Source organism: Mesocricetus auratus, unplaced genomic scaffold (genome assembly GCF_017639785.1).
Source record: "Mesocricetus auratus isolate SY011 unplaced genomic scaffold, BCM_Maur_2.0 Super-Scaffold_6730, whole genome shotgun sequence".
NCBI classification, from domain to species: Eukaryota; Metazoa; Chordata; class Mammalia; order Rodentia; family Cricetidae; genus Mesocricetus; species Mesocricetus auratus.
This window is the reverse complement of record NW_024429184.1, coordinates 106,713,811-106,857,989: the sequence shown is the minus strand read 5'-3', so window position 1 is coordinate 106,857,989 and position 144,179 is coordinate 106,713,811.

Genomic DNA, 144,179 nt, shown 5'->3' with positions numbered 1-144,179 from the left:
AAGTAACTGGTATTAGCTTGAGATGTTGACTAAATGTATTAATACATATAATCACAGTGGTCACATCATGGTACACAAACAAAAATAAGACAAGGAAAGGGGCTTATGGGAAGTTTTACAGGAGAAGGGGGGTTGTGAGAGAGGGTAATAGGAATTGAAAATTAATAAAATTCATTTTACAAATTTATGAAACTGTTAAAATATATGTAAAAATCCACCATTTATAGATATAAATGCTTCTATTCAAACGAAGCTTTCAGAATGGCCGTGTGGACTGGGATGGACAAAGCAAGAATAATTTTCAACCTTATTTGCGTAATTCTTCATCTAAGTTTTAAAAAAATGTCTTCTAGCCGGGCAGTGGTGGCACACGCCTTTAATCCCAGCACTTGGGAGGTAGAGGCAGGTGGATCTCTGTGAGTTCAGTTACTTCTTTCCCATCCAATAACAACCAAGCATTCTAAAAATTTTTCACAGGAATAATAAGATTGGTCAGCTGTGACACCAGATAATCACAGTACAAAGCTATAGTGCTACATTTAGAATAAAAAGCTACATTATAATCAAATATGAAATTTAATCACTTGTAAAAATCAAAGAGACCTATAGCAACTGTTTTAATACTTATCTAGATGTATATTTGTGTATTTGAAAATGAAAATTTGTGTGTATAAGTGAATTATCAAATTGATTTCATCTTTGTATCATCAATTCCATGCACTTTGAAAATGTCATTTCTAGAAGTATAAAAAAATAGCTTCTCATTTAGATGGTGAAAACATATGATTTTGCTGAGTTTGTAAAAGCAAATAAACTTTTAATGCCATTTCAAAGATTCTCAATGGTTCACATGTGCCTGGGATTACACATTAGTATTTTTGATGCCATACCATTTCCAATATTTTGATGAGAAAATTAACTACAGATAGACTGAGCCATTTCTTCAGGGAAATATGTAACAGCTGGAACTATAACTTGAATCTTGACATTTTGTGCTCATGGTCTATGTCTGTTTTCTATAGTTTCACATTGCAGTTTTGCTTGAACATTTCTGTACTTCAGTTACTATAAGGTAATTTGGACTCATCTGGTACAGTCATGTCCCAAATTCATAACTCACCATGGCTCCTGGAAGTAATAAATATTTTATTTAGGAAAAAAATGTCTGTGTGATAAGTGTTTTGACTATTACTGAGGTGTCATTGTAACAGGTCTTCTCCAAACACAGTCATAAAGTGTGCAAAAAGACACTAAGCAATGTTCATAAATGTGCCTTTTCATGGTCATACACATACCTGTCTGTGTCTACATTCAGCTCACTATGGTTGCACTTTCATATTCAGCTCAAAACCCCAAACCTTTCATTGTTTGTCTCTAGTTCCTAACTTCAATGGTGAGACCCTTACTTCCTATCATTATCCATCCATCCTGATTGTTTATTTAAGAAAAATAGTTGACAAAATCCAACACCCCTTCATGATAAAGGTCTTGGAGAGATCTGGGATAACAGGGACATACTTAAACATAATAAAAGCCATATACAGTAAACCAACAGCCAACATCAAACTAAATGGACAGAAACTCAACGCAATTCCTCTAAAATCAGGAACAAAACAAGGCTGTCCACTCTCTCCATACCTTTTCAACATGGTACTTGAAGTTCTAGCTATTGCCATACGACAACAAAGGGGGATCAAGGGGATACAAATTGGGAAGGAAGAGGTCAAACTTTCACTGTTTGCAGACGATATGATAGTTTACATCAATGACCCAAAGAACTCTACCAGGGAACTCTTACAGCTGATTAACACCTTCAGCAAAGTGGCAGGCTACAAGATCAACTCAAGAAAGTCAGTAGCCCTATTATATACAGATGATAAAAGGGCTGAAAGAGAAATCAGAGAAACATCACCCTTTACAATTGCCACAAACAACATAAAATACCTTGGGGTAACGCTAACCAAACAAGTGAAAGACCTGTATCATAAGAACTTTGAATCTTTAAAGAAAGAAATTAAAGAAGCCCTCAGAAAATGGAAAGATCTCCCATGCTCTTGGATAGGTAGGATCAATGTAGTAAAAATGGCAATCCTGCCAAAAGCAATCTACAGATTCAATGCTATCCCCATTAAAATCCCAGCACAATTCTTCACAGACTTGAAAGAACAATAATCAATTTTGTATGGAAAAACAAAAGACCCAGGATAGCCAAAACAACCCTGTTCAACAAGGCAATGTCCGGAGGCATCACCATCCCTGACCTCAAGCTCTATTATAGAGCTATAGTCCTGAAAACAGCTTGGTATTGGCACAAAAATAGACAGGTAGACCAATGGAATCGAATTGAAAACCCGGGTATTAACCCACACACGTACGAACATCTGATCTTTGACAAAGAAGCTAAAAATATACAATGGAATAAAGAAAGCATCTTCAACAAATGGTGCTGGCATAATTGGAGACTGGCATGTAGAAGAATGCGGATCGATCCATGTTTATCGCCATGCACAAAACTTAAGTCCAAATGGATCAAAGACCTCAACATAAATCCAGCCACACTGAACCTCATAGAAGAGAAAGTGCGTGGTACCCTTGAATGAATTGGTACAGGAGACAGCTTCCTGAACATAACACCAGTAGCACAGACAGTGAGATCAACAATTAATAAATGGGACCTACTGAAACTGAGAAGCTTCTGTAAGGCAAAGGACACAGTCAGCAAGACAAAAAGGCAGCCCACAGAATGGGAAAAAATATTCACTAATCCCACATCTGACAGAGGGTTGATCTCCAAAATTTACAAAGAACTCAAGAAGCAAGTCTCCAAAACAGCAAAGGACCCAATTAAAAAGTGGGCTGCAGATCTAAATAGAGAGTTTTCAATAGAGGAGTCTAAAATGGCTGAGAGGCACTTGAGAAATTGCTCAACATCCTTAGCCATCCGGGAAATGCAAATCAAAACAACTCTGAGATACCATCTCACTCCTGTCAGAATGGCTAAAATCAAAAACACCAGTGACAATTTATGCTGGAGAGGATGTGGTGAAAGGGGGACACTCCTCCATTGCTGGTGGGAGTGCCAACTGGTTCAGCCACTTTGGAAAGCAGTATGGAGATTCCTCAGAAAAATGGGAATAAACCTACCACAAGACCCAGCAACTCCACTCTTAGGCATATATCCAAAAGATGCCCATTCATACAACAAAGATGTCTGTTCCACTATGTTCATAGCAGCTTTATTTGTAATAGCCAGAACTTGGAAGCAACCTAGATGTCCCTCACCGGAAGAGTGGATAGAGAAAATGTGGTACATCTACACAATGGAGTACTATTCATCAGAAAAAAATAATGGAATCATGAGATTCGCAGGCAAATGGATGACACTAGAAGAAACCATCCTGAGTGAGGTAACCCAGTCACAAAAAGAGAAACATGGCATGTACTCTCTCATATATGGATTTTAGACATAGATCTGGGGAGTGCCAGCCTACAATCCTATGGCCAGAGAGTCTGGGAAACAGAAACTACATTTAGTGGCTGGTTAAGTACTGAGCTGAACTCAAGAAAGCCAGTATCAGAGAGGGAGGACTGATGATCAAAGGGATTAAGACTGGGCTGGTTTAACCCCAGAAACAGCTGACCAGACAAAGGTTAACTCTTGAATCCCAGGCATCAGCCTGGGAATCCAGCATGGGACTGATCAAGACCACCTGAATCTGGGTGTCAGTGAGGAGGCCTAGGTAATCTATTGAGCCTTGGGCAGCAGATCAGCAGCCATCCCAAGTATACACACGGACTTTGGACTCCTGTAGAACAATGTGAGGTGCACTCTCACCCTGAACTCTTGGGGAAGGGTCTAGGCCCTGCCCTATATGAAATGACAGACTATGGACACCCCCATGGAGGGCCTCACCCTCCCTGGGGGAATGAGGGGATAACGGGGGGGGGATGGGGGAGGGCACGGGAGGAGGGGAGGGAAAGGGAGAGGGGCCTGGAACTGACTTGTGAAGCAACCTTGTTTCTTATCTAAATTTAAAAAAAAAAAGAATAAAAAAATGGCTATAGAAAAAAAAAAAAGAAAAATAGTTATCAGAAGCTTTAACCCTTACCTTCATGGGAAGTTTTTATAAAATTCACAGGATAGTGCTTAAATGTTCCTACCTTTGCTTGGTATTATAGTCTTCATTCATTTCCAAGGTACTTAAGTTAAGATTCTCCCCTTATGCTTTAGTATGGTTATTTAATATACTAATAACAGTTCAATTTTGTCATCAAAGCATTTATTTAACGCTGGAATGCTCTGACTTCTTAAATAACTTTACTTTCAATTAAAACTCATACTATACCATAATTTCAAGATTTTCAAAGTTTTGTAATAAATGTATTTACTCCTTTAGTATCAGGATGGATACTAAATTGGAAAAATAGACTACTTACCCATGAAAAGTAATTCCAAATAAATTATATGGATGCTATATTATAGTATATTTTCAATGAGATGGAACACACTTCCTACCCCTGACCTGTGTACTACACATAGCACTATTCTTCTCAAGATTACAGAGTGAAAAAAGGGGAAATGGGGCAAACAGTAGCTTAAGAGAGAGGGGATCCAATTAATGTGTCTTTGACTTGGTGATCAGCATTAACATTAGAAAACTTCCCATGATGTTAAGTACCCTTAACTGGATGAAGTGGTAATTAATATTTATCTCCATGACTAGTTCAAATGTGCAGAAACTATATAACTATAACAAAGATAAAACAAAACAAAAACGTTAAAAACAAAACAAGAAAAGGCCCAGCTTAAGGCTATACTGCAGAATACACGATCAGCATTTCAAAAACTGTAAGGGTTACAAAAGCTGGTTTGGGAGACTGTGGCAGCCCAGAGGACACTATGAAGGCAGCATGACTAAATGCAAGCCAATGCAACGAGTGGGCAGCTTAAACGGAAATAGGACATTTGGACAAATGTAAAAAAATTCTAAGCAACTTACAGCTTCAATTGTGATGAATTTAACAATTGCCTTATTCAGTCTGACCTTATTTCATTATAATGTTAATTATGAGGTTTCTGTGCATATCATAGTTACCTGTCTGTATATCTAAGACTGTAAAGGCTTATTTCTAAAAGAAATACACAATGAACAACTTTGGAAAGAAATGTAACCATGCCAGAGACCAGCTTCAGTTATACATAGAGTGTATTAAATTCAAAATAAAAAGTGTCAGTGAAAAAGCAGTCCTTAAAATTCCATGCTAGAATTCCATGCCAGAAGGGTGGTGTGGTCAGTTTACAGACAATAATGATACTAAATTGGAGGCGCATCTGGGGCAACTGGTTTGGATGCAATTTTAAAATTCGCTGAAATACTCAATACATATGAGGAAGGTAAGGCATGTCATGATCATCTCTATATTCAAGAAAGTGCAAGTTTTTGAAGTATATGATCTGAAGAACTCTAGCTTCAGCTTCAAAAGTAGCTGGGAAGAGTGATGGTGCTGTTCCTTGGCAGTGTGGAAGGATCCCCGACCCTTGTCGGTTCACCACAGTAGCTCCCCGCAGGAAGTCTTGGCAGTAACTCAGGAGACTTCTCTTTTCCTACTTGAGACATCTCTGTGGATTCTAAGCAGTTTGTTTATTCAAATGTGTTCTGTTTCTGCACTTTGAAAAAGAAGGCATTTCCAAAAATCCCATTTTTTTTGTTTTCTCTTCCAAGTGTCATTTCACATTTCTTGGTTCAACAGTGAATAACTCCAAAGAGTATCTTATTTTTGTCTTTATTGGACAGGATGGGTCCGAAGTATTTCTCCTGACAATAGGAAATCAGTGGGGCCTCTGATGATAAGGCACTGGCCTCCTGTTTCACATAGTGAATTTCTTCCCTTGTGTTACATTTTCCCTCTTTTCTTTCAGCATGGAGATGATAGACACAAGATGTACCTAATCTGAACATCAGTGTTTTCAATGACTTTCTCTTTGCCAACTGATTACAATTTCCAGTTGGGAAGCCCTTTTCAGCTAAAAAGCATCAGACAGACACAGCAATCACTTTCGTAAAGAGAACAATGGTGTCTTGGTAAATTTTGAAGGAGTGCTACCATCCTTAATTTCCAGCTCCATCACCATCCTGCTTTCAGCTGGTTCCCAGACAAGCATAGCTCAGTCTGGAAGAAGAGACTCTTGGCAACCACTACAGCCAGATCTCTAAAATGGCCGCCAAAACTTCCATCTCCTCCTGACAAATTCTTACAAAGATTTGTGCTTAAATATAACATCATGAATGCACAGCTGCAGAGGATGTGCAACACGGCCAAAATTGTACACATTGCAATCTGTGAGGGATTTTTGCTTTCTTTTTATATCTGGGGTGTTGTTTCCAACAACCATGTGGATGCTGTCATTGGCACCCTGCCATTTCTCTGGCACATTCATAAAACAATTGGAAAGGCTGTACCTGTGTGCCATTCTCCTAGATGCGAATGTGATGCCAAACACCATTCCTTTCACTGAAGGCAGCCTGAGATAGGAGGAGGCAGAGGTTCAGGGATCATCCATCAATAATGACTAAGTGGATTCTAGAATAAACACTAGAAATCTCTGTGTCTTGGGTTTTCACATAGGAATTGGCTTTTACAGAATTTAAGGACTTTAAATATCACTTGGGAACACTGTCTTATTCCAGCACAGAGTGTGAAGGCATGCCCTTGTTAAGCATAATACTGTGTTAAAAGCTTAAAGGTGTCCTTGTCCTTGAGGGCTGGAGGCAGCAAGGGATCCCATGGCACATTTAGCAAAGACTGTAGTAAATATTCATGTACACAATCATACCATCTCTAAATATACCAGAGGAGAAGCTACACCAAATGAAACATGGATATGCCTGTCCATATGGTGTTTATTTTCAAAAGGAGAGACAGAGTCTCCCTTAGCAATGTTTTAAGAGGAACAGACAGAGTTCAGTTTTTCCTTTTAAACTCCCAAAATACTCAAATTGTTCTGAAGATGCAAGGCCCAGACAGCTCAAAATACATCTAAGGTTTTTTGTTTCCCCCTAAAGAATCACTTGGTCACTCTAGTTGAGCAAATTGGATGGAAGTGTAGGAAAATAGTGACAAGAAGTCAGTAATAAAACCTTCCAAAGAGGGACTTTGTGGGTAGGGGTAACAAGCATGGGCATGAGTCTGACATTTAGAATAGGGGCTCCCAACAGATTTTCAGTAGGTGTTCTAAAAGGTTGAGACATAAATGTTGGGCAGTAAGTACCACCTTTACATTCCTCTGACATTATTCATAAGATGACTCAATGTAATAAAACGCCGGTGGACAAATATGCTGGGAAAATTGAGCAGTGGGTTCCCATCTTAGAGATGCACAGTGCCCATTAGGAAATAAGAAGCCTCATAGCCTAACTGGACATTAGAGAACCAATTGAAAGTCTAAAAGCAAGGAAATGCACAAATAAGGTTTGTTTTTGTAAGAAGATATTCAAACATACAATGAAGAATTGTGTAAAATAAAAAGGCATAGAGAAAAGAGGAGGAGTCCAAGAGGCTTTGAGAAGATGCAGAGGTGGAGTTGGAAAGAGGGATGGGGATAATAGAAATGATTCTCAAGAGGAACTGGATCTGATTCCAGAGACAAGGGATACCAACCTGGCAGAGAGGTTGCTGCAGGATCACAGAAACTTCAAAGAGGGATAAATACTGATCTACTTACTCCCCAAGGCCCCATAGATTGCTGAGACTTGCTCCCTGACACCCAAATTTAGGGGGTCTGGAACAGTCTCATGCTAGCCTCTCAGCCATCAGTCTGGGGTCAAAGAGCTCCCCCTTGTTCAGGTCAGCTGTCTCTGTGGGTTTCACCAGCCTGGTCTTGACCCTTTGCTCATTGCTCCTCCCTCTCTGCAACTGGGTTCCAGGAGTTCACATTCAGTGTTTAGCTGTGGGTGTCTGCCTCTGCTGATTTAAATTTAAAAAGAGATGAATAAACAGAAAAACATTTTAAAAAACAAACCTTCAAAGAGGCAATATAATATCCCATTAAAGGTGATAGAAAAGATCATGTCTTTGTTTCACACTTAGCATAAGGAAAGGAAGTTAACAAAAGATCAAAGGAGAAGCAAAAGATTTAGAACACATAAAGGACAGCTTACCAAAGACTTATGCACACAAGCATGTCACAGTAAGAAGCAAGAAGTCTGCCCCATTCCACCACGAAGGAGTAGATGAGGATTCATATCCTAAAGTGAGAAATGGTGACCCACCGAATGGTGATTGCCCTGGGTTCTTTCAAAATATATTAACCTTGCATGTTAGTTAAATATTGTGGGTCTGGTTAGTGAGACAACATGCTTAGCTATCATAATGGCTTTTCCCAAGATGTTTGGGCTACCCGGCAACATTATCTGCCATAGAAAACATCCACTGTGACCAAGAAGCTTGGTCTTAGGCCAAGCTGTATCTGTATAGATGCAAATTTTAACAATATTGTCTCATTTTCTCTTCATATTATTGAGGAAAGCTAATAATATTGAAAGAGATGGTCCTCAGAAATAATGGGTACACTAGTCCATGATCATAAACTTAGCAACTAATTAAGTTACAATATACTGTGATATCTTAACAACAGAGACTGTATTAATGCTTGTACTAAGAATAAACATCAGAGAAGAATGTATACATAAAAAAAGGATCCTTCGGTGAAGACGCAGAAAAATTGGCTCAATAAGCTCACTGTTCTTTCTTAGGGTGAGGGACTCAACACTCACAAAGTGACACATTAATGAGTAGATAGTAAATAGCAAAACCATGCTAACTCTTTATAAAATACAGTTTGATGCAATGTATGCCATTTAAGGAAGGCAGATACCCATTTATGTCAGTTCCTCAAATATTTCCCAAAATTCAGGGTGAATGATATCGCTCTCAAGTGAAACTGAGTGCACAGGACTTCTCCTTTCTTTTGTACAAGAAGGCACAAGTACTCAGGCCTTCTTCACTGGAGGATACTTTTATTCCCACCGACGATGAACTTTCATTCATTTAAGTCATAAATTCTTAAATAAAACCGTAATCTAGTTCCTCAGGCTGTAGAAGAATGCATCCTCAAGGATGGACGTGGGCACAGCAGGCATGTAATATCCTAGTAAGTCCACAAATGTGCGCTGATGGGGTTAGACTGCCCAGGGGCTTAGAGGATGCCTCTATTTAGAATTCCACCAGTTGGATTTTATTTTTGTAGTATTCAGTGACTGCTGGGTGACTATTTGACAGTTAGCAGAGACACTTTTGAATACTTAATTGATTGAATTTCATTACCTCCGAAGTACTGCCACTTATTCTAAGATTGGAACACTATTTTTTGCACCCCCTTGGATGTGAGAGGAACTAACAGAAGAAGTGGAGTGGGGAAGTGAGGAGTTGTCTCCAGAGATGATTATAACTAGGTGAGAACTAAGACGGAAAGTCTTGAGAATTTGAAAAAAACCTGCAATTTTTCAATGATGCCTTCTTAAGTAAACAAAACTGTAAAATGTAACAAGGATGACAGTATAGGAATATATGTAACATTAGTAAATTTGTTGTAGGACAGCCACCCAGAGAATAAAATCTAGAAATAGAAGTCAGATCATCATTTGTGTGGAAAGGTTAACACAGACTAAAAAATGAAGCTAAATTGTAGCATTGGGTCAACAATGTATTATTGTCCAAAAATATTGTGTCAGTGTTCCAGTACACAGTTCATTTAAGGGTCTCTGCATGAAGGAATACAGTGGATCCAGGTTCCAGCACAGAGCTGATATAAGTGCTCCCCCAGTGAGGGAATAGCCTGGATCTGGAATCCAGTACTCAGCTGCCCAAATGAGTTCCTCTAAAAATCAACACTCGGGCTGGAGAGATGGCTCAACCATTAAAGGCTAGGCTCACAACCAAAAATATAGAAAGTAATACACTTTCATATTACTCACCATGGTTTCTTTATAGTCTGGTTTTTGTCATCCTGACAAAAGCTGTAGTCATTTGAGAAGATGAAACCTCAACTGAGAAAATACCCCCACCAGACTGGCCTGTGGAAAAATTTGTGGAGTAATTTCTTGATTAGTGATTTATGTGGGTAAGTCCATCCATGGAGAACAGTGCCACCCTGGGCAGTTGGTTTTGAGTTATATAAGAAGGCTAGATAAACCACTGAGAGCAAGCCAGTAAGGGGCACTGCTCCATGATCTCTGTTTCAGTTCCTGCATCCACGTTTCTGCCCTAAGTGATCTGAGGAATATAAGTGGAAATGAAACTTTCCTATGAAAGTTGCTGTTTGTCATGTCATGGTGGGGATTTTTTGTTATTATTACAATTGAAATCCCCAGCTAAGCCAGTTTCCTTTCGGTGATTTTATTTTGAGAATAAATTGATAGTTTTCTAACTATAGGGTGGTAGAATTTTTTTCTGTGCTCAAGAGATCAACAGAGAATTGCTTGTACTTTCAGATAGTGTGATGGTTTGAATAAGAGTGGCCTCTACAGACATAGATGTGAAGGACTAGGAGGTGTGGCCTTGTTGGAGGAAGTGTGTCCCTAGTGTTGGGTTTAGAAGTTTCAAAAGCCCAAGCCAAACACAATGGCTCTCTCATTTGCCATGGTGACATAACTAAAAAGTCAGTCATTGCTACTTCCATGTATTTAAAAGGCATGACAAATATTAAATTAATTCTAATAGTAAGGAAATAAAAGAAATCCTTCCTGCCTGGGCTACTTTCTCTACATTAAAAATATCTGCTATAGTGATTTCAGTTCCAAAAATGTTACTATGCTTATAACATTAAATTAAAAGTCATAACAATAAAACACAGTTTTATTATCCCTTCTCTTTCATATTCTAAACCATCCCTGAATCTATTTACAAAAACTGAACATTGAGAGAGATATCAAATCAGGCTGCAACTCTCTAAATGTCTTCATCTGAGTTGAAATCAATGAAAAGGAGATAGAACTTCTGATGGGGGCACTGCTGAATCAGGATTCTTTCTGGAATTTTAGATTCTAGAAACAAAAAGAACATCTGCTCTGGTCTCCATTTCCAGATCACTGAGACACAAGGCAGACTCTAGTATCCCAGGATACTCCTCAGTTCCCTTTGGCCATGCTACAAAACTTGGGCTCTTTTCTTCAAAGATGATCCTGAAATATTCCAGAAGCTAATTGGTCCCAACACTTAGAAGTCCAGTCACAATGAAAAAGAGTAGGTTTTACCTTTACACCATTTTGAAATAACCCCAGGGAAGTGTGGTCAACTAATTCAGGACCATTGGAAGGTGGATTCTGGTTCTGCCTATCATTACAGATAAAGCATAATGATGCCTGAGGCCTATTTTGTGAGATCATTGTAGGCCATAACCAATAATGAATTTGGAGGTCTCAGCTCTTACATCTGTGCAAGTGACAGCACTAACACAACTTTTCAAGATTAGCTTGTCAATATTGCATGGGGCAGGTATATAATAGTTATCTGACTTAATAAGTAGAAGGAATTTGAAGTTTTGTGGGTTTTTTTTTGTTTTTTTTTTCTTTCTACACCGTTTTCTTGCCTTAGTCTGCATGCACCCCCCAACCCTATCCTTTATAAAAACATTTTCCTCAGCCCAAGAACTTTCTGTGTTTTGAGATGAAAGCCTTCTCTCACACCAGATCCATTTCTTGTTCTCACTCCTTGCTGGTAAAAAAGAATCCTTTTGGATGCAAAAGTAAGAGATCTTCCTGAGATAGGAATAAGGATGCTCACCCATGGGTTCTATCTATACCTGTTATTTAAAACTTTCGATGATATTCCTTACAAAAATGAGATCCTCAGTGATGAACAAATACTTTAGTCCTCTACAGAGAGCTAGAAATTCCAAGCCTGAAAGATTTCCTTGGCATCCAAAACAGATGCATGTGGTTCCTTTGTTTCCAGTGTCTCTGGTATGTTTATCATCTTAAAAGCAAAGAAACTGCTAGCTGCCCTGCCCATTCTACCAGCCAGTCATGGAGAACAACACTATGAAACCACCTGCAGACAACAGTATTTTAAGCAACAATTTTAAAGCCTGCTGCCAAAAGCCAGATCCAACTTCTATGAGGCTGTTTAAATAGCTCTGCACTACCGTGACCGGTCTCCTACTAAGTAGTAGTCATTTCTGGTTCCGTTTGCTTTATCAGAATTAGGGTCTGCTGCTTGTGCCAGCCCACATTTGTGACAGAGTTCAGGCCACTGAATTACTACCCCATCACCGCCTTTCGCTGAAAACTTACCAAACATATATGTGTTCTTGGTGCCCAGCAGTCGATAGCTCTTTTGTTGTTTTCTAGTGTTCAGAATTCAGATGTCACCTGGGTTTTACCTATGGTAAGCAACTTGTCTATTGGAGCTCGATCCCTAGCCTTTCATAATAGGTCTCTCTTACTCAAGCTAAGACACAGAACACTATCCCCCCCCCAAAAGTTTTATTCTCTCTAATCATTTCTTCCACTTCAATGCATTGTGATATTTAAAATGTTTATTAGCTGTAAACTTATAAGTGTTTCTTAAATCTTCATCTGGTCAATAAATGCAAAATCTGAAGCCAAGTAACATTCAGGCTTCGTGTGTTGCAAACCTACACATCGAATCACATGGATTCAGATAATTTTATCATTGGCAGAGCTTTTTTATGACTCTGGTACCTGGTCTAGTGAGGCTGCTCCAACTGGAAAGAGCCATTTAGGTTTTGACATGATTGACATGATTTCAAATAAGGTTCCTTACAAGGAGTATTAATTTTCTAAATGACCTTAATGTCTAAGTCCACCATCTCTGTGCCAAATTAATGGGAATGATTGCATATATGTTGGAACTAATACCTAGAATTGATTTTTTCAATCACAGGCCAATTTCAACGGACTTTAAAAGATATTTCTATTAATAAAACGGGTGAAATAAAAAGTGGTTACTACGTATTTACTTTTAAACTTTGCAGTTAATTATAAAGCAATAATAATGCTTAATGCAAGTATCTTTTACCATGTAAAGTACTTCAGGATGTTATAAAACAAAAGAAATAAATAGTCCTGAGAACTTAGTGTTGACATTACACCAAGAGGTTTTAAAAGTAAAATAATTTTCTATATTGTCTCAAAGATTAAACAATTCCTTCGTATTTTATCAAGGGATAATACTATAAAATGATTAGCTCTTCAATAATTTGGGTTTGATCACTAAAGAAATCTTTATACTATCTTAAAAATGCACAATATGCTTCCAAGTGATTCCTTCAATGAATTTAAAGATTATTCAAAACCTAGATTTTAATTTAATTTCAACAACTGTATCGTCAAACACACGGAGAAGCAGAAAAAACATCCATTTGCCGTTTTAGAAAGGAAATTGTTGCTTCTGACTTGGGCAGAAGTAGACGCATTACCTGGCATTTGCCTGTCAGATGGGCAGAACTGAGAGGAAGTACTGAGTTGAGCTGCTGTGTCACAGCTCTAAATGCAGGACATTGAGTACAATTAAGCACTATCTAGTTGGTGCCAGAACACATATAAACTTTATCTCTCTAGATTATCAGGGTTGTGCTAACTATCGAAGTGAATGAAATTAAATAAAAAATATTTAGAAGTCAGCCAAAGCAAAGATTCTTCATGCAAGCCATGAATGCTGCTAGTGTGGCAAGGTGTATACATGCAGTATGTACCAGAGTCAAGAAACAAGTTTTCTCATAAGATTCACTTTATCTCCAAGAAAAAAGTGAGTGTTTGAATTAGCTACTAAACATTTAAGGCCATTTCCATAACAGATTCCCTATACTACACCCAGAATTTGGCAGCCACCTTCCCATAAATTCTTTACAAGAAGCAGTTTAAAGAACAGTACCTAGGTTTGGTCTGAATATTACCATTTTAGAAATAAGAACAACTCACACTGATTCTCAGAAAACTGGATATATGAAGACTAAAGAGTATAAGGACAATAAAATATAAAAATATACAAGCCTAAGGAAGTATCTAATATCTGAACCAAATAGGAATCTAACAAATTAAAGGAATTGCACATGTCATATTTGATTTATTTAAATTTTAAGAGTTCATTTTTTGAGTAAACATTTCCAACAACCTATTATGTATAAACTGAACCCATGTACATTCCAATGCCGATTTTGCATAGTCCCAGCTCTTCCCATTTGAGTGCAGACTATTGATTTTGAAATAAATATCAGAAGTTTTATGGACTGATGGACTGGTAACTAAAATGAAATCATAAGACATTCTGGAGTTTAACCTTTGAAATGTTCATGCATTTATGATTACATGTTATAATACGCCTTAAATTGCTTCAGTTTTCTATAAAAGAATACTAGTATCCACAAGAGATATATCAGATATTTTAAAAGGAAGACTTTATATAAATTAAATTTATCAATAATTATTTGATCGGAAAACTAGTTATAAATGAAGCAGTATGCTAACTGATAGATATCCATGCATCAATATAAATAGAGCAGCAAAGAAAGAAATTGACATGTTGAACAGATTGAGTGGTTCTATTTAATTTTTTTTTTGCTTTTGGCAGGGTTTGATAAAGCATTTTGCTTATAAGAAAATGGTGTGGTCAGTAGCCCAAGAATACAGAAAAGTAATTTGTTTTGTTTTAGTATGAATTATAAGAGCATATACACTGAGGTTGAAGCTTGTTAATTTGAAAACTGAGGTCACAAAGTGGGTATGTATGCAGGCAGCTCCAGATCAAATTTTATTTTACAGAACAATAATGGAACAAGACATTTGTCAATATATTATAAATAAGTAGAGATAAATAAAGATACAAATATAATTGTGATTGTTTTTCTGGGATTGGTATTTTAGTCATTTGCTTTCTATATATCTATGGATGAAGTTGATATTCCTCAAGGGATATGGACTGACCACAGTGTTTTGCTTACAGTCTGAGGATGTATAAATACCTACATGGGAACAAATCCTGAAACAAGAGACTACTAAAAATGGGGGGCACAAAAAGACTATGATGCCTCTAGCAAAACAGTCACCATTGTCATCTTTACCTTAGATGATTTCCAAAGAAAATATCTCAGTTCAGATTTATAGGACTAAACTTTTAAGACCCCTTTCAACGCTTCAATTAGTGAAAACTGAAACTAAATTTTTTATAAATTAAAAAACTTATCTTTTGTATTTTAAAACAATATTTTATCATTTAACATACCAATCCCAGTTCCCACTCCCTCCCCTCCTCCTGCTTCCCCTACCTTCGCACCACCCCAACACTCTCCAAGCCTCAAATTGGGTAAGGTTTCTGATGGGGAGTCAATAAAGTCAGGCACTTCACTTTGAGCGCAGGACTAAGGCTTTCCTACATATATCTAGTCTGAGAAAGGTAGCCCTCCAAAGACAATGGGCTCCAAAACCCCATTTCAAGCAGGAAGAATAAATCCTGGTCCCAATAATTATTATTTTTTTGGTTTTAAGAGACAGGGTTTCTCTGTATTGCTTTGCAACCTGTCCTGACACTCACTCTGTAGACTGGGCTGATCTCGAACTCACAGAAATCCACCTGCCTCTACCTCCTGAGTGCTGGGATTAAAGGCATGAGCCACTGACACCTGGCCCCAATAAAATTTTAACAAATTTTCCATAACAAAATACATTGTTGATTAATAACAATCACATTATTAGACTCAATAGCAATCATATTATTAGACAGTGAGCTCTCTGAGGTAACCTCATGTGCTTGTTTATTTCCAGGGAATTTTTCATGGAGACAACTGTATCAAGAGAAATGGAACAAGTACTTTCTCTCCTCACAGCCTCAACAAAGAAGCAGAATCTTAATAGGTTTTAGATTCCTATAGCCCTTATTGATCAAAGTTGGCAAAGTAAGACATCCCTAAACAAAAGGAAACATGAATGAATCATGCATGCAGATAATCAGATAGATGATAGACGACCAAGAGATACAGGCAATGGAAGAAACCTGGTAAACTGACTTTATTCGGGGATTAGTGAGTAATTTCTGTGATTTTCTGTAATGGCCTTAAACATATTTCTGTCATTTTGTGCTGAGTACTTATGCAAAGAGACATAGTCACTGAAGACGACTATAAAATCCAAATCTGTTTAACGTTCTCTATGATTTACAGTATTAAATGCTCAGGCAAGATTTAATTTTTAATGTAGAAATAAACACGTGCTTCTATCTCACTAGTCTATAAATTTACCTTCATATTTAATAAATGATAAAATTATAATGTGTATAAAATATTAGTTTTAAAATGTATGATTTGTTAATAATAAATATTTGAATCATATAATTCCTTATGTATCTATATACTCATGGTTCCATAATTAGCATGCAAAAAGTGTTTAGAGTGGAAAACATTTGAGAGTCTGGTACATGCTTCTCTGGAAGACATAATCTTTACTGACATCATCAATACTGGGAGTACTGCCCAGAGAAGGAGATTCAATATTAATTATTATTAATTATTGAATATTGACTGTGTACTTGTGATTACCAAAAACACAGAGACAAAGTCTCTGTCCTGAGGGTGTACAGGAAACTTAAATTAGTTAAGACAGGATGGTTCAGCTAATGCATAGACAAGACATTTTGAAATGTATTCTCTCTGCTCTTCTCCTAGACACTTCACAGTGATAGAGCTTAACCAGGTAATCATCAGTTTTGCAAAATATCCCTCTGAAAGAGGTATGGTCTTTATTACTATCATTTTTTTCCTTCTCACTATGTCTGGTTTTAATGCATTCTACCTGTTTATATATAGATATCCATTAAGTTGTATGATTTCAGAATTGTTGGATTATTAAACAACCAATGAACAAAACATAAAACAAAGAAGTGTCCAGTCATGTTGGCCCATGCCTTTAATCCCAGAACTTTGGAGGCAGAAACAGGCTGATCTCCCTGAATTCAAGGTCAGCCTGGTTAACAAAGGAAATTCCAGTACAATCAGGACTATTTCACAGATAAATCTTGTCTCAACTCCCTCTCCCCACACACAAACGAACAAACAAAAGATGCAACCCAAAACAACAACACAACAAACCCAATGAAGAAAGCAGGTTTGATAATATTTTTTGTGACTGTATTGCCAGAAATAAGATGCTCAGTGCTTTACATGTACTATCTTATTTAATAATAACCACAAGTTATTTTGTAAAAGTAAAACTATACAAACAGTTTGAAGGTTGTTGGTAGGATAAAATCACGACCCTTTAGAAGGGTAACACATCATTAGCAGACATAGTTTTTTATCAAAAGTCATTACTTTTCACTTATCCAAGACACTAAGAACTGTCTCCAAGAAGTCATCTTTTTATCTGTCTCTCTGCCTGTAAAAGAATTTCAAAGATTTTATTCCAACAGAGTAAGGTCTAAGGACTTGTGTAATTAAAACTGGGAAACAAAAACATTAAATAATGAAATCAGAAGAGTCCCAAGAAACTCTGAAGCGACTCAGCTGGAAGATATAACCATCAAGAAATTCCGTCCCAGAAAACTCTAAGGCCCTACCCCTAGATGAAGAGTTAAAGGTGATAAATTGGCACTGAGAGAGAATCATTTTTCTCTAGAGATGTCCCTCCTGAAAGCTTCTCAGTCACTAAACATGCACACATATGGGCAACATTAAATGGACTCAGGAAAGGAGGGGTGAAAAATAGGAAGTTGTGGGGAGGGAAAGGGAGGGGGGAGAGAGAGAGAGCAAATACTATTTAACAAGAGAAAGTTCTTGATTTGAGAGGGAGGAAGAAGAAATGGGAGGAATTGGAGGGGGAGAGAGAGGCATGGAAAATCTACTAGGGCTAAGGTGGCTGTCTGGACCTCAGACATGCATTCCTTACTACCCTCTGTTTAGCACACTGGAAATTTATACATGGTTCACACACATGCTCAATTATCTTGGAAACCCTGAATTACATCTATTCCTCCAAGGAAATTTCTCTGATCTCTGCTTTTACTTGAGAATTTTATTTGCTTCATATTCCTGAAAGGTTTTTTAACATTTCTCTTTTGGCATGAATGTAGTTCATGGTGGGGTCATTGTCCAGAACACATGAGGCCCTCGGTTCAATCCCTAGCATCCACAAAAGAGAAAAAAGAAATCTTTGTTTTTTGTATGACAACAAAACAGTTCAAGTTAAACATTCACAGCAAAAAATCACAGTGGATATCTAACTCCAGTGTTACACTTTAAATTCCTTGGGAACTGGATTTTATCTCTCTCACTGAGTTTCTTTCCAAGAGATTACTACACATGATTACTAGTATTCAGCAAACTATTTAAAAGGGTAAATATGTAAACAAAGATGCTTTTAAAACTCATTTTCAATAAATTCAATTTGTCATTTCCGTTAAAATCAAAATTACATAAGAGCTCAAATGAGATCACTTACACATGTAAGAATCATTTGAAATTGCTACCTATACATGAAAGTAATTATTTATATTTAATTTCCACAGCAGTACAAATTTGCACTACTCAAATTCCATATTTGACAATTACATTTACACATAAACTTTCCTTACATTTTTCTATAATCATCACAATAGAGTGCTTATTTGAACTCACACATCTAGGCATAAAGAAGTAAATTATTTGATATGACCTTGAGTTATAGCTTCATCATCTCAGCATACCTTTGTATCCAAAGTATAGAAAAACAATCTTCATTAGGAGAAGACTTTTGTGAAGGGCAGGGTGTTATTGAATCTCAGAGTCAGGCCATTAAATCTAAATTATTTTGAAGACTGTGCATTTGGAGGGGTTTTTCTTCACTTAAGTTGGATGAAACACTGAGTTTAGTCTCATGGACATTTGCTTCCCAATTTGTTTGAAAAGTTTAATTATCTCAGAACAGGAAGTTAGTGAATGGGCCACTATTTAATAAGTTGACTAAAATATACATGTTGAAATAGAGTAAATACTGACAAATAGTTATTTAAAAACCTGATAGTATAACACCTGATAGCTTAGTACCCTAGCATCATTTGTCATTTGATCCAGGATGAGAGCAAAGTAAACATTCTTTTTACTTCTTCAATCTGACTTTTCATTTAACCTTCAAAGGTTCTTGCTTTCATTCTGAATTCCTGAGTTCTGGGAAGTATGAATGATAAGCTTATCAAGGGAATTAAAGTGCAACTGTTGCATATTACTCTAATGGAATTGCCACTTTTCATTAATAATGGGAGTGTATCATTTGCAATCAATCAGCTATCCATTGATCAAAATAGCAAGGATTTTAATCTCATAAATACCTTTTAGATAAGTTATAGTCTTCCTCTATTTTTATAATTATTTTACAACACTTTAAAACCAGTCATCTTTTTTTTAGTGAAGTTAGTTTCTGTCATGTCATTGTGAATGTAACATAATTAAATTAATCTAATAGACTTACTTTAGATGATTTATTTACTCTAAAGTGGTTTTTGGCCATTGAACCTTGCTGGCTCAGATGGTGATGTCATGCCTGGAACTTGGATGTGTTTTATATTATTCATTATGTGTGTACATAAAAGAATAACAATGAATCACTTTGACAATACCAACATAGAGAGAAAAATCTCGAATTTGAGGTGAATGTCCCTTTGTAAGCCTTGGTTGATTCCTAAAGGTATCTAACCCAAGGGAATGATAGAGTAAGTCTGTGTCCTTGTTTCTTATAACTTCTTGATAAATTAGCCTAAAATTCTTTGCATTTCAATGTGCATTTTTACAATTTGGGAGTAAAAGAATTTTAAAATGAAATGAAATGTTGAGAAAGCACAGTTAATTTACTTTGATATCAGCATTCCTATTTTGATTAAGGCTTAAAGATTATTCATACTATTCCCTAATTTATTTTAGGAATAAACGCATATAATTTCAAACTCACTATGCAAACAATTAATAATTATAGAATTCATGTTAACAATTTCTTCTTTTTTCACCCATGGCCATGGTTATCATATTATTCTGTGTTTTATTTATTTAATATCATTATAAATATTAAAATAAATAATATAAGTATATTATTTAATTTCAGGTAAATTTATATTGCGATTTTCAAACATGTTTTACTAGCCTTTTATAATGTGTAGAGTGAAGACTTTTCCTTGCCAGCCGCTTTGGTTTTTTCCCACCAGTGGCCTGGGCTCTGCCAGGTTGTAATCCCCAAATAATACACAAGACGCTGTATTAATTATGAAGCTGTTGGCTGTTTGCTTGTTTTTTGCTGGCTGTCTCTGACTTAAGTATTTACCCCATAATTGTTATTCTAAGTATTTCTCTTACCAGAGAAAAGGTCTGGACTTCTTACCCCTATGCAGCCACATGGTGATTCCCTGTGTTTCTCCTACCCAGAATCCTCCTGGACTCCAAGTCCCACATATCTTGCTTCCCTATTGGCCAACAGTGCTTTCTTGACATATACACAGGACTTCTCCATCATCTCCTCTTTTCTGTCTAAACAAAAAGAAAGGTCTTAACTTTAACATAGTCAAATTATATATAACAGAACAGTTATCAAGTAATAACACAGTTACAATATTTTGTCTATCAACATTTAGTAAGATTTAAAGAAAATATCATCCATCTCATCCTTGTGAGTCCAAAGTTCTATATGTAGCTTATCTTTTATCATAACTAACGAAAACTATCATTATAACTATTTGTCTTCAACTCCATCAAAGACCACAGAAAGATAATATATAAAAACTAGGATTGACAGAGACATCTTGCTGCCTGGACAGTCACCTGAATTTCCTCTGTAACGATGGGGCATCCATCTTCAGCCCTTAGGCCACAGTGTATCTGGAAGACTTCTCAGCAAAGCAGGAATTCTCAAACTGTCCATTGGCACTGGCAGTCTGTCATTCATTTTTCTGTGTCCTACAGAAAGTCTCAAAGACTCTTCCATAAAGTAGGAACCCTGAAGGATTGTTTAAGTTCAGCAGTCACTTTTTTGTGGGTCCTGCATATCTACTTTATACAGCAACAGTCAAGCAGTCTAGGCAAGAACAGTTTCTTGCCCAAATGGCTAATCTTTCCATGTTGAAAGCAAACTCCATAACGAGTTTCTTCGATGCCCATCTTCCTTTCAGACATAATTGGTGATGCCAGGAGCAGACATTTCTCGTTGTCAAGAAAAACCCTAAACAATTTTAAATGCCATTTTCTTAAGGTCTTTGAAAGCTTTGAAGACTATATATTTCAAATATACTTCTGTATATCTAGAAAACCTAACTTACCTAGCTATAAGTTCTGACTATTATAAGTAACTATCTATATTCTGTATTCAATTATGCATTGCAGTAAAAGATCAGCATAAGCACAATACTTAATCAAAAGGAGAAATATACACATCACAAAATTGACCTTGAATTTGTATCAATAAATGAAAAACCATACCAATACAAAATACTCATTTCCATATCATAATCCAATTTTACCTTTAAAAAGATATTGGTTGTGATCACTAACCAATTATAAACAACCCCATTCAAATGAAAACAAATATTTATAAACAATATGGGGATTTGGACGTCGCTCATTCCAAACTGCTTCGTGCTGGATGGGGACGCTGTTCATAACATGGGGATCATGACAAACCTCAGAAACCTGTATAAGTCCTTATTTTCATGGTCTGTAAGGCTGTATCATCTTAGCTGTTTTAGATGTTGAATCACTTGGGCCACTGCTTCCGGGGGTCTTGGTTCATCAAATCACAGAAGTTTGGAAGGAATCCTCAGTTTTTCATTGTCTGTGGAAACATAAACCAAAACTCCTTTCCAAAGTAACATATCCTTATAGTTAAATTTTGAAGTCAAGGCATTTTCAAAAGATATAATTTGAATTAATTCAGCAGCATTTATAATCAAGTGTACTTTAGTAATTGTTCCTTCCTTAGCAATCAAAACACTGAAAAACACAATAGTGTACAGTATCCAGACTTTCTGTGTATTTACTATCTTTATGTAGCGTATTTGTTTATATATTATTACTTTATTTCTTTTACTTTTATTTATTTTTCTCTGAGACAGGGTTTCTCTTTGGAAATCTGCCTGCCTCTGTAGCAAATCCTACTGGCTTGTGCCACCACATCTGGCTTCTCTATTTATTTACCACTATGTCGTTTCTTTTTCTCTCTCAATCGTATGTACATTTTTAAACACACTGTAAACCTTTAGAGGTTTTTCTTCATCAAAGTCTGACTTTACTGTAAATCTTTATGTTTTTCTGGCCACGTGTCTTATCTGTTAAAACCGCTATTGTTTAAACTGCAGTTTTTCCAAGATGGCGGGCTTTAGCATGACTCTAGCTCATTGTCTCAGTCTATGCTGACATCCAGCAAAAGCTGCTTGCTTAGAGATGTGGTCACTGCCACTTCCAGCTGTACATACACACCTTTCAATCATTACCAGAGCCTCTTAAAAGAACTTTGTTGTTATGGGTTTTTTTTGATTATGCTGAGTTAGGAAGACTCTCTTAAGCGAGTCGCATGAGTTTCTGCTTGCTAGCAAAACAGAGCCCACCTGAGAAAAATGCTGCTACCAAGAACCCATGCTTTTCTCCTTTTTTTTGTTTCTAAATGCTTGTTTCTTGCTGGCTATCTCTGATTTAAGAATTTAAACCATAATTGTTATTCTAAGTATTTCTCTTATGGGAAAAAGTTCTGGACTTCTTACCCCTATGCAGCTACAGGGTGACTCCCTGTGTTTCTCCTTCCCAGAGTACTCCTCGACTCCTAGTCCCACCTATCTTGCTTCTTTATTGGCCAACAGTACTTTATTGACATATACACAGGTTTACCCATTAGTAATGTACTAATAAAATTACACAAACAAAACTTAAACAATATCCTCTATGCAGAAAATAAACCCACAAAATAACCATGTTCACTAAGACTCCTAGGAATAGTGGAGAAGGTGCAGGAACTGGCATTCTCCTGTAATCAGATTGGTGATTACCCCAAATGTCATTATAGGTTCTTCATCCAGCAATTAATGGAACCAGACACAGATATCCACAACTAAAAACTAGTCCTAGCTACAAGAATCCAGTCGAAGAAAGGAAGGAGGAGATGTATCAGCAATGGAGGTCAAGATCATGATGGAGAAATCTACAGAGACAACTATACCAAGTTCATGGAAACTCATGAACTCTAGATTGACAGTGGTAGGTCCCCACAGAACAAAGTAGACTCTCCATAGGTGGCAGACAGTTTTGCAGCTTGATCAGAGGGATCCCTGGAAGTGGGACCATGATACAAACCTGGTACATGAGCTAATTTGTTGGCACACATTCTCTGTGGTGGGATACCAAGCTCATCCTTAATGCGTGGGAGAGGGGCTTGACCCTGCCCAAACTTACTGTATTATACTTTGTTGATTCCTCATGATAGCCCGTACCCATGAGAAGGAATAGACTGCTGGTGGGTTGTAGTGGAGGAAGGGGGCGGGAGGAGGGGTGGGAGAACTGTGGTTGGAATGTAAAACCGAATTTAAAAGAATAAATAAAGTATAAAAAGTAAAAATAAGAAAATAAAACATGCTCAGATCAAGAAATAGGGCTACTAGTCATCCCGAAGAATTCTTGTAACGTCACAGAAACTTGCATCTCAAGAACTATTATCTTCAATCTTAACTATAGATTTTTCTCTATTTTATAAAATATAGAGAACATCTATTGGCTGGTTTCTCACATATCCCTCAAGTTCTTTAATCAAAACACATTGTAGCCTAAAGTAACAACTGTTCATTTTACCAATGAACTCTAACACTAAATATTCAGTTTTCTTGTCCTCTGGGACTAATACATAGTCATAACATGATAAAGCATGTCTTTCTATTCCGTACACACCCAAGACTGGGCTCAGTGTGTCAAATGACAGTAATACATTTAACTTGGTAGACACTGAAAATAGTTTTCCAATTTATAATCAGTACTGATATAAAAATTCCATCTCAACTTCAAAATTGCCAACTCGACGATTCCTGCATTTTTTTTCATCTCAGTCTTTCTGGTGAGAGAATGGGAGCACTATGCTGTTGCTTACTTTGCCTTTCTATAATGCCTAAATTAAGGAAATTTTAATTCCTATACTGCTTGGCATTCTCTGAGTTTCAGCAAATTCAAATCTCTTCCAAACTGGTCATTTGCGTTTGGGACCACACTTTTATTTTGAGACTACGACTCTATGTACAGGAGCAAAACAACTAATCAAAATGACTTCTATAATCTATCCAATACCATCCTTCCTATCTTCACACTCTTGCTAAAGGAGACTAGGCTAGAATGATGGAAATTGAGTGGATATAAAAGGAATGTTTAGTGAAATTGAGAAAATACCATCTTGATATTGATGATATCTCTACAGTGGGAAATAAATTTAAAGTTAAATATTCCAATCAAATAGATTTTAAAAGAAGGAAAACTAATTGCATAATAATATAGAGCATCTAAAGCAAAGGCAAAAAGAAGCTGATACCAGCATTCTGCACATTTGAAGGTCCATATAGAACTCCCATACACTTACTCAACACAGATATCACTATTGAAGACTGTCCTTATGAGAACTCAGTTAGTGTGTATAAGGCACTGTGAATTTAGAAATAGCAAGGACACTACAAGAAAAGAGCATTTCTGTTTTATCCTTTTTATCTTTAGATAACTGTTTTTTTTCTAACAAGAGTGAAAAAGAAGGAATGGATTTGAGTGGAAGCAGAGGGTATCTGGGAAGAGTCAGAGGTGGAAAAACAGTAATAAGAATATATCATATAAAAAATACCTTCCTTCAGTAAAAACCAGAAAACACCATGACAAAGACTACAATGGTTAGTGGTTAACTAGTGAAGCCCTGAAAAAGAAAAGAAACTTCCCTTGCCCACATTAGTTTAATACCCTTGTTATGTTGTAGAGTTCATAAATCTTGTTGAGAGGTCAACAGTACTTATTCCTCTTGTCCTCTTCTCCCCACCCTATTTTACACTCAGCAAATAGGGCCTAGAAGACTAAGATTTCAGACATGGGTAGGAACGTGGAATAATTACATTCTTTAGGCAATTTATATTTGCTCTCCTAAGATAACTATAAGTAAGCACAAATTATCCAGATTAAGACATGGAACAAGTAATTTGGAAAGTTCAAGATAAACAGCAAAGGCTAGGGAGATAGTTCTGTTGGTGAAGCACCTTCTAATAACCATTATACTTGAATTGGGATTCCTAGTACCCATATGAGTAGTCAGGAGTAAAGCAGGGGGGTAAAAAGAAAACAAAAAGACTAGAGCAATCCCAGTGCTTGCTGACCAGATGGTCTAACTGATAGTTAGCTCTGTTCTTGGACAGAGATCCTGTTTCAAAGCATACTGTGGAGAATGAATTATAAGGCCACCCAATATCCAACTCTGGCTCCTACCATGTGCACACACATGCACCCACACTAATACTTACACAAATAGACACATACACATAGAATTATTAAACAAAATATATGTTATTCTTTTTATATTGAGAACTGAGAGCTGAAGGACATGTAAGCTTGGAAGGAAAAATCCGTCTGATGATGACAGTGCCACAAATCCATCCCCAGAGAATTCTTGCATTCAGTGAAATCCTAAGCAGACCTCACGAAAATGCTATCACTAGGTACTCCTCAATCCTTCTCAACCCAGAATCCTCTATGATAAATATAAACAGACATCACAATGTAAAGCCTTCTTATCTTATACTATGCTATGCGTTGTTGTTGTTTTGTTTTCTTTTTTGATTTATGCTATTTTTTTGTTTTGGTTTTTGCAGACAGGGATATTCTAACCCTGGCTATCCTGAAACTTGCTCTGTAGACCAGGCTGGTCTTGAACTGGGAGATTTGCCTGCTTCTGCCTACTGAGTGCTGCAATTAAAAGCTAAAGACCTGTGCCACCGTTACCTGGCTTTTGGTTTATGTTTTTAAAATGTCACTATAAAGCCTGATTCTATACTGTGTGCCTTATGAATGGACTTCCCCTTTTTATACCTTGGCAAGTGAGGGCTTCCCTTTGCTATCTCTGCTGTGTCAGTCCTCTCTGCTAAAACATTCTCTGTTCTGTTCTATAGGGAGACAAGCCTCTCTTCATTCGCTTCATGAAGGAATCCAGCTGCCTGGGAAGGAAGAGCTCTGTTTCCTAGTGGCATGCTTTTGGGAGTGCAGAATGTTGCATTTTGAGGTGATTGATTCTTGAATTATCAGTCTTATTTCATGATTTCTGCATAAAATGGTCCATTCAAATGCACCCAATTTATTTGTTTCATTTTATGGCTGGAGAATAAAGGGCTTTCATCTCTAAAAACTAACAGCTGGCAAGATGTGTCCCCGGCCTGTCTGATGAATGGTTTATTGAAAGCATAGTTAAATTAACAAGAACCTTGTCATAACACTGTAATTTATCTTTGGGACAGGACATGATTTGGCTGGCATTCCTTTTTCTTATCCCACTGTTAAATATATTTTCATCCTATTAAGTCCAGACCAGGTTTACCTTGGAGATGACACTGAACCGAACAGTTTTTAAGCATATAACCTTAGTTTTGAGAATCAAATTCAGATCTCATGCAACACTGTAGACTACTAAATTTATACTCATTGTGTAAAATGAAACTGATTCCATGTTCTTTGGTCTGTGGAGAAGCTAGAATGAAAGGACACCTGGCATTACCAAGCAGATAATCTCAGACTTCTTCTTCCATCTTGGTCCTGGAGATTTCCTAGCGAGTTTTCTACTTTTTCAGAATATAATACAAAATAGAGGGACTAAGAAAATAAATCATTTGAGGCCTCAGAGTAATATCATGTGCAGCTTAGTATTTACTGAGTTATTTGCTGTATCCTGCTGGTTCTCTACAATACACAATTATTATTTACTTTTAGACCTATAAATCACTGTTCTGTGAGCAACGGGTGCCCTAAAGCATCCATCAACAAAGTCTGCTTTCTTTGCAGATTTTTTGATCAAGTTTTGTTCCGCTCCTCTTCTTCTCAACTCAGTCTTTTCAAGTGAGTGTAATTAAGAAAAGTTCATTAACCAGTCATTGACGATGTCTCTGAGACCTGGGGTCCAATGGGCAATATTAAGAAAAAAATCCCAGGTTTCATGACAAAATATTCCCAACCATGAAATTCAAATCCAGACTCTGAAACTTCCCAAATATTATTTCATGGTCAGCTTCAGCAGAAAAAGATAATGATCTGGCAGATAGTGCTCTCCATGAGGGGTAAGTTACAGCATCAAGAAGCTAGGATCAGGACTCATTATAGGAACTCTGAGCGTTGCCTCAGATAATACCACCACAGGACCCCAGGTTTCCTGAGGGAAAGAGTCCAAATGAATACATCTGGGACATAATAAGCCAAGCCACATAGATTTAACACTGAAATAGCAAACAGCAATCCTGGAACTGAGCCAAAGGTTACAGCAAGGCATGATCATATCATATAATATGGATGTCCAAGATGAAATATGGATGTACCAATATGATGAATGGCAGGCAGCCAAAAACAAAAACACATCTGCCCTTTGGCATTAAATTCCAGGCATCTGCACATGGGGGACACTTGCATACAGGGAAGGGTGATCAAAACTGGAAAAAAATTAGTAATTGAGAGGTTGGTTTTGATAGAAAGGTGAAATGAATTTAATGGGCCTGGGTTGTCTTTATAAACAAAAGACAAATGACTATACAGGATTTTGAAGAATTTTTTCACCAATTCTTTAATATGTGGAAGATTTCTTGGCACATATTTAGTGCTTAATAAATATCTATTAAAGGAATGAATAACTTTAAGATATAAACATGACTATAAAATCCATTGTTCATATAGCAGCAAGATATTTTAGTGCCCTTTTAAGAATAATAATAAATAATGTAAAGAGAGAATAATAATGTATTCTTTTTTATCCCAAGGCAGCTAATATACTTCCACTATGCACAGAGAAATGTATACTTCTTGCAGAACTATCCCATCTAGAATTTGGGGCATTGCAGATCTAGGCACAGTCCCAACACTGCTCCAACATTTTCGGGCAGAAACAGGAGCTTCATATATATTAGAGATCATAGATTCTAGTAAAGAACGTTCTAATTCTAAAGGCTGTACCCCACTCATGCCAAATTCCACTCATGCTGAAATTTGAATGTCTGCTTGAAACTTCCTAAGTGCTATTTTACTGCAGATGAGGACTTGCCTAAGCTCAGCTCTGAATAATTTCAGCTACAGAATTATGCAGTCTGTCTTACTTGATATTTAAATAATAATATGTAGTCACTGTAGGGCTACAAACTTGTAATATGGCATGCACTTGATCACAGCTTTTAATGAATTATAAGAAAAGATGTATGTTTCCCACATGGGAAGTCAGAAACAAAAGAGCAATGCTTATGTTTCACCACTGCTTGTTTAAATAGTTGTTCATGGAAGAATGAATTCAGAATTCTATCCCTATAATGAAATGAAAAAAAATACCTATTTGGAAGATCATCTGCAACTAAAATGAAAAACGGGAGCTTGTATGAGTGATCAGTATTTGTGAGATGGTTACTTATTAAGAGGTCTACCAGTAGTACTCTTTTTAACAGCATTCAAATTGTGTCATGGGATATATATTGTCCACAGAATTCTGGGACACAGGAATAGAGTCTGTTTTGTGAACATTTCACTATTTTATCATTAATAATGTACAAAATAATGAATATTTGTTAGAAGATGTACAACAGACAAATGGAAACATATTTGCCAACACCAGGATCATCTGCACTTTAATATAGTTTCTCAGAATCAATCCTTCATAATTAACTCTTAGCTTTCTATAGGCCAAGACGCTTAAATCCCAAATGACCTACCAGTGCATTATTTCACACAATGAATTACTCCTTTATATGAGGACTTTATGAGGAGGCAGATAAGTATCATATGCAATTATTAACTCATTGAGATATTGTGGAGATAAAGTAGAAAAGTAGGGCTGAAATATCAGATCACTGAAAGAAGTCAAAGAGAAAGGATGTGACATAGATTCTAGTTTTGTTTTAGTATCCATTCCTATTCCACGATGGGCAGAGGAGCTTTGAGCCACGTTGCCCTTATCATTATTCATCTACCTTTAAGAATTAGGAATGACTTTCTGGATTCATATCTTGTGCACGCATGTCTTCCCTGTCTACAGCATTTCCCTGAATTACCTTTATTTCTGGCTTCTCTCTGGCACTAAATTGACTCTTCCTCTTCCTTTGTGACATAATATAAATTTGTTACAAGATTCTGCTATCTTCTTTCTTTTCTTCTCATCTCCTAGAGTGAATGCCTAATTTACTTCTGTTAAATAACTCTTGATCAATAATCTTCCAATTTCCTTTCACATGGGATAATAGCTATTATCACAATGACTTCCTGGTCTGTGTCTACAGTTTAGCATTCCTACAACAAATTATTTCCTTAACTCCTGTGTTCTATTCTCTTTCTCGTCAAATATTACTTGTCAGAAGCTATGGTCCCAGTGACAAGGACTGACAGCTTTCTAGAGCTGGTCTGAGTTATAGACTTAATGCTAATCTTTGCAGAAAGTAAAGGAATATATTGAACCTGATTTTTGCTGTGTTTTCTTTCTTTTATCTATTTCGTTAATACTACTAATAATGTAGCTAAAACTATCCTTTGGTTCTTGAGAATAACATTATGATATCACATTTTCTTCCTCAGATCTACATCTAAACCTCAAAAACAACTTTACCGATTTAGTTGTTATTGTGCAAGATGGCATGAAAGTATTACTGAAGTAGAAATCTAGTCAATTGTTTTACTGTACAAACTCAATAGATTCCAAACACTTTCTTAATAAGATACAGAACAAACAAAACAAGAAAGACTAATTGCAAATCAAGAAGACACTGGATTAGATAGGAAGGCAATCGAAGAGGAATCAAAAGTATATAGGAATTTTTTCCCCAGGAACAAACTGAAGGTCTCTGAATATATGGTAAGGTATTTCTAAGTTACATAAAGAACTACAAAGTTTTTGGTCCAAATAATTGCTGTCTTAGGCAACTTCCTTGTCTATCTCTCTTCATATTACTCTATGGAAGAGAAGTGCTGTTTGTCATCATTCTTGGGGAGAAACAAACTAGCATCTCCTCACCCCAGATAGGGAACTGACAAAAGACCTAATTACAAATTCCATGAACGTCTAAATTGATGAATCAGTATGAGTTTTATTAAGATTACCTACAAGTATAAACCTTTCAAGGTTATTTGCAGAAGCAGAAATGACTTGGACAGTTGCATTTTAGGAAGATTAGGCAATTAGAGTTTAGTAGTTTGGCTGGTCCAAGAGTCTCTCACATCATTCCATACTGCTCATATATGCTTGTGGAGGGAGGGTTCTAGTGAAGCTGGTCACTTTTAATGATTTCCTTAAACCTTTAGCTAGTTATGTCCTGAGCTGCAAGAACCTTTACTGCAGGGAAGAATGTTTTACCCCACTTTGTAAACCTTGTTACTTCAAAATCTTCCATTGTTAAAGAAACTGCAACAGAACAACATGTATAAAAGAAAAATGTGTTGTGATATTTTGTTTATGATCTAACAAATACCTAAAGATCGAGTGCAAAGCTAGCCACACTAGTAAGCTATAGAGGTCAGGCAGTGGCGGCACAGAACTTTAATCCTAGAACTAAGGAGGTAGAGACAAGAACAAATATGGCTGGGTAGAGAGAGGAATATAAGACTGTTGGAAGCAGGAGCTCGTTGCAGACTGAGTAACAGCACAGTACAATCAATCTGAGGATGCAATCTGAGGACAGGATCGCCCCTTTGGTCCAGACATTGGTAGAGGTAAGTACTCTCAAGTGGCTGGTCAATTTGCTTCCCTGATCTTCAGCATTTGTCCCAATATCTGACTCTAGATTTATATTGTTATGAAGAATTAAAATTCATACCACAAAATAAAACCCAAAAATGCATTATGCACAACAATAAATTTTGTCACTGTGATCGTGAGACTCTTGAAATAAATGATTGGACAGTCCATGACAAAGATTGGAGTGTCCTCTGCAAGGCTGAGCAATTTCTTTGCAGGGCCAGGTCAAGAGGGTTGGGATGCTGTTCTACTCTATCACGAACGATCATTAGGTCTCTTTGTGTTAATGACTATTTGAGACAGATACAAGAGTAGAAACATCATTAAGAGTTAGCAGCCCTTAATCTGTACCAATCAGATTTATTTCCAGTGAGACCCATCATTGAACAAGAAAATTGCACTTTCTCTCTGAGAGTCTCCATTATACCTAATGTTGAAAATCACAAATTCTCCTTCAAATCAGAATGAAAATACTCTTTGCCTGAACCTTTTTAAACCATTAGGAAAGTGTTGGTCCTCTGTGTTCTAGCAATTTATCTGAACCTCAGGTAAAATTTATATTATATCAGCTGCCCAATACATCACAAATTTTATGTTTAATTTTCTAATGTATTTCATATTCCTGAATGCCAGAGTGAATACTTTATACTTTGTTAGTAATAAAGGGGCATGTGCAAACAAAGCACTTGTAATGACAATCATGTCTTACATGTATGAGCTTTGTGAGGGACTTTGATTTACATTCTTAACTTTTGAAGCCTCATTTTCTTAATCCACAAAATAACAATAATAATGATAACTCTTTCAGAAGTGGCTTGAGAAATGTGCTGTTGATCCAGAAGCCCTTTGTAACACTTTTTCCATAGATATTACTTATTATGGATAACCCATTCTGCATCTAATCAGAATCAAATATATGAGGCACTCAATAAATGCTTGTGGAGTCAAATTGAATCTCAACCCTTTAAGGTGAAAGAACTATTTGTTAAAATGCGATTTATAATAGACCCTTTACATAGATTATTCTCACAGGTAAATGATTCCAACGACGAATATCAACTAATAGGAAATTGTATCAGTAGTAATTTGTCAGCTAGAGTGTTATGATTTAAATCATAGTATATCTTTATTATTTTTATTTGTGGTTATCAAGGAAATAGAATGAAGTCAGGCTTGATAATATTGCCTAAGATGTAAGAGACGGGAAGACGGGAAGACATATCTAAAAAACTGGAGGCAAACAGAATGTGAATGAGGAAGAGAGACATTGCTCACTATGGGGAGAGGCAGGGCTATGTCTCTTTTGCTTAATGACTGTGACATTTGCACTCGTCTTATTCACATCAGTGGAGTGAGTAAACACGCAGAGTAATCAGGAGCTGTACTGTTTTATAGAAATGATAGACTTGATATGAAGCATGAGATTCCTTAAGATGCAATCAAAGCATCTTGAGAAGAGGAAGTTTTTTTTCTGAATCCTTGTGTTCCATCTCCTTCTTCCTTCTTATATGATACTCATGCATGCTCTCATGCATGCACACACATGCACGCACACACACTATTATGTATGAAAATTTCTTCATAGAAAAGCAGAATTAAAATAAGTAAAAGAAAAAAGTCATGAACAGTTATATAATGGAGAGAATATATTTGATGAGAACTGTCCTGGGTGGTTTAAAATACAACAATATAGAAATATTCGTTTTATCTACCGCTTGATCCCAGGTAAAAGGTGCGAGATGATTCAAAAGTAACTTTCAGAATAACACTGGTACCTTAACTTTAGCTAGACTTAGAGACTAGGAGTTCTAGGAAACTTGGGACACTTTGGCAATAAAATCCATTTGGACTTTGTATGCCTTCATTACTTATACACATAGTCCCTTTAATATGACAACACAGGAGAGCTCATGATTTTCAAAAGTGACAATGTCCCTGATGCTGTCAACATGATTGTGCATACTGTCATCATGAAAATTTGAAAGGGATGCTGAATTTCATTTACAAATCATAAAAAATAAATTTATTTTTTTCAGTATTTGATTAAAAATTTCTGGTCCCACATTTCAGAATGCACAATGTGTTCTACCAAAGATTCTGCAGCTGGATTTTAAGTCTTAAGTGATAAACTATTAAATTTCCAGTATTAGTTGTTCAATGATAGAAGACTTAGGTAGCCTATCAGTTTTCCTTCTTCTCATTCCTAAAACCATGGCCTATATTTGAATATATTATATTTAATAATGTCCATAAATTTCCTTTATTTCTTGCCATTTGCCATCAAATGCAATCAAACTCCCATTTGTGAGGTGGTTAGGCAAATGCAATTAAGTAATGTATTCCACAAGATAATAATCATCTGTGTTTTCAGTCAAATACCTAGAATACGAAGATAACAGAGGCCAGGAAACTATGTTGTGGACACGTTTGTGGATGCAGGGAACTATGAAGATGGTTCCACAGAATAAAATGGCAGCTTCACCTATTATATATAAAAGTCAATGTGTCCTTTCATTTCATACAGAAACCAGTGAATCCTTCACATCTGGACATATCTATGGGAATTCTCCTTTCATTTATCTTCTGTCACATATAAATGTCATCTATGTGTATTTTACATTATTTAAATTTCCTTCATCATATTATTTTGATATAAATCCATGGAAGCGCACATGTACTAATTTTTCCTCATTGCCAAATAAGGATAAACAATATACTTATTATTAAAGACAATAGAGCAATGAATACCTTTTGCAATCTTTGTTGAACTCTTGTCACTGTTTCCATGAAATAAAGACTATACTTGGATACTTTTGGCATGTATATATGCTAATTGGTAGATTACCATACACATGTGAGTATATGTCTATATACATGTCATGACATATAAACACAAGCTATGTGTAAAGTATAGATATAGACATATATGTGCAGACTCATCTATGTAATAGATAAGACTGTCAACTCCCTATACTTTCTCTTACACGTGATTATGATATAAATTGAGACTGAATTTACCATTATTCTATAATAATTTACAGAAAGCTTGAGGAAGTGTTACTCAGGTTTTTAAATGGGAACTGCGGTATTCTCTTAAATTAGGTGGAAAAGTTCTCAAAGTTCATTAATGGTTAGGAAAACTAGTAATTCTAACCTGAATTGAAGCCTAATACAGAAACTCCTACTAAAGTCTAATACCCTAGATTTCAGTTTTCAGTCAGTGACAAATATGAGAAGACATTATAAGAAGGAATGATGGAGATGAATGGCAATGATGGAAGTCAACATTCTATTTGGAGATATGGTTATGCAGTAGACACTAGTAGAGAGAAAAAAATGTTTCTCAGAGAAGCTGCCAAACTAGAGAGGGAGGAAATAATGGTCATTAATATGAAACATGGCAAGTGTTAAGACAAAGGTGTTGAGGAACACCTGGTCCAGTGGCAAGGGATGCCAAGGCAGTGGGGCCAGCTAAGGAGCGGCCGTGTTCTCTAACACAACTATGTCGCTGGCCTTTCATGTCTAAAATGAAATATAGATACAGCATAATAAAGAGGCTGTTATCATCACCCATTAGTAAAACAGCCTGAAAACTCAGACAACCTCTTAATGAGTTCCTTTGGGATTTTGAAGGGATTCAACATGAACATGGATCTTCACAAATTCCATACTCTCCTATGTCAAAGAGAGAGAATTCATATAGTTTTAAAACATCGCAAAATTTTTAAAAAGTGGATCTTAAACATAAATACTATCATGCTAAAAGGGGCCAAGAGTGTTTGAGGGTTATTTTTTTCCTGGTTTATTGTATGTGAATTTATTCTTAGCACATGCAAAGAATGGAATGTGTGTAACTTCTGTGGCCATACTGTATATGGAAATAAGCTGGAAAACAAAACTTTCTGGCTATGAAATATGACAGGAGAGCAACAGGATAGATGTGTTTGTGTTTATGTATGTTCATGTTTATACAAAGCATCTGCCCACTGACAAATCTCTGGGTACATTTGCATAATTAAAAACAGGAACATAATCAGCCCACTGGAACAATGGTAACAACTAGATATTGTCCTCACATAAAATACTTTGAATATTCTCCAGAAATACACATTCCTCGTGAACTTTACAGACAGCAAGAGAAATAATTGAGACATATTCATTGTGCTGAAGGTCATAGGATGGTATTTTTGAGAGTTTTGATCATAAATATCTTTTCATGCAAGGGCTGCTTTTTCTAGTTATCTCAAAATTCAACAGTGTTCTTATGAAAATATGTGACTTCTTTGGTTCAAAGAACAAAACAATACTTTCTAATTGTACCCAGAAACACTCAGAGCACACAGTTGTTTGCTTATTGTGTTTGTGTGTCATTCATTGCCAGAGAAATTTCAAAGTACCAGCAGCTGTTATAGACAGCTGGGTCATCCCTACAGTCTCTTAGCTTTCTGTCACTTTTCCCTCCCTTTCCTCCCTCTGTTCAGTAAGTCTGTTGGGATATAGGATCTCTGCCAGGGACTCTTCCTTATCTCCATGCTATTTGCTGAAGCTTATTTCTGCTGTCTACTCCATGCACCATAATGAAATTCTATTACGCCTACCTGGCATGTTCAAAGATTTGATTGCCTTAAAGACCTGTAGGCTGTTTTCAAACAGAGTTGCTTCTAAGACTAAAGAAAGAATGACTTGAGAGCTTGTTTTGGAGGTTCTAGCAAGGGAGCAGAGCTACTCATATACCCTTGACTGAAGAGGACTGAGCCTCCTCTATTCGGGGAAGGTCATCCTCTTCAACCGAGCTAGCAGCTTCGGGAGAGATGCACATGGATCAGTGAGGGAGAAAGGGGACACCCACCTAGCCAGCCACATCAACTGAATCAACCCTGGCGATCAATGGGGTGACACATGTCGCAGCCCGATCACCCTCACATCCAAGATACAGAACTCTCAGACACTGTGTCTGCCTGCATGCCACCATGCTTCCTGCCGTGATGATAATGGATTAAACCTCTGAACTGTAAGCCAGGCTCAATTAAATGTTTTCTTTTACGAGAGCTGTTGTGGTCATGATGCCTCTTCACAGAAATAAAGCCCTAACAAAGACAAGAAATATATATATATATAAGGCCTGATTATTGCAAAGTCAGATAGTATGAAATAGCCTCCACTCTGCTCCATTTACATACTCCCCATTAGGGAAGGTAGACAGAATGGCAAAGCTCAACTATTTCTCTAGGTGGCTGATATAGTAAGGACTCATTAATGCTGTTTGGGAAAAAAAAGATGACTGAAACAGAGTGTAAGAATCTCTAGATAGAGTACAATTCCAGAACTATCTGGTCTAATTTATGTGTGGTTCTAGGCCCATTAATTAGCATGCAAAGAATTAGTTTTATGTGCTGGATATGTACTGCTTGCTTTGAATTGATGGCATTGAAAACCTCAAAGAGACATGTTGATACCTTGCTGATACTGTTACTCGGGGTGGGGGTCTTAGAATTAGACACATGTATTGAATTAGGACTTCCAGTAGTCTTTGTCCTGAGTCTACCTTTCTATTGCATATCATCCATGTTGATGGCCTTAATCCTAATAGCTTTGTAGGGCACTCATAATACATGACATCGAACTGTTTCCCAAAGTGTGAAACAAGATGTCATTCACACAGCAAATAGATTAATCTGCATGTCTTAGTAATGTGATTTTAAGCTCATTGTTAAAAAATTGCATAGATTATCAAACCCATAACTTTAATATTTCATGACAAGTTGAATCTACAAATAAAAATCCAACAAATATTAAAAATATTAAGAGCTCATGGAGGTTTTATGTACATATGCCAGAATTTTGAGGGGTGTGTTTGAAAAGCAGTGATGATGTGAAGATATTCATTATTCATAACTGATCTTTATGGACAATCAGTGGGAAACGCCAAAATGCTCAGGTTATTTTTAAACAGAATGGAGGACTCAAGCAGTGTTTGGAATCTGGGTATTTAATTACTCTGAATATTTTCCTTCTTGTGTAGAAAGTACCTGATTGAGATAAACTTGATGGCATGTATTGTGTCTATACTTTCAAAATTAAGACCCAAATGATACAATTTCTCAGAGTTCCCTTACATTTCAAGGGTCCATTTTATTACATTGTTGCTGTGTTTTCTCCCTAAATAAGTTCTCTTTGCTCAATCTCATTTTATACTGCATGAGTCTGATCCAGTTACTGCCAGTGACAATATGATCTGTTTCTTCATTACATGGGCCAGAATGTGAAGATAAACTTAATTTGGGGCTCCAGCAAGTCATATTTTGATCTCTTCTCCTTCCCTGGTAGAAATTCAAACAGGATTTCATGCCCCTACAGAATATATAAAGGCAAGAGCACTTTATACTTTTTTTCATCTATGAAATCCAAGTTTCAGTCAACAGTTTTGTCTTTGAAAATAACAAGTTTAATATTACAGGTTTCTGCTCCCATACGTTATTCCTGATATGTTTCTATGAAGGACCCTTGAGCATGATCCCTTCAGCCATTCTTGACCAAAAGGGATAAATCCATCTGGCTTCATTAGCTTCAAAGTAACAAGACTGCTCTAATCAAGGCTTATGGAAAATACCACTGAACTTCATTACAGTGTAATGCTGTGCATTCAGAACTTTTATAGCTAAGGATTTTACAACTATTGATTCAAACAATGATGGGCCAAAATATTGGAAAATAAGGTTTCTGTACTGAAATTATGCAATTTTTTCACTTACCGTCATTCCACAAACAACACAGCAAGAAAAAATATTTTCATGACATTCACCTTGTATTAGGTATTACAAGTCATCTGGAGATGATATAAAGTAAGTGGAAAGATACACAAAGATTATTTGTAAACACAACACCATTTAGTATAAGGGACTTGGGCATCCTTTGGTTTTACCTAGAACCAACCTCTCACCAATACCAAAAAAATAACTATGTCTACAGAGAAGTGCCATTAGAAACACATGCAACAAAATGATTGAAACTCACAGCATATTTTCCTCTCTAATCTGTGATCTTTCTTAGTACAATATTCAGATTGATTTTCTATACATAGTTTTTAAGTCATGGGAGTATTTGAATTAAACTACATAAAATTTTCCTAGTTTTTAATCTTTTTCTCTGCATTAGCTTACTTAACACATCACTCTGGAATCCTTTATTAGGGATGATTATCAAAGGTTACTTTTGCTGCATACGATGTCCGTTTAAAGTATAAAATGAATAGAAAATTCTACTTCACTCCTTGCATAAAACAGCATGAATTAGAATGGTCTAATGTAATTGGGGAAGTAACATTTAAAACTGGCCTCTAAAGGATGGCGACTGCGGATCTCAGTGGGACATTAATTCAGCTGAAATTGTTTTGTCCCCAGGTCAGGCCCTAACATCCTAATTTTTCTTTGGTGATATAGCATAATACCATGGAAGTATGTGCACAATCAAATTTACTTCCGTCAGCAGATGAAATAGCACATCTTTTATTCACCTAGGTCAGCCGTCATGATCTAAGCAAAAGTGCCTTATTAGATGAAGTGTCCCCCATTACTCAGAGAATTAACGCAAATCTGTTTATCTGAATGTACAGCTGGCAGTGTGAACCTTTCTCTGAGTTCACTGTTAACTCTCTTGAAAAGAAGGTCACATTGCTGAAGAAAGGAGAAAAAAGAAAGAAGAGAAAAAGAATAATCAACACAGTTGTTCCTGAGCAACATGGCATACTTCTGAAGAACCTGAAAAGACCTTTCATCCCAAATGACAGCTAAGAAAGCATCAGTACATCATGCAAATAATTCTCCCGTGAATTGAAAATATTGCATCTCGCTATCAAAGCTATACGCTAGGAATTTGGGATACACAGGCATTTTAATGCATGTTCTTAATTGTCTAATTCATTCTGACAATAGTCACGAAGAAAACAGAGAATCTACCATGAACTCTCTTACATTTGACATCATTAATGTCATTTGTTCCTACTGAGTATCCTAAATTCTCACTTCCCAGTCTTTTTGCTAAGAGCAAGAGTTGAATTTGCTAAATAATTGTACGAAAAGTTTTTATGAGTCAGAGATTCAAGAGAGGCAAAGAGAATCAAGGAAGAAATTTGTAGTAAGACTGTGGGACTATATAAATAAGGCACACAAGCTGGATTTCTGATTTATGGGTCCAAGGATTGAATCAAGAGCTTCAGACATGGTAGACAAGTGTTTCTCCTCTGATCTATATTCCAATCCCTTATTTATTATTATTATTATTATTATTATTATTATTATTATTATTTAGAAATGATCTGATTTTACATATCAATCCCACTTCCCTCTCCCATCCTTCCATGCCTCCTACTGACCATCACATCAAGACTCCTAACCACTCCCCAGGGAGGGTTAGGCCTTCCATGGTGGATCATCAAAATCTGTCATAATGTTTGGGAGGACCTAGGTCCTTCCCCATGTATCTAGGTCCAAACCCTTAATACATTTTTGATATTGAGGTATGGGATCAAAAAATTGAACATAATTTTCTGTAACTCATTCTGTAGGCCAGGAAAGTCTGGAAATTGTGGTCTTCCTGCCTTGGCATTTTTAGGATTTCAGACTTGCATCACCAAAACAATTTATAAACTGGGATTCATGTAGACTAGCATTGGTCTAAGGTCTGTGTTCTCAATACTGTATCATGTTCCTGAAAATACTTTGTGGGGACAATAAAATTCCATTTCAATAAAAGAAAAGACCTAGAACATAATCAATTTTATTTTATTTGAACTAGTAAATTTGGAGTTTTGGACTTCAGGGAGGCATAAAGGATATAGGAGTTCACAGTTGCAGCAACATTGGAGGAGTTACGAGTACTACAAAACCTAGGCTTCTGGTTCTGGGGAAATTTGTGAGAGGCTACAGAATAAGTGCAAATTCATCTATGACAGAGCTTCTTAAACCACTATGGACAAATATGAACTCATTAACATGACAATTACAATTCAGCAGGCCTGAGATGCAGTCTATCTTTCTGTATTTCTATTAAACTCTAGAAGATGCCAGTGCTGGCAGTCTGGGAACCATGCTTCAGGGATTAGGGATTTTTAAAAATTAAGCACACATTTTTAAGTGTTTCTGGAACCATGGCACCCTAGCAGCTGTCACTAGTCTGTGGAGCTACTAAGAAAAGTTGGAGCCTGACTTCCCCAGTCCTAGAAATCAGCAGCATGAGTGAAAGAATTAGGAAGCAGATTTCGAGGAAGACTCACGATACCATACATACTGGCTCTGCTTCATTGCTAGCAGAAGACTCTCCCAGGCCTGTGCAAGGAGGAGAAATGATTTAGGAAAATGTTAGCATCCTAGATAAATGTCCCCAATTTCAGAACGGTTCATGATAGTTATAAGCAATACAGTAAAATGAGGCAAATAGATTAATGAATTTGTTCATGAAATTCTAGTTGTAGTTAAATAGGCAAATGAATGAATGAGTTAGTAATCTTAAAAACCTGTGTTATTTATTGAGTAATTAAGGCCTTATGAAAATTTAGATAAACCATAATTGCCTTATGAGGTTCTATATTGCCACTTGGCTTATCTTTTGCCGAATAGGAAACCACCTTCAAAGTCAATTGCTTAAAATAATACATATTTAATGTAGTTGGATGTTCATTAGGATGTCTGTGCTGGGTCACCTGGGCCTCTGTGGGTGAGTTGTACAAATCAGCATCCCTCAAAGGCCGTGATTCAGTTAAGGATGTTCTGTACTTTGAGTGGCTGAAGCCCAATAAATTCATTTGTGCAGATTAGATAAATTGATTTTGGGTATTTCTTGAGATTCAGACAGCAAGAAGTGGGGGGCACTAGTGTATATGCTTATATGATACCTCTTCTTGTATAGTGTCAAAGTTAATCACCAGGTCAAACTAATGTTCATGTGTCATCATGCACATCTAATTCACTTTCTTCACCATCTCCCCATTTCTGGTACCAATTTTTATGTTAGCTAGGCAAATTTCCTGTATATCAGGTTGAATTTGTATACGTTTATTCTTTTAAATATGTAAGGTCTGGAGTAATTCTTGTTTCTCATTTCATACTTTTTCATTTGTAGTGGCTGGTAAACCATGGATTCCTGGGAATTTTCCTTCTTAATTTATCATGTGCAGATGGATATGTTTGGCTTTTACCTATGATGGTCTTAGAGGTTTTAGTAGTAAGAGTTCAATGAATATAATTTTTTAAAAATGTTTCTAGAGTGCTGGTCATGAAGGTAATTCAGGGTGTACAAGGCCGAGTGTTCAATTCTCATCACTACAAAATAAAATAAATAAAATTTAAAAAATGCCTGCATCACATTTGCTAAGGTCACTTAACAAATTAAGTCTACACAACTGAAGAAAAATTAGAGTAGAGAAACAGACCTCAGACCCTATGCTTGTACTTACCTAGGTTTATTAATCCAGCCACCAAAGAAATATAAGTTTATTATATTAAAATCTATATGCACAAATAAAAATGTTTTAAATATGTAATAGAATTTATGTTTTATGAAAGACATGTGTTTTTGCACATGCAGGTGTAAGTAGGTTTAGAACCATAATGCAAATACATATGAAGATGTTAAAAAATATTTTTAATACAAAGTCAAATGTCTCTATTCTCTACAACAGGCATGGAGTTTTTATCTTCTTTTCTAAATCCTATAATTTTTCTTGCTTCATTCTATTTTACATTTATACATACATGCTTAATTTTAACTTTTGTCATTTGGCAGAACACCTTTTAAAGTTCGAAATGTGGTCATAATCTAATTATTTATTTATATTGTATTTTACCATAAGTTAAGGTCTCAGTTTCTGGTCATAGAATATTTTCCAATATTTAAAAATTTCCTTTAGGTACATAATTCATTTAATTAGTACTGTTGAAATGTTTAGTTAGTACAACTCTTCATGCAATTTTGTTAGATATAATGATGATAAATGTAGACTTGAGTTTGCTACATTCAGTGAAAAGAATTGTTTTGGGGTGTTTGAATTTAAATTGCACATTTAAGTCTTTCCAAGTTAAACAAATGGTAATTTTGCATAATTTAAAATTTCACCCAAGAAATGGATTTAATTGCTTAAAAATTTAATTTCTCTCTGAAAGAGTACCATGCATGTATCATGAGGACTGTCCATCATTCCACTAGCAACTAACTACTTGAATATGGAGATATTTTGGCAAAATAATTGCAAAGCACTATTGTGATTTTTAAAATTAGTCCATGACATCTCAAAGCAAAACTTTAATAATAACACTGAGTAATTCAGAACTGCAATGGTTTTTGAACATAATACAAATCCAGGTAATTAAAATCAGGTAGACTATGAAAAACGTCATAAGAGACTGTACCCAAACCTCAAAGTTCTCTGTAGTACACAGTTGCTCTTGTTACCATGAATTTCAAATTATGTCACACTGGTACTGAGGACAGAATTGTAAAGAAATTAGATGCGGCCTTGTCCAGATTGCTTTTGAATGCAAGCAATGAATGGGTAATCCCAATACATTTTTTGTAGCTAAATAACCTAGAAGATATGTTTTATGTATAACAACATGCAACTACAAACCAGTGCTGAGAGACACAGAAGACTTTTACAAAAGGTTGTCCCTATGTTGAAACTTGGAGAATGAATCTAAATGAATATGTCTGGTTAGTTATGGTACAGGGAAAGAGTCAGGGAAGCTGGCAGATGGAAGTTTCTTTCCTACCTGGTCCCAAATAAACACACAGAGTCTTATAAAGTGTTCGGTCTATTGCTCAGGATTATTAATAACAAGCTCTTACAACTTAAATTAGCCCATAATTATTTTTTCTGAATATATGTTTTTATTTAAATTAGAAACATGCATGCTTCACATGTCTATCCAAGCTCCCTCTCCCACCCCTCCTCCCTTGTCCCTCCACTAACCCCCTTAACCCCCACCCAATCCCCTCACCATTCCCCAGGGAGGCTGAGGCCCTCCATGGGTAGATCTCCAGAGTCTGTCATTTCATCCAGGTCAGGACCTAGGCCCTCCCCCATGTGTCCAAGCTGAGAGAGCATCCCTTTATGTGGAATGGGCTCCCAAAGTTCATTCATATATCATGGTAAACACTGATCTACTATCCAAGGCCACAGATTTCTGAGACCTCCTAACTGACACTACGTTCATGGAGTCTGGATCAGTCCCCTGCTGGCCTCTCAGCCATCAGTCTGGGGTTCAAGAGCTCCCCCTTGTTCAGTCAGCTATGTTTGTGGGTTTCACCAGCCTGGTCTTGACCCCTTTGCTCATCACTCTTCCATCTCTGTCACTAGGTTCCAGGAGTTCAGTTCAGTGTTTAGCTGTGGGTATCTGTCTCTGCTTCCATCAGACACTAGATGAAGGTTCTAGGATGGCATATGAGGTAGTCATCAATCTTATCATCAGGGAGGGGCTATTAAGGCAGTCTCTCCGCTATTGCTTAGTTTGCCAGTTGGTGTTATACTTGTAGATCCCTGAAAATCTCACTAGTATCAGCTCTCTCCTCAAACCTATAATGACTCCATCTATTATAGTATCTCTCATCGTGCTCTCCTCTATTCTAACCCCGACTCAAACTTCCTATGTCTTCTTCTCCCTCCTCTTCTTCCCATCTCTTTTTCCTGGTTTGCTCTCTCCTCCTCCCATGTTTCCAATCTGCTCAGGAAATCTTGCCTCATTCCACTTCTCTGGGATATCATGCATCTCTCTTGGGAACCGTCCAGTCTCCCAGTCTCACTGGCACTGTTAACCTATATTTCTTATCTATGTTTAGCAACTTCCTCTTACTCAGAGATTTAATATAGTAGATAATGTATAACTCTTTTATTAGATAAATGAATGAAAAACTAAGAACCTGCATACTGTTATTAATATTGTTTATTGATTGGAATATCTAGCACTGGCATAGACACAATCTATTGCATGGATTGAATGCTGTGGCTTGTAGTAAAGATATGAAGTATCGAAAATGACATATGACAAAATGAAATACCTACAACCAAGTATTTAAAATGGGATATTCCACAGATTTGAAGGATAAATTAAGAATAAATGAAACATATTGATGTACATAGAAAATATGCATAATTAATTGGACTAAACTTCAGAATGGTCATTTGAAAGGATTAGGAAAAATAGAAAATAAATCGCTGAGAGAATTGTGCTATATTCCTCCCAGCATTTCCATGTAAAGACATCCCAGTATGATGCATTTAGATACAAATTTAAATAGAATATTTTCAATGAATATATGCAATGAATAGGTGTTATGAACATATGCAATGAATATATACAGTAAATACATGTATTGATTATGTGTAATAGCTTCAGTTAGGCACAGTAAAACAAGTCCTGCCTGAACTGCCTCACACAAAGACACCCAAACAAATGTAAAAAATAGAAAAAGGCAATCACAGGCTTGGGATATTAGAGACGAAGGAAGGCTAAAGTTGATGAATGGGTACTAAATTTTAGGAATGGAAAAGAAAATCCTTGTATTCTATTGTAGACAGATGAAAAAATAATGATAATAATAATGATAATATATTAGATAGATGGAGAGAGGAAGAGATGCATTTTAAAAACTAGAAGAAAGGTACTGGAGAAATTGTTCAGTAGTTTAAGACTTCCAGAAAAGTCAGTTTCAATTCACAGCTCCCACATAGTAACTCACAACTCTTTGTCACTCCAGTTTCAAGGGATCTGACACCCTTTATGGCCTCAGAGGGTAATGGGTATACATGTAGTGAACAGTCATTCCAGTGGTTCTCTACATGCTCTACGCTTCTCAATCTCTGTGGGAGCTTGGGAGCTTGTAAAAACAGTTGCCTAATTCTCTAAAGACTATGATAATGTCACATAGTGTGGTCCATAGGAAGCGCGTAAGTAGATGGTGGGTACAACCTTTACTGGTGATAATGGGAGCTTTGTATCTCATGTAATATTCTGGAATATTCCTTTCACTAGCTTTTCCATGTTCTTTCTGAAAGTACCGATATTCAGAAAACTAAATTTTTTAAATTATATCTTTTCATAAGTATTCAAACTAAAATATTTTCATTGTTCTATTTTACAAGGTATTTATTTAACATATTTCCGGGCTTTAGGTTTCAGTAAGTTTCCTTTTTCTTCCCACTTTTCTTTTGCCCTTACTTTTTGATGGCTCCTTTGCTTCTTTGAATATTTTAAATAGTAGCAGTTGATTTTTGTCTCATGGATGTAACATCTTCTCTCCTTTTTCAAAAAATATTAAGGATGACTAATTTGAAGAATGATTAGAATGATTATATTTGCATAATGCATTTTCTTTATGTTGATTTTTCTTTCTGTGTGTCTTCATGGAATACTAAGACATTTTCAAAGACACTGATTTAAAATTATTTGTGCCTTTGATTTTTTAATTATAAGCTTTCTTCAGATATTAATTCATAATTGCATACTTATTCTTAAAAGTGGAATTATGCTGACTAGATTCCATTATTAAGTTATTCTTTTGATAAGATTGCATACCCACACTGTAATATCTTTTTTTTGCCAAGTCTAACTCACCAGAAAAGGGTGCTCCAGTCTATAGCCAACATTTCAAATCCATTAGGCAGTTGGTGCAGAGCTTCAGTAATTTGTATGTAGACACCGACATGGGCTCTGATATATATATTTCCAATTTCATTCTTCTGGGTCTGGATACTCAGCTCTTCAAAATCCATTAGCTAAACAGACTGTATATTCTCCTTGTTTTTATGATTGTGCTAAAATGAGTAAGCTACAAATACATGATGCATTAGTCAATTTTGTTATCATTGCATAAATATTTGGAAGAAATCAATTTAAATAGAAAGGATTATTTTTGCACATTGAGTCAGAGGTTTCCATCCAAAGTTAGCTTGCACTGTTTGTGATGAACCAGAAATATCACAACTGAGCACTGCTCAGCTTGTGATGGCCAGGACACAGTGAGAGCAAGAGGGTCGGAGAAAAGACTGACCTTTTAAAGGTACATGCTTGTGATCCACTTCCTCCAACTAGGTTCACACCCCAGTATTATACGCAAGTAAAAAATTACAGGTAGATTAATATATTGATTACATTAGCACTCTCTTGTTCCAGCTACTTCTCCGTATATCCACCAGCAAGAATACAAAGCTTTTAATACTATGGGACTTGTGGGAATTTCATGCCTACTCCATTGTCCATGAAGTAACACTGTGGTTGTTTATTCTGAAACTTTGGTCTATGTATCTGTTTTTATGATAATTCCATGCTCTACTGATTAATACAGATTTGCATTACATTATGAACTTGGATAGTGAAATGCCACTCACTGGTTTTGTTCTTTTTGCTCAGAAATGTATTAGATATTCCTGATCATTTGAGATTTTAGCTAAATTTCAGCAAGTTTGCAAAACTCTATTTTTAGATCTGTGAAGAATTATAATATTATTTTTGTGGTGATTGTATTGATTCTGTATTTTCCTTTAGATCACCAAAAGATATTTTAATAGTTTAAGCTGGATTGTCAGGTTATAAACCTCTACCCGGGAGGACCTTTGGCATGAGGATTTTATTTATCAAGGGTTTGTACTTCTACTTATTTTCTTTCCATATTATCTTTTTAACATCCCAAAAAATTTTTGGAAAAAGTTTCCATTCTTTACTGTTGCCTGGCCTGAAATTTGAGATATATCCAAGCTAGTCTAGAAGTGAGGAACATCCTCCTGTTGCAAACTCTGAGTACTGAGTATAGATTAAAAACCACATTTCCAGATGTGTGATCAGGTCTAATGACGAAATTATGACAATTTACTTTTTTGACCCCTCATATATTAACATTTTTATGTACTGAGAACCGTCAAACTATTCTCTAGCCAATTGTTGTGTGCTATAGATGCTCCATCATGCTGTAGAATATAAGAATTTCTCTTAGCTCCCTCACTGTATTTTTGAGTGTATTTAAGTAGTGTAGGCTAGGTGGGTACCCACAGCATCAACAATCAAGCATCCAAAGTTTGGCCACTTCAGCACTAGGAGCTGCCGTATTAAGAATTTACTAGTCAGGACAGGAGTAAGCGCTTTTGCTGGTAGGTGCCTCTAACAATGGTCCTCTCCTGGTGCCAATCATTTGAAGTGAAGTTACTCTGTTGTGTCAGTGGTGTGGTACACATGCCAAAGATCGAGCCATAGCTTGGGTCAGTCTATAGCTGGCCACAGGAATCAGAGGTGCTAGTGAGGGAGGGAGATGGATGTACAAGCGTATAATCTCCTTGGTGTCTCAGATCACGGAAATGCTTTCATCCATTGTTGACCCAAACTGCTTGTTCCTGATAGATCAAGGCTCTGTGCAGGCATGGGTGCTGTGGTTACAATCACACTGCTGAGATTATGAGAGTGAAGTCCTTGTGCTGGCATGGAATCTGAGTGATACAGACATGCAGAGGCTTCTGCCATGGATTGATTCCTTCTCTGAATAAAACTACATTGCAAAAACCCTGAACAGGTCCCCAATGTCTTTGTGTTGACTGTGGAGCCATGGCCAGTTATTGCTGTGTTTAATTCCTCTCTGTAATCTCTGCTTCTGTCCCACTGTGTCTTATAGAGTCCAACCTCTTCCTTGCTTACTTTCAGACCTTTCCCTCAGTCACTAGTCTCAAAATGCAATGATCTTGTTGTCAGATTGAACTGTCTTTGTAGAAGAGGCAGCAAGCAGTGGGCACTTTGATTTAGTTGTTGTGGTTCTTGTTTTGTTGTTTCAGTTGATTTGGTCTGGTTTTTATTTTTTCATTTAAAAATGCTGTTATATTATTCAGAACACAGATAAACATTAAAAATTTGATTATGAAATGTATAATGGTTAAAATACAATGTCTATGTCATGTTCACGATAAGGTATTGAGACAGAACAGTTTGGTGTCATGGTTTCTCCAATCAGCCCACCTAGTCTCATACGCAGATACTTAGGCATCTTCAATGCTTGAGTTTCACAGTTGTTAGATTTTCCTTTTTCAGCCAAAATGGAAAGGTGAAAATGAAAGATTTTATTTAAAGTAGGCCTGGAAGTGACATTCCTCTCTATAATCTCTAATTCTGTCCCACTGTGTCTTATAGAGTCCAACTCTCCCTTGCTTACTTTCAGATCTTTCCCTCAGTCACTAGTCTCAAAATGCTGCTATACTCTACTGCAGAGCATTAAGGCAAAATCCATACTTACTTGAAAACCATTATGAGGAATGAAGACCAGCTGTGTGTTCAGTGTTCCATGGAAACACATATCTTGTTTTGCAACTAAGAAACACATATAGCTTGCGAAAAGATTTGTATTGATGAGATAAAAGTGTATCTTAGAATCTGAGCATATAATTGGTAATTTTGAAAGCGCTTAATTAAAATATCCAATTCTTTAAAAATGCCATGTCAATAAAACAGCAGAAAACACGTGATAATTTCAAGGTCTTGTCTGCTATGCCCCTTCTATTGCAGTTTGCATGGAGGTACAAATATACTCTGGTCTGCTACATAATGTATGTGTATTTTGTGAAATTTCCACTATCCAGTTGCCTTCATGGTAAATGAAATTTTGATCATTTTGAGAGTACATTTAAAAAATGTCCAGGGCTTATTTTCATTGATATATCCTTTTTATAAAATTCTGATACCAATATTGTATTCAATGATATATAAAACCAAAATGTCATGTAACAGTGAATGTTTCCTTTTATAAGATCAACAAAAGTCAAGTTTGGAAGTTTATGGAAATGCTTCGACTACCCTGCCTGCTGCTGACCAAGCTCTAATCTTTTTCCTCTTCTTAATGGAACATGGAGACTGCAAGGGAAATGAACAAACATGATACTTGTTTTAAAAATACACTCATGACTGTAAAGTGATGATCAGAGGATGTATTACTTATAAATAAGATTAAATATTAAAATATGTTCTGCTCCCCCAGCCTACAAATGTGAAATTTCAGTTCTACCCTTGATATTGCTCCAGTGGTATACAGGTATGAAGGTATATTTTATTTCTCTGGAAATGATTAAGGAACAGTTTTTCTTTTCTTTTAAAAAATGAAATTGCACAAAATAAGGGAAGAAAATAAGAGCAACTCTCTATTTGACAGGCTGTTTCCATTCACTCACATCTCTCTGTAGCACTATTCTTTTGATCTACTAGGGTCTAGCAGAAGATGAAAGTTTCCATGGGGCAGAAGCCAAATCTGCATGGCTGTTTTTAAGCTACCTAGGTATTAAGGGAAAACATCATCTCTAGTCTTTGGTTATTTTTGCATATGTGTAAGTTAGAAAGTGACTGAAATAGCTGAAAATTTCCACCAGGATAGTTTACAAAGGAAGCATCTCATGGCCAATTTAGAAAGAATAAACACTCAATTTTTAGATATTTGAAGAATGACTAAAGGCCATTTCTGAAGTGTTTCAGTCTCTCCATTTGCCCTCATTAACAGCAATCTAACTACTGCCAAGGGGAGCCACACAGGCAGCATGATAATTCTTCCCTGGGCTGGAGGGAGCACTCTGATCCATGAAACAGATCTGCCTGGCAGTTTCAATCCTACTATATTGAACAATGTATGGATGCATATATGGTATATATTTAGTAATTAAACTTCAGAGGTGACAGAGAACACACTCAGAAATGTTTCCTACACTTAGTAAGTTGAAAACATAACATTTTCTGGGACTCTAAAATCACCTGGAATAAGATTTCTTACCTCCGAATACAAACACAAACTGTTCAGCTATTTTCCCTTGTTTAAGGGGGGAGGAAATGAACTTGTAATGGTAAATTATCATTCAGAGCCTTATAAACAATAAATTTCCAGATGATTCTGAGATAAATGAAACTTCAGAATTCAGTATTAAAATGCAAACTAGGGCCAGCCTGCTGGTAGGCACTGGTGGCTCAAGTGTGGAGACCTGAGCACCACCCCAAGAACTCACAAAAGTGAAAATGTTGGTGACTCCACAACCTTGTCCTCTGATATTTGTGCTTATGCTCACACACATACACACACACACACACACACACACACACACACACACACACAAATTTTTAAATTAAGGAATTAAAATTACCTAATTATATGCTTTATACAAGTGCCATTTTACCAATAACTGAAATAAAAGAAAATGAGATTCTCAATTACAGATGAGAAAACTGCATGTTTCATTGAGTTGATGATCAGTGTCGTGTGATGTGAGCTGGGGTCTGAGATGGTGAGGTGAATGGCAGCTTCCTGGGTCTTTAGCACCACACCATGGCAAACACACACCTTGAATGATGTTTGTCTGAAACCAGGAGCAGAGTACAGCACACTTCTTCTCATTTCCCTTCTCTTCTTGGTTTATGTGTTATAGATTTATGTATCTCCAAATAGTTTTCCTTTACATTGTGCTGCTCTAGTAGTTTTCACAATGTGACAAATTGTTAATAAACAAATATATCAGAAATTATTTTAGCCCTTTTTTATTAGGCAAGGCAATCTAGGAGCATGTCACTCAGAAGAGTATCCTTCATATTTCAAACAGTCTCATAAGTATGTTATCCAAATATTCTATATAAAATACTATGATCGTGTTACTGACAGTACTCACTAATTGCCTCTTAGAAATGTTTAATCCCCCTGACTAAGCATTTCTATTAGACATTGGGGTACCACCTCTGATGTTGCCCACTTCCATTCTCACTGATTCCCTCTTCTCTCAGACACTCCTCTTTTTCAGCGTCTTTGTTATGTATCCTACAATGTATTTTATTCTACACAGTTTTCAGTATAATCTATACAAAGTACACATCACATCACCTTCCCCTCCTAAATCCATAACATTAGTGGTTTCACCATGCCTAATGAAAAAGTTCCAGATGTGTTTTCAGATACTGTAGATAGGACCTAGGGTTCTTACAAGTGAGCACTCCACCACTGAGCTGTATCCCCATCCCACAGCTCCCTAAGTTTGTAATAGAGTACAGAATATGATGTCTTTTATGACTACCCACCTTTTTACCACTCTGTCACTCTGCTCTTGTCTCTTCAGTACTATCAGTAGTGAAACACCACAGTGCTAGTGTCTTCCTGTCTTTACTGCTTCCTTAATCTAGATAACATCTACTCCCTCTCTCACACGTGTTTGTTTTCGTAGCCTCCACACATAAATCTCTACCAGTAAAAGGAATTCCTGCAGATATATTTATTTTACTTTACTTATCTGCACTGATATCTCGAATTTCCACTGACTACACAATTGGAATTTTTTTTCTTCCAAGCACTGTTGTAGGCAATAGATAATGAACAAAAGAACATGTATGAATGTATGACATTGCTAGCATTTCTGCCCTCAAGTAGATCACAATTGAAGAATATGAGACAGACTGTAAACTAGAAGGGGAAAAAAGGCATAAATGAGTAAAAAATTCTGAAAGTGATGATTCTTAAGTAAACATATGATAATAGAGATTATTAGTCAATGGGAGAGACTGTACATTCTAAGGTGACCAAGGATGGACTCTCTCCTCAAGAAAATTTAATGGTAAGAAAGATTTGTTTCAAAGATCAAAGCAAGAACGTTCCCAGGCAGCAGAAGCAAGTCCAAAGTCTAAGTTATCATATGGCTCTGAGAGAATGACATGTAGCTAAATGGATTCCAGGGCTCAGATACACGAAGATGTTGGAAATTCATGAGGTGGCAGAGTATATGACACATGAGGCTAGGGTATGACAAAAGGATTCATCACACTTTACAATAAAACAATATAATGTATGAGTTCCCTTTGGGCAAAATAATATCATATATTCTTTCATGTTTAATTGAGTGCATGTAGGCAGTAGGTAACATTGATGTCTTCAACAAGCATAAAAACTTACCTGAAGTAAATTACTAGCACTAATCACATGAGCAGAATATTTTTAATTATTGCACATATTTAATTTGTAATTAATTCTTAGATTGTAGTCCTACTTTGAATGATCAGGGATATGTGGCCAACAGAAGAGGAGAAATGTTAAGACTCCTCTCCTGAGACATCTCCTGGTTGTCAACTTCAAAGTTAAAGTCTCTTAATTAAAGTATCTTACTTGTAAATGAGGCCCTTGTTAGGACAAGTTAATCTGTTATGCATTTCCTGACACCCTTATATTCATATTTTAGAATTTATTTCTGTCTTCATATCATCCACCATAATTGAACATTTTTTAAAAGATGCCACCAGACACCATTTTGTAAATAGGTTTCAATTTTAACAAACTAAAAATTCACACACAGAGATTTCAACTGAGTGGTTAGATTAAAAACAAAAAAGTTAAAAAAACCAACCCAAAAGAAAAACTTCCCTTAGCAAGATAATTGTGTTCTTAGAGAGCCTAATTCCTGTGTAATCAATTACCAATGGCTAATTTTAACACATCTGTACACTATAGAAATTTCACTTAGAGTTAGGCTTGACTGAGAGGGAAAGTCCCTTGACGAGGCACTTTTACCATAGTTTTCTGATTTCTTCCTGTTTCCAATTTATCATTCACTCCTATCTATCAATACCAAATAGAATATAAATGAAAGATAAATGATTGAGTTTGGATGCCAACAAAGATTTTAACACTGTGAGTGTCTCAGTTCATACCCACTGTTTTATATATAGTGGTCTGCTGTTAGATTCATGGGGTCTCCAAACCACTGAAGACATCAAAGCTCTAAAGCACAACAGACACATTCAGGACATGATCACACCTGGGCAATTTCCGGGCAAAGGCAGGTCCAACATGCCACGTAGCATTTGACTGATGATGTTGCTAACCACTAATCAATGACTTAAGTGTTACCATAAAGGTATATGCTTAAATAGCATGAAGACGAACTCTGGGAGACTGTTTCTGAGTCCTACATTTTCATTACTATTGGAGAAAGGCTTTGCACTTGGCAGAGCTTGTCACTTATACACTATAAAAGGAGAAAATGTTTTGTTCATTCTGGCAGGAGCAATATTTTCCCTTTTAGATTTATTTTTAAAATAATTTTCTGATTGAAAAGTTACCTAGGTAAATCATTTTCAGTAGAACTAATGACATTCCCAGGCTAGTAGGCTTTAGTCCAAAATGCTAAAAAAAAAATGCTTTCTGGAATATTCCTCTCTAAGCTGAATGCCAATGGGATCAAACTCTGACATCTTCTGTCTACATTTTAATAGGTAACACACTTTGAAAGTAGAATTGGAAAACCAAAACTTCTTAGATATCATCTGACCGTTGTTCTCTGTATAACATGCTTGAGGTTAAACTCTAATGTGCAAACCATCAACACCCGGCTGAAATGCGATAATAGTAGGAAGTGACATTTGATAATTAGTGAAACACACACACACACACACACACACACACACACACACACACACATACACACACTACCTAGAAGTCAGAGTTGTTCCCTAAGCACATTTCAAGAAGGCCTGGAAATGTCCATCCATCTTTCTACTCTAAATTGTGCTTTAATTAATCTTGCTAACGGTCTTCTGAAGACTTTTGTTATTCAATATTGTGCCAATCTTGATTTTCAAGACACATCCTGATTTCTGCAACTAAAAGGAAGTAAGCAGCTCTCCCATCTCTGCTGTGGATTTTACCAGGTTTTCACTCATTCAGGCATATTTGTTGCCTGCTGTTCTCTAAACAGCACTACTGAAGTTTGCAAACATAAATCAGTCTTCCCTCTTCTTGAGAGTTTCAGTCTAATGGGAAAGACAGCTATGTAAACAAGGCATTATTATTCACCGGGGTAAAGAAGCATACTGTAGGCATGTAAAGAATATTCTGGGACATTGACCTAGAGAGATATGGGAAGCTTCCCAGAGTTTTCTTTGGGCTTGGTGTTGAAAAATCAGTAGAATTTATATCAGAAAAAAAGAACATGTTAGCCAATAACAAAACCATGAGTCCAATTAAGCTGAGTGAACTTATATTAATTCTTGTCCTATTTATTTCTAATTAGAAGAAAATGCACATATCAGAAATTTTCATATAGGTAAATGATTTCTGTAGTGGAAACAGGGACATACTAAGAATATGTTTTCTGAGCAGATGTATACTGAAGTTTTGGGTAAGTAACCGAGAGCTTGAATATTTTTAGAGCCTGAACACATGCCACGGAACCGTCACCATCTTACTTTAAGCTTCAATGCCCTTCTATGAACTGAAGATGCTTTAAGTAGCTATCTTATATAATTTATTGTCTAGATTAAATAAAATCCTATAAAATATTGGAAGAGTGGTCATGTGAACACTATCCATAAATGTTATCTAGAAATGTATAAAGTTCACTCTTTAGTAGCTTTATTGAATTATATTCATATGGTAATGAATATTGCACTAAGACTTTAGTCTAAGTCTAGAATGTTCTTTTGCTTCAAATGGAATCCATATTTTCACCCAATCTACCTCCTAGATCCCAGATTTATATGAGTCCAATTATTTATATAATTGCTTTCTTGCTTGTTCAGATTCAAGTCTTTATATTGATTCAAATTTCTTGAGAGAGACAGAGAGACAGACAGAGAGAGACAGAGAGACAGAGAGACAGAGAGAGAGAGAGAGAGAGAGAGAGAGAGAGAGAGAGAGAGAGGAGAACATGCTCTAATGAACCAAAGAAGTTCCTTGTATTTCTCAACATTTATAATGATACAGGAAAATATAAGAGCATCTTTGGTAGTAACAGAATTTCCTGGTTCTTGGTGAATTCAGTTTGAGGTCTAGAGTCCCAGAAAAATCAATGGCCACCAAAACCACACCTAATCAATGGCTTTATCATTCTTTGGATTGTTTTTGTTTTTCCTCCCTCCCTCCCCAACTCCTTCTCTCCCTCCCTCCCTCCCTTCCTTCCTCCATTTCCTTTAATTCTTTTAAACAATCTTTTTATTTTACATACCAATCCTAGTCCCCCTTCATCTCCTCTTCCCACTCCCCTCACCATCCCCCAACTCCATCTGCTATCCATTCCTCAGAGAGGGTGAGGATTCCCATGAGAAATCAACAAATTCTATCACATCACTTTGAGGTAGGACCAATGCCCTCTCCTCTGTATCTAGGCTGGCAAGATATCCCTCCATAGGGAATGGGCTCCAAAATGCCAGTTCATGCACTATGGATAAATCCTGATCTTACTGCCAGTGGTCCCATAAACTGCTCAAGCCACACAATTGTCACCCACAAAAAGAGAGCCTAAGCAGGTTCTCCAGCTGTCAGTCCACAGTCAGTAACTTCTATTGTCTTGGGTCAGCTGTTTCTGTGTTTATTTTTTTGTCATGGTCTTGACAATTTTCTCTTATTATCGCTCCTTCCTCTCTTCAACTGGACTCCAAGATCTTGGCCCAGTGCTTAGCTGTGAACCTCTGCATCAGAAAGCATCTTTCTCTCCTTTTTCCCTTTCATTTCTTATCTCCAGCAAATTTTTTTCCAGCAGCATTTGGTGTTTTCAATACCACTTCATCATAAGAGCTGTGAATAAACAAGACCAGAAAGAATATGCATTGGCATTATAAATTATATAAGTGGCAAATCCATTAGCAACATTATAGTAAATGGGACAAAACTGAGAGCATTTATTGTAACATCTAGAGTAAGACCAGAGTGCCCACTTTCTCCACTGTTACTTAATAATGTACATTAAAATCCAGATAAAATAATAAAAGAAAGAAAAGAGCTTCTTACAGGAAATAATTCAAATAATACACACACATATATATGATATGCTCCTATATTTAAAATAATATATACTCAATTTTAAAAGGCCCCAAATAAGATAAACTGTTTAATCAAAGTAGGAGAATACAAGATCAACACACTGAAAGCAATAGTATTTCTGAATACCAATACTGAACAGGACAAGTAAGATATAACCTAGGAAAAAATTCTCAGTAACTTAAAATAAATTCAAAGAAACATACCTAATTAAGAAAGTGTAAAATTAAAGATATTGACAAGGAAAGCTTTCAAGAAGCAAAAAAATTAATTAGTTAAAGGCCCTAGAATGTAGAAAGACCGTCCGTGCACATATTAGTGGAACTAATATTAAGGATATTGCTTCAATATCAGAAAGAGTTCAATATCAGAAACACAATTCCCATGAAACTCCAACTCTTCATAGACCTAGGAAAAAATTCTAAATTTCTCACAGAAGCAGAAATAAACACCAAATAGATAAGCTAATCCTTGTTAGAAAGAAATATGCTGCAGGTATCACAATTCCTAACCACACACAGAGCTAGGGTGACGAAAACTACAGGAACAGCTTGATGCTAGCACAAACCATAGTATTGAGCAGTGGAACAGAATGGAGTACTCAAAATAAACTATCACAACCACAGCCAGTTAATTTTTGATTAAGGTGTCAATAAGGTGCATTAGAGGAAAGACAGCCTCTTTGACAAATGCTGCTGGAAAAATATTGATTTCTGGAAGTCTGAAAATGACACTAGATCTGTATCTTTTACGGTGCACAAATGTCAAGTAAAACATTCCAAAGAACAAAAAGTTGAAACACGTATTATTCAAAGGCTTTTGCACACAAAGGGGAAAAAAAAAACACCAAGGTGAAGAGACAGTATTCCAAATGAGGAAAACCCTTTGCTAATTACACCACTAATGGATTAACATACATGGTAAATAAAGAACTAAAATCATTAAGCACCAAAACCCCAAATCACCCAGTCAATAAATGGACTAATGATTTCAGAGGACAGCTATCAATAGTAGAAATCAAAATGGCCAATGATACTTGGAAAAGAATCCAACATCTTTAGACATTAGACCAATATAAATTAACATACCTTTGAGGATCTAACTTATAATGATAAATCTGCTAAACATATAATGATAAATGTTGAGAATGTAGGGAAAGAGGGAATCATATTCAGTGTAGGTGGTCAGGAAACTTGTGCAGCCACTATGACAATCAGTATAGTTTCCTTAGAAAACCATTATTGTTCCATTTTTGGTTATATGCTAAGGCTAAAGTTTCTAAGTCAATATAATACTGAGATATTTGCACATCCATGTTAATTACATCACCATCAACATTTGGGAGTGGAATAGTAAACCAGATGTAGAAAAACAAATACCAAATATCTTCTCTTTTATCCAGTATCTAGCTTTAATATGATTTATTATGCATATAATACATATATATGTGAATGCACAAGTGCACGTGTAGATATTAGAAATGTGATTGCCACAGCAGAGAAGGAAAATATTGCAAAGTAGTACAAATGATAAGAAATAAATAGAAGACTATCATGCAGAAGGAAAAGAACCAGTCAGAAGGGTTTAGGAAATTGGGAGAGGGCACTGGACAGAAAACACATAAAAATAAAGCATCAAGGCACATATGTATGAATATATGGTGAAATTCCTTGGTATTTTGATGAGAATGTGTGAAATGTATAGATTGCTTAGGATCGCATGGACATTCTGGCAATATTATTAACTCTAATCCAGAAACACAGAATATCTTTCTTTGTTCATGACATTTATAGTTTCTTTCATCAGTATTTTAAACTCAACTTTGTAGAAATTGTGGTAACCCAGTCACAAAAAAGACAAACATGGTATGTACTCACTCATATATGGATTTTAGACATGGATTAGGAGACTGTCAGGCTACAATCCCACTGCCAGAGAGTCTGGGAAACAAAACCTTCAACCAATGACTGATGGAAGCAGAGGCAGACACCCACAGCTAAACACTAAGCTGAACTCAAGGAACCCAGTGACAGAGAGGGAGGACTGATGAGCACAGATATCAAAACAGGGCTTGTTTAACTCACAGAAACAGCTGACCTGAACAAGGGAGAGCTCTGGAACCCCAGACTGATGTCTGGGAATCCAGCATGGAACTGATCCAGACCCCCGAATGTGGGTGTCAGTGAGGAGGCCTAGGCAATCTATAGGGCCTTGGGTAGTAGATCAGTATTTATCCCTGGCATACAAATGGAATTTGGGTACCCCTCCCACAATGAGAGTTGCTCTCTCAGCCTGGATTCTTGGGGGAGAGTCTAGGTCCTGCCCTGGATGAAATGACAGACTCTGGACACCCCCATGGAGGGCCTCACCCTCCCTGGGGAAAGGAGTAGGGGTTGGGGGAGGGAGGATGGGGGGTTGTTAGGAGGATGTGGGAGGAGGGGAGGGAGAGGGACAGAGAGCTGGAATTGACATGTGAAGCAACCTTGGTTCTAATTTAAATTTAAAAATAAAAAAGACAAAAAACAAACAACAACAAAAAAGAAATTGATGCTTTCGCTTCCACACAGAATAAATAGTAGTCTCAGGAGACTAAAACCATAAATAGCATTTAGTCTTGAAATGTTACTACTGAGAACACAGCAAAGAAGAAAAATTATTCACAGAGATGCTTGCAATCTTGTGCTCATTGTAGCACTATTTGTATAGTGTATATTCTATGGATCTCTGTTTCCTAGACATGTGGGCATGCTACCCATAGGTGTAGAGACAAGATGGAATCAGGAAAAAGACGCTTGATCTGTAAACTGGTGGCTCTGGGAGAACTATAATATGTACTATTCATACTCTAAACACGCACATACACACACACACAATTAAATTAATGCACTACAAATAAAAAATCAACATACATTTAAGACTTATCATTTGCACAGCTTGAGCAGGTATAGAACACATACTGCAGGAAATACTTCTGATTTTCTGTAACATCACAGAGCAGCCTTGAGTACAATGCATAAAATCTTTAAAATAAAAAGTAACAAAGTTTCCCATATTTTAAATTGATTATTATTTGAAGATCTGCAGATGCTTATTACTATGACTTGGTGTCATATGTTGTACTTCATGATGTACTATCAAATGCCCATAATATATCATATAAGATATGTAAGCACTGTGTCTGAATAAGAAGAAATCTGAGGGCCAGGTGTAGTGGTGACATGATTTTAATTCCAGCATTCAGGAGACAGAAGCATGTGGGTCTCTGTGAGTTTGAAGCCAGCCTGGTCTTCAGCAAAGGTCCCATGCTTATCAGGGCAACACAGTAAGACTGTCTAAAAATCTACAACAACAAATAATTATCACCACTTTGTTGTTAGGAGAGAATTGTGTGAGTCAATCACTCAGCTATTTCATTCCACAAGTTCTGCCTCCTAGAACCATTCATGTTTGCCATTACCATATATTTACAACTATATTACAGAGTACTCATTATTCTATTGTTTAGTTATATACTATGCCACTAACTACATTTAAGGATCAGTATTTACCCAAGTATGACGGGTAATAAAAACCTCTAAAATATTTTTGGATGATGTCATAAAATATTTCAAAACTGAAAGGCAGTGGCCACACACGACTTTAATCCCAGCACTTGTGAGGAAGAGGGAGATGTATCTCTGAGTTCGTGGTCAGCCTGCTCTATAGAGCAGGTTCCAGGACAGCCAGGGCTATACAGAGAAACCCTGTTTAAAAAAAAAGCATGATCGAAACTTTTAAATTGGAGCCTCTTGGATGGCCTCAGGTCTCATTAGAGTGGTGAAAATTTTAAGAACTCTTACAAAAAAAATTAAACCAATGTTTCCAGTAGTGTACTAAGCAAGAACATAGAGACAAAATGGAACTAAAAGGACAAGGTACGTAATGGGCCGAGATGAATTAGAGATGCCAGCAATAAAACTCAGGGCCCAAATACAAGCAATGGAAGCCAGTGGAGATGTACCTCTCCCAGAACACATAAACATGGGAGTCCCAGCCTGCTGTCTCTTCTAGAACTTCTCTGCTACTCAGTGGGAAGGAAGAAGTATAATATGGAAACTCTAACCTTATCATATATTACAGCCCAAGATACCGGTTTTAAACTAAATAGGACTCACTGATCTTGAGTTTTCAAGGCTAACATCTTTCTCCAAACAAAATGAATAGGTCAAACAATATTAGAAAAATTACAGAAATTTAAAAATAAACAGGTTTACATGCCTTATTGTGTAGTTTTAAAAAATTCTCTCTGTAACATTCTATCTCAGTATTCCTAAGTAAATGCCACTTGAAATTTTAGAACAAGAAATAAAAGACAGAAATGGAAATGTGAGTAACTTTATAAAGAATTAAAATTTATTTCCTTCTATACAAGGAATTTCATTAAAAGGAATAGTTGTTCTTATATTTTATTCATCAGTATATTTATTTTAATAGTAGAACATCAATATATCTTTCTGTTATGTATCAGTATATTAATTTACCATTAGCATCCACAGAAGTTGGTCCAACTCCCTTTACATGATTCTTGTGCTCTGAGGCAGGAAGCAGGTCAATAGAGACTCTATTGAAGAAGCATAATAACGTCACAGGTTAGAATTTACACAGTAGCTTTATCTACCTGCGGATTCAACCAGCCTGCTCTTGGCTGGGAGTTCCTGGAGTCCATAGTTGCACTGCCTTTTAATTTCTAGTATTTGTTCTTATTTTTAAGGCAGCCATTTCAAATTAGTCATTTCTCAAGGGCCTTTTCATAATCTTTTGTTTTGATTAGCATACTCATTTCTCCTCCAATTTCATCCCCACTTAAATGCTCTGATCCATGTATCCCCTCTACTTCTTTTATTTCACATAGGTCCAACTATCCGATATTGATTCTTAAATTCAATTGGGAAATACTATTCTTCCATGAGGGTATTCATACATTCTCCCTATGAATTAGCTTTCCCCTGCAAGGCCGGCTACACCTCATAATACTCTAGTACTCTCCCGCATTTAAGCCTTTCGGCTTCTAATACTCCTCCTCTTTACTTTCATTTTCTCTATTCTCTTCTCTAAACATACTCCATCAAATGGTTCCTTTCTAGTTTACTTGTGCTCCAGGTTAACTACACAATAGTTTGAAGCTGAGATCCAAAACTGAGAAAGAATATATGGTCTTTCTAGACTAGATTTAACCCACTCAATAAACTTTTTCCTGTGCTATCCATTTAACTGCAAAATTATGATTTCCTTTTTCTTTATGGCTGAGTAGCATTCCATTATGCATATGTGTTACACTTTTCTTACTATTTGTTGAGGGGTATCTAGTTTGATTCAATTTCTTAGCTATTCTAAATAGAGAAGTAATAGATATGTTTATGCAAGTGTCTCTATAGTAGGTTGTAAATTCTGTTGGGGTTAGATATATGTCCATGAGTTATGTAGCTGGGTCATATGATAGTTTACTTCATATTTTTTGAGAATCTTCCAGATTGATTTCCAAAGTGATCTCCTATAACCACATCTAATCCACTGTGACCTCAAAATGGAATGATTTTCCATCCAAATCCCAACCATCATTCTCTGTTAGGGCCACAATGGATAGATTTCTCATGTTCCATTGGTTGTACCATATCTATGCTCTTATAGGCAGCATTAACTGGATTTAGTGAGTTTTAAACACACAAAAAGGAATACATGAAGCTAGAAAGGAAGGCATGTTAGGGAACATATGGTTATCCTGGAGGGGAAAGGATTGGGAAGATAAGATTGTGTTTTCTTGTACATATGTATAAAAGCCTCAAAACTTAAAAATAAAAAAATCCCAGGAGTTCAGTTCAGTGTTTAGCTGTGGGTGTCTGCTTCTGCCTCCATCAGCTAAGGGATGAAGGCTCTAGGATGGCATATAAGGTAGTCATCAATCTCATTATCAAAGAAGGGCATTTAGGTAGCCTCACCATTATTGCTTAGATTGTTAGCTGGGGTCATCCTTGTACATCTCTGAACATTTCCATAGTGCTAGATTTCTCTTTAAACCTATAATGGCTCCCTGTATTTTGGTATCTCATTTCTTGATCTCCTCTCTTCTTCCCCTGACATAATCTTCCTCCTCCCTCATGTCCTCCTCTCCCCTACCTTCTTCCCTTCTCTTTCTCCTAACTCCCTCTTGCCTTCCTCTAATGCTCCCAATTTACTCAGGAGATCTTGTCCGTTTCCCCTTCTCTAGGGGACTAGGTATGTCTCTCTTAGGGTCCTACTTGTTTCCCAGCTTCTCTTGTAGTGTTGATTGTAGGCTGGTAATACTTTGCTTTATTTGTACAATGCATATATGAGTGAGTACATATTATGTTTGCTTTTGTGACTGAGTTACCTCACTCAGTAAGGTTTCCTCTAGTTCCATCCATTTGCCTGCAGATTTCAAGATTCCATATTTTTTTCCAATGAGCAAAGGGGTCAAGACCAGGCTGGAGAAATCCATAGAAACAGCTCACCTGAACTACAGGTAGCTCATTGAGCTCAGACTGATAGCTGGGAAACCAGCATAGAACTGACCCAGACCCCATGATCATGGTTGCCAATTAGGAAGCCTGGGCAATCTATGGGGCCTCTGGCAGTGGATCAATATTTATAGTATACAAATAGACTTTGGGAGTCAATTCCACATAGAGGGATACTCTCTCAGCCTAGACACACACGGGAGGGCCTACGCCCTGATACAAATGATATGACAGACTTTGAAGATCCCCATGGAAGGCCTTACACTACCTGGGGAACAGAAAGGGATAGGGAGTTGGTAGGGGGCAGGGAAGGAGGGAAAGGAGAGGGAACTGAGATTGACATGTAATACATGTTTGCTTCTAATATAAGTTTAAAAAAGGAAAAAAAGAATTTCCAAAGTTAAAGAGAGAAAGAAAAATTGTTCACCTTCATGATTTCAACGACTGAGATACTCTGATTACAATATTAAATGCATTAGCCAAAATCATATTCTATCCTTCATGCAAAAGGATGTTTGTACACTAACATATAGTTACATATACATTAATTTGGACAACTCTCTACTGTATCATCTGTAGAGAAGTATATATTCTGCAAAAACAATGACCTATAAACTAGTCAGCTTGTCGTATGTTTAAATGAGCTTAATGCATGCACACAATTTTGAAACAGTTAACAGGCAACTTACAAGCTTCTATTTATACAAAAATTGCTAACAGTTAATGCAGAAAGTGTTCATATCTCTCCACTAAATCAAGCCCCTATGGGCTATAAAATTACAGCCATTAGATGAATTTTAGGTATTATAGACTTTGAAAGCAAGTGCAGTTGAAATAGAATTATGCTTGCCCAAACTCAAGCAAACTATTCTTCTTATTACCTTTCTTTCATGCAAAGTTTCCATATTCGTATCTCATTTGTTAATGCCTCATATCTTTATTACACTAAAAGCACTTTATTCTTAAATATTTTTGGTATCTCAGAACATTCTTTTCTCCTTTACATACCTTATCCCTTCCATGTACCCAACATTTCTTTGAATTTTATGTTTTAAGGTCAGCAACTTCTCAAGTGTGCATGTCCTTCTCTAGAAACTTTCCTGTGCTCTTTCCCAGAGACAGTGTTTGATCTCTTCCCTGTTCTTTTCCTCTAGCATTACTGTACATATGAAACAAGGAGCTTCAGCGCCGGGATGATATGAAGCTCCATTTTTGGTGGGTCATGATAGAGAAGTGTCTATTTACTTTTAAAGACTGAAATTTTACAAGTGACACCCAACTACGCCACAAATGTGTAATGAGTCTTTTTTTCTATCCTGCCATCCTGCTCCCAGATAATGACAGGGAGACTTTTTATTAATTATGAAAACAAGACCTGTAGGTTAGGTTTGCTCCTAACTGGCTCTTACAACTAAAATTAATGCATTTGCATTAATTTACATTCTATCATGTGGAATTGCCTCCCTTTCATCTTTCACCTCCTGGTTCCTCTGCTTTTCCTTAGCATCTCCTGTGCACCCAGGTTCTTTCTACTTTCTTTCTCTTCCCAGAAGTCTCGCCTATACTTGATAACTATTTATTGGCTCTTCAGCTTTTTATTATACCAATAACATAAATATACCTTCACACAGTGTATAAATATCCCACAACATGAATGCTGTCAGACTTCTTTATCATTGCAAGTATATGTTCCATCCAGATCCCCTCAGCACTGAGAGGGAACAGCGATGGGTGAATTTAGTTGTTTTTTTTTAACATGCACTTGTAGAATAAGAACACTGCTTCTGCTTGCTGGAAAACAACAACGTTCCACCATATTCTTCAAATGCCTGTGGCAGTCAGAAAAGCATTCAGTTTTGTGAGTTATCAATAGTGCCTTATACTCTAAAGTTAGGTCTGGAGAATGGAGATTCATAACTATTTTTCCCAGAGAGGCGTTAACATAAGCAACAAGACTAAATAATATTTATACATGTTTAATGTTCACAGTATTAGTAGGCATTTTGAAACATGGAGAAAAGAGTTTTGACATTTTGCTTGAAGTGTGTTCCATATTTTGTAATTATTTTAAGGTTTTGGCTGGAAACTTTTTTCTGGCAATCCTTTCATTGAACAATGGATTATTTAGTTTGCATAAATTAAAGTTTAAAAATACCTCTACCCTATACATTTTTCTATATTAGTGCCAAGATATGTTTTTAAAAAACAAGACACTCTAAAATATGGGTAACTTTACTTTATGAAATGACTAATGTAGTTTTCAAAGCAGTAGTGTCTTCAAGAGCACCTGACTTCCAGAGTTGGGCATATGAGTTGCAATTTTAGTATTATTTCTATCATCTGCAGAGTCTGTATTGAATTTTCAGAAAAGAAGTAAATACTACCAATTTTCCATCTTACCTGATTTCAAATAAAGCTCCCAATACACTGATGAGTCCTTTATCACACTGAATGATGACAGGCATCACATAAAGGATATTTTGTTATTCACAAAGTGAAAAAGAGGAAAAATTAAACCGTCTTGAAAATGCTTCTAAATTTCAATTAAGTCAATATCTGTAAGAACTCTTGGCATTGGAAATGTTGGCAGCCTTCTCTTTTGCTTAGTGAAGCTAACACAGATCCTTCCATCCTTACTACATATAAAAAAATAAGAGCTGTCTCGTAAAACCAAAAAAAAAAAAAATAAGGGCAAGATGATAAGACATTAGCTCCATAAGATTTTGTATAAATAATTCAGAGATTGAAGAGGATCAATTTTAATTCAAATTTTTATTTTATTTTATTTTTCTTTTTAGCATTATCTTTGTTTCTAGTAAAACATTATGTACCAAATTAATTATGTCTACATTGTTTTAGCTTTTTATACACACACACACACACACACACACACACACACTATTCCTCCAAGAGACTACTTATCTTATTGTGTAAGCCTTGGGTGTAGGTATGCTTCCTGATAGTGTGTGGTTTACTTCTTGTTTATTTATTGGTCTTGAACTCAGAAATTTTTACATAACTCACATAAAACACCTATAAATACATGTAATACATACATATATATGACATATATACATATGCATATTAACATGTGAATATGAATAGTGATTATATGCTAACAAATATTTATTTTAGGAAATAAGAGTTTATTAGGAGACCCAAACTTCAACCCATATACACTTTTCCTCAATTTTGTGTCTGAATGTCCTTTTTTCCAATATGAGAAACACTGTTTTCAACAAAATCAAAACCCTAAGCAATGAAGTAGCTTGGTATGTGCAGAGCCCTAAACTTTACTCCTAACATCAGTAAATATATAAAATAAAATGAAAAATAAATTCAAGACAGTTGATTATATGTTCACTTCAATAAGAAATATGAAATGGGAACTGGAAAGATGGTTCAGTGGTTAAGAGCACTGACTGTTCTTCCAGTGGACCTGACTCCAATTCTCAGGGCCTTCATGGCAGTTCACAACTGTCTTATAACTCCAGTTCCAGGGGATATGAAACCTTCACATAGATATATATGAAGCAAAACACCAACATACACATAAAAATAACAAAAAGGCACATAAACTGCATGCAAATTCTTACAGTGTCTATCACTGCAATAATCATGAATATCAAATCTTATCTGAGTTCAGTACTAATTCTTCCCCCTGTAGAACCTACCTCTATTACCTAAGAAAGCAAGGCTGTCTAGTAAAACTTAAAAATGACTCATTTGGATAATGTCATTTTTCTAACTGTCTGGTCTCTCATCCTCACATCTTCTCCAGTTTCTCTCTTCTTTCCACCCGTGTATGATTTCTTTGCTCAGCATGGTTTAATTTTTCGTACATGGTATATTTTCAATAGAATTACAAAATTGGGTGATTAAAATAATGCCATAAAGATATGCAAATGAACAATATGGAGAAGAAAAGAGGTTAAACAGCACTAGCTATAAGGAATGCAAAACAAAACCAAAAAAGACGGTGTCACTTCACTGTTACTCTAACTCCATTACAAAAGAATTTTAAAAAGTCAGTGTTTGAAAGAATGTAGGGACACTGGACATTGGGAGGTAAAAGGTTACTTCTTTGGAATACTTAGTTTAAAATCTGTTATACCGTTTGGGTTCCCTCTTTCCATTATTATCAATTCATCTTCATGTTGTGAAGTTCAAAATCATTAAAACTCTTTCAATTTCAAGTACAGAAATAAGTACTCAGGGAAGTGTCATTTTCTCCAATTTCCCTTCTGAATTTCACCTAATTTCATTTTATGTTTGTGCTTCTTTTTGAAGATTTTTTATGCAAATACTAGATCTTTTTAATTTATTTATTAGTGTCTCTTGGAAATCATGTGCTGTCAGTTTAGAGAACTCACCCCTCTGGGTTTTTCTGTTATACTTTTGTGTTGATGTATTTTCATATTTTCCATGTTGTGTGTCTGGTTTCTTCTTACCAGTGTCTTCTAATTAGAAACAATATCACCATGGGACAAGGGTATTTATCTGTATTTTTGTACATGTTGGTTTGTAGTTTCAGGATTTCTCCTCCACACCTGTTATTAATATTTGGTTTTTTCCTTTTATTGAAAATGGATTTTTCCATCATATAATATATCCTACTATGGTTTCCTCTACTCTACTCCTCCCCATGTGCCCTCCCATGCAGATCCACTACTTTTCTTTTTCTTATTAGAAAACAGGCTTATAAGTGATAATAGTGAATAAAACAAAATAAGACAGATATTTTTGTTGAAAAATAAGTGTGATTATTTGTTATATGTCACTAATTTCTCTTAATAGAGTACAATCACTTTGACTCTGCTGGCAAACTTAGGGGGTGTCTTCTTCCTGAGGACAAGGTGTGCTTCTGAGTACAGTGGGTAGGCATTCTGGGGACAGTGAGTGGGCAATGTAGTTGGCCAGTCCTCTCCTACCTAGTGATGCTGAAATATGAAAAATCCTGGCCTTTCGCATCACAAAAATAAAATAATTCTTTGTTTCAAAATAACAATGTGAGGAATTTTCACCTCTTATAATTGTTCTGTATATAGGGAGATAAGAGAAGTTTTTAAATTTTTAATTGTCATAGACCCCCCTCTCTCTCTCTTCCTCCCTCCTACCCCCTGTCTCTCTCATAACCCAGTCTCAGATTGTACAACCAAACTGAAGGAATATAGAGACTATATTCATGAGGGAAAAAAATCTAGTCTTAGGAGTATGAATATCCTTTAAGACGGCTTCATAACTGAAAATGAGGCAAAGCAGAACAATAGGTACAGATCTGGAAAGTAAGTCACATCCCTGAGATCACTGAGGACTACTCTGATACTCTCTGTGAAAACATACTTTGATAAGGCATAGTTTTTGTTCACATCTTTTGTAGTTTAGAACTGTTAAACTTACTCAACTTGTGATATTCTGCAGATAACAACCATTTACTAAACAAAGTGTTAGTTTTTAAAAATTATTATTATCACTAACAGGTTTTTTGTTGGTATGGTCTATAGAAGACACACAGCTTTTGAAAACTAACAAATATCTATTAGATAAGTAAGTTATCGATGTCATCTTTGAAATTAGAACAGCTAATTTTAAAGTCAAAATGTAAGAAGTAGAGAATTATTCTGTTGTCTTTATGCCTGATTAGCTGATTGTATTAGGGATGGAAATTAGCAAAATATTGCTATAACTACAAATGTTCTGCCCTACCTATTGTGTTCTTTAATTTCACATCAAACCAAACACAGTGATGATAATCTGTTTCCCCTGTGGTTAGTCAAATTGTGATTTATTTTGTGGTAACTTATTTGACAAGGCTGGCCCCTGTCTAGAACCTTCAAAGTATATTGGATGATGAACATTTTCAAATTACATGGTCTGCAATTCCTGGTTCCACTACATTTCCACCTTGCTTTCAAACCCAGTGAACTGCATTTGATGGGGCTGCATTTGGTACAAAATCTTCCTTTGGGTACATAATTGAAACTGTTCTACCAAATCTCTCTTACACAGCATAGAGTGCCATTATTCTGTCAGACACTGAGAAGTATCTGATGCTACCACTGATATTTAGCATTTGTATTAAAATGATATTTAACTCTCTTCCAGGATATAGATAACATCAAATCTAACTTTTCAGGGAGAGTACATAGTCACTAGTTCTGGGGCAAATAATCACAGCAATAACAATAAATAATAATAATAATAATAGGGATGTTTCAAGTGTTATAGTCTCTGAGTATTCTGAGTCAGGATTCAGATAAGATGATATTAAAAATTATATGTACCAATACTCCTCCCATTCGAAAGGCAGAGATCTCAAAGACATGTAAATACATGTACATGCGAAGCCAGGCATAACTCTCACCTGTGGATCCTGTGTTCCACCAACAGGAGCATTAGAAAGCATTAGTGGGTAGAAATCCTTAGGGCAAAGATACTCCATACAGTTCTTTTGATTAGATTTTAAAGCAATTTTTACACACTTGAATCCTGGTGGATTGCTTAAGCCAGACATTTGGCAACAGCAGCCAGCTTCCGTGTTTGTTTTAATTCTATAGGAGAAGAAAACATGCCTCTGGGCTTTCCTCAGAAGAACAAGTTCATCCCAAATACAAAATGAGGAGGCAATGTTTGTTTACTAGTGAAATTAGCAGCAGAGGGCTTCCCGACCTGTGGAACAGAGTGTTGGTTCTATTGAGGTCAGTGTTGAAGTGCATTCACGGGAAAGTGTACTATATTACTAAAGTAAATTCAAACGAACTGCAAAGAAAACTGATGAAATTGGGCCAGTCTTCAGTCTATACCCGAGAGTCCTGTTAAAGCTTGTGAACAGAACCCTCTGGGAAAGCCACTGAGTTTCAAACACACAATCTCTGCCTTGTGTAGTATTATGTACAAATGCAATGTTGTAGACTCAAAAAACTCATGAATAAGTAAGTTCTAAATAAGGAAGAATTTTGTATTTACCCCCAGACAAAGACTCTGTGCCTTATCCTCTATACGACTTTAAACTGGGGAATCAAACTATTTCACACACCTGCTCCCTCAAGTGCAAGAAACAGCAGGAAAGAAGAATCTCCATGCCACAAACACTTTTGAGATGACCCAACAAGAGTTTATTTTGAAAGCTGTAAGCCAATACAAAAGTTGAACTTTTGTGGAAGTTGTATTTTGCCTGCTCAGACAAGGCTGCTTTGGTCTCTGAGTACTGCACCCTTGTCTTGTCTGTATCTTCTCTTGTCTTTGTCTGGGTAGTCTTTTTTTTTAAGATGATAAATTTTAACCATTCTTTGAAATTTTCATATGTATGCGTCATATGTTTTGATCGTTTTCATTTTTTTATCCTGTGTTTTCTTAAGGAATCTGTGACTGTCAATGGCTTAGGAACATGAACAACTAAATCTAATTTGACACCTGTTCTAGATCGAACACTGTGGCTTAATACAATGAGGTAGGGAATTGAGGCAAATTATTTTTAATATTTAGTATCTCAAAGAGTACATATGTCAGTGTATACTCCATTAATATAAAGCAAATGACTGTGTTGGCAAGTAAAATTAATTTAGAATAAAATATGATACTTTTATATAGCACAAACAATGTCTAAAATAAATCTGGACAAAATGTAGAAAAAAGAGACTTCAAGATTACTGTAACTTTCTCTCATCACAATCAAAACTAGTTACTGATGCTACATAACAATAAAAATCCATAACCTACAGAGACTGTGCTTAATTGCAATAGGGCTTGACAATGCAATATGTAACAAGGGCTCCCTGAGCACTCCGGAAGAAAGAGCTAGAAAAACTAATCATTTTTTGCCACCAAACGAGAGATCAAAAAGAAAACAGCCAGGCAATAACAGCCAAAAATACTACAATTGATTCAGGAATACAAAAGCTGTTTCTTTCATTCCGTTCCTTTAAATCTTAACTGGGTGAACATTTGTTTTCAGAATATCTACCTTATTCCAAGATCTAGGACATGACATGGCTTCCAATAAAATAGCCCAACAATTTATGGGTAGAAATTATAGCTTCTTAGATTGAGACCTTTTAAGAACTGATTGACTTACAGTACAAGCTATTCTGCGTTAACTCAACATTCATTCAGGTAATATATGTCCACAGGGAAGGCACTGGCAGAGAGAGTATCAGCTCAGCTTTTCCAGTCATCTCAGTGTCACAGACACATGCCAGCAATGTGGTCTTCCATCAAGTAAACTCTCTAAGGACCTGTCAGGAGGAAACACAGTCTTCTGTGTCACCCATCTTTCCAGTGGAATCAATGTCCAGCTAATTTTCAGTTACTTGCAGCAATAATTATTTATACTAGTATACTTTAACTTTTTTTGAAGGCTACATATTTTGTTCTTCAATCAAAGTATATTTTGCTCCTTCTTTAATTCCATTTTATTATTTCTACAAATTTAGAAATCAGACAGGGAATTTACACCTTTCAAATATTCCTGATAATATTTGATGATTATTATTTGCTCATCACTTAGAAAACACTACATGTCCTGTCAGTTTGGACTCTTGTATAAATTACTCCATTTTTTATCATAAGACTTTCTTTAAAGGTTTTTTATTAATTTTTGTCCAAATTAAAAAAATCTCATTTTACATTCCAATCCCAGTTCCCTCTCCTGCCATTCCTCCCATTACCCCCACCATCTTCCCATCCCATCCCCCCATTCACTCTTCAGAGAGGATGAGGTCTCCCATGGGGGATCATCAAAGTCTGTCAAATCATTTGGGGCAGAACTGAGGGCCCCCTGTATATAGGCTGAGAGAGTATCCTTCCATAGGGAATAGGCTCAAAAAACCCACTGGTGCATTAGGGATAAATGCTGGTTCCACTGCCAAAGATCCCAAAGACTGGCCAAGCCCCCCAACTGACACTCTGGTTCTGTCTTATGTAGGTTTCCCATCTGTCAGTCTAGATAGCTCCCACTTGCTTAGGTCAGCTGTTTCTGTGGGTTTCTCCAGCATGGTTTTGACCCCTTTGCTAATCATTCCTGTCTCTCTACAGTTGGATTCCAGGAGTCCAGCTCACTGCTTAGCTGTGAATCTCTGATTCTTCTTCCATCAGCTACTGGATGAAAGGTCTATGATGGCACTAAAGGTAGTCATCAATCTCATTATAGGGTAAGGGCATTTGAGGTAGCCTCTCCACTGTTGCTTAGACTGTGTTGCAGTCATCCTTGTGGATTCCTAGGAATTTCCCTAATGCCAGGTTTCTCATTAAGTACATAAGGACTATTTCTAACAAGGTATCTCTTTTCTTGCTCTTCTTCTCTGTTCTCCCAACTGCACCTTCTTGATCCCTCATGTTTTCCTATCCCCTCCTCTTTTCCTACCTACCTGCCTCCTGCCTCCCCACAAGCTCCCGATTTGCTCAAGAGGTCTTCTCCTTTTCCCCTTCTCTGGGGTTCATGTTTGTCTCTCTTAGGGTCTTCCTTGTTTCCTAGATTCTTTGGGGTTATGGATTGTAGGCTGGTAATCCTTTTCTCTGTGTGCTCCATGTCTAATAGAAATAAAAGTTGTATTTTTTCTCCCAGACAGAATTTCTCTGTGTAGTTTTGGAGCTTGTCCTGGCACTCCCTCTGGCCTCAAACTCATGGAGCTCTGCCTGCCACTGCCTCCCAAGTGCTGGCATTAAAGGTATACACCACTGCCTCCAAGATCTCAAAGAAAAATTTTGAGTTCTTTACAGAATTTTCACATTTCTTCTTCTAGTGGTTGTCTTCTAAAATTATATACTTTATTATATATACATATATATCTACTTTGTATATATGTTAGTATATACAAAACTATATACATTATCAGTACCTAATAAACACAACCAGATGAAAACAAAATGATAGAGATTTTTTCCTTTAATAATAACAACAGAAAGAATGGTAAAGAATCCTATGCAATGGACACTAGTATCTCAATTCATCCCAATTTTGATTGTAAGTGACATGAACTGAGTAGTAATTAGCCCTAAGTTTGGCCCTCTTTTGTTTTATTTTTATTTTATTCTGTGTGTAGGGCAGTTTTCCTGCGAGTATGACAATGGATCATGTTCATTAAATGCCCATGAAGGTCAGAAAACGTAGTTGTATGCCCTAGGACTGGAGTTACAGAGGGTTGTAAGCCACCATGTGGGTGCTACAAATTAAACCCAAGTCTCTGGATGAGCATCCAGTGATCTTAACTGATGAACCATCTGTCTAGCCCCTGAATTAAAACTTACAGAGCTGGAGAGATAACTTAGTAGTCATGGGCCCATTACTCTTTTTTTTTAATTTATTGTTTATTCATTTATTTTCCCCTTTTTATTTAAATTAGAAACAATCTTGTTATACATGTCAATCCCAGTTCCTTCTCCCTCTCCTTCTCCCCTGTTCCCCACTGACACCCTCCTATCCCATTCCTTTTCTGCTCCCCAGGGAGGTTGAGGTATTCCATGGGGGATCTTCAAAGTCTGTCATATTATTTGGAGAAGGGTCTAGGACCTCCCCCATGTGTCTAGGCTGGGAGAGTATCCCTCTATGTGTAGTGGGCATCCAAAGGCCATTCTTGTCCTAGGGATAAATACTGGTCCACTACCAGAGGCCCCATTGATTAGTCTGACATCCTCATTCAGGGGGTCTGGATCAGTCCTATGTTGGTGTCTGGGATCTATAAGCTCCTGCTTTGTTCAGGTCAGCTTGAAGAGGACTAAGTTCCTTTTCTAGCATCCATGTCAGGTGTCTCAAAACCTGTAACTCCAGCTGCAGGTGCTTTTGTGGTCTTCACAGGCACCTGCAACACCCCTTACCCCCACCACACACACACACAATTAAAAGTAAAAATCTTTTCGAACATCCTTCAGCCTTAGTGGCTGTACAAAATATGACCATAAGCAACTTAGATTTTGTTCAGTTAACTGTATAAAGAGTGGAACACTATTCATACTTTAATACATGTCTCTTTTCCAGTTGTGAAAAGCTCCAAAAATAGACACTGGTGATAAATAGTCATGTGAATTGTAAACTCTATAGTGCATTAAGATTATAAAGTAGGATTAGTCATTCATGCTTTATGCATCAGCTTATAAAAATGGTAACACTGCTACTTTGTCATGCCATCACTTATAACTGAGTTTAAGTCAGTGACCATGAATTCACATAAAACTGTAAGACTCCAATGAGGAAGTATTTCATATGCGACATCTCATCCTATTACTAGGGAGAAGGTGGGAAAGGTTACATACAGCCACATTAGAGTGAAGGAATGACTAAGCATTTCCAAAGAGGTGCAGAATGTGATTATTTTATTACAGAGAATATGAAAGGTCAGGAATGGAACATAAAAACAGGAAGCCCTGAATGGAGAAAGAAGCATCAGGGGGTGTAGTAAGCTTGCTCCAGATGGCCTGCTGAAGCGTGGGAGAGGGGTCTTCAGGAACCAACTTAGACAGTTGATACAGACAGCAGCAGAAGATTATAAACCAGACACTGCCTTCCTGAGAAACAACACCCATAGAAACATTACCCTCTTTCTCATAGGACACACAATTTCACTCTTTCCTATTAGGATATACTCATAAGATTTTTCAAGAACGGTTTTGTTTTATTAAAACAAAAACTTTTTGTGACTTAACTACATCCATGTCTCTTTCTGATAAAGTAAGATTACAAAACGTTGGAGTTAGCACTATTACACAATCTTGGTCACACATAATTTGTCATCACATACCTATATGCTTTCACTATGATGCTTTACAACTTTAGCTGATGCATCAAAAATATTGTTAGATTCAATAAAATCATATAAGAATGAGGAAAAAGGAAATGTGAAAAAAATCACCTCACTTCATGGCATCATGGCCCTCCACCTAAGAGTCCAGCTTTACTGCCAAACATGGATCCACAAGGCAGATCAGTGTATACCATTTTTGCCATGCCAGCCTGATAATCTGAGTTCAATCACTGAGACTCATCACATAATCAGGATGCTGTAGTGCATACATGTGATTCCAGTACTCATCACTCATTCCTATAGCAAGGTGGAAGTAGAGACTAGAGAGTTACCCAAGAACTGGTATATGCATGCTAGCCTGGCTTAGACAGCACAGCAGGAGAATCAAGAGTCTGAGATCTGCTTTGATAAAGTGGAATATATCAGGATATGTAATATAAGAGAACTGATTCCCCCAAAGATTTCCTTTGACCTCTCCATGAATTGTTGTGGCACAAACACATATCCACACACAGATAGACAGATAGATGAAATAGATAATGGATAAATAAATGAATAGGTCATTCATTTATTCCTCTGCCATTATTACTATATGTGTACCAACTGAGTGACTTCAAAGTCTCGCATTCTCGTTTTGAGTTTTTCGTTGTTGCAGTGGTGACTAAGTGAACAATCTTCTGTCCAACTGCGAGGGTGTGATGGAAGCCTTTTATCCATTGTACATACAGATTGTGCTCATTCTATTCTTGTGGAAATCTTTCCCATAGTTCTTATACTCTGACATCTAGACTGCTTGACACTACAAATAAAGATGCAATAGTTTTCATGTGTTTCGTGTGTCAGTATTTATCACCCAGGAAGTGTTCCCTTGTTGTGTGTCTTAGGGTTATGTTGCTTTGAAGTGTTCCCTTGACCACAGCACTCTATTTTTTTACAGGCTTTTCCTTTTAAAAAAACATTAAATTAGAAACAAGCTCGTTTTACATGTCAATCCCAGTTTCCTCTCCTTTCCCTCCTCCCCTGCCCCCCAAGTCCCCTTAGCCCATCCCATTTCTACTCACCAGGGGGCCTTCCATGGGATATCTTCAAAAATGCCATATCATTTGGAGCAGGGCCTAGGCCCTCCCTCATGTGTCAAGGCTGAGAGAGTATCCCGCTATGTGGAGTGGGCTCCCAAAGTCCACTTGTATACTAGGGATAAATACTGATCCACTACCAGAAGCCCCATAGATTGCCCAGGCCTCCTAGCTGACACCCAAGATCAGGGGGTTTGGGTCATCCCTATATTGGTTTCCCAGCTTTCAGTCTGGGGTCCATGAGCTCCCCTGAGTTCAGGTTAACTGTTTCTGTAGATTACTAGAGTCTGGTTTTGACCCCTTTGCTCATCACTCCTCCCTCTCTGCAACTGAATTCCAAGAGTTCAGATCAGTGTTTAGTTGTGGGTGTCTGCTTCTACTTCCATCAGCTTCTGGATGATGGCTTTAGGATGGCATATAAGGTTGTTATCAATCTCATTATCGGGGAAGGGCATTTAGGTAGCATCTTCACTATTGCTTAGATTGTTAGTTGGGGTCATCATTGCAAATCTTTGGACATTTCCCTAGTGCCAGATTTCTCTTTAAACCTATAACAGTTCCCTCTATTATGGTATCTCTTTTCTTGTATCCACTCAACACTGACATCAATTTATTCTAGAGATGATGTGGAGTAAGGGGAAAACTCCTCCATTGCTGGTGGGAGTGCATACTTTTATAGATAGTATGGAAATCAGTATGGTGATTTCTCAGAAAATTAGGGATCAATATACCTCAAGGCCCTGCAATGCCATTTTGGTGCATATATCCAAAGGAGGTACACTCATATCCTAAGGACATTTGCTTAACTATGTTCATAGCAACTTTATTCATAACAGCCAGAACTTAGAAACAACCTAGATGCCCCTCAACTGAAGAATGAATAAAGAAAATGTGGTATATTTACACAATGGAGTACTACTCAGCAGTAAGAAACAATGGCATCTTGAAATTTGCAAGTAAATGGACAGAACTAGTAAAACCATTCCGAGTGAGGTAACCCAGATCTAGAAAGACAAATATAGTATGTACTCATTCATAAGTGGTTACTTTCTTACAGTTCCAATGTTTAGTCTATTATAATCATGGCAGAAACCAAGGCAGCATGCAGGCAGGCAGACATGATGCTAGAACAGGAAATTGTATGAGATATTAGGTATGGCTTGAGCATATATGCAGCCTCAAAGCCCATCTTCACAGTCACATATCCTCCCACAAGAACACACCTACTCCAACATAGCCATGCTTCCTTTAGGAGCCATTTTCTTTCAAACAACCACATTGTGTTGCCATGCTAACTTAAACTTGTACAGGTCATAGGTTTATGCTAGCTGACATAGAGATAAGACAATTGACATAGTTTCAACATGTGGGGATTTTAGTGAAGTTACTACAGTGTAAATCAAGGATAATTTGCATTAGAGGAAAATTTGAGACATTTGAAAAATAATCACTGTATATAATAGAAGTTCACAGAACTTTTACATATTCTGCCTCTAGTCTATGGAAATATATGACTACAATTGAAGTTTATAAAGGTAATGTAGGCTCAAAAGTTATAGATGAAAAAAAATACAAGTGGCTTACTTTCATATAGATAATCATGTATATTTTTAATATTATAACAAATATCAAAAAGGAATTGTTTTAAAGATGGGATGCAGTAAGGATTTTAAGACTATAGTAATTTTCAAATGCTTTTATATTGTAAACTGTTAATTTATGTTGAATTTTAATATATTCACCTACCCATTTTAAATGGTCTTTTTGGAAACATTAACTTACTGAATTATACATGTCTTCTAATGCTATTAGTATTTTTTATAATATGCCCAAAATCCTCAGGAAAGGTTTGTAAGAAGCCATCTATGGCTCAAAAGCAAGTTTCTAAAATTCCAATTTTTGTTAATTAAACAAATGTTGTAATTTGATGTAGTTTCTATATTGTTTCCTTGATGTGATAGACTCACGGCTTTCATTTTTATGACAGTATTGGTCAATACGCAAGTCTAAAGAGCCATCCATTGCCCACTAGCTGTTCTTTCAAGTTACAATTACTTCCATGACCAAGTTCAGCTTGACATTTCAACAGAAAACATTTTCCCCCTTCAGGCAGCTGTCATACAAAGTAAAGTGTTTTATATGTACTTCTCATCTCACTACCCATAATATTAAAAAGACATGCTCACAAGGGTCATATTTAAAAAAATTAGTAATTGCCTTTCATCAATGGCATTCTTGAGCAAAACCAGTACCTTACAATTGTTATTGAGCTGCAATAAGGAATATAAAGATTGCACACTCAGGTCAGCACCCCAACTTTATGCTGAAACTCTAGAAGTTTTGACAAATCGCCACTTTGAAATCATCATTACAAATTTTAAACCAATATAAAAACACAACATCCAGCATCCAAATTAATATGAAAAATAGTTTGGCCCTTCCACATTTTCTGAGTGTAATTGGGGAAAACCAGGGGAGGCACAGTCCATAGTTTGAGAATTATCCTTTTCAAACAAACTCTCTATTAAAGATTTCCTTTTTTTTTTTGTTCTGCTGCCAAGCAAATGGAGTGGCTGTTGCTCTGAACCTTGAAAATCTGAGTCAGGTTAGTCTTTACACTCTTGGGTGTGACTCCTGTAGGGCATGAACTTTAGGCTCATCTGGCTCTTGAAACTCCTTCATGTCTGTGCAAGTTCAGGATTTGCCTCTGCTTGCATGAAAGTGTTCTTGTCACCCCCTAGGATCTATTTGAAATATTGGGACATTGATACCAGCCTCCTCACTTCTGCTCACAAACTACTGTCCTCCTCAGAAACATTCATTCTTCGCAGTTATTTCACTAGCTTCTTTCCTACCTCAGCCAATCCCAGACAAAAAACAGAACTCAACTTCAGACAGTCTGGTCTATTTTAAGAAAACAATAGGAGAAGCTAAAAAGCTCAGAGAAACAGAAAGGTTTACCCTTCTCAGAGTTGAGGAGCAAGGAAAAGGTACATGAGTCAATTAAGAGAAAGGGCCTGGCCCTCCATCAGGGAGAGCAGGGAAGGTAAGCACATGGTTTAACAAAGCAGTGTAGAGGAGCATGAAGAAAGGATTTGGCAGACACAATGGGAAATAACGCAGCCTTGCCTTAATCAGCTCAGGCTGCCATAACAAATACCATGGGCAGGGTGTGTTAAGCAACAGAAATGCATTTTTCTCTTCGAGACTGCAAGTCCTATGGCTTCAAAAGCATCAGCAGAGCTTTTGTTTTGTGACTTCTGGAAGTCTGTTCTGTCCTCCAGATGGTTTCCCTCTTGGAGGACTTTGTGAGTGTGCATTCCTGGTGTATTTGGTTATCAGACTGGATTAGAGCCCACTCAGGCAGTCCCATTTAACCTAGGCATTCTTTAGAGAGCCTTTCTCTCATTAAATGGATATATTCAGAGCTACCTGGGATTAAGGTTTCAATGCTGGAGTAGGGGAGTGGAAGTCATCCCCATGACAAACCTCAGGGTAGTGTGTTTAGTTGTGTGTATTTGTTACTTACACGTTTGCTTGTTTTTATTTTTTTATCATTTTTTATTTTAATTTTAAATAGCTTGTTTTACATGTCAATCCCAGTTCCCTCTCCCTCCCCTCCTCCCGCACTCCCCTTCCCCCCCTCCCTCCCACCCTATTGCCAAATCCTTCCACATAGGGGATATCTAGAGTCTGTCATTTTACTCTTGGTAGGGTCCAGGCACTCCCCTAAGAGTCCAGGCTGAGAGAGCATCTCTCTTTGTGCTATAGGCACATGAAGACAGTTTGTATACCAGGGATAGACACTGATCCACAGCTCATGGCCCCATAGGTTGCCCAGGCCTTCTCACTGACACTCACATTTGGGGGGTCCAGATCAGTCCCATGCTGGCCTCCCCACTGTCGGTTTGGGGTCCAAGAGCACTCCCCTATTCAGATCAGCTGTCTCTGCTGGTTTTGCCAGCCCATTCTTTGCCAATTTGCTCATCACTCCTCTCTCTCTGTCACTGGGTTCCTTGGGTTCAGTTCAGTGCTTAGTTGTGTGTTTGCCTCTGCTTCCATCAGTCACAGGATGAAGGCTCCCGGATGGTTATAGACATCAAGTTCATTATCAGGAATGGGCATTCGAGGTGGTCCCTCCACTATTGCTTAGCTTGCCAATTGATGTTATACCTTTAGATCACTCGAGGTCACTCTGGTGCCTGATCTGTCTTCAATCCTATGATTCCCTCTTCCCCCTATTCTACCCCCACCCCCTCAACTTCCTGTTCCCCCATGACCAACTCCCTTCCTCTTTACCCCCTCTATTCTTCCCAGGTCCCACTCCCCCCACCCTCGCCGTGTTCCCCATCAGAGGATCTTGTCTCCATCCTCTTCTCTTGGGTACTATGCATATATGCATATCTTTTAGGTTCTTTCCTGTTTCCCAGACTCTCTATCTGTGGAAGTGCAGACTGGCACTATCCTGATCCATATCTAGAATCCATATATGAGTGAGTACATACCATGTTTGTCTTTTTGCGACTGGGTTACCTCACTCAGGATGGTTTCTTCCAGTGCTATCCATTTCCCTGCGAATTTCAAGATTCCATTGTTTTTTTCTGCTGAGTAATACTCCATTGTGTAAATGTACCACATTTTCTCTATCCACTGTTCAGTTGAGGGGCATCTAGGTTGCTTCCAGGTTCTGGCTATTACAAACAATGCTGCTATGAACATAGTGGAGCAGATGCCCTTGTTGTATGAACCTGCCTCATTTGGATAAATGCCTAAGAGTGGAATTGCTGGGTCTAGTGGTAGATTAATTCCCATTTTCCTGAGGACTCTCCATACTGATTTCCAAAGAGACTGTATGAGTCGGCATTCACACCAGCAGTGGAGGAGTGTTCCTCTCTCTCCACATCCTTATTTTTATAAAACTATATGCCCACTCCTGAATTCCATCCTTGACTCCATTCCAGACTCATTTCTTCCTGAATTGTCTGAATGCTTCTTAAACAACTGATAATTATTGATAACTTAAAGTTTGAAAGATAGTTGTGAATACTTTCCGTTTCACCCCATTAAACACTTATTTATCCTTTGATAGATATGTCATTATTTTACAACAAGTTTCTAAATGAATAAACTGTAACAGAAATTTGTAATTTGTCAAGGTCAAAAGTGGTTTTAATTGTGACGTTCAGGCATGAGCCTGGAAGTCTAACTTCAGAGCCTGGGCTCTAGTCGGCAAGCTAGATAGCCTGTACTCTCCATCATGTCTAACTGAAATCCAGCCCCTAACTGCTGATTGAAACATCACTGCCATTCTCTTTTCTTGGAAAGTTAAATTGGAAACAGGAACCACAAATAGAAAGAATTAGAGAAAATATATATTTCTATAAGGTCTTATCTTACCAATGATGCCAGCCTCATGAGTCCTCTCTTCCCAGGTTCACATGGAAACTCTCCACTCTTACATTTCCCAAACTCCTCATCGACTCCTAGTCTCACCTATCTTGCAAACAGTGCTTTATTTATCAACCAATAAGACACTCATATACACAGAAGGACTTCCCCCATAAGATGGTGGAATCAGAAGCAGACACTCAAAGCTAAACACTGAGCCATACTCCTAGAATCCAGTTGTAGATAGGGAGGAGTGATGGGCATAGTAACCAAGACTGTGCTGACAGAAACAGCTGACCTGGCCAAGTGAGAGCACAAGGACCCTAGTCATGAAGCTGGGGAATCAGCATTGAACTGAACCAAGCCTGCTGAATGTGGGTGCCAGTTAGGAGGTATGGACAGTCTATGGGACCTCTAATATTGGAACCAGTATTTATCCCTAGTGCACAAATGGACTTTAGGAACTCATTCTCTATGGAGTGATACTGTCTCAACCCAGATACATGGAGGAGGGTCTAGGCCCTCCCCCAAACAATGTGACAGACTTTAATGATTCCCCATAGAAAGCCTCACCCTCTCTGGGGAGTGGATTGTGTGTGTGATGGGTGGGTCGGTGGGGGTATGGGATTATGGAAGGTGGAGGGAACTGTGATTGATATGTAAAATAGGACTGTTTCTAAATTTAAAAAATAAACTAAAAAACAACCTAAAAAGTAAGTGGTAAAGTTTTAAACTCTTTGCTTTGTATTCTTTTAGTCTGAAGATCCATGATTTATGAGACCAAGGTAGAATGCCTCAGAGTGAGCAATGCAATCATAAAAGAGATCTTCGGGCAATACAGGTAAAGGTCAAGGCAAAGTTCTGCTGAATGTAAAATCCATGCAGAACGTAAGGCACTGTGTCTCTCAGGCCTGGTACAACTAGGATCATGTTCACACAGGTGGGTAACTCACATCCTACAGTCTCCCATGAAGTAGTCCACCTAATTTATACTCAGTGTACAAGTCAATCAGGCAAACATGCGTGGGTTACCAGCACCACGCAATTCTATGGGGCAAATAGAAGAATTTAATAAGAATTTATGATCTAAATATGGGAGAAGTACAGGAGAATAGCACACACACATACACACACACACACACACACACACACACACCTAATTAGCAAGGTGTTTGAAATAATAAAGGGAAAAGAGACTCAACTGAAGTGAAGGCAGGTAAGACTTGAGAAAATGAGGTGGCTCAGCAGTTTTGATGCCTTTTCAGAGGATCAGAGCTCTGTTTGCAGCACAAACATTAGGGGGCTCACAACCACTTATGAATCTAGTTCTAGAGGATTCATAGTGGACATTAACACACACACAAACACAAACACACACACACACACATTTTAATAGAAAAGATTTAAGGAACTGGAAGACACTAGATGCTCCAAACAAAGACAATAAAATTCAAAAGCTAAGATCAGCCTCACTTGGATTGTTGGAAATGTGAGACATCTAGGGAAAGAGTAACCTTGATAATAACGTGGCTCCTGGTTTCATAACATCTGCAAATGTCACTTGCAATTTATCCAAGTTCTCATAGAACACAATCAAATAGAGTTGATGAAATATCTAGCAAACTTATCCAGACAGTTCATTGTTTTCAGGATGCAAAATCAAAAATTTAGGTTTTTTTTCAGGATGCAAAATCAAAAAATTAGGTGAGAATGATCACTTTTCTGACATCCTTAGTTTGATTATTTTTTTGTGCATGATTTTGAAACAGTTTCAGTCATTGATCTTCCATAATACATTTTGCATCAAGTTAAACATAGGTTATCAAATAACAGGACCATCTTCAAACTTCGAAAATTAAATTTTAAAAAGTTCTTGAACACTAGGTTTACTACAAATCTTAAAGAACTTTATTCAGAACATCAGTCCATATTTGGAAAAAACACATTACAAAAATAGAAGAAAATAATTTACAAACAGCAATGCCATTTCCAACACTGAATGTTTCATGTGGGTCCTTGGGTTAATACTACCTATATAGTACTCAGAATTTTCTCTGGGACATGGAAAATCAAAAAGTGTAGGGTTTGTCTTCTGTACTGTTAAAAATCTGTGAGATACTGCGTAGAGAAATGGTTCAGTGGTTAAGAGCACTTTCTACATTTGCAGAGACGCTGGGATCAGTTCTCAGAATCCCTATGGGAGCTCCTAATAACCCATGACTCTAATTTCAGAAGACCAGCACCCCTCTGCAGCCTCCAGGAGTATATGTTATGTATTGGTTGCTTTTACATACATACAGACAAAACATGCACATATATAAAATAAAATATAAATAAATCTTTCAGGAAACTGTAGAGTATGCAGGTTGTTAGTACCAACTAACTATGTGCACTAAAAACTTACTTATACATGGAAAATGCAAAATCTAACCTTCAAAATGTATTGAAAAATGAAATATATGCTTGAAAAATATAATATTACACATTTACATTTTCCACATTGATGTAATGAAAATTTTATAAGAGATGTTATTTTGATTTGATCAGGTGTAACAATCTCATTTCGGGGGAAGTTTTACCTTTTTTTCTAATTCTGCTTTCACATCCTTATATTAAAATAATAATAATAATAACAATAATAAACAAATCTAAGGGATATTTTCTTTCAGGGAAACTCATGTCCCTGACTCCACATGGAAGGAATTCGTAGCATTACATGCTGACAATGCTGAATTATAAGCATCTCTCCTGTGCAAGTATAGATGCAGTTCTCACAGTTCTGCACTATTCTCTGTGCAGTAGCCCAGCTAATCCACAGTATTGCAGTATTCAAGGTTGCTACCACACTGCAGGACTTAATACTGATTTTCTTATCTTTTTATTACTTTAATTTTAAATAGCTTGCTTCACATGTCAGTCCCAGTTCTCTCTCCCTCCCCTCCTCCTGCAACCCCCACCATCCCCCCAGCCTCCCACCCTATCCCCACTTCCTTTCAAATAGGGGATGTATCTTAGGAGTGCTGCCTTCACTTATTTTCCTGATTTTGATTCCAAACACTTTTTTTTTGGCCCTCATGTTTCTTATGGGTTTAAAATGGTATCTTGACTTTGAGAGTTTTCTTGTATACATAACAAAGAAATTTGAAAACATTTTCCTCTATGGTTGTAATTGATTTATAGTTTTGAAGGGGAGCTTTAAAAAACACTTCTCTTGATATTATTAAATTCATACACATTTCTTGTATGTAAAATGCAAAGCATCTGTTGATCTCAGTCGTTAACCATCTTGAATTATCATATGGAGTCAATTCAATAATTTATGGACATAACTTTGATTCATAGCATATGCATCATTCTCAATGCTTTTATATTATAATCAATTACCGAGTCAGTATAAAGGTATCTTACTATTCATTCATCTTTCTAAATAATTCTAATTCAGCATACAAGAGGAACCATAAGGCACACAATGTGGACCTGACAGATGAGTCTCAGTTACTTTTAACTTAGCTGTCAGCATTCTGTGTTGTCTCTCTGTCTCCAGTTGTATTTTTCCAAAATGTCAAAAGAGGTTGAGTCTCTACGCTGTGTTTCAATAAACTGTCCTGATACATCTTACTGTGTGGTGAATAACATTACAGTCTCCTCTGTGCTGGGAGACATTGCAGTTGAATGCAGTCACCTCTTTTGCAAAAAGGAAATAAGACCATGGCACAGTCATCAGCAGCAGTGTGGCTCTGATAGATGTAGTTATCCAGGGTTATTGCCATCAATTGGAAATGCCTGGTCTACCTCAGTGCAAATCACTTCCGCCAGTTTTTCTTTAATCAAACAATAACCTAGAAGATATATTCAAGACAAAAAGGAAGCATAAGCAAAATAAAATTGGGAAAAATATATCTTTGTTCCAAGGCATTTGTTTTCCCACACCTGTTTGCTTGAATTCTGCAAATTTTAAAGATCAAACAGTGAAATTCCAAGTTAAAAAAAAAGTTTTACTTGTTCTCGGGAAAGAGAACAGGGCATAAGGCTTTTTTGGTTTTGTTTTGTTTTTGTTTTTAGGTTAGAAACAATCTTGTTTCACATGTCAATCCCAGCTTCCTCTCCCTCCCTCCTCTGCCTCCCTCTCCACCAGGTCCCACAGTCCCCTACCCAATCTATAAGTTTTAAATCCATGGATCTTATAGTCTAAGGTGAAGACTAGATTAGCAGGGAAAATTGATACTATCTACAACTAAAATTTTTTTTAGTTTCTCTTTGTGTGCTGTTGTTTTCGTTTTAGAGCAAGATTCGCTGTAGTACAGCTTAGTGTTGAGTATTTGTATACCAGATTGGGTTCATATTGGTCATCCTTCTGTCTGGGATTACAGACCTGTACAACTACACTCATCTTAGAGTTATAATTGATGTTAAACAAACTTGGTTTGTAGACATAGATGATATGTCCTCACTTGGTGGATTTATGTGTGATTTTAAGAATACATCTTTTCCATATTTGAGATGGAATATGATTTTTGTTTTTGTTGTTTGTTGTTGTTTTGAGACATGGCTTCTCTTTGTAGCTGTCTTGGAACTCACTCTGTACACCAGGATAGCCTTGAATTTAAAGGTATGCCTGTCTCTACCTCTGTCTCCTGAGTTCTGGGATTAAAGGTGTGCACCACCAGACCTGGCAATAAAGTATTTCATGAATTATAAAGCAATAAACTAGGTGTTGAATACAGAACTCAATTAATAGCAACTGTGAGTCTATTTACATGAAATCTATGATTTTAGAAGTTGGAAAATAAGATATGTATATACGGACCAGGGAGATGGCTCACCAGAAAATTTTTTTCTCTAAATTTTCCTCTCATTTCCAAATGTGTGCCTTGGCAATGTGTCCCTACACATACAGAAAACAAAATCAAAAGTGAAAACTAACAAATAAACAATGAATGAACAAGTAAAGTTGATATACTGGAGATACTATGAAGTATGAACATGGTACAAACTCACCAAATTTTTGTGTGTGTGGAAGTATATACACATGGGCAACATGTATGTGGAGGCTAATGTGCTACTTAAGATCATTTTTCAGGTGCTTTGGTTTTTCCTGAGATAGAATCTCTCATCATCCAGGAAGTCATGGAGTATGTTAGGACAGCTACACAATGAGCCTGAGAGCTCAAGGAATCATTCTTGGTCTGGGTAAGTTTTTCTGAGTGGGATAACAAGTGCATGCCACATATCTAGTTATTACTATTAGTTTTTTAAAAAACAGCATAAAATTCTGGTTTATTGTTGGACGTTGTTTCATACATATATAGAACAAAAGCAAATGAATAAATAGCAACTTCTATAAAAATAAAAGGTTGTGGGGAAATTTTTATCTTTGGTCTTTTAACCATCTCATACAAATCAACTGCTTATTCAGTTAGGGGCATACACACTAAATATCTACTGGAGTTCTTGGAATATGGTTGTTTCTGTTGTTGTTATTTGCAATTTGTGCATTTTTCTCCTTTAAGATCCTAATGAACATGGTCATACCACAAGTAGAATGAGATACTGTGCATAACAACATATACAGAACTATAAAGTGTAAGTAAAAATGAAAAAACTTTCTTATTAATCACTTGTAAAGGAAAGAGCAGTGGCATGGAAGTTTTGCTTCTTTGTCCTCCCCTGTTGACCTAGGTTTAACAGTACTGATGGAAATGTACTAAATTTGCACAATGGAAGATTAATCAGCTGTTAAGAAAAATGAAATTATGAAAATTTCAAGAAAAAGCATGGAGTTAAAAAAAGAGGTAATCATCAGTACATTCCAGGTACAAATCCTGTGACCTACCTAAAATGTGGACTAGTGTTGTAGTGGGAAAATAGTATGGGACTGAACAAGAACTTTCTAATTGGATTTAAGATTCATTCCATGAGATAGAACCCATGCCTGACACTGCTACAGTGACCAAGGCCTTAACACTAGATAGGCTGTGAGCCTAAGGGAAAACTTATTAACATTATTCTGCTAATGGAACAAAGCAATAAAATGACCCCTGACAATATATCCTCAGTAACTCTTATAACCCACACCAGAGAAACTTCTTTCAGTAGATAAAAATGAATACAGAGACCCATAACTGGACCATGTCAAAGAGTATTAGAATTTGGGATATGCAGTATTAAATGGGACATCATCAGATTCCTCTTATTAATGCTCAGGGATCTATGTGGAAAAGGAGGCATGAAGATTGTAAGAGCCTTAGATGGTAGACGACTCCAAGAAAATAGTGTCTTCCAGATACAAAGACTAGTATATAAGAGACTGTGACAAGTTCAGGTTCAAGCCAGATAGGTCCCCACCACTGAGATGAGGAAGTGGATATGGGCTCCCACCCCTAACAAAGAAGTTATTTGTAGTTGATGTCTGACTACAGAGGGATAATCACTCATTTTAATGGAGTTTCAGTGGGTATATCATCCATAGTCAATGACAGGCACTTAGCACTGGAATAGTTGACCAACACAACACAAAGCAAATTTTCTTTTTCCTATTCTTTTTGTTTATTTTGGCTTTATCCAATTTACTGCTCTTTTGTCTATTTGTTTTTACTTTCATTTGCATGTTTGGGGGGCCTTGTTTTTATTTTGTTTTGTTTTGTCCACTAGTTTACAAAGTATACTTTATATTCTCACATTAATGGGAATGTGGGTCATTATTTCACCAGAAATTTTATGCACTGGGTCAATAAGCCATTCATACCAAAAATCACCATTGTCCAGTAGCTAGTAACTTGTTCTAGACACTTCTAAGAGCAATCTCATCAACTAACAGATGGTATCAGCTCACTGTTTCCTGCTACAGAACAGTTTGAAATTCCAGTGACTTGACAAGAAAAAAATAAGTTGGTTTTTGTTTGTATTACTTTTTCTCTTTCTTTCATGTACTATGGCCCTCCATGGCATGAAATGTCTGTTACAAACATTAATGGAGTCTCACGGGCACATTCTAACAAGCCTAAGCGAGTTGTGGACTATGTAATTTGATTGGACACATTAGGAGAACACAAGCACCTCTATCCTGAATTGTATTGTGAATTCTCTATACTGACTTGAGGAATGTTTGCATTTCCATATACACTGTGCTTCAGAATATAGAATAAAAATGAGCAAGTTTCACTTCAGTGGCATTAGCTGAAGTTCAGAAACCAGGCTACCTTCATAGAATCAATATGAACACACCATTTTCACATACTATCATGTGTTTTACAAGGGATCCAGGACAAGAGACTTGGTGCATTAAACTTTATGTGAAGCAAAAATGAAAGGAGTTAAAATAAAAATTTTGTGTGGAGCCAAAATAGTTCAAGACAAACTGGGTAACACTTCAAATTCCTGCAAGGAAATATGTTCCCATGTTTTACATCATCTTCTATGTTGACCTGGATGCTTCTGAGGGTTAGAAGTGCTTAATCTGTTGCTATCACACTGCTGCTTAACATGATGTCTGGCCAGTGGTACATCTGAGATAAGGTGGCCCCTTTCCACTGTCACCCCACACCGAGGCAGCCTGTTCTTTTTTCATCACTGAATGACCACTCTGTTGGAACCACATCCAACAGTAATTGCCTTAGGAGTTTTAACTTTACAACCAGTGACAGTCTTTTACCACTTCTTCCTTACCAGTGCAGTATAAAATTCTACCACCTTAATATGGCAACTCAAAATTCAACATCAAGTTAGAAACTTTCAACATTTTTCCCAGTGACATCTGTGGTCCTGAAAAAACAGAAAGTAAAGTTGCTAATTTTCTTGTGGGTCAGCTCCTCCTGATCTTCAGTGTTTCTTATTTTCTCCTGTGATGGCTACTTCACTTAGCTATGAGTATCAACATTCAATTCAGCCACATCTGTGTTTTCATACATGTACAACAGCAGCAGTGCTCTCCGGGTGTTTTACTGGCTTTTCTTAGCCACAGGAAAGAAGAAAAGCACTTAATAGTTTATAAGACATAAATTTACAAATATATCCATAAAAAGACGATACTGTCCTGCAAATTGTTGCTATTGAGTGTTCCTAAGGGCTAGAATGTCCTTCGAGCTTCATCAAACCTGGTATCTACAGACAAACAAAACACAACTTTTCAAGCTCTGGGCTGATGGAGTCTACTCTTGAATGTATACAAAATGAAGCCACTTGCCTTGTAAACTTTGGTAATGAGCTCACATAAGAAACAGTGTGAAGAGATTTCTGCTTTCTGGTAATGAACATGTTATTCAGAATACCCCTCTCTCACCAGAATGATATAAAACATTGTGAGGAACATTCCAAATATTTTTCTTAGATGAAAAAGTACTGGGATGTGGTAGTAATGAATCACTAGAATTAACAACTAAAGGACATTGTGGAATCTGTTAGTGTTCTATTTTTCTTTTTTTTGTATTTTATATCTATTTTTTATTTTATTTTCCAGTTTAAATTTAGATAAGAAACAAGGTTGCTTCACAAGTCAGTTCCAGGTCCCTCTCCCTTTCCCTCCCCTCCTCCCGTGCCCTCCCCCCAACCCCCCCCCCATTATCCTCTCATTTCTCCAGGGAGGGTGAGGCCCTCCATGGGGGTGTCCATAGTCTGTCATTTCATATAGGGCAGGGCCTAGACCCTTCCCCAAGAGTTCAGGGTGAGAGTGCACCTCACATTGTTCTATGGGAGTTCAAAGTCCGTGTGTATACTTGGGATGGGTACTGATCTGCTGCCCAAGGCTCAATAGATTCCCTAGGCCTCCTCACTGACACCCAGATTCAGGAGGTCTTGATCAGTCCCATGCTGGCTTCCCAGGCTGATGCCTGGGATTCAAGAGTTAACCTTTGTCTGGTCAGCTGTTTCTGGGGGTTAAACCAGCCCAGTCTTAATCCCTTTGATCATCAGTCCTCCCTCTCTGTTACTGGCTTTCTTGAGTTCAGCTCAGTACTTAACCAAGGGAGTCTGCCTCTTCTTCGATCAGCCACTAAATGAAGTTTCTGTTTCCCAGACTCTCTGGCCATAGGATTGTAGGCTGGCACTCCCCAGATCTATGTCTAAAATCCATATATGAGAGAGTACATGCCATGTTTCTCTTTTTGTGACTGGGTTACCTCACTCAGGATGGTTTCTTCTAATGTCATCCATTTGCCTGCGAATCTCAGGATTCCATTATTTTTTTCTGCTGAATAGTACTCCATTGTGTAGATGTACCACATTTTCTCTATCCACTCTTCGGTTGAGGGACATCTAGGTTGCTTCCAAGTTCTGGCTATTACAAATAAAGCTGCTATGAACATAGTGGAACAGACCTCTTTGTTGTATGAATGGGCATCTTTTGGATATATGCCTAAGAGTGGAGTTGCTGGGTCTTGTGGTAGGTTTATTGCCATTTTTCTGAGGAATCTCCATACTGATTTCCAAAGTGGCTGAACCAGTTGGCACTCCCACCAGCAATGGAGGAGTGTCCCCCTTTCACCACATCCTCTCCAGCATAAATTGTCATTGGTGTTTTTGATTTTTGCCATTCTATTTTTCAATCTATCTTCATTTGGATGGTACTTGCTGATCCTAAAAAAAAGCCCTCAGATTTGTTTGCAAAACTTTGCGAGCAAAAACTAAAATCTATCTTTATGCTGACAACACAGTATGCTCTAATAAGGGAAAGTAACCATGATACCCAGGCTAAGACCTCCTGCTGTGTTAGAAGAAACTAACTTTCATGTTACACACTTAGCTTAGCCTTGGATCTAAGTGTCCTGTATTGGTAGTAACCTATAGTACATGTCAAAAAATAAACCTCCCTGGACACAGTCTTCTACTTAATTAATGGACACTCTCTTCACACAGGCTGACCAAACACAGAACAATCAGGTCATCATGGCAGCATGTATGAAAGCAAGCAAATGATACTTCAATTTTGATAGAAGAAGTTAAAAATGATTTCCTTGATGTTAATGAAAGTAAAACCTACACAATAAGATCTGTGGGCAAACACAATAGATATGTGCAGTAATAGTAGATCTTGAAGAAGAAGGGAACATTATAATAATCAAAATTAAGCGGTAACTAGATAAGTTTAAAAACATATAAAAGTAAATATATGCTTATGACTGTACATAGAAGATTAGTGAGTAGCCAGCAAAATAAGCATAAAAAGGAAAAATATATAGCTGCACATAAAAGGCATAGTAGTTACTTTGAAATGCTTGGTATAATATTAGTCTGAGTCCAAGAAAGAAAGACGAAATAAAAATTGGCTATTATTCAAGGATAATGAAATGTCCATGGCTACATATTGAAAATGAATCTCCAACTGAATGAATAAAAAACTTTAGTCTTGTGTAGATATATCATAATTAAACTGTAGAAACAAAATTCTAGGATCACATTTAAAACAATCTGAGAAAAAATGGTAGACAACTTTGGGCAAATGGCATCAGAAGAAAAAGGCAATAATTAATTACTATCTTTGAGATATAACAAGAAAGAATCTAGGAATATGTGAATTTGTACCCAGTCAAGTCATCTTTAAGGATGACAGAAAAAAATATTGCTTTTGAACAAAACTGAAAGAATGTACCACTTGGAAAACAAAATGGAAATGATTTCCAGTGCATTTAAAGAATACCAGAAACCTAAACCCACAAAAGAGTAATGGCATGCTAGAAGAAACGTTAAAATGTGCCTAAAAGCATTAAGGAATAAAACAAATTGATATGTTTTGAGGTTTGCAACTATTTATGGTCTTGAGGATTATTTATAAATCAATTTTTATAATAAAAACATTCCAACATAATTTCAAATAAGCTAGGTATATGTAGATAATTTATATCAAACTTTTGGTAGCATATTCTAGCAATTTTCAGGATGATAGAAGAATGTATCCACTTGATAACTACCTTTTAATTATGTAAGTGAATGAAAACTTCCAAGACAACCAAAAGAAGAAGTAAATATAGGGACCAGTAACACAGCTTAATGGAGAAAGATTCTTGCCATCACAATCTCAGTTTAATATCTAGAACACAAATGTGGGAAAAGAGAAACCTTTGACTTTTGCATTGCATACTCACTCTTATGCACACATACAGAAGCAAATGCACACACACAATTAATAAATGCCAAAATTTTAAAAATCTAAGTACCAGAAATTATTAAGTAGGATCAATCATTGATTAAACAAAATGCCATCAGCAATCTCGCTTCTGTTCTCCGCAGTAGTAGTTAGCAGCCCATGATGTTTAATACAAAATCATTATGAACACATTTTGCAATGTGAAGCAAATGCATTATTACCTGGAAGCTTGGAAAATACAATGTGCTGAATTCCTTGGGCTTCCTTGTTGGGTCAAATATCACAATATAGGAAAGGAAACCACCAGGAAACAACAAAAGATGTGGTTAAAAATTGTCTTTTAAAATACTCGTATGAATATAAAGACCAGTAAAAGGGCAACTGGGCAATACAGAAGGCAATTCACTAATAATCACCATCATCTTGTTAAGGGACACGAAAGAAATGATGTCCCCATTAAGACAGAAAAAGTCAAGTCGAATTTTACTTTCTTAAGACTGTAATGAGTCATAACAGTAAAATACAGCTTAGACTCTAGCAGAATCAGACAATTCCAGCAGGGGTCTTCTGAGGATCAGAGACAACGCACCCTAAATGAAGTCTGTCAAATGCATACCAATTTGGTTTTTTTTTTTGTTAGGACAGAATATTGTGAACTTTTATACTCATGTCCCCTTTTTATTGAAGAAAATTGTCTTAGTTTCTATCATGTTGCTGTGGTGAAACACCATGAACAAGAAAACTTATAAAAGACAGAGTTTATTAGAGGCTTAGAGTTTCAGGGAGTTAAGAACTTGACCACCATAGTGAGGAACATGGCATAATATATTTGAGGACTATTTCAGAAACTGTTCCAGTCTCAAGCCAATTTTATTTAATGATTATTATTTTTTATACATCTTAGTTGCAACTTAGCTATCTTTAAGATCAACCATTCTAACACATTGCAATCCAAAGATATAATTCTTGTACATACATACTACAGAACAATGGTAGAAAATATTAAAAGTCTATTTCCTGTAACAAAATATTTTATTTCTATAAGAGCAGAAAATGTAAAATGAACAGTAAAAACAATGTCATTATTAACATATAAAACTCTCCAACATGAGCTGAGTATTTTTAGGCAGAGCTCATTAGTATTGCAAGATATGAAGGCATGTCCATGTAGAGCACTCAATGTATGTTGTATGTTTAGAACCAAGTTTCCTGGTGCAATGCAGGGAAACACTATTGGGAAACAGAGGTGTAAAGGTCAGATCTATAATTTCTGGAAATAAAGATGAGGGGAGAGGGAAGTAGCATGACTATAAAGAGGTGGCACAGAGAGAGCTTTGAAGAGTTATCCCACCTCTGTGTCTACTGTAGTTTGACAACTGCATAAGTACACACACATGACAGACTAAAATGCTTCCTAAAAGTCTACCCTCAAACAATAGTATCCACAAATACGAGGAAAAGGAAAAAGTAGATTATATTAATATGTATATGATATAAATAAAATCATATTTACATTTTAATACCTTAGTTATGTGTTAGATTAAACACTTTAGTCAAGACAATGCTCATAGTTTCAAAATCACATACATGTGTATACTGATTACCAGAACAATATTCATACACCACAAAGCTTGAAAATAATGGAATAGAAACATCCTATGAACACACTAGTCAAAACTAGCTTACATAAATTAACAATAGGCAAAATGGACTTGTAGGACACAAATTGCATGACCACACATGAGAACTTGGTTGAACAACAGCATGTATTATATTCATAACATGAAGATTATTCTGTCCTTTTCTTTACACCCAGCATAAGAGAGATAGCCTGAACATGCTCTTTCTGGGAGCCCCATCACACTCAAGTTTGTCTGTCTTGCAAATGCAATAAACTGAAGATTATGACTCATAAGGCAAGATGGTTAGGTTTCAATCGGTTTGGATATGATGGATCCATTTATATGACTTGCTCTTAAATTAGAGTTTTCTAAGTGTGCTGTATAAAACCTGTGAAGTCATTAACTATCTTAAGGAATTAAAAAGCTATTTTGTTTCTTGACAGTGATGAAAGTGTTTATAGAGCTGACTCAAACTGAATCACATCATGAAAAATAGGATTACAACTTTGGAGTGAAAATCAGTAAGACCAGAAACATCAGTGTTCTGAATAACACAAGAAAGACATATTTCATTGCTTTAAATATTCTCTTTAAATATTCTCTGTAAAAGAAACACAGGCTTTATGATGGGTCTTTGTAAGTGTGTTTTTGTTTTACGATATAAATTTCAAGAAAAGAAACAGGGAAATAATATCATTTTAAAATTCTTCACTTTTAGCCATGCTTTGGTGGCGCACGCCTTTAATCCCAGCACTCAGGAGGCAGAGCCAGGTGGATCTCTGAGTTTGAGACCAGCCTGATCTACAGGAGCTAGTTGCAGGACAGCCTCCAAAGTCACAGAGAAACCCTGTCTTGATAAACCAAAAAAAATTCTTCACTTTTATTTTCATTGTGGTAATTCCTCATGATTCAAATATCACATTAATTTTTCAATAATATACCTATGAAATTATATTTTCAATTTAGCACACACTCTGATGACTCAAAAATTTGTGCATATCTGAAATCTCTAGTTCCACATGCAAAGAAATGAAATTAGGAGCAGGTAGTTTGGTTTTACAAAAAAGTGTGTATATCTATATCTATATCTATATCATCTAATGATACATAGTCTGGGAAGTTCTTGATTGTGACTCCATTATTCCATAAGCATTGGGATGAATTGTGGGAAGAGGGCTCATTCCTATGTGTGTCATAGGCCCTTGTCTGTATATTCTTTTAGCTTCTCTGTAGCATCCAATTCAATTTATCAAATACCAATGTGGAATTTCTTATAGAAATAGAGAGAGTTTATAGGCTAGAATACAATATAAATGTGAATTCATTATCAGTTGTCTACCATGTTCATGTTATTTATCTGGATAAATTTTGTTTATTTATTGTTCTAGATGAGTAAAAATAGCATGGAAGAGATTTGAAAGATATTAATCTTTGCAGAAATGGAGAAAGTAACCAATTGCATATGTAACTATATAATAACACTGAAAATGCTCAGTCATGTTACTGTTTCCTCTGGCATCAGTGGTCTAGCATTTCCATCTCAACCCTTGATTACAGTCCATGAGAGCAGATAGATGGGTATGTGTAATGCAACTAAGTACAAGAAACAATCAATAAACACTTCTGATATGTTTAAATTTGTTATCAGGTTATACTGAGAACATTTAAACTTTTGCATTACACATTAAAATACTTCCTAGTATTACTTTTCTCTAACATTTCTAATTTTTTTCATTTAGACAGAATTACTATCATAATTAAGTAGATAAAATTTAATGAAAACCATTTAAATTACGTGAATTTCAATTGAAGTGAAAATATTTATACATTCAAAACCATTTTGTTAATAAAATAAACTGTATTGGAGAAGTTGGATTTGTGAGTGCAACAGAAAAGTGGGTTGTCTTAATCCCCCACCAAACCAACATCAAAACAAGGTAAAAAGAGTGCCAAAGGCAGGCAAACAGATGCATTTGTGTAAAACTATGTCTGTGACTATTACAACTCCATGACTTTACTTTCTCCTAATCACAATCAAAGCCATTTAAAATATAAGTCGCACAAACAATGGCAAGTAAGCCACATAATCAAAATTATAATTCTCATTTCCAGAATGAGCCTTCTTTCTTTCTCTCTCTCTGTCTTTCTTTCTTTCTTTCTGTCTGTCTGTCTGTTTTTCTGTGGTGATGAGACTTTCCCATTATTTTAAACCTAGAAACAGTTTGATAAAATTTTCAATTTCATGCACCAAAGTTAATTTTTTTCCTTCTTGCCTAGTGTTTCTGTAGTGAGTAAAAGTTATCATATAATTAATTGCTTATGCTAATAATCCTCTGCTTGAATTTCTTCTGTGTAGTATAGTGGAAATATCTATTTTATACTGTCTTAGGGTTACTATTGCTGTGATGAAACATCCTGACCAAAGAAACTTCATGAGGAAAGGTTTTAATTGTCTTAAGCTTCCACAGGGCAGTTTATCATCAAAGGAAGGCAGAATAGGAAGTCAAAATGAGCAGGAACCTGGAGGCAGGAGCTGATGAGAGACCTATGACATTATGTGTTTATTTGTCTGAGCCCAAAGCAGAAATAAAGGACCAGATGGACTCTAGAATGTAAGTAAACCTCAAGAGGCACACACAAGAGTTCTGATCCTTTTGCTTCTAGCTGAATTAGAATTTGTTTTACTCCTCTGATATCAGAGCAGCGCAACTTCTTCTGCCCTGCATTGCCCACCTTAGAATACTTTTAAACAGTCCCAAAGGGTCTTTATCCTTTCCTGAATGACCCACCTCCCCATCCAAGGCTTCTTAGATAAAGTCCTAGAGGGTCTATTTTTCTTCTTTATGAAATATAAATGTATGCAGATGCCACAGATAAATTTATTTATTGTCTTTAATCTCATGGGAATATTTATTTTTTAAATATATAATATTGGGTAAGGAAAAATATTTTAAAAGTACCCAATTCAGTTGTATTAAATGATTTCCTTTGTCACATACCAGTGTCCATCTTTGCAAATTCTTAAATACCTTAGCCTTGTAACATAATAATTATATTGAACTGTATCTATAATTAAATATCAGATTAAATATTCTGAAATACCTCAAACTACATCATAGGTAGAGATCTCACCTACCTTTGACCATGCTAAATGGGCGTGGTCAGTGCTGCTGGTACGGGACTTTCACTATACTAACATCTTCCTACAGGATCCCATTTCAGCAGGAAGTAATTTTGAAAGTACTATGCTCCCTTTCCCTACTGTTGACACTACAGGATAAATACACCTTTTAGGGTTTGTTTTCAGTTATTTAGGGTTTGGATTGGAAGGAGGTGTTCAGACTTGGGCATCTCTTTCAGATAAGTTTAGGGTTTAGATGGGATAGATATGTTTAGGATAGGATATAGGTAGATAATAATTTGTTTATCACTTTCTGTGTATATATGGTTTATATATATTTGAGACAATTTAGTTTGTTTCAAGTCTAAACCTTTTCTTTAGGCTAAAAGTGGAATTGTGGGGCATGGTCACAGGTATGTGGGGAAAGGCAGGGGTATTGGCAAAGAAAGACGGGCTGCACGTTCTCTTGGGGCTGCGATCAATGTCAGAGACAAGCAGAGGGCTCTCCTTAGTTCTTGGCGTCTCATGTGAGTGTCTTCTCTCTCTCTAGTAAAGCATCATATGACTCTCCTTCACCATATCCTTGGAGTGGCTCCTTTTAAATCAAGCTGGTCCTCTTAAGGCAGAGCAGTTACCAAGCAGGGATCACATGTAGATTGTAGGACACATAAGTAGAAAAGGAGAAAGCATATGTGACCTCTCTTTAAGAGTGAAAAAAACCCTTAAGAATCCTCCTCTAGCCTACCTTCCTTAGCAGTACAATGGCCATACATTCAACATTAAAACAAATACAGGCAGTGATGTGAAGGCCACGGGTAGACAAAAATAATACAATTGCCTGTGAAATAATACAATTGCCTACGAAATAATACAATTACCTATGAAACACTCCTTTGGTGCTTCTGAGCCAGCAATCAGAAAGACAGACGAAAGAGTAATTTCAAACTACCAGAATAAAGAAATCATGGATGTCTCAGCCGGGGTTTCTACTTCTGTGATAAAACATCAGTGTTAAAAGCAGCATGAGGAGGAAAAGCTTTATATCACTTTATAGCTTGTAGTCCATCATCCAGAGAAGTCGCTGCAGGAGCCTACACAGAGGAACCGAAGAAGAAGGCTTGGAGAAGTGCTGCTTGTTGTTGCTGCTTATGGCTGCTGTTATATAGCGCCCCAGGCCCATGAGCCTAAGTGTGACACCACCAACAGTGAACTGAGCCCTCCCTCATTAATCACCAACGAAGAAATCAACCGCACACCGTACCACAGGCCAACCAGGTAGGACCTTTTTTCCATTGAGGCTTCCTATTCGAAAATGAGGATTACCAAGAGTACTTAAAATGAGCCACCACAGTGCTTATGGGAACTGTTACTTAAACTTTCCTAACAAAAGTTTTTATAATTATTAGGAATAATACCTCTCTTTTAAAGCTCATTATAAATTTTAAAACGTGTAATATTGAGAAAGTACAAGTATTTCATATATCCATTTTTTTCCAAAAGTACCTAATTTGGGGACTTGAGAGATTGCCTAAAGGTTAAGAACAATTACTGTTCTTGCACATAACATGGATTTGGATTTCTGGACCCACATGGTGATTTACGATAGCCTGTAGTCAAATTCCAGAGCACTTGACACATTCTGGCCTCCACGGGCACCAGGTATACAGGTAGCACACATCTACATATTCTTTAAATCCTTACACACAAAAAATATGTTTAAAATGCCACATTTTCCTTACAATTTTTAAATTGGAAAAGCATATATCTCATTAAAATTTCTGGAAATATTTTAAAATAAACCAAATTTATTGTTTTGAAATCTTTTTGCACATTTCTAGTTTGGATGACTTATATATTACATATGTATACACATACACACACAAACGTTATATACATATACTTTAGTCAATCCTAATGGTAATCTTTCATTTTCATCAAAAATATAAAAGTTAATTCTTATCTGACTTATTTATTTTTTATTTTTAAATTTAAATTAAAAACAAGATTGCTTCATATGTCAATTCCAGGTCCCTCTCCTCCCCCCATGCCCTCCCACCAAGCCCCCCAATATACCCTCATTTCCCCAGGGAGGGTGAGGTCCATAGTCTGTCATTTTCATCCAGGGCAGGGCCTAGACCCTCCCCCAAGAGTTCAGGGTGAGAGTGTATCTCTCATTGTTTTATGGGAGTGCAAAATCCATTTGTATACCCGGGATGAATACTGATCTACTACCAAAGTTTCAATAGATTACCTAGGCCTCCTCACTGGCACCCACATACAGGGGGTCTTGATCAGTCCCATGCTGGATTCCCAGGCATCAGTCTGGGATTCAAGAGCTAAACTTTGTCAGGTCAGCTGTTTCTGGGGGTTAAACCAGCCCAGTCTTAACCCCTTTGCTCATCAGTCCTCCCATTCAGTCACTGGATTTTTTGAGTTCAGTTCAGTGCTTAGTCGTGGGATTCTGCCTCTGCTTCCATCAACCACTGAATGAAGGTTCTGTTTCCCAGACTCTCTGGCCACAGGACTGTAGGCTGGTACTCCCCAGATCTATGTCTAAAATCTATATATGAGAGAGTACATGCCATGTTTCTCTTTTTATGACTGGGTTACCTCGCTCAGGATAGTTTCTTCTAGTGCCATCCATTTGCTTGAAATTTTCAGGATTTCATTGTTATTTTCTGCTTAATAGTACTCCATTGTGTAAATGAACCACATTTTCTCGATGCACTCTTTGGTTGAGGGACATCTAGGTTGCTTCCAAGTCCTTGCTATTACAACTAATGCTGCTATGAACATAGTGGAGCAGAGATACTTGTTGTATGAATGGGCATCTTTTGGATATATGCCTAAGAGTGGAGTTGCTGGGTCTTGTGGTAGGTTTATTCCTATTTTTCTGAGGAATCTCCATACTGATTTCCAAAGTAGCTGTACAAGTTGGCACTCCCTCCAGCAGTGGAGGAGTGTTCCCCTTTCACCACAACCTCTCCAGCATAAATTGTCATTGGTGTTTTTGATTTTAGCCGTTCTGATAGGAGTGAGATGGCATCTCAGAGTTGTTTTGATTTGCATTTCCCACATTGATGAGGATGTTGAGCACTTTCTCAAGTGCCTCTCAGCCATTTTAGACTCCTCTATTGAAAATTCTCTATTTAGTTCTGTAGCCCACTTTCTAATTGGATCCTTTGATGTTTTGGTGACTTGCTTCTTGAGTTCTTTGTAAATTTTGGAGATCAGCCCTCTTTCAGAAGTGGTGTTAGTGAATATTTTTTCCCATTCTGTGGGCTACCTTTTTGTCTTGCTGACTGTGACCTTTGCCTTACAGAAGCTTCTACGTTTCAGGAGGTCCCATTTATTAATTTTGATCTCACTGTCTGTGTCACTGGTGTTATGTTCAGGAAGGTGTCTCCTGTACCAATTCGTTCAAGGGTGCCACCCATTTTCTCTTCTAAGAAGTTCAGTGTGGCTGGATTTATGTTGAGGTCTTTGATCCATTTGGACTTACGTTTTGTGCATGGCGATAGACATGGATCGATGCACATTCTTATACATGCCAGCTTCCAGTCATGTCAGCACAATTTGATGAAAATGCTTTCTTTTTTCCATTGTATATTTTTAGCTTCTTTGTCAAAGAGCAGATATTCATACATGTGTGTGTTAATATCAGGGTTTTCAATTCGATTCCGTTTGTCTACCTGTCTATTTTTGTGCCAGCACCAAACTTTTTTCAGGACTAAAACTCTATAATAAAGCTTGAATCAGGGATGGTGATGCCTCCGGACCTTGCCTTGTTGAACAGTGTTGTTTTGACTATCCTGGGTCTTTTGTTTTTCCATACAAAATTGATTATTGGTCTTTCAAGGTCTGTGAAGAATTGTGCTGGTATTTTAATGGGGATTGCATTGAATCTGTAGATTGATTTTGGCAGGATTGCCATTTTTACTACATTGATCCTACCTATCCAAGAGCATGGGAGATCTGAGGGCTTCTTTAATTCCTTTCTTTAAATACTCAAAGTTCTTGCAATACAGGTTCCACACTTGTTTGGGTAGCGTTACCCCAAGGTATTTTATGTTGTTTATGGCAATTGTAAAGGGTGATGTTTTTCTCATTTCTTTCTCAGCCCTTTTGTCATCTGTATATAGTAGGGCTACTGATTTTCTTGAGTTGATCTTGTAGCCTGCCACTTTGCTATAGGTGTTAATCAGCTGTAAGAGTTCCCTGGTAGAATTCTTTGGGTCATTTATGTAAACTATAATATCATCTGCAAATAGTGAAAGTTTGACCTCTTCCTTTCCAATTTGTATCCCCTTGATCTCCTTTTGTTGTTGTATGTCTCTGGCTAGAACTTCAAGTACAATGCTGCAAAGGTATGGAGAGAGGGACAGACTTGTCTTATTCCTGATTTTAGATGAATCACGTTGAGTTCCTCTCCATTTAGTTTAATGTTGGCTGTTGGTTTACTGTTTATAGCTTTTATTATGTTTAGGTATGTTCTGTTATCCCAGATCTCTCCAAGACCTTTATAATGAAGGGGTGTTGGATTTTTTCAATCGCTTTTTCTGCATGTAGTGAGACGATCATGTGATTTTAGCTTTTCAGTTTATATGCTGGATTACACTGATGGATTTTTGTATGTTGAATCATCCCTGCATCCCTGCGATGAAACCTAATTGATCATGGTGAATGATTGTTTTGATGTGTTCTTGGATCAGATTTGCCAGTATTTAATTGAGTATTTTTGCATCAGTGTTCATGAGGGGTTATTGGTCTGAAGTTCTCTTTCTTAGTTGTATCTTTTTGTGGCTTGGGGATCAAGGTTATTGAAGCCTCATAGAAAGAGTTTGGCAAAGACCCTTCTGCTTCAATTGCATGGAATACTTTGAGAATAATTGGCATAAGCTGTTCTTTGAATTTCTGGTAGAATTCTGCACTGAGGCCATCTGGACCTGGGCTTTTTTTTGGTTGGGAGACTTTTGATGACTGTTTCTATTTTCATAGGGGTTATAGGTCTATTTAAATTGCTTATCTGTTCTTGATTTAATTTTGGCATGTTATAGCTATCCAGGAAGTTGTCCATTTCCTTTAAATTTTCAAATTTCATGTTTTCAAAGTATGATCTGATGATTCTCTTAATTTCCTCAGAGTCCACTGTTATGTCCCCCTTTTCTTTTCCTATTTTGGTAATTTGCATGTTCACACTCTGCTGTTTGGTAAGTTTGGCAAAGGTTTGTCTATCTTGTTGATTTTCTCAAATAACCAACTCTTCGTTGCATTGATTTCTTGTTTCTAATTTATTGATTATAATCAACCCTCAGTCTGATTATTTCCTGGCATCTACTCCTCCTGGAGGAGTTTGCTTCTTTGTGTTCTAGAGCTTTCAGCTGTGCTGTTAATTCTCTACTATAACTATTCTCCAGTTTCTTCCTGTGGGCACTTAGTGCTTTGAACTTCCCCTGTTGTGTCTTCATTCTCATTGAATTCTAGGAAGTCTTTAATTCCTTTTTTATTTATTATTTGACCCAAGTATGGTGCAGTTGTGTATTATTCAATTTCCATGATTTTTTAGGGTTTCTGCAATTTGTGTTGTTGTTGAACTCTAATTGTAACACATGGTGGTCTGATAATATGCATGGAGTTATTCCATTTTTTTACCTGCTGAGGTTTGATATGTTTCCAACTATGTGGTTGATTTTTGATAAGGATCCATGTGGTTATGAGAAGAATGTATATTCTTTTTTATGTGGATGGAATGTTCTATAGATGCCTGTTAATACCAATTGGGTCATTACTTCTATTAAACCATTTCCTTCTTTATTGAAATTCTGGCTGGTATTCCTGTCTAGTGGTGAAACTGGGATATAGAAGTCTCCCACTATAAGTGTGTGAGGCTTTATAAGTGTTTTAAGTTTTAGTAATGTTTCTTTTACGAACATGGATGCCTTTGTATTGGGGGCATAGATGTGCAGATTTGAAACTTCATCTTGGTGGATTTCACCCGTGATGGCTATGTAATGACCTCCTTCATCTATTTTTATTGATGTCATTTTATAGTCTAATTTGTTAGATATTAGGATTGCTATCCTGCTTGTTTCTTGTGTCCATTTGATTGGAAAATCTTTTCCCAGCCTTTAACTCTCAGGTAATGTCTGTCTTTGAGGGTGAGGTGTGTTTCTTGTATGCAGCAGAAGGATGGGTTCTGTCTTCGAATCCATTCTGTTTTATAATAATATAGGATACATACTAAGGTGATTTCACATGTTAACAAACAAAAGAAGAAAATGCTACTCTATCATTTCCATAAGGTATTTCATAATAGTAACACAAATGTGTTTTGACTTATATTGTTTTATCAAGTATGAAACATTCCAAGGTCTAGCTGAACATTAAAATATTTCTTTAAATTTAGATAAAACATAGTTGGGTATCAAACTGCCTTTAGGGAAATTAAACACCCCCTCCCCAACACACACACTTACTCATTCCTGAGGGAACCCAGGAAAGACAAAAGTAAGAATTGCACCAAAAACCAAAGTTCAATTTGTTGAGGGATTTTATTAGGAATGTGGTCAAGGGGTTGCTTACAGGAGCAGGAATGACCCAAAGATGCAGTCACATCACCAAAATATTCACACTTTTGCAATGACTCATGAGAGCTGTATCCCTGAACTCAACGCACAATGTACAACATGCGGGCATCTCAAGCAGTCTGAGATACTCTTCTCTGCATTGCTGTGGACAACTCAGGTTTTTTTTTTCTTAAAAGTTGTCCATTTCGCTTATAAGGCCATGAAGGAGCCTTCTGGAATTCTCCAAGTTTCCAACTTCCCTGACATGGAAATTTTTCTTTGATTCCTGGTCTCATAAGCCTCTCTCCCTCTTATAGGGGATGTTTCAGAGAAAATAGCTGCAAAACAAACTGTTACACGTATGTTTAGAAAATAGTGGGAGAGAGCACAGAATGAAACAGAGAACACTCTAGAGCCTGAAAATCAGAGTATTCTTGTAGATAAGTTTAACTGAATGAAGATGAGAATCTATGAAAGAGTATATCTTTGAAATATTTCAGATTATGAAAAAGATGCCTGTATAAAAATTAATTTCACAATAATAATATATAATCAGAAAGCTTAAAGATAAAGCCCTTGCCTCAAAAAAGCAGAATAATCAATAATGTATCCAAACACTATTTTTAAACAATTATGAAGAATGGATACAGAAAAGAGTATAATGAAGGAAAATTAATACAAGGGAGTGTGATCAAAGTGCAACAGTTCTATAATGTCATATCTTCAAGTTGTCAGTTTTGTCACTAAATTAAAGAGTAACTTCATTGCAGTTTACAACCAAATCCCAATTATATTACATATTACATATGAATATTTATTTATAGCCCAAGATTGTCTTAAAATTAGTATCTTCCTGACTTAATCAATTGAACAATGGACTATGGAGATACAACATAACAGAGATTTTGTAATCTTATTTTTTAGTACTGATGATTTAACGTGTGTGTGTGTGTGTGTGTGTGTGTACATGTGTGTTTGTATTCATGATTCACACAGGTGTGCACTACCTAAGAGGCTTTTGTACAGAAAAATGACATTTTAAAAATAAAATGACAGACTGCAGAATAAAAGAGTACATTCTTAACCTATTCATCTGTCAAAGTATTTGATATACAGAATACATAAAAATAAAAGCTCAGAAATTTTAACAACAAAAATAGTGATCCTTTAAAAACTGCTAAAGAACTAACAAACAACAAACATATCTTTTAAAAGACATGCAAATGGCCAAAAGACTTAAGAAAGGTATACATCTCACTACTCCCAAGAGAAAGGCAGGTGATATGAAGCTGAGATATAATTTCATCGTATTTCAAAGATGCATCACAAAAAAAATGCTAGAAACAATGTAGATAAAACTGAACAAATAGAGGGAGCCAGTATTGGTTTAGAGAGAGATCTGGCACTAGGGAAACATTCAGGGATCCACAGGGGTGGCCCCAACTAAGAATCTAGGCAGTAGTGGTGAGGGTGCCTTTGATGCCCTGCTCCTATACTGAGAATGATGACTACCTTGGTTGCCATCTTAGAGCCTTCATCCAGTAGGTGATCGAAGCAGAAGCAGGCACCCAAGGCTAAACAATGCACCATACTCCCAGAATCCAGTTGTAGAGAGGGAGGTGGGATGAGTAAAGGGGCCAAGACCGTGTTGGAGAAACCTGCAGAAACAGTTGATCTGACCTATAAGAGACACTAGTAATAAAGCTGGAGAACCAGCATTGGACAGAACCAAGCTTTTTGAATGTGGGTGACAGCTAGGAGGCCTGGAAATTCTGTGGGACTTCTAACAGTGGAGCCAGTTTTTATCCCTAGTGTACAAATGGACTTTGGGAGCACATTCCCTATGGAGGGATACTATTGCAGCCCAAATATATGAAAGAGGACCTAGATCCTCCCTCAAATGATGTGACAGACTTTGAAGATACACTGTGTAAGTTCATACTATGTTTGGGGAGTTGGAAGGGTGGGTTCTGGGGGTTGGTGGGAGACATGGGAGGATGGGAGGGTGAGGGAATGGTGGGATTGATATGTAAAACAAGATTATTTCTAAAATTTAAACAAATCAAAAATGAAAAATTGAACTAAGACATTTTCACAGGAATTTAAATTAAGGTAGCAGTATTAAAACAGTAAGGCGATAACTCATAAAAACTAAACCTACCACATGTTTGGACAGTTCCACAACTGTCCATATGGCCAAAGGAGACAGTGTAATACCAAGGGAAACTCGTACCCCATAAACCCTGAAGCACTTATCCCAACTGCTAAAACAGAATCAAACCATTTGTCCATTGATTGATTAAGGGATCCAAAAAAGTGGTATATACAATATATTTTGCAACCTCATATAATGAATGAAATCCTGTCATTTGCAGCAACATGGATGGAACTGTAAGCTATTTTGTTAAGTGAATTTAGGTAGGAGGTACCATGAGAGTAGACAAAGAGATCTTAAGAGAGGTAGGAAAGGAAAGAAACAGAATACATGTGGCATAGAAAAGATAGGGAATATTTGGGTCAAAGAAGGGAAACTGTCACAGTAAGGCAATGGTTATAGTGGATGGGGAGTGGAGGAGAGGGATTAAGGTGACCAAAGTATGAAGACACAATATTTTGTGTGAAAAAATCACAATAAAACCCATAATTTTGTAGACTAGTCTGAAAATTTAATTAATATTAATAAAAGAAATAAGGGGATAATAAAACAAATATTTCAGGTTTTCATTCGTTGGTGTAAATAAACTAGTAAGTCTACCATGTAGAGGAATAGAATAGCAGTAATGCAGATTAAAAGTATAAAAGGCACCAGACCCCAACCACTCAGCTTCAGGTGAGCTTGGGTCGCCATGAGAACATTCCCCATCCCCCGCACATCACAGTTCCCCTCAATCTTCTGGGGCACCACTCCTGTCAGCCAGAGGACCCGCCCACACAGGAAAGGCATCAGTCCTTCCAGACCCCAACATCCAGTGATCCTAGCTTCAGATGAACTTGGTTCCCACTGGAACCAACCCTCCCCCGCCCATCACCCACTCCCTCAATCATCCAGGGGCCTGCTCCTGACACGCAGAGGACCTGCCCACAAAGGAAAGACACCAGTCCTTTCAGATCCCACCCTCCAGCACCCCAGCTTCAGCCAGAGGACCCACCCACATAGGAAAGGCATCAGTTCTTCCAGACCCCACCCTCTGGCATCCCCAACTTTAGACCCCAACCTGCAGTGTCCCCAGCTTCAGCTTCAGGAAAGAAGGAGACCAGAGGAGACAGAAAGACTCCACCTGCACCCACTGGAAGAAGATATGGGAAGAGGACAGAGTAAGAGCTCACTCAGCAATAGAAAGACTAATATGACTCCATCAGAATCTAGAGACCCAACACCAGCAAGACCTGAAAAGTACATAGATGAAGCAGAAGAGACAGACCTTAAAAATTATTTTATGAAGATGATAGATACCCTCAAAGAGGAAATGAGGAAATCCCTTAAAGAAATAGAAGAAAAAATAAACAAAAAATACATGAAATGGAGGAAAAGGCAAAGCAAAAAATTCAAGAAATAAACAAATCTCTCAAAGAATCTAAAGAGTACCAAGAAAAACAACCAAACAAATGAAGGAAACAACTCAAACAGTTGAAGGATTGAAAGCTGAAATAGAAACAATAAAGAAAACACAGAATGAGGGGACGTTGGAAATAGAAAAGTTGAGTAAACAATCAGGAATTACAGATGAAAGTATCACCAATAAAATACAAGAGATAGAAGAGACAATCTCAGGTGTTGAAAACTCATTAGAGGATATACAGTCATCAAGAAAAGAAAATCTCAACCAACAAATCCCTAACACAAAATATCCAGGAAATATGGGACACTGTGAAGAAGCCAAACCTGAGAATAATAGGTATAGAAGAAGGTGAAGAAATACAGCTCAAAGGTACAGAAAATATATTAAACACAATCACAGAAGGAAACTTCCTTAACATAAAGAAGGATATGCCTATGAAAATACAAGAATCTTACAGAACACTAAATAGGCTGGACCAGAAAAAGAAGTCATCTTGCCATATAATAATAAAAACATCAAGCATACAGAATTAAGAGAAAATATTAAGAGCAGCTAAAGAAAATGGCCAAGTAACATAAAAAAGCAGAACTATCCGAATTACACCTGACTTCTCAATGAAAACGATGACAGCCAGAAGATCCTGGACAGATGTCCTACAAATGCTAAGGGAACACGGATGCCAGCCCAGACTACTATATACAGAAAAGCTTTCAATTTTCATAAATGGAGAAAACAAAATATTCAATGACACAGCCAGATTTAAACAATACACTTCCATGAATCCAGCTCTACTGAAAGTGCTGGAAGGAAAACCTAAACCCAACAAAGATAACTACACTCACAAAGACATAGGCAATAAAGATTCCCACTTTACCAAACACCAAAAGAAAAAGGGAGGAGAACCTACATACAATAAGTCCATTACCAATAAATCAAGCACAAACAAGAATCATCAATCAATGCTCATTAATATCCCTCAATGGTCTCAACTTGCCTATAAAAAGACACAGACTAGCAGAATGGATATGAAGACAGAACCCATCCATCTACTGCATACAAGAAACAATCTCAATATCATAGACAGAGTTTACCTCAGAGTAAAGGGTTCAGAAAAGATTTTTTCCAATCAAATGGACCCAAGAAACAAGCAGGTGTAGAAATCCTAATATACAACGAATTAGACTTCAAATTAAAATTAATCAAAAGAGATGAAGGAGTACATTTCATATTCATTAAAGGAAAAGTCCATCAAGATGAAGTCTCAATTCTGAACATCTATGCTCCATATACAAAGGCACCCACATTTGTGAAAGAAACATTACTTACTAAAGCTCAAATCGCACATAAAATCTCAAAAATAGTAGTAGGAGATTTAAACACTCTGCTCATACCGCTAGACAGGCCCTCCAAACAAAGAAACAATAGAATTAATAGAAGTTATAAGCCAACTGGGTTTAACAGACATCTATGGAACATTCCCCCCAAACACAAAGGGATATAACTTCTTCTCAGCGCCACATGGAACCTTCTCTAAAATTGACCACATAAGAGGAAACATAGCAAAATCCACAGATACAAAAATGAATAACCCCCTGTATCTTATCAGACCACCATGAATTAAAATTAGAATTCAACAGTAACACAAATCGCAGATAACCTACAAACTCATAGAAATTGAACAATGCACAATTGCACCATCTCTGGGTAAAGGAAGAAATTAAAGACTTACTGGAATTCAATGAGAATGAAGAAATAACATACCCAAACTTATGGAACACTCTGAAAACAGTGCTGAGAGGAAAGTTCATAGCGCTAAGTGCCCACATGAAGAAACTGGAGAAGAGTCACAATAGAGAATTAATAGAACAGCTGAATGCTCTAGAACCAAAAGAAGCAACTCACCCAGGAGGAGTAGACGCGAGGAAATAAACAAATTGAGGTCTGAAATAAATTAAGTAGAAACCAGGAAAACATTGCAAAGAATCAATGAAACAAAGAGTTAGTTCTTTGAGAAAATCAACAAAATAGACAAACCATTGTCCAAACTAACCAAAAGACAGTGAGAGAGCATGCTAATTAACAAAATCAGAAAATGAAAAGGGGGACATAACAACGGACACTGAGAAAATCCAGAGAATCACCAGGGCATACTATGAAAATCTTTACTCCACAAAATTTGAAAATTTAAAGGAAATGAACAATTTCCTGGATAGATATCACTTGCCAAAACTCAATCAAGAAAAGAAAAACAATCTAAACAGAACTATAACACTAAATGAAATAGAAGCAGTCATCAAAATCTCTCAACCAATAAAAAGCCCAGGCCAAGAGGGCTTCAGTGCAGAATTCTACCAGAAATTCAAAGAAGAGCTAATTCCATTACTTCTGAAAATATTACACACAGCAGAAGCGGGAGGCTCACTGAAAAACTCTTTTTACGAGGCCACAATTACCTTGGTACCCAAGCCACAACTATGAAAAAGAACTATACACCAATTTCCCTCATGAACATCGATGCAAAATTACTCAATAAAATACTAGCAAATCGGGTTCAAGAATACATCAGAAAAACCATCAAACCTGATCAAGTAGACTTCCTCCCAGGAATGCAGGGATGGTTCAACTTTAGAAAATCTATCAATGTAATCCAACATATAAACAAACTACAAAAGAAAAACCACATGATCATCTCACTAGATGCTGCAAAAGCCTTTGACAAAATCAAGCACCCCTTCATGATAAAGGTCCTAGAGAGATCAGGGATAACAGGAGCATAACTAAACCTAATAAAAGCAATATACAGTAAACCAACAGCTAACATCAAACTAAATGGAGAGAAACTCAATACAATTCCTCTAAAATCAGGTAAAAGACAAGGTTGTCCATTCTCTTCATATCTCTTCAATATTGTACTTGCAGTTCTAGCTAGAGCAATAAGACAGCAGAAGGAGTTCGTGGGAATACATATAGGAAAAGAAGAAGTCAAGCTTTCACTATTTGCAGATGCTATGATAGTTTACATAAGTGACACAAAAAACTCCACAAGGAAACTCCTAGATCTGAGAAACACCTTCAGTAAAGTGGCAGGATGCAAGGTAAATTCAAAAAAATCAGTGGCCCTATTATATACAGATGATAAAATGGCTGAGAAAGTAATCATAGAAACATCACCCTTTACAATAGCCATAAACAGCATCAAATATCTGGGGATAACCTTAACCAAAGAAGGGGAAGATCTGTATATCAAGAACCTTGAGTCTCTAAAGAAAGAAATCAAACAGGATACCAGAAAATGGAAAGATCTCCCATGCTCTTTGATTGATAGGATAAACATAATAAAAATGACAATCTTGCCAAAAGCAATCTACAGATTCAATGCAATCCCTATCAAAGTTCCGTCACAATTCTTCACAGACTTTGAAAGAACAATAATCAACTTTATATGGAAAAACAAAAGACCCAGGATATCCAAAACAACTATATACATAAAGAATCATCAGGAGGCATCACCATATCTGACTTCAAGCTTTATTACAGAGCTATAGCCCTGAAAACAGTTTGGTATTGGCACAAAAATAGACAGGTAGACCAATGGAACTGAATTAAAAACCTTGATTTTAACCCACACACCTATAAACACTTGATTTTAGACAAAGAATCTAAAATTATAGTATGGAAAAAAGAAACCATCTTCAGCAAATGGTGCTGGCATAACTGGGTATTGGCATGCAAAAGACTGCAGATAGATCCATGTCTATCACCTTGCACAAAACTTAAGTACAAATGGAAAAAAAATCTCAACATAAATCCAACGACACTGAAACTCTTAGAAGAAAAAGTGGGAGATACTCTTCAGTGAATTGGTACAGGGGACCACTTCCTGAACATAATACCAGTAGCACAGATACTGAGATCGACAATTAATAAATGGGACCTCCTGAAACTAAGAAACTTCTGTAAGGCAAAGGACACTGTCAACAAGACAAAAGGCAGTCCACAGAATGGGAAAAGATATTCACTAACCCCACGTCTGATAGAGGTCTAATCTCCAAAATTTACAAAGAACTCAAGAAACAATTCTACAAAACACCAAAGATCCAATTAAAAAGTGGGGTATACAGGCACAAAAAGAGAAAAATGGCATGTACTCTCTCATATAAGGATTTTAGACATAGATCTGGGGAGTGCCAGCCTACAATCCCATGGCCAGAGAGTGTGGGAAACAGAAACTTCATTTAGTGGCTGATCGAAGAAGAGGCAGACTCCCTTGGTTAAGTACTGAGCTGAACTCAAGAAAGCCAGTAACAGAGAGGGAGGACTGATGACCAAAGGGATTAAGACTGGGCTGGTTTCACCCCCAGAAACAGCTGACCTGACAAAGGTTAACTCTTGAATCCCAGGCATCAGCCTGGAAATCCAGCATGGGAATGATCAAGACCCCCTGAATGTGAGTGTCAGTGAGGAGGCCTAGGTAATCTATTGAGCCTTGGGCAGCAGATCAGTACCCATCCCGAGTACACACACGGACTTTGGACTCCCATAGAACAATGTGAGGTGCACTGTCACCCTGAACTCTTGGGGAAGGGTCTAGGCCCTGCCCTATATGAAATGGCAGACTATGGACACCCCTTCCCAGGAGGAGGGGAGGGAAAGGGAGAGGGACCTGGATCTGACTTGTGAAGCAACCTTGTTTCTTATCTAAATTTAAACTGAAAAATAAATAATTAAAAAATAATAGAAAAATTAAAAGTGGGGTATAGAACTAAAGAGCGAATTCTCAATAAGGGAGTCTAAAATCACTGAGAGACACTTGAGAAAGTGCTCAACCTCCTTAGCCATCAAGGAAATACAAATCAAAACAACTCTGAGATACCATCTTACTCCTGTCAGAATGCCTAAAATCAAAAACATGGAAAACAATTTATGCTGCAGAGGATGTGGAAAGAGGGGAACACTCCTCCACTGCTGGTGGGAGTGCCAAATCGTACACCACTTTGGAAATCAGTATGGAGATTCCTCAGGAAAATGGCAATCAGTCTATCACAAGACCCAGCAATTCCACTGTTAGGCATATTTCCAAAAGATGCATTTCATACAACAAGGACATGTGTTCCACTATGTTCATAGCAGCATTATTTGTAATAGCCAGAATGTGGAAGCAACCTAGATGCCCCTCAACTGAAGAGTGGATAGAGAAAATGTTTTACATTTGCACAATTGAGTACTACTCAGCAGGAAAAAAACAGTGGAATCTTGATATTCGCAGGTAAATGGATGGCACTAGAAGAAACCATCCTGAGTGGGGTAACCCAGTCACAAAAAGACAAACACGGTATATGGGTGCAGAAACAGAGATGGGACATTCAATAGAGACACTATCTCATAGGTCTGGTGGGTCAATTATTTATGTATTTTCGACAGTGAAGTAGGTAGAATACGAAAATTATGAATTGTTTCCAAAGCCTAGCAGAAGAAAATATTTAGCATATAAACACAATGCATGTTTGAACAGAAGGAAATACTGCCTTGATTTGCTCATTATACATTGTCCACATGTAAAGATTCATCACAATGTATACATATAGCTGGCCATCATGACACATGGGGACCTGGAGGGAGGAAGTTCAGATGTCTGAGGCCAGCCTGAGCTAAACAACCAACACATGCAGATATTATAGCTTACTAAAAAATCATAAGAAAAAATAGCATTTCTATTTGTTGTTCAAAATATATTAGAGAGAGCTTTTTTCTAATATGTTATAAGCAACAGCTCACTTACTTTATATGCTCTATGCTTACAAAGTTATTTATATATTATTTTCCCTCTGGAAAAATAGTGTTTCCAGATGAAATATGTTGTAATAAGAAACAATAGTTTATCTTAGAATATTGTGAGTGTTGGTGTGTGGATGGTGTTAGTGAAAGCCAATATAATTAAGAATGATATAGGAAGTTGAGAGACAAGCATATTAAATTATATAAAGTATACTAAACTAAATCACAATTCAACCTTCTATTTTAAACCCATTTCTACTTATTTAATGACCTTGGTAGAGCATTTGTCTTTTCTTTGAGTATTCAATTTCTTATCTGAAGAGGAGGGCACATCTAATTAGCTTAAGTGCATTCTAACCTTTGCATTTTATGATTATATTCAATTCAAATAATTTACTAATAATAAGTGTGATATATATAAAGAATCTGTATAGTGTAAAGCATTCTAGGTGACTTATAAATCCCAGTGTACAACACTTCCATGAGGCACAATTAATAACTTCTTGGAAAGGACCCAATAGTCTATCAGAATTTCTTCTTCAAATTCACTAAACCAACATGAAGTACAACTTGTGAAGAAAAAGAAGTACCTAAGAGCAGCTGAAGGACAATGAGGTTAGCAAAATCCTCTGCCAATGTGTTTTTCAGTATTGAAAATCATCTGTTTAGAAACATATTTCATAAATGAAAAACAACAAAAAAGGCAGTCGCTACAAGAGCTACCATGAGGTTAATTGGGTCTGTTTATCTTGCTGAGAAAGGTATGACGTTGCTATTCCTTATTTCTGTGTTTTTCTTTCAATGCTGGCCAAAAGCAAAGAATGCTTTTCTATGTAGACTTTTTCTGTCTAAAGTCCATTCTTCCTTATGTGGCTATGCTGCCATATGGCTGCCCTCCATATTAGCTTCTCAAATGACAAGGTATTTTTTTCTTTTTCTTCCTCTCAGATTTCCCCTCCAAGAAGCTGCAGAGATTTACAGCGTGATTGTCCTGGAGTTATTCTTTTAAACTCATAATATTGTCCTGGAATTAAAAAAAATTATCCTGAGAACTTGTTCCTTATGTTCTTCCCTTTACCAGATACACATTAATGAGAATAGCATATCAGAAGATGGAGACATTGCTTTGCCATTCAGTAGGATAACAGAGGAGAGAAAACCATGATGTGTGTGGTGCCTAGAGGGAAAATGGATATACTCCAGATTGAATTCACCCATCCATTTCCTTTAGAAACCTATAGACTTCATTTCCCCAGTTTAGCTCATTCTCCACTGCTCACACATAGCCATTTACTGACTCATAAGCATTTCTGATATTTCCAGGATAAACTTCTCCCCTCAATTAATCCTCTCCTATTTTATTCAGTGGGTTTGAGATAGCAAAGAAGACAAAAATAAGAAGAGTAGGAGAGAACAGGTTGGGAAAACAGGCATAGATAATACAAAGCTGTTAGGCTCCTGGTTTATCTCCTCCCCTTTCCTTAGAACTCCAATCCATTATGAAGCTTGAGAGGGTTTATCAGCATGGTATATTGCAGAGTTGAACTTCCCTAAGGAGCAACCTCAGCCTGAGCCTGCTACAACTGCTTTGACAATATTTAGTAAACACTGTCAGAGACTTGAATGACCAGACTCAATTCCCCATTCTTTTGCCTTATGTAGTTCCCTTTTCTCTTTCATGTTGAACAAATTTTGTGTCTATAGAAAGGATTGACAGCAATATTATTTCTTAAGGTCAGGTTCCTATGAAATATACCCCATACACATAGAGAAAAAATATGTCTGTTAAATACATATGTGGATAAGTAAGTTATAATATTTCAACTCAAAGATATGGATTTGAACTAAAAAGATACTTTTCTCTATATAAAATGTGAATTTAGTTACACTGTAAAAATGACTGTTGTGGCCATGCTTACATGATGAGAGAATTTTCATTGGCCTTTTGTTTTCTATTTCTGCATCATTTACATCCATCCACTTATTTGTTGGATAGATCTCATATCCAATTGGGTTCAACTGCTATTACACATCTGAATTATTATTTCAATCCGTGCCTCACATAAATGGCCTGGTAGAAAGAAGCAATAAAACCGCACTTTGTAATACTGAGTCCACTCATGCCATTACAGAAATCACAGTGTCAGCGCTTTCATTCCCATTATACAACCTATTTGTCCAGACATTATACACACAGCCATAAAAATCTGTTTGGCTGTGAGGTATTAGTTCAGTCCTTGAATAAATAATTAGATAAAAACTATAAAATTACTAAGACAATTGATTAGGAGTGAAGTTTGAGTCAACGATGCCCGTGACCTGGCTCAGTGTCACTCAAAAGGGTTCTCCCTGTCACAACAAGGAAAAATTTCTTAATAATCTCAGGAAAGACACAAACATCTTCTGCTGCCTCTCTGTTGGGTGATTTACTTGTTTGCTTTATTTTTTTACCCTATTTGTGAAACTATAATATAATTATAACATTTCCACTTTACTTTATCCATTCAAAAGCTCCCATATACCCTCCCAGCTTCCTTTCAAATTCAAACACTTTCATAATAATTGTTGTTACATGCATGAATGTATATGCCTAGACACACATATATCTTGCTTGATCTTTATAATGTTTCATGCTTGTTTTCAACTTTATTGCGATATTTGGGAGAAAAAAATCATTTAAAATAGGTATGTAATTTATATTTTAATGATATATTGAGGGCATTGAAAGAAATTTTGATTGAAAGTCAGGTATGTTTTATACAGAAAGGCCTGCTGTATAAAAAAAACGGAGTAAGATTTCAAAATTCTAAATGTTGACTTGTATCATTAAGGATTTGGAAAGAACAAAGAAGATACAAAGAAAAACAAGGATTAAAAGGCAGCAGAAAAGGTGACAGATGGCATTTACATGATGTGGGATGGAGACATCTAAATGAAAGTCATTCAAAACAAGAAATGTTTTAAGAAATTTAAAATCATTATTATTAACATAGATAGACGATAAGTGGTCAACTGAAAAATCCTATTTCTCTTACAAGGGGAATTCACAAATGTAGAAAAAACATCCAAAAGTGACATACTAGAAATGTTACAAATGTTTGAAGACATTCAAAGATTCTAATAATGAAGAAGACAAGTAAAAGAGAAGACAATGAACACATAACATATAAGAGACATTGTAAGCATCACTGATCACTAACAAAGAGTTAACTATCAAACTTTAAATAGACATTGAAGATCCTTGGTACATATTAAGGGAAAGGATTCATCCAGAAAAGGTACATAATCCTGCATAATTTCAGTGATTCAGCATCCTATAAAACATTAGAGAATATGAACTTCAAGATAAGATGGGGGTGGTGAACCAGCAATGAATAGGACAATGAAATATTTTGTTTGATGCTGAACTAATGAGTCGATTAAATGTTTTTTTAAAAAATTTTATTACTTAAATTCTAAATAGCTTTCTTCACATGTCAATCCCAGTTCCCTCTCCCTCCTTTCATCCCACACCCCCCAACATCTGCCCCAGCCTCCCACCCTATCCCCATTTCCTTCCACATAGGGGATATCCAGAGTCTGTCATTTCGCTCAGGGCAGGGTCCAGGCACTCCCCTAAGAGTCCAGGCTAAGAGAGCATCCCTCTTTGTGTTATGGACACATGAACTCCATTTGTATGCCAGGGATAAACACTGATCTACTGCCCAGGGCCCCATAGGTTGCCCAGTCCTCCTCACTAACTCTCACACTCAGGGGTTCTGGTTCAGTCCCATGCTGGCCCCTCAGCTGTCGGGTCTGAGGTCCAAGAGATCCCCCTTGTTCAGATCAGCTGTCTCTGCTGGTTTTGCCAACCCTTTCTTTGCCAATTTGCTCATTTCTCCTCCCTCTGTCACTGGGTTCCATGGGTTCAGTTCAGTGTTTAACTGTGGGTGTTTGACTCTGCTTCCATCAGTCACTGGATGAAGGTTCTAGGATGGTTATAGACATCAACTTCATTATCATGAATGGGCATTTAAGGTGGTCTCTCCACTATTGCTTAGCTTGCCAGTTGGTGTCATCCGTGTAAATCACTAGAGGTCTCACTGCTGCCAGATCTCTCTTCAAACCTATGACTCCCTCTATTTTAGTATTTCTCATCCTGTTCTCCCCCTATTCTACCTCCCACTCAACCTTCCTGCTCCCCCATGACATACTCTTTCTTTCTCTTCTTCGCCTCTCTCCTTCCCAACTCCCACTCCCTCCCCCTCCCACCTCTCACAGTGTTCCCCATCTGTTCAGAGGACCTTGCCTCATTCTTCTTCTCTGGGATACCATGCATATCTCTCTTAGGTTCTTTCCTGTTTCCCAGACACTCTGTCAGTGGAATTGCAGACTGGCACTACCCTGATCCATGTCTAAAATCCATATATGAGTGAGTACATACCATGTTTGCCTTTTTGTGACTGGGTTACCTGACTCAGGATGGTTTCTCCTAGTGCCAACCATTTTACCTGCGAATTTCACGAATCCATTGTTTTTTTCTGCTGAGTAGTACTCCATTATGTAAATGTACTACATTTTCTCAATCCATTCTTCAGTTGACGGGCATTTAGGTTGCTTCCACATTCCGTCTATTACAAATAATGCTGTTATGAACATAATGGAACAGATATCCTAGTTGTATGAATTCGCATCTTTTGTATATATGTCTAAGAGTGGAATTGGTGGGGCTTGTGGTAGATTAATTCCCAATTTCCTTAGAAATCTCCATACTGATTTCCAAAGTGGGTGTACGAGTTGGCACTCCAACCAGCAGTGGAGGAGTGTTCCCCTCTCTCCACATCGTCTCCAGCATAAACAGTCTTCCATATTTTTGATTTTAGCCATTCTGACAGGAGTAAGATGGTATCTCAGATTTGTTTTAATTTGCATTTCCCTGATGGCTCAAGATGTTGAGCATTTTCTCCTGTGTCTCTCAGCCATTTTATACTCCCTTATTGAGGATTATCTATTTAATTCTGTACCCCACTTTTTAACTTGCTTCTTGAGTTCTTTGTAAATTTTGGAGATCAGCCCTCTGTCAGACATGGGGTTAGTGAATATCTTTTCCCATTCTGTGGACTGCCTTTTTGTCTTGTTGACAGTGTCCTTTGCCTTACAGAAGTTTCTTAGTTTCAGGAGGTCCCATTTATTAATTTGTCAATCTCAGTATCTGTGCTACTAATGTTGTGTTCAGGAAGCAGTCTCCTGTACCAATTCGTTGAAGAGTATCTCCCACTTTTTCTTCTAAGAGCTGCATTGTGGTTGGATTTATGTTGAGGTCTTTGATCCATTTGTACTTAAGTTTTGTGCAAGGTGATAGACATGGATCTATCTGCAGTCTTCTGCATGCCAATATCCCGTTATGCCAGCACCATTTGTTGAAGATGCTTTCTATTTTCCTTTGCATAGTTTTAGCTTCTTTGTCTATAATCAAGTGTTCATAGGTGTGTGGGTTAAAATCAAGGTTTTTAATTCAGTTCCATTGGTCTACCTGTCTATTTTTGTGCCAATCCCAAGCTGTATTCAGGACTACAGCTCTATAATAGAGCTTGAAGTCAGGTATGGTGATGCCTCCTGAAGTTCCTTTATTGTATAGGGTTGTTTTGGTTATCCTGGGTCTTTTGTTTTCCCAGATAAAGTTGATTATTGTTCATTCAAGGTGTGTGAATAATTGTCCCGGAATTTTGATAGGGATTGCACTGAATGTGTAGACTGCTTTTGGCAAGATTGTCGTTTTTAATATGTTGATCCTTCCAATCCATGAGCATGGTAGATCTTTCCATTTTCTGGTATCCTCTTTGATTTCTTTCTTTATATACTCAAAGTTCTTGTTATGAAGATCTTTCCCTTCTTTGGTTAAGGTTATCCCCAGATATTTGATGCTGTTTATGGCTATTGTAAAGGGTGATGTTTCTCTGATTTCTTTCTCAGCCATTTTGTCATCTGTATATAATAGGGCCACTGATGTTTTCAGTTAACGTTGTGTCCTGCCCCTTTGCTGAAGGTGTTTATCAGCTCTAGGAGTTCCCTTGTGGAGTCTTTCAGGTCACTTATGTAAACTATCATATCATCTGCAAATAGTGAAAGCTTGAATTCTTCTTTTTCCTATTTGTATCCCCTTGATCTCCTCTTGTTGTCTTATTGCTCTAGCAAGAACTGCAAGTACAATATTGAAGAGATATGAAGAGAGTGGACAGCCTTGTCTTTTACCTGATTTTAGAGGAATTGCCTTGTGTTTCTCTCCATTTAGTTTGATGTTAGCTGTTGGTTTACTCTATATTGCTTTTATTAGGTTTAGGTATGTTCCTGTTATCCCTGATCTCTCTAGGACTTTTATCATGAAGGGGTGTTGGATTTTTTCAAAGGCTTTTTCAGCAACTAGTGAGATGATCATGTCATTTTTCTTTTGTAGTTTGTTTATATGTTTGATTACATTGATAGATTTTCTAATGTTGAACCATCCCTGCATTCCTAGGAGGAAGCCTACTTGATTATGTTGGATAATTTTTCTGATGTGTTCTTGAATCTGATTTGTTAGTGTTTTATTGAGTATGTTTTCAGCGATGTTCATGAGGGAAAATGGTCTATAGTTATCTTTATTAGTGTCTTTGTGTGGCTTGGGTACCAAGGTAATTGTGGCCTCGTAAAAAGAGTTTGGCAGTGAGCCTCCCGCTTCTATTGTGTGTAATACTTTCAGAAGTATTGGAATTCGCTCTTCTTTGAATTTCTGGTAGAATTCTGCACTGAAGCCATCTTTACCTGGACTTTTATTGGTTGGGAGACTTTTGAAGACTGCTTCTATTTCATTAAGTTTTAGAGGTCTGTTTAGATTGTTTATCTCTTCTTGATTTAGTTTTGGCAAGTGATATCTATCCAGGAAATTGTCCATTTCCTTTAAATTTTCAAATTTTGTGGAGTACAGATTTTCATAACATGACCTGATGATTCTCTGGATTTCCTCAGAGTCTGCTGTTATGTCCCCCTTTTCATTTCTGATTTTGTTAATTACCATGCTCTCTCTCTGTCTTTTGGTTAGTTTGGACTTAGGTTTGTCTATTTTGTTGATTTTCACAAAGAACCAACTCTTTGTTTCATTGATTCTATACTGTCCATGTCCCTCAGAAGCACAAGGGAGAAAGTGAACCTTAAAGTAAACTGTGATTAATAGAAAGTCATCATTTGTAACAAAAATACTACACCAATGTTGATATTTATAGTTAGAACTTGGGGGAACAAGAAGTACTGTATGGGAACTATAAGTATTGAAAATATTTTCTGTAATCCTTACATGTTTATAACAACGTATTTTATGAAAGCAAGGCAGCTTTTTATAATAAAAGAAAGACACGAAGAGATTAACAATAAAATGCTTATGAGGTACCTGGAAAAATACCTACTTATTGACAATAAAAAAGAAATAAAAACCTTCCTGAAGACTGAGGGGTTTGCTAGAAATACATAATATAAAATTGAAAGGCTTATGAAGGATCAATAAACATAGGTGACTATGGCCTCTTAAAGTGACAGTCCTCTCCTAGTGGGAAAAATAGGAAGAATATTTTGTGAGAACATACAGCCAATGCCAAAGCCAAGTCAGAGACAAAATTTTCCTAGGAATATTCTGTATGATACAAACAGACAGACATTTCATATCAGGTTATATAAATGTATATGATAATCAAGTAATATTAAAACAGCAACAACATGTGATTAGATTAGAGAACAGTGTAAGAAAGGTGGTAAATAGAAGCCACAATAAAAACTGTAGAAATAATTATCCCTACTAATGGTTCATTCTTGCTGCTTGACTGAGCTGTTGTTTGCCATGGAAAACTGTCATATATGTTACTACAGAAACTCCAATAGTGTACATATTTTGGTCTTTCAACAATTCCTTTTATTGACATGGAACCATGTTCTATCATTCTCTCTATATTTCCCCCTTTTATATTTTTTGTTTTGTGTGTGTGTGTGTGTGTGTGTGTGTATGGATGTGTAGATGTCAGAAGAAACTTATTGAAGTATATTCTTTTTTTTTTTTCATCATGTGAATCCCTGGGAAAGAACTTAACCCCTCACCCTTGGCAGCAAGTACATTTATCCACCTACTCATCTTTCCAGCTCTCTCTGCTCTATTACGGGTCAATGTATTGTCCTTCAGTTGTGGAATTCTGCCACACATTCTAAGCAATAATAAAATTCTTCATCTATTTTATACCTAATACTTTTCAGGACTTTAAGTGTTTTGCACAATGTTTTCTCATGTTGCCCTTGGTATTTTTCCACGGTTAGAAAACATTTAAAATTTAAAATCCAAGAAAAAAATTTTGCTGCATCAAGAACATTTCACATTTTTGAAATAAAATATTGAAAGAAATGAAATAAACAGTCTGAGCAAAATTAGGTGATAGGGAGTCTACCATCATCTTTGTTTAAAATAACAAAATATTGAAACCAGAGTGAAAATTGGAAAGATAAACTAATTCCAGAAAATCTGGGAAGACACATAGTGTTAACTATCTCATGTAGTCTAGAGATACACCAAATTTCAAGAATGGCCTAGACAGCATGACAAGACCCTGTCTCTAACAAAATAGAGAAAATACTGGTACTCTCTATTCCCATTTTCCCTCTTACCAAGTAAGTGATTGACATATTTTTATTCAGTGATAAGAGAAGTTATTTTGTGTACAGAGAAAGATATTGCAGAAACCTCTTGAAAAGAGCAAGCAAATGGATTTATTAGTTAGCTTCTTGTTGTAGGTGTTAACTAAAGAGTTAAACCAGTATAGAATAAACTTGCATTTTCTTGGATGAGTAGTCATTTCTGACAAAAGGAACAAAGAAAAACTAATACATCTACCATCAGTCCTCTGTTCCTAATGGGATCCCAATTTGTCAATAATTTTACCAAAGCCATAAATAGAATATGCTCTAATATAATAAATGAAGTATATTTAACAACATAATTTAAGTAGAGAGAAGCAACTAAATTTCCTATCAACTCTTTCAGGCTTATGTACACTAAGCAAAGTCCAGTAGAAGATAATTAACTTCAATAAATTCAAATTATTTCTAAAAGAGAAGAATGGAAAATATATAAGTAGTACTACAAAAAAAATCATCTTTGACATAGCAATTTCAGCCAAAAGAATGTCAGTGGAAGCCATTCTTTAGTTTGACTGTATAGTGAGGAACAAAGGAAGATGGAGACAATCCAAAAATGTTAGCTTAAATGTTGAACCAACCATACACTGAATCAGCTAACTTTGTAAACTTTGAAAATATAGGAAACCATAGAGTTAACAATGGCAATAGCTGTCATGACCTCTTATGGCTTTGCAAGACATAGCAACTGAATAATTATTCATGATGGTTCTCTAACGGCGTGAAATACACTGAACAATATCTAGTCCAATTGTAAGGAATAGTGACTGATAAAGTGACCTGTGTAAATGAAAGAATTAGGCATGCAATAAATAAAGCACAGGGCTTTCAGTAAACTACCAATCGTTGATTAACTATCATTGAAAAGATAAGTCACACTATATAAACCTGTCTCAATTAAAAATTTGTCCACATTAGATAGTAATCTAGGTTATTGAAACATTGTTATACCAAAATCTGCTCACATATGTGAGGCCAATAATGGAGCAATGATTCTCTTTTTTTGTTGTTTTTTATGAGACAGGGTTGCTCTGTATTGTTTTGGAGGCTGTTGGTCCAGCCCGGCTTTGAACTCACAGAGATCCACTTGCCTCTGCCTCCCGAGTGCTGGGATTAAAAGCGTGCACCACCACCGCCCAGTGCAATAAATCTGTTTTAGGAAACCAAGTATGTTGTTTTCTCCCTGCTCCCAACAACCCAAATCCTCCCCACTTTAGTTTATGTGCAATGGTCCCAGAAAAGACAAATAATGTATCTGTTGAAAATAGGAGACAAGAATGCATGAAAGAATTTGAAATATACCCTCTTGGTATGCCATATAACATTTGCATACTTCCATATGTACTCTTTGTATTCAGGAACTGTTTTAAGTAGAAACTGTATTTAGGGCACTAAAGTAAAGTACTAGCTTCAACTTTTAGCAACACTGCACACTGTAGAATATTGATTGTTTACCATTGCTACTCAGTGGCTGATGGAGCTCAGCTGAGCCTCTGTTGGCCATGGATTACTAGTCTAAGAAAAAGTCACCATTTGTAAAATTGATAACATTTTTATATGTTTTATATTTTGTTTAGAATGTGAAACATTTTAGTAATCATCAAAAACTAGAAAATTAGTGTAAAGTTATAGATGCTATTGCTTATAATTGAATAAAATTGAAAGCATATACTGCAAGGAATAGCAAAGCTTATCAGAAAGTATCTCATATGCCTCCATGGGGTGCAGGTATAGGCTTCATCTTTCTACACAGGATTCGGCAGACGTATTTTGCCATTTCACATTTTAGGAAACACTATGTATAACACCTCAGTGCTAAATTACCTATGAAAAGATGATGCCAGGCATTCTTCCCATTATCTGTTTACAACCAATGAAGATAATTAGAAAACAGTCTAAAAATAGACATCCATTATTATACAAAAAAAAATCTCTTTCCCTCTCGCTACACCCCCCACCTCACCCCTCGCTGCTCTGTCTGACTCCTCTGACTCATATAACTATCTCACTGGTAAGAAATCTAAACCTCAGAGGATAATTGACAATCAGAATCATTCAACATACAATTGTGATAATTAATCAATGAATGAGTTAATCACAAACAAATGCAAATCAGCAGCCCCTGGACACTCTGTGTTTTTTTTTTTTGTTTCAGGTGAGGTGAATACTGCAGCCAACCCTGACACTGACAGATGCCCTTTTATAATGAATAGAAAAGACTGACTTTCCTTCCCATGCCAAAATCGTGCCCCAAACACACACAGGTCCCATTCTTTGCACTGCAATTGCATTATGCAAAAATAATTGACTCTAAGGAAACTTTAAAAGTGCTTTTTAATAGATGAATTCATGACTTGTAACTCAGTTCACTTTAGTCATTGGCTCAGGCACTCCTTCCTACTTCTAGACAAAAAGAAAAGCTACTTAAATTATTCTAAGTTAATAAGGTGTCCTACAATTTTGACTGCCTCGGGCTCTGAAAGAAATAATGAGAACTGTTGAGAAAATGGGCAGCCTTAAATTATGAGACATGGACACATGCTTCCCAATTGAATGCCAACATTTAAAAAAACACACAGAAGTGTTGGTTGTGTGCATTTTTTTACATGCTAAAGCCTGAAAATTTGTGCAGGACACTTTTCAGAGTATTCTAATTGCCAAACAGGTTTGATTTCCTAAAAAAGGCACAGGAACAAAACAGACTTAAACAGAAAGCAAATGTCCTCATTTCCTTAAAGGATCATAATTTTCTGGACCACTAGACTTTCTCGTATGGAATCTAGACAAACATTTACAGACACAGGCTTGGGTGGAAGAATAGTTTTCAGATAAAAGAGCCTCCTTGGGGTCCTGTGAGAATGGCTCAGAAGGTAAGAAAGCTTGCTGCCAAGTCTGACTGCCTATTTTCAATCTCCAAGACCTACATGGTGGAAGCAGGGAGTGGGGCTTACTTCTACAAGTCATTTGCTGACATCTACATAAAATACATATGTCAATATACAAAAATCATGTGCACACACACACAAAAACATGTTATATGTTATTGTTGTTGTTGTTTTAATTTTTAAGAATATCCTGGTCCAATGTTCCATCTTTAATAAGTAGAGCCAATTCTATTTTATTTTATTTTATTTTATATTTTATTTTCCAGTTTAAATTTAGATAAGAAACGAGGTTGCTTCACAAGTCAGTTCCAGGTCCCTCTCCCTTTCCCTCCCCTCCTCCTGTGCCCTCCCCCCAACCCCCCCCGTTATCCCCTCATTCCCCCAGGGAGGGTGAGGCCCTCCATGGGGGTGTCCATAGTCTGTCATTTCATATAGGGCAGGGCCTAGACCCTTCCCCAAGAGTTTAGGGTGAGAGTGCACCTCACATTGTTCTATGGGAGTCCAAAGTCCATGTGTATACTTGGGATGGGTACTGATCTGCTGCCCAAGGCTCAATAGATTCCCTAGGCCTCCTTACTGACACCCAGATTCAGGGGGTCTTGATCAGTCCCATGCTGGATTCCCAGGCTGATGCCTGGGATTCAAGAGTTAACCTTTGTCTGATCAGCTGTTTCTGGGGGTTAAACCAGCCCAGTCTTAATCCCTTTGATCATCAGTCCTCCCTCTCTGATACTGGCTTTCTTGAGTTCAGCTCAGTACTTAACCAAGGGAGTCTGCCTCTTCTTCGATCAGCCACTAAATGAAGTTTCTGTTTCCCAGACTCTCTGGCCATAGGATTGTAGGCTGGCACTCCCCAGATCTATGTCTAAAATCCATATATGAGAGAGTACATGCCATGTTTCTCTTTTTGTGACTGGGTTACCTCACTCAGGATGGTTTCTTCTAGTGTCATCCATTTGCCTGCGAATCTCAGGATTCCATTATTTTTTTCTGCTGAATAGTACTCCATTGTGTAGATGTACCACATTTTCTCTATCCACTCTTCGGGTGAGGGACATCTGGGTTGCTTCCAAGTTCTGGCTATTACAAATAAAGCTGGTAGAGCCAATTTTAAGATGCATTTGTTTTTATTTTGTTTTGGTGATTGTATGTATCTCTTTATGCATATGTCACATGTGTAGGTACACATGGAACTCAAAAGATATTATCTGATTCCTCAGGAGCTAGAGTAAGTTGCTTGTGAGCCACTGACATGAATATTGAAACTAAAGTCAAGGTCTTCAGTAGAGCATCAAGCTCTTTAAACTGCTGAGCCATATCTTAGCTCCTAAAGACATAATAATAAAAATCTTAAATAAGTTACATAATAATTGATGAATTATAGGAGGAATAAAAGTCATAAATTTCTTGTTTAAAAGATGTGAACAAAGAAGAAATTTATTATGATTTTTGTTAATTTCCCACAACACTTTGAAAAGGATGTGGCTCATTCTAATATACCAGGAAACCATATAAGAGTGTCATGTAAGAGAGATCATGTTTAGAAGGAATTGTTTCATTTAAAGAAGGTTCAATTATCTTACAGTTAATTTATATGATGAAAATTTGTATTAGCATTATAAGTGGTTTATTGAGGTGCATAGATAGAGATAGATAACAGATAGATAGATACATAGGTGATAGACAGATAAATGATAGCAATAAGAAGATATAGATAAATACATAGATAGATGATAAAGATGGATAGATAGATAGATAGATAGATAGATAGATAGATAGATAGATAGATAGATAGGGAAGGATGGGGAGAGATAAGTAAGAGTGAGAATTGCTGTTGAGATTTTATGCATGAGATAACTAAGGGAACTCTTCATGTCAGCTCTCTGTATGGTCTGTTCATTAACATCAAAAATAGGGGCACCAACTGAAGCTTTATATAGATGGTTAACTATAAGGAGAGGGAAAAGGGTTTGCACTGATCAGTGACTTCTCAGGACATGAACAGAAGATGATGGAAGCAAAGAAACAATGGGGGAATTTCTCATCTGTTGCTGTAAAACCTTTGCTAAATGTTTGTGTGTGTGTGTGTGTGTGTGTGTGTGCACAGATACACACAAATACAAAAGAGAGACAGAGATATCAAAATTCCTCGTATTTATTTCCATATTATAATTGCATACTCATTTTATTACAGATAAGTTGAATTAGCTTTCCTATCCATTATACTGAAAAAAGTAAATGGCTTAAAACAGAAACATTCTCAACATCCAACAGGCAAGCCACTTGAGACTATAGATAAAACAATATTACCAATATGATTTTGATTCAAAAAATGTATTATGAGGTGTGCAAGACTTTTGGAGAAGTCACAATTTTTTGCCTGTGATAGAAATCATTAGAGTACATGTAAGTGAAGGAACCAGAGGTCTGCATCTGTCACAGTTGGCATCAGGAGCTCAGTCTTCTGAGAAATGACATACACCAGATGAGATCCAGAAAATTTTGTGGTTAAGCAGTATGGCTTTTACTATGAGTTTTGACTTAAGATTTCTGAAAAGATAAATATTTGTATGATCATGGAAGACACCTTGATGATATTGTTGTCATGAAGTCTATCTTTCACGAACAATGCACTTCATAGAGTAGAGGAAAGCAAGTAAACACAGGTATTTAGAGCCACCTGATGTAGGAAACTGGACAAGCAGGATGGGCAATAGAATCACATGCGGCTTGAGCATGCCTTCAATGGTAGATGCTTGGGTGAACATGAAAGTCACCATACCCTGTCTGACAACACTTAACTCCTGTATGTCTCTCTCTTTCTGAGTTATTGAAGTTAGTGTTCAGTTGCCCCTTGGTCCATGGGTAATTGGTTTCAGGACCCTTTTAAAAACCACAGTTGATAGATGCTCACATCTCTTATGGAAAATGACATAGAGCACATGTGTATTTATATATACTACCTTGTACTTTACATCATCTGTATATTGTCTTATAAATCCTGTACAACTTGCATATTATGTAATTGTTACGTGTTGTTTAGAGAATAACAAGACAAAAGTTATCCATACATATCCAATATACACAAATATATTATTAATTAATAATGTATTTTATACAATAATTTAATTCACAAGTTGGTATATATGCATGTGTAAGCTTATGCACACAAGAGTACACAGGTCAGAAGAGGATATTGCATGTCATATTCATCACTCTCCATACATTCCTCTTATATCTCACCTAGACTGGAACTGAGCAAGCCCCAGGAACACCCTCATTTCCTGCATCTTCAGTGCTGATGTTATAGGCATTTGCAGAGACCCTGAGGCATGTTACATGAGTCCTAGGATCTGAACTCCAGCTTCTGTGACTGCTTAGCAAGTGCTCTTAACCACTGAGCTATCTTTCCAGTCCCACAAACTAGTTTTTAAAAATGTTTTTGACATGAGGTTAGACAACTCAGTGCTCACAAAACTAATTGACTATTTGTATAAGAAATACAGTATGTGTTCTGGATTATTGTGGAATAACATTAGTCTAGACTAGTGGGCTTAATATCACTTCAGAATCTGTCCATCTCCATTCTCTGTTTCCTTCCACCAGAAATAATCAACAGGAAGACAGAATTCTTCTCTCTTCTCAATGTATTGCTGCTTTCTGAGGGCTAGGAATACAGAGTGGATGATATATCTGTTGATATGATTAAAGGACATAAATTGACAATTAATGGGACATTACATTAACATGATTATTATACATACCTCCTCTCATCAGGAGCTCAAGATTTTCTTTAATAATTATATAAAAATCAATTTCATAAATGGCATTTGTGGAAAAATAAAAACTATACATTTCTGGCTCCAGCAGTCTAGTAAAGCTAGTTGGGTCCTTCCATATTTGCATTTCTATGTTATGTGCTTTAACCTCCCCCAAAATAATGTAAGAACACCATTATATCCCTTAGAAATCCTCAAGTACATTTCCTAATACCCTAGCTATCTTACACATAGAGTATATTTGGAAGTTTTGAATATAAAATTTATCTTTTAAAAGAAAACAGTAGGTTTTATATAATCTAAGTATACTGGTTACTTATATTACTGAATTATTTAATCCTATATTTTATTTGGCTTCTGTGGAGCTCAAAGGCAGATTTGAACTATCTTACCATAAAATATTAGTATAATTTGGATTTGCAAAGTTAACCAAAGAATGGCTACTATCAGTTAGGGTATATTGTCATGAATAGTGCTAAGCATCAATTCCCTTGTAAGATCTTATTATGAATGAGAAACTTGATGCTGAATATGGAGTAAGGTTATTTTTACCATAGGAGAGGAAAGGAAATCAAATCCTTTACACATTGTCACAAAGATGGCATATAGAAAGCTAAAACTCAAATTTTGATCAGAGTAATCCCACATGTGTATCTACCACTCTGCTATCCTTACTTTTCTTGATTGTATTTATATTTGTGAAATTTTTACTGTAGTTCTTATTCATCTTCAATTCATATCCCACTACATATATCTTGTTTTAACTGATTCTGATACTAAATACTAAAACAACAGTGTGAACCTTAAATTATGAGCCTACTAAGAAATAAACGAGTAGGAAAACCATGCTCCTTGTATATCTTGTCTTCTGCTATAGAAAAAAATGTATACCATTAAAACCCAAAACAAAATGAAAGAATATGTAGCAACAAGTGTTCAGCAAGTGACCTTATTTGAAAACAGGTTTATTTCCAATGTGATTAGTTAAGATAACCCAATAAAAATAAAGGTCATATCAACGAGAGAGAGAGAGAGAGAGAGAGAGAGAGAGAGAGAGAGAGAGAGAGAGAGAGAGAGAGAGAAGAGAGGGAGGGAGGGAGAGAGACAGAGAGAGACAGAGAGAGAGACAGACCAATAAAGGAACGAGTGATGTGAATGCTATGTGTTGAGAGAAGTAGAGGCTGGAAGACACATCTGAAGCCCAGGATTACCACAGGTTCACCAACACCAGAAGCTCAGAGGAATGAAATTCTTTTTATATGTAGACTTAGGGGTGCACAAGACTCTGTCTACACCTAGCTTGCTTTATGACTATACGACATACAGTTTGGTATAGCAGCCCTAAGAACCAATACTTTCAAAAATGCTCTCAGAAGGAAGATCAAATTCCTAACAAGAAGAAGCCCAGCTAAACTCATTTTGATAGCAGTTAGGGAAGCTAGAAGCACTGCTTACATATAATGGTTAACATTCTGCAGATGCTTACATGTATTGAATGAGACAAAAGATTTTGAAAAAAGAGAGGAGAGAAGACATCTGGAGCTAGGAGCTGATAACTACCTCATTAACCATGTCTGTGGAGAGAAGTTGAGTGGCTCCACTATCAGCTATTATTTACTTTGGGCACAAGTAATAACAGAGTCCCCATGAATATCATGTTGTTTTGCTTCAGCATATAACTATCTGCAGTTTAAAGGATGTCTTTTAAATTGCCCAATGGAGTAACACTGCATGTGATGGTAGACTTAATCCCCTCAATTTCTTGCCTTAAAAAGGTTTCAGCGGGCACTTTTTCCATTATAGGCTGTGAATCTCACCACCCACAATCTTTTTTAAGCCTTAAACTTCAACCAGTTTGCTTCCAGGCACAGCATTCAGTGTTACAGGAACATCCTGCTAAGTGTCCTGTAAATCATGCATGTGTAGAGGGAGTTAAAACTAAGGAAACTAAGGAAACTAAAAAGTAACTGGAAATATCCAAACATTAACCATTCCAGTCATGCCTCCACTGCATGGGGCGACTTAAGTGCAGGAAGCAAAAAGAAGCACTGGAGACAGATCCTGCCTTTTAAAGCTGTCATGTACATCCCAAAGAAATTGGTATCATTAAAACTTATACCCAGCTTCCAGATACTTTACCAGTACTTCACTAAGACAGAAAGTTCACTGTTATGTCTTTTCAGTAACATATCTGTGACTACACGGTAGCAGGTAGTGAATGAAAAAGGTTTTCTTAAGAAACTAGATATGGTGGCACACATCTGTAAATCCAGCATTCTCCAGTCTAAGACAAGCCATAAGTTTGAGGCTACCCTGGGGGAGGCTTTGTCTCAAAAGGAAAAAGCATGAGAAAGCCACAGCAGCATTTTTGCACCAGGACAACATATTTGACATAGGATGAGCTAGATGTATTTCATAATAATCTTGCCACTTGAAAATTTCATACATGCATATAATGTGTTCTGATCAAATACATTATTCATTCTCTCTCCAGCCCTCAATTCCTCCTCCACCTCTCCCTCCCAACATCGTGTGCTCTTTTTATTTAAACCCAATGATTCTGCTTAGTACATCAGTATGTGTATTGGTGTCTATGGGAGGAGGACTAGTCTCTGAGGGGCATCATCCCTAAAGAAAACTGACTCACCCCAGCAGTCACCAACTGCCAACAGTTCTTAATGTTTGGGGGTTGTCTACTGGACCCTGCTCACCTGTCAGTGGACATTTATTTGAAAGCTAGAGTTTGAAGGAGACATTTTCTAACCTAATCATTGTAGAGTAACTCCATTAGAACCACACACACACACACACTATATGTTATTACCACTGCTATTGGTTACCATCAACATTGTAACAGAAGATCCTTTCACTGAAAACACGACATAATTGTGTCACTGTTAAAGGAGAAATCCAACTGCTACTGACTTCTTTGCTTTCAAAGGATTGGAAGTTCTCACACATGCTACCAAAGGAATAAAAGTAATCAACAGTCTTACCAGCTGTGAACCCCGGGATCTGTTATAATGTTTGTTCTATATACTTTTTCTGTACATTGATCCTGTGTCAGATATATAGCTACTAAATACTTTTTCTTATTCTGTAGGTTGTCTTTTCATAGCAATGATGGTGGTGTCCTTTGCTATACACAGACATTAGAGTTTCATTAGATCCCATTTGGTAATTGTTGGACTTAATGTATGCTGTACCAGGAACTTATTCCGAATGTCATTTTTATTATTTTATTAAGATTGAATATAGTGAATATAGTGCATGCCAATTGAATATAGTGAATATAGTGCATACCAATCGCAGTTCCCTCTACCTCCCCTCCTCCCCTGTTTCCCAACAACCCCCTATACCATCCCCTTTCTGCTCCCCAGGGAGGGTGAGGACTTCCATGGGGGAATCTTCAAAGTCTGTCATATCATTTGGAGCAGAGCCTCGGCCATCCCCCATGTGTCTAGGCTGAGAGAGTATCCCTCTATGTGGAGTGTGCTCCCAAAGTCCATTTGTATACTAGGGATAAATACTGATCCACTACCAGACACCCCATAGATTGCCCAGGGTTCCTAACTGACACCCATGATCAGAGGGTCTGGATCAGTCTTATGCTGGTTTACCAGCTATCAGTCTGGGTTCCATTAGCTTCCCCTTGATCAGGTCAGCTATTTCTATGTGTTGTTCCAGCCTGATCTTGACCCCTTTGCTCATCACTTCTCCTTCTCTGCGATTGGATTCCAGGAGTTTGGCTCAGTGTTTATCTGTGGGTGTCTTCTTCTGCTTCCATGAGTTACTGGATGAAGGCGGTAGAATGGCATACAAGGTAGTTGTCAATCTCAATATCAGGGAAGGGTATTTAAGGTAGCTTCTCCACTATTGTTTAGATTTTTAGCAAGAATTTTTAAAGATACATACAATGTATAGAAATAAGCTTTATATATTGAACACAAATGAGAATTCAATTTTTCTTGAATCTAATTAAATACAATTGAACCTGTGAAATGTAAATTTTAGCTGCTGAAAGCATAGTTGTTTTATATGTTGAGCAAGACCAATTTTTATGTGAATTGTCTAGATAGAAATTAATGGGTTTCTTCAAGTTCCAGAGAGCAACTTTCATGTTATAGCAGTTAAAGAGTAAGGTAAAGCTAATACAACAACTTTGTTCTTAATTAGTTACTAAACCAATTTGTAGAATCAGATGTGCTGGCAATGGCCTTGTTTCACTGAATTAAATAGAATTTTTTTCATTGATAGGAGAGTTTGGGTAATAACTCCAATGACCTATGTGGATATGGGAGCATGAGCTATTATCTTATATTTTTGGTTGTGAGCCTAGCATTTAATGGCTGAGCTATCCCTTCAGCCCATGAGCTATTATCTATATACACATTATTTCTCCTCATAATATGCTGACATCAACTAACACAAACCACAATGACTACAACAGAGATTAGAAAAATAATATACTAACTTACATGATTATGTATTTTAGGAAATTTAGTCTCTCTCACAAACATTTAAAATTTCTAGCTTGTAATAATTGATTGTCAGAACAAATCCATTATCTGTAGTCTAGAGACATGCACCCTATTATTTTACTTACCAAATTGTTCCAGTGCTATGTCCACATGCAAGCAAAAAACCAGAAGATTAAAAGTGTCTGTTCTTTTCAGGGTATTTTTATTTACTCATGATAAAGTGTTCTTTTACTTGTTATTTTTAATGTTTTCATGCCTACATATAGTATCATGCTTCATAATGATGTTTTTACACACATACCATCAAACCTTGGTCAGATTTGCCCTAGCCTTCAGTATCCTCTCTTGTCCTTCTCCACTCGTGCTTTGCCGACTCTCCTCTTCATACTTTCATGTTACAAACATATTTAAGTGATTTGAGGGCTTGCATCCAATCTTGTTAGGCCAGATTCAGTAGATATCTCTGGGAGCCTTGCCCTTCTTTTCTATTTTTAATAGGAAAACAGAGGAGGAGTTCATCTTTGGGGGGTGGGTTGGGAAGAGTGGAAGGTGGGGACACTTCAATTGGGATGTAATATATGAGAAAAGAATAGAAGTTAAAAGAAAAAGTATCTAGGAAGGACTCCATGATCTTGAAATTTGCAGACAAATGAATGGAACTAGGAAAAAAATCATCCTAATTGAGGTAACCCAGACCCAGAAAGACAAACATGGTTTGTACTCACTCATCACTTGATATTATATATAAAGCAAAGGATAACCAGTCTAAAATAGACAACCCCAGAGAAACAAGGTAAAGGGGGGACCCTAAGAAGGACACACAAGAAAGACCCCAGAAAGGGAAAAAAGTTAAGATTCCATGGGTAAACTGAGAGGGAGAATAGAAGAGAGGGGATGGGGGATGGGAATATGAGGGATCAAGATAACCCAGTTGGGGAAGGGGCTGAGGGGAAGAATAATAAGAGAGATATGTTGACAGAAAGAGTTATTATGGGGTTAGGAAGAAACCTGGTGCTAATGAAATTCTCAAGAATCTACTAGGATGACCCCACTAACACTCTGAGCAATGGTGAAGAGGGTGTCTGATGAGCCTCCCCTTTAATCAGATTAGTGACTACTCGGACTGTCATCATGGAGCCTACATCCAGTAACTGATAGAATCAGGTGCAGTGACCCACAGCCAAGCATTGGACTGACCTCCTGGAATTCAACTGAAAAGAGGGAGAAGAGATCATATGAACAAGGGGAGTCAAGAATGTTATAAAGCAAACCACAGAGACAACTGCTCCAATCTAGTGGGAGCTCACAGACTATGTACTCACAGCTAGGGAAACTCTATGGGACTAAACTAGGTTCTCTGAATATTGGTGACATTTACATGGTTTGATCTGCTGGGGGGCCTAGCAGTGGCACCAGGGCCTATCCCATGGTCATGAACTGACTTTTTAGGGCCCATTCCACATGGAGGGATACATTGTTCAGCCTTGTAACAGGGTCGGGGGGAGAGGGGATGGGCAGTGGGAAGGGGGAGGTGGGGGAGCACAGAAGAGGAGGGAAGGGGAACTGGGGTTGCTATGTAAAGTGAAAAATAGATTTTTTGAATAAGAAACAAATGTACTTAAATCTAGTGTGTATAAGAGAGGCCATTTATATATTGAGACGTGGTTCTATAACTGAGGTGAGGTGGAAAGGTAAGAGGAAATACTAGTGTTTATGACTATACAGGGTACTATGAATACATCCTATACATATGCAATCAACCTCTCTGAGGAAACATTTGTTACTCCATTATTCGGACAAGAAACTAATTAGAAGTCATTAGCGAAGACAGCTAACTAATATAGTAAAAATCAAGAAGTACAGTGTGTTTGTGTACATCTACCCAAAATCTGCCCTGTGGTTATTCCATTAATTTTTTCATCTACAAATTAATTAACTGAAAAAATCCATAAACTTAGCATTTTGTTATTTATAAGAAGACCAATAATTTATCATTATTATTATTATTAAAATAATAAATTGCTACAGACTTCCTAAAGGGAAGTTTTTACACACAGTGATTTAAAAGTTATTGTGGAACTATGCAAAGACCATCTGAAAATGATATGGAGAATTGTTTACTGAAAATCCACTGTGGCATGGGCAGAAACACCATTACTAACACTTTGCTGGGATATCTAGGAGATACCTTAATGCAAAAATTAGAAATTTTAAGGAACACTGTGATTGGAAATTATAGACCTGGGGCAATTGGAGAGAAGTCAGAATTGGGCTTAACATGTATTTGTCTTGGAAGCATGTTTGATTTTTCTATTGTTGGTCTTGAGGTGAAAGTTGCGAAATACAATACAGAGGCTAGCTGCTCCATCCCAGATCCTCTTTTGGAAAGGTGGTGTTTTGGTATTCTGGGCCATTGGCTAAAGAAACTATGGGTCAGTGATCTTTTGTCGTATGTGGCCTAGTCATTATTTGTCTGTATATTCAATCTGTCAATGTTACTGAACTGAATTATTATTTCTCAAAATTCAAAAGGAAGTCTGCAGTGCTATGAATGTACCTGGTGAATTTAATGCATGCATATTAGCAAGTATTTATTGTTCCCTTTTCACTCACTTTATCCTCTACTCTTATGTTAGACTTGCTGACTTCCTGAAAATTTGCAGTTTCTGTCATAGGACCAGCACAATTTAACTGCCAGCAGAAGTTTAGATTTTCCTTCCTTCCTTCCTTCCTTCCTTCCTTCCTCCTTTCCTTCCTTCCTTCCTTCCTTTTCTTCCTTCCTTCCTTTCTTTCTTTTTTAAGGTTAATTTTTAAATTTAAATTTATTTTTATTTTTTAGACCTTTTCATTTTTGAGAATATACATTAATTATGGCATTTCTCTCTTCTCTCCCACACAACAATCCTGACTTTCCTTCAGATTCATGGCTTCATTTCACTAGTTGTCATTGCATGCGTATATGTATATGTGCACACATATATATTTCCAAGTATATCGTGCTCAGTCTATATGTATGTTTTGAAGGTGGACCATTTGGCACTGGGCAACCAGTTGGTGTGTTCGTCTCTGATGAAGATCCCCCTCGCCGGTTCGCATCTTTCCTCATTGCCTACATTTCTTCCTGTAGGATTGAGGCCTCATGGGCCTTTCTCTGTCTTCTCTGACATGTTCATTGGTTCCCTCCTTGTTCATCTCACATTTCAGCAGGCATGTGGGAGAGAACTTGTGTGCCTCGCTTGTGATATCACACGAAGCCACATTCTCACAGAAAATTCCCTCATCTTTGCCCCCTCTTCTGCCAGCACACACACATGCTAATAACACAATGGGAGGTCTTCTCAGACTTCCCATCCAGTTTCATTCAAAGCTCCTTCATATTGCAAAATTTCATACTTTTCTGCGTTTTCAAAAGTTCACAGTCCATACTTTCATGAATCCATGTGCTTTTTACTAATGGAGGCCAATTTGCTGAGATTAAATGATCAATAGACCACTATATATTTCATATGCAGGTGAAATAAGATGGACTTTTTTTGATAGTTTCTTGATATTCTGAATGTATGCTGAAAAAAAATTCATGCAGACCCACATGTATTAAACTATTAAGATCCTGTTAAAGATATTGTCGCCATTCATTAATTCATTCTGCTTTTTAATCTATTAGAATATGTGAGACTATATATTCCAATGTACATAGTAAAATATGTTTTGCACAGGGAACATGTTTCTAATAGACTGAAGGACTTTGGAATTTAAAAGTGCTTTCTCTAAAATACAAGGAATATTTCTTATAAGGATCCTGGGTAGGAAGCAGTAACATGTGAAAAAATATCTCCAAGCATCCTACAAGTAAAAATTTATTATATTCCCTAAGGCTTGACATATTGCTATGGAACACTTCCTGTATAAATGGGCTTTTAAAAGTTTAAACTATATAATTATTATTCATTCAAATGCTCAAATAATATAACCTTCTGATTCTTTAATTACACTTCCCCCAAAGACCTACTGAAATATATGTATATGAATATATATATACATATGCATATTTATAACATAAATATCAATATAAAATAATTCAACAATCTTACAATTAAAAGCGAACCATTGTGATAACTAACAAATATATTTCTGTACAAAATCTTGAAAGGAAACCCTGCAAACTGACATTCTCTATCGACTTTTAATGGCTCTCTTGCACTGCATACCTGGAACATAATCTTTCCATTGGTTCATTTTCTGGTTTTTGCATTTTCCAGCAAATCTTACAGTTAAAATCACACAACATGTAGGCTTTGCAGAACATTTTCTTTAGTTATCACAATGTTTAAGTTTCTTTCATGTTTTTCAGAGTTTGAAAACTCATCTCTTTTTTATAGCTACATATGTCCTGGTGATAAAATAGTGGAATGTAATTATTTGTTAATTTATTGAAAGGTACCTTGGCCACTTCTAAGTTTTTGAAATTATGAATGAAGCCACTCTATACACTGATATGCAAGTTTTTAATTGGATGGCAGTTTATTGTTCATTTGAGTAAACACACATGCTTCACTACTGGACCTCACAGTGATGGAAGATGCAGCTGGTAAGGAATGGCCCATTTTGCCTCCCAATGTCATTGAACTGATTTGCATAAGAATGTTCCTGCACATCGTCATTTATTTGAATTCTTGTTCTCTAGCTGGTGACACTGTTTGTGAAGGATTAAGGGATGTGGCCTTGTGGAGGAGGTAAACCATTGTGGGTAAGAGTGTGCCATTCCCTATTCACTCTTCAGTTGAGGGGCATCTAGGTTGCTTCCAGGTTCTGGCTATTACAAACAATGCTGCTATGAACATAGTGGAGCAGATGCCCTTGTTGTATGAACCTGCCTCATTTGGATAAATGCCTAAGAGTGGAATTGCTGGGTCTACATTTACACAATGGAGTATTACTCAGCAGAAAAAAACAATGGAATCTTGAAATTCGCAGGGAAATGGATAGCACTGGAAGAAACCATCCTGAGTGAGGTAACCCAGTCGCAAAAAGACAAACATGGTATGTACTCACTCATATATGGATTCTAGATATGGATCAGGATAGTGCCAGTCTGCACTTCCACAGATAGAGAGTCTGGGAAACAGGAAAGAACCTAAAAGATATGCATATATGCATAGTACCCAAGAGAAGAGGATGGAGACAAGATCCTCTGAATGGATGGGGAACACAGCGAGGGGTGGGGGGGAGTGGGACCTGGCTGGGAAGAATAGAGGGGGTAAAGAGGAAGGGAGTTGGTCATGGGGGAACAGGAAGTTGAGGGGGTGGGGGTAGTATAGGGGGAAGAGGGAATCATAGGATCGAAGACAGATCAGGCACCAGAGTGACCTCGAGTGATCTAAAGGTATAACATCAATTGGCAAGCTAAGCAATAGTTGAGGGACCACCTCGAATGCCCATTCCTGATAATGAACTTGATGTCTATAACCATCCGGGAGCCTTCATCCTGTGACTGATGGAAGCAGAGGCAAACACACAACTAATCACTGAACTGAACCCAAGGAACCCAGTGACAGAGAGGAGTGATGAGCAAATTGGCAAAGAATGGGCTGGCAAAACCAGCAGAGACAGCTGATCTGAACAGGGGAGTGCTCTTGGACCCCAGACTGACAGTGGGGAGGCCAGCATGGGACTGATCTGGACCCCCCAAATGTGAGTGTCAGTGAGGAGGCCTGGGCAACCTATGGGGCCCTGAGCTGTGGATCAGTGTCTATCCCTGGTATACAAACTGTCTTCATGTGCCTATAGCACAAAGAGAGATGCTCTCTCAGCCTGGACTCTTAAGGGAGTGCCTTGACCCTACCAAGAGTAAAATGACAGACTCTAGATATCCCCTATGTGGAAGGATTTGGCAATAGGGTGGGAGGGGGGGAAGGGGAGTGCGGGAAGAGGGGAGGGAGAGGGAACTGGGATTGACATGTAAAACAAGCTATTTAAAATTAAAATAAAAAATGATAGAAAAAAATCCCCAAACTAAAAAAAAAAAAAAAAAAAAAAGAGTGTGCCATTCCCATAGTGCTTTCTCCCTCTGCTTTGGGCCTTTGAATGAAGTAAAAACTCTAACATTTGGTCCCATGCCATGTCTGCCTATCTGTTGTCACCTTCCCTGAAATGATGGTCTTGGACTCTAACACTCTGTAATTTTGAGCCACCAAATTAAATCATATCTTTTACAGACATAGGTAGTGTATGCCATTAATCTCAACACTCAGGAAGCAGACTCCAGTGGATTTCTGAGTTCGAGGCCGGCTTAGTCCACAAAGCAAATTTCAGGGCAGCCAGTGATATACAGAGAAATCCTGTCTCAAAAAACCAACAAAACAAATAAAACCAATAAATCCAAAACAAGTATGTATTTTTAAGCTGGGCAGTGGTGGCACACACCTTTAATCCCAGCACTAGGGAGTCAGAGGCAGATGGATCTCTGAGTTTGAGGTTAGCCTGGTCTACAGAGTAAGTTCTATGGCAGCCAGGCCTACACAGAGAAAATGTTTCAAAATCAATAACAACAAAAACTTATAATAAAAATTCTTTATTTTATAATCTACCGTGATTTACAGCAATAGGAAAGCAGCCAAGACAGTCATGGGATCAGTTTTCAGTGAATGGGATTCTTTTTCTCTTGGATTCACCACAATTTGTCATTGTAAGTATGTTCATATGCTACTCAATTTGTATTACTATCTCTTTGTTACTTGAATTTGTAATTCCCTTGTAACCTTTTTAATGTTTAGTAGCTTTGATTTGTAGTGACTATAGTAAAACATTACAATGTTGAATTTTCAAACTTGATTTGTTTTTTCCTTCTTTCTTTCTTCCTTACTTTCTTTCTTTCTTCCTTTGACAGCATTATTTAGAAGTACTGTGTCTACATGTTTCTGGCCCATCCTCACTCTGCCAAACCTCCTTTGTCACTTTCCTCCTCCTAAAACCATGAACTCTTAATATTACTGATAGATGTATATACAGTATATAAACATATATATACATATATATGCACACAAATGTATATGAAACCTAAATGTCCATTTAACTTTGCTCTCTCTCTCTCTTTCTCTCTCTCTCTCTTTCTCTCTCTCTCTCTCTCTCTCTCTCTCTCTGTCTCTATCTGTGTGGTGTGTGTGTGTGTGTGTGTGTGTGTGTGTGTGTGTGTGTGTGTGCCCTATGGTTGGCCACTTGTGACTGAAGGATCTATGTGGGATCCTTTTCCTAGAGAAAACTATTTTCTCTCAGCAGCCATTGACCATCTGTAGCTCTTTATCTATGGATGACACAATGTATACTTTTCTTTGTGTTGTCTGTTTGACATTTGAATATCTTTTTGGCAACATACACTTATCATGAATATTTAACATTTACATAGCATTGTACTATGTCCTATGGTAATTTCTCTTTCTTACAGAGGAGTAAATTTATATTTAATAATAGATGATTAAAAATATTAAGGATGGACTTTTGGAGCCCACTCTACATAGAGGGATACTCTCTCAGCCTAGACACATGGGGGAGGGTCTAGGCCCTGCTCCAAATGATATGACAGACTTTGAAGATCCCACATGAAAGGTCTCACCCTCCCTGGGGAGCAGAAAGGGGATAGGATAGGGGGTTTGTGAGGGACAGGGGAGGAGGGGAGGGAGAGGGAACTGGGATTGACATGTAAAACGAGCTCATTTCTAATTTTAATAAAAAAGGGGAAAATATTAAGGATACTCATTTTCTTAGGAAAGCAATAGCTTAGCTAATGATAGAACTCTTAAATAAGGACAATTGTCATGGAAACACTGTTCTCATTTTTAATTAAATAGGTGTAGGTTTGAATGAAACAACTGAAATTTCCCCTTCTTAACAGATTTCTACACTGAGAAATCTGTATGGTTGCTTCATTCTTTTGAGAAGGGAGCATCACTAAACTCAACGTGTCAATCATATGAGAAAGTCATTTTGGTCTCAAAATATTACCACTTAATATGTACACATATATTTAGGGACATGTAAAATGCTGTTCATAACATGAGTAGAGATTATCATATAAAACCTGTCAACATGTATAGTCTGTATTGCCAGACAGAAAGAGTATTTTGTGATGCACTCACTCAAAAAGTAGAATATTTTTAAATGGCAGTGTGAATGAACAAGTTATTGCTTCAAGCAACAGACTTTGATAACATGATGTTAAAAAGTAGACTCCAGGAATAAACACTTGAGCACAGTAAATGTGCTTTTGAAAACTAAGCGAAAAATATCTAAAGTGGCATAAATCAGTGCTCAGGAGACTCTGGGAATCCTGTTGTCTTTTGAGGAAATACTCATGTGCTTCTATTCACTGGGTTAAATTTTTTAATTATATACTTTTTATTTGTGCTTCCTTATTGGTGTACACATTAATAAAGCATTCTAAAACCATATGTACTTTATTAACATTTTAACTATCTTTAGTTTGATCAAATTGACAATGGAAGATTTGTACTTTAAATAAAAATAACCATGAGATTGCAATTATAATAACAAAGGAGTAATATTATGAATCTAAGTAATTTTATGGCATCTGTATTGCTAAAACCTAGAAAGAAAAAAGTATATACCTATCGCATTGTATATAGGTAATATGCTCATGTGTTCTACATGTTGTAGGGTTATTTTTTTCTTGTTAATTATTATTTCTATCATATGTAGGTATCCCTTAAAGAGCAATTGTTTTTTGTTTTCTGTATTGTGGTCATGTTCTGAAGTGTCAGTGACTGACCCTCCTGAATAAATTGAAAGACAGAAAGCAAAAACAGGCCACGAAGTGTTCAAGTAAGTACAAAAAACGTGACTTTAGGACAGCACAGCTCTGTTTCCAACCACGCTCAAATTGTTACCATTGGTGTCACTGGAATCTAAAGCTACTTTCTTTTTTTAATATTGCAATAAATAGCTGTTTAAGTTGTTTTAAGTAGACTTAGATCACAAATTGATTATAATCTTAGTTTGTGAAAGACCTCCTGTCCTTTTAGTCATATCACGGACTCCTAAACGGCAATGTTTGTGTTCTTTCTGAGTCCAGACAATAGGGCTGAAAGCAAACTTTTGATTTGCTGAAGATGAAAAGCAGAAGACTTGAAGAAACCAGGTCAGGAGGTAGGATCACAGGCCATTTGGTGATAATTAAAAATTACAGTTAACATAAATGAAATGAGGGTAAAGGTCAATAGTAGTGTTGGAGAAGAATAACTGCCAACATGTTCTTCTTAATCTAATAATCATTGATCACATACACTTAAAATAAAAAGACTGCTTAAAAGCTTCTATAGTGATGAGTTTAGATTATACTTCAGAGTAAGGATGCGAAGCATCTTGGTCAATCTGTTTCTGAAAATATGGAAATATTTCTGGTGCAACACTTAAATCTGATCATTCCTTCTAAAGTCAATGGATATGCTAATTGGTTGTGTAGATACTGGGCTTTTAAAAATGCAGTTCTTCAACAAAGTATCTTTGATAAACTGTTCCTCACATCTTTTCTTATTGTACTGTTCAAATTATACCCAAGACACATATGGGCATTCATATATGTACATACACAATCACAGTCATATCTTCTACTGCATGTTAATACATTTCATTCTTCAAAGTCACATCAATTTCAATGTAGGAAACATGAAACAGACCATTAATTAGATCTTCAAAGGGCTGTTATCACCATCATTGAATAACATTTTCTTGATATTTTATTATCTGCCCCACTTTTTTGAGTTAGATCTTCAAAGGGTTCTTATCACTGTCATTGAATAGCATTTATGTTTTTTATTTTACTATCTGCCCCACTTCTTCGATTTATAATAATTAAGATGAGGTAGAGGTACTGCATATTGTATAGTATTCAGTTTGTTCACATGCAAACGGGTAATTAATTTTCTCAATTATCTCAAGAATGTTTCTATAGAAGAATGAAATGCAGTATAGAAAAGTTAAAAGGTATATAAATTCACACAACTGGCAAATATATACAGCTCATAAAATCTGTGCCCTTTGGTATGTTAAATATTTGTGAGATAAATGAGTAATGAGTGAATGAATAAAGTATGATATGTATAACTGAACATCAAATTTGTCACATAGTAGCAAAAGAATAACTATTCAAACAATATTTCCCTGAAGTTGCTCAGAACACACCAAGATCAAGTTTGTTCCCAAAGATATTATGCTCTGTTTGCTAAACTTGGTTCAGTGTAATCTCAATGCCATAAGCACATTGACACATTTTGTATTCTACTTAATGCCTCTAATTGCATGTTTTGCATAAGTTCTGTATTTTTAAAATATTTATGAATATATCAAATCATCTTTAGGAACTCACTGAGAAGAGCCTTGGGCTTAAGCTGACTGAAGTTATGAGCAAGGATGAAAGAAGCTATGAGTATTCTGATTCTAGAGATTCTTCAAATGTAACTCGTGACCTAAATATATTAGAAGAAGAGAAGTTTCCGGGTTAGTCTCTGATGTGAGTTACATAAAACCAGTTAAACAAATTAGGTACCATAGAACACCATACATTGCATTTCAAAAAGTTTTGTCTAACAAGCTAGTAGAATAGAGATTACTGCCTTCATTTCCAGTATTTATTATTTTATGAGCCACTGTCACCTTTTCTGCAGCAGTCCAGGAAAATGCATACAGAAATCATTATGTCTCCTGCTTCTACATGGAAAACGTACAGTTCTATAATGATTTCTAAGGTAATACACTGTCCATATAATTGAGCAAAGGTTTAATATGCACTTTCTTCTATTTTACATTTTTTAACTGTCATGCCTTTCACAAGAAACCCCCAAATATATGAGAATCACACTGCAATACTTATTTGTGAGTCTGAATTCATTAGAAACAGTTTACTGTTTTGTCCAGGAAAAGAAGAGAGATGGTTTGCTTTTGGTGTAATTTTTGTTATGTGTTATCACTACTAGCATACAGTCCAATCTCTTAGATGACTCAAGTTTTAAAATACAGCAGAGTCTTGTAAAATCAGAGATCTGATGTAGGGGAGTGACAGAGGGGCCCTAGAACTTGCATTTACAGCATGATTTCTTTTAGCCTGAGGAACACGAAAAATATGCTTGTGTTTTACTGAAAAGTATTTGAATCTCTACTCTGAAATACTTTTTCTATGTTAATTGACTGGAAAGATCTATTCTAAGAATTTTCAGCAGAAAAACAATTCAATGACTTGATGACAAAGCAAGCATAACATTGATGTTGTCTTACTAAAATAAATTATTTGTGACTTTGTTTAGAAAATAAGTTGCATATTAATATTCGTGGACAAATCTGGGGAGGAAAGTCCATTATAATGAACATGGCCATGTAGGGTGTTTTAGATTGTACAATCTTGTGCTATATCAACAGAATTTAATTCATTTATTACTGGATATCTTCAAAAGAAGTGTGGACTGTTTGAGAGAGAGAGAGAGAGAGAGAGAGAGAGAGAAAGTCTCAAAGATAGAAACAAGTAAGTTGGACATTTCTGAGAATGAAAATGTTGTACTATGAGACAAAAGATTAAATTATGTGACAAGTACTTGCTGAAATATGTAATTGTGTAGGTTGTTCAATATTAATTTAGAAACAAATGTCTCACACAGTACTCTGCCCAAGATCGGGCCTCAGATTCTCACTACAAATTAAATTAAAGCTTTAAGCCATAGCTCAGTAAACCTGATTTTCTCCATAAAATTTAGGATTCAGAATTCCAGACCCCATACACTTCCCATACCAATGATAAGGAGATGTAGCAAAATCTATGTAAATGACTTCAGTAAACAGAACAAAGTACCCCTGATTATGAAAGTACTAGGCAGATAATGTATACTATGCAGTTACTCCCTAGAAAATATTAACACATGCTAAATCATTCTTTAATTCTTCATTACATAAGTGCAGAATATACAGGAAATAGGGAGACTCGCATAATGGCCGCAAAGGAAACAATCCTCGAAATTCAAAAGGTAGAATGTTTCTGGTTTCTTCAAAGGACAATGACAATCCAGAGAGGGGTGTTTTTAGTTAAAGAGCACTCAGAAGAAATAACCACAAAATACAGTGGTGGAAGCTTTGTACATTATGTCTTAGTGAATGTGGTAAGGTCTTGCATGCCACCACTCCCGTGCAAATAATGAAAGTTAAA